General features: G+C 39.5%; 2 protein-coding genes across 2 annotated transcripts; one reads left to right on the top strand and one right to left on the bottom strand.

Moving 5' to 3' along the window:
• Positions 1–40735: 40735 nt before the first annotated feature.
• LOC126162715 (coatomer subunit alpha) lies at positions 40736–45399 on the bottom strand. The gene has a single exon (XM_049919374.1). The coding sequence runs from the start codon at positions 45315–45317 to the stop codon at positions 41649–41651; it is 3669 nt and encodes a 1222-aa protein (XP_049775331.1). The 5' UTR covers positions 45318–45399; the 3' UTR covers positions 40736–41648.
• Positions 45400–45642: 243 nt separating this feature from the next.
• On the top strand, positions 45643–108797 carry LOC126162714 (cyclin-dependent kinase 8). Its single transcript, XM_049919373.1, has 10 exons — positions 45643–45902; positions 46121–46196; positions 46332–46442; positions 46533–46673; positions 58711–58900; positions 78213–78426; positions 78512–78584; positions 84057–84154; positions 98797–98902; positions 106078–108797. Exons 1-10 carry the CDS (start codon positions 45775–45777, stop codon positions 106405–106407), a joined length of 1467 nt encoding a protein of 488 aa, XP_049775330.1. The 5' UTR covers positions 45643–45774; the 3' UTR covers positions 106408–108797.
• The last annotated feature ends 15960 nt before the right edge of the window (positions 108798–124757 follow it).

Genomic DNA, 124757 nt, shown 5'->3' with positions numbered 1-124757 from the left:
AGACAGAAAAACTACCAAAACAGTCAGTATGTGAAGAAAAAGGACATGATAAGCTTCCAACTCTCAAATTATTTTATTTTATTTGCTTGTTTGCTCTAGACAGAGTAGTGCTTAAAGGCTCTCTGTTATACGAGACTTGACACATTACAGTTTACAGTGTAGTCAATGTTATGTTTAAGTAGGAAAGACAGTAAATTGTAATACCTATTTTACTGATAAGAATATTAAAACAGTGAAAATTTATAAACAGAGGAAGGAAAAAGCGAATAGAAACTAGGGGGAAGAGAAGAGAAGACAACTAATTAAAATATGTCTTTGCGTAACAATATTGAGACTGCACATTAAGGTTTTGTGTAACAAGGCACTATAATGGGTGAATATAATGACATATGACCACTTTACGTAAAATAATGTATTTGTTGCAATGAACTGATACAAAGTCATATTTCACTAATGATCACAATGGTAAGAGAAAACAGACTGAGTCAAAGAAGATATCACTGAGCTTCACAGCATTGTAGGCACACAGGGAAGGAAATGAAGGACTGGCACTGCCATCGATGGGGTGGAGTGGTGATGGCAACATGGTGTGTGAGATTAAGTGACCAGTCATGTTGTGGCAGACTAATGAGGGAAGCATGACTGTACCATTTCTTGAGGCCAGAGGTTGTATGAAGTCACAGTTCCTGGAGACTGTGTAGCCCCATAGCCATTGAGGAGGATGCTGAGGTCGGCCTGCTTCAGAGAGAGGGATCATGGATTCCACACTGTAGAGGTAGGGCGTGTGATGAGCAGGATAGTGATAGAGAGGCATCATTGTTGTCAATGGAAGCTGCAATGTTGTGTTCATCAGCATCGTGCAGAAGATGAAAGGAGTGGAGAATATGGGCAGTTGCTGAGTCATTGAGCGTATATGGAGGAACATGGAGAAAATGAGGGTGCCATCTCGGAGTTAAAGAGAGGGATCCTGAGTGCAGATATGTCAACCATGAAGATGGCAACACAGAGAAAAGGGTGAGGCAATGACAGTATAAAGTTCACACTGGGAAAGGGTACATCATCCAGCAGGGAGTCATCACACAGAGAACTGACGTTGGCGGATACGTAGGAAGAGATGAACTCAGAAGACAATTGGTTAGTGCACGCAGAGGAAGGTGTGTCAATGGATGACATCTCAGAATCAGATATCAACTGAGGGTTCTTGTCAAGGGTCTAAGCAGGTTTAACTCAATTAAGTGACATGGCCTGCTGTTTCCCATTGACACAAATATCTAAAGTCTTATTTTTGCACTGAAGCACTCTGTGTAGGCTGGAGTAAGGAGGTTGTAATGCTGCCTGGACCGAGTCATCTTAAAGCATAATGAGCTTTCTGTGTTCTATGTCCTTGTGTACAAACACTTGTGGCACAATGTGAGAGTGCGGAGGCACAATGCAGATGTTGGCAATATGCGAGAGGACACACTCAGTAAAGGCCGGGAGTTTGGCAGGAGAGGGAGCTTGGAGTCTTCAACAAACTTGGCAAGGAGTATCAAAGGCTAGCCATATAAGATTTTGGCTAAGGAAGAGTTTAGGTTATCTTTAAATGCTGTGTGGATGCCAAGTAACATCCACGGAAGGGCCTCTGACCAGAAGCCTGAGAGACACATGGTGGCTGCTTCTAGTACCAACACTCTGGGGGTGGTACGCAATTGTGTGGAGTTTGTTGACACTGTACAGGGCACATAACCCGGTAAAGAGAAGTGATTCAATTTGTCTCCATTGGTCAGTCATGACAGAAGCGGGACAACCAAAGTGGGAGAGCCATGTAATAAGAAACGCTCGTGCAACCGAATCAGCAGATTTCTCTGAGAGGGGAAGAGCCTTCATTTGTCTGCTGGAGTGATTGATGACTAATAGTATGTACCTAAAACATTTCAAAGGGGGAAGAGGACCCATGAGGTCAAGGTGTACGTGATTGAACAGTCCTTTCACTATTTTGAATTGTCCTGGAGGGGGTTGACTAACCTTGCTATTCTGGCAAGGTAAGCATGTGTGTGTCTAAGAGCAAGTCGTTTTTTACTCTAGATCAGGTGAAATATTCTGTCATAAGACACTTGGTAGCCTTAATTCCCAGGCATGCCATACGTGAATGGCCAAAAAAATTTATGTCATAGAAAGGTCAGGACCAGTGGGGGAGAGTACCCGTACAGTTATCACACAGCACTGGACATGATGAGCCAGGAAGACAGTGGGATTCCACTGTCAACGCAGAGGCAGTGTCTTGTTGCAGAGTTTGAATGTCGGGGTCACCCATTTGCATGCAAACTAGTTTGTCCAAGAGAGAAGAAATGGCGTGTACATATGATGTATAATCAGTGACAGTGTTATCAGCCCCCCTGATCTAGCGGACATGTGGTGGTGTATTGGCTAATGAGGTCCATATGATGGAAACGTTGTGGGGGATGGACACTGACACAGTTGCAGAGTGCACCTGCGAGAAATTCATGATCAGTGACGATCGTGACTTCACATCTTTCAGTGTCCTCATGGAAATATCACCCAGTCTCACAGATTGTGAGGAGTTGCCAGTAGAATGCTGACCACACTTTGCATGTCCCTGAAGTTTTGTCACCCGCCACAGGTCTGTCAATGGGTTCTGAAGAAAAGCACTACGAGGTATATGGTACCAGAAAAAATTTGCTATTCTCAGGAATTGTTGCAGATTGTGATAGGTCTCTGGTAATGGCAGGTCACTGATAAATGTGATGCTGTCTGACATTGGGCAGTGACAGTGTGATCCAGGAAGGTAACACTAGAGCTGCACAATTGTGGTTTGTTGTGGTTATCTCCACACTATGGTCGGCAGGTAAGTGTTGCTCATGCTCCTTGGCAAAAGTGAAGCAGATGAGAATGCCATCGAGATAGGCATAGCAAAAAGGTAGGGAAAAAAGTACAGAGTCAATAAATCATTGTCACGTCTGAGCAGCATTCTTGATACCATATGGCATAAACAAGTATTCAAACATGCCAAATGACATAATGATGGCTCTTTTCAGTATGTCATCTTAGTACACAGGGATCTGATGATAGGCTTTGCAATGATAAGTTACTCTAAAAGTCCGTGCGCTGTTGAGTTGCTGGGCGAAGTCTTGTATGTGAGGAATAAGGTAGTTACCCACAAGGCACAAGCTTTGAACTGGAATAAACCATCCTTCTTAGGGACTAGACGAATGGGTGATGACTAGAGACCGGATTATATTCATTTGCATGTTTGGCTCCTTTTCACTGGTTACTGCATATTTTAATTAAAAACTTACGACGATGCATATTTTCACTCTATGTTTACAATATTTTAAAAATTTAGACGGGTGGTCTCTAGTTTGAATGTCTCACAGATTGACCGCAACCTAGAACTGCGTGCAATCGCTAACCGAGAGGCTACTGCCTAGCGAAATCATTACAGCAGAGGAACAGGGCCAGGCAGAGTCAATGCTCCTGCGCTCGCGCCTTCGGTTAATGCCCTCCGCTGTCATACCGTACACGTCAGCAACAGTTAAATTAAACTACGCAAGCTTTTAGTTGCACGTCCATTGTTTCAGTTTTGCTTTCTATCTACTTGTACACGGTTGAACGTGTTTTGATGTGTAGTGTGTAACATGTCGTGCACCATGCCACTCGAAAAAAGAAACGTCGTTTCTTGGACAGCTGACCATCCTGGAACATTTACATATGACGGAATTGTTTTATATTGTCGAGTGTGCGAGAAAAACATTTCGTACAAAAACAAAAAGTTTCAAATAGACCAGCGCGTTAAGACAAGTCTTCCTATCGCAGGAATGCAGAAGAAAGGACCACGACAACAAGTTCTAACAACAGCTAGTTACAGTAGCCGGGATTTGTCCAAAGGTAACTAAAAATGTCGGTTTAACATGGATCAATATGAAGCACTCATTGCAAGCAATATTCCTCTTCACAAACTTACAAACCCTACCCTCAAAGACATCCCGCACAAGTATTGCTTAAATCAAAATATACCAGATAAATCAACATTGCGTAAAAATTACATACCGACAATTTACGTTAAATGTTCTGGAAATAATACACTATGAACTCAAGGAGAGCATTATCTGGGTTTCAGTTGACGAAACTACAGACACTTGTGGCGGTTACATTGCAAATTTAATTGTTAGTGCTTTGAAAGAAGAGCGACCTTCTTCCTATTTAGCGGCCTGCAAGAACTTGGGAAAAAGTAAATCATTCTACGATCACCAGATTTGTGAGTGAGGGTATTAGAAAAATATTTCCAGAATTTTCTACAGATGAAAGGGTGTTTGTGATTATTTCAGATGCTGCTCCTCTTCTTGTTGTTCTGTGTTGCTCCCTATATGATCAAAGCAGGAAAAGCCCTCCGAGTATTTTATCCCAGTTTGATTCATGTGACGTGCTTTGCTTATAGAGTACATCGCCTTACTGAAGAAGTACGTTCCATGTTTGTGAATGTAAATAAATTGATGTCATCCACAAAAAAAGTGTTTCTAAAGGATCTTGCTCGCATCAAGACGTAAAAAAAAATAAAAAATAAAAAAAAAAAGTTTGACAGTGCAAGGAAGCTTTTTAATGATTCCCGCATTAAAAAAGACATTGCTGTGATTAGCACTCATTTCTCCCATATGCCTGCAAGTATTAAAAAGCTTGAAACTCAAGGTTTGGCGTTGAATGAATCTATTCAGTTAATGAATAAAATTATTCTAGTGAACTCCTCTCTGCCGGAGGTTTTCCCAAGAAAACTTGAAGAAAAGTTTGAAAACATTTTAAACAATAACCCAGGCGTTGAGCCCTTGTGCCAAATTTATAGTTTTATTAATGGTATTGGTTAACTTTTTTAACTGCCAACATAGTACCCAAATCCGAATACTGCCCATTTACCTCAGTTGATGTAGAGCGGTCCTGTTCTGCTAATAAAAATGTTTTAAGTAATCGAAGACACAATCACACTGTCAAACATTTGGAGTAGTACTTGGTCATTTATGTTTACAATGGTAGAAAAATGCAAAATAAATTGTAAATGATGATTTTGTTCGATAGTGTTAATTAAAAGTTAATGCTGTTCAAAAAAAATCATGATTGTATGTTGTTTTATAAATAAAATCTTGTGGACTTTTTGAGCGTGCCCCTCTGCGCGCGATATATTTCGAAGTTAGTCCTGTACACATCTATTGTTTCGCTGCGACTCACTCGCATCGTATCCACTTGTTACCGACAACAATAGCGAGGAAGGAACAATTATTGTCGAAACACGGTATGCGTCTCTATATTGCAAATTTTTAGAAAATGATCCCAGGAAGGCCCCCTTCCTAACTTCTACTAGAAAGTATGATATCAGCGTTCTAAATGTACTGATTTTTCGCGTGGCTGGAGCTCTTCCACACAATTGATATGCACAGATTCGACTTCGAGATATAATGCATGCAGTAACTACAATGTTTTCGTATTATTTGATCTTAAATCTTCTGACATTTTTCATTCCTTTTCAAGCAATTTTCATGCATACTTGTATGCATATTTTAAGGTTTTTGTGATGTGTATAATCCAGTGTGTTGTGATACCAATTGCTGTCCGATGGATGCACAATCCTGGCACTTAAGAGTTTGTGAATGGCTGCTTTCACATAATGCAGTTTCTTAGATGTTAGGTGTCGGGTCTTGAAACAGACCAGACGGCCTTCTGTAGTGGATAACCTATGGCAGGTACTGTTTGTGATTGCGCCAACTAGAGCATTTTGAATCTGGGGGAGGGTGCACAAATGTGTATCAATATGAGATAGAAATACCTGATCACACGAAACATTGATAGTCTGAGTGTCACTGACCTGAGTTGTATGAAGCACTGTTAGGGGTGAGGGAGCAGTGGCCACGAAGGCAGAACCATGACGTGAAGTGGCCTTGAAGTGGGGAGGTTGTTGACCATGCGAAGAGCATGCACCATTTTCACTGACACAGGTAGTCAGCTGATGAAGGACACTGGAGCAGAGGACATTGTTCTAGTGATGTCTAAGATGTCCATCAAGGCAAACCTTTTATATATGTTTGATCAGATACAGTTTGGCTCCTGAAGGTGAATACTGGCCAGAAATTCTGCCTCACTATAATTTATTTGTTTACTATATTGAATTTTCCTTTGATACAGAGAACATTTTATGTCATAAAGTAGTTCAAACCTACAACAAAATAATGTATTCAAAAATTGTGAATCTGCAGTCTATAAGGCATACTACACTGTCAAAGGGATTATTATAAGTACCTTTCACATCTACTGTCATCCATGTATAACCTATGAAGTACATTATGTTTCCTGAACTTGCATGATGGATAAAACATAACTGTAAACTGTACAGGAAAGTTTTCATGCATTAGTATTGTGCTCTTTAGTCTGAAAACTGTTTGGACGCAACTCACCACACTACTCTATTGTTAGCAAGCCTCTTCATCTCCACATGACTGTCACCTATACCAGTCTGAATATGTATACTGTGCTCAAACCCTGATCTCCCTCTACAATTTTTACCCTCCACACCTAATACCATTAGCAAATTACCATTCCTTCGTGTATCAGAAAATCTCCTATCACATGATACCTCTTTTTAGCTGTGACAGTTTTTTATCTCCAATTTGATTTGTGTCGTCGGTAGGTCACATCGACCACGTAAAGCATGATCTTTGAACTCTAACTGATCTGACAAGCTGCCATGTTAGTGTGACAGTCAGCCTTTGTATCTTATACAGTGTACATGTGTATCTTCCTTTGTGGTAAATATATGCGTGAATAGATATTTATGGGAACAATTTGCAGTGTACACTGTTATCCATATTCCCATTTCCCATATTGGTGACCCCGAAGTTTCTATGTCTTCCGCGACTTCCACAACAGCCTTGTGGAATCAACAGGTTTTATGTTCGACACCATGGCTGCCTCACCCAACGTTTTATACGAGAATTTGGAGGCTTAGTTACTACCACTAGGCCACTCCAAACCCCTGCCAATGGTTGTTTCGCCGCTAATGGACAGTAATCCGTGATCTCCAACAAAGTTAACCTCAAACTTTGCAGCTTTGCAACGGCTGAGTGTTACGCCATTACCTCAAACAATGGACTCAGGTTTCGTGTTGCCGGACTGTGCACGCCAACATGTGAAAGGTGAAGTGGACAATTTCCAGAATCGTGTAACGATCGATTGCTCGTGTATTGTTCAAAGGGACAGAAATTTGCACACATGCTTTGATCCACCATGCGCCACAACATCAGTTACAGTTGTGTTGTGTGCAATGCCGCCATTCGTACAAAATACACTCCTCACCATTTAATAACGGACATTTTTATACATCAAGTTCTCCAGGCTCAACCACCAGATCTGTCGCCCAGTTTCTCGACCACGTGGGTTCGAGCACACCCGATGGCGCTTCACCATCCAGGAACCTTGTACCATGACAATGTGATCGCCAGCAGGTTTCACCAATGATTTATGGTCCTACTACACAGGGTGCGTTTCCGATGTGCGCAGAAAACTCTTGCTGTTGTCACACGAAGTGCCAAACCACCCCCCCCCCCTACACCCCTCCTCCCACTCACAGGGGACCCTGATTCCGACCATACAGACACTCACTCCTTCCGCAGTACAATCTGCGCCTGCCATGCTGGCCTTCCGCGTAATTTCCGAGATGGACAATTTAAGTACTGTGCCTTTAACCTCCGGTCCAGTTTACGGGCCTACCTCACACACCGCTCATCTGTTTGTTCCCACAGTACAGACCGTGCCTGCTGTGTCGTGCTTCCATGACTCATCAGGGACATTGCAGCCGGCTTTTGTTCAGGATGTGTTTGCTAGTAACACACCCTCGCCAGTAGTGCCGGGTTACAGGACAGCCTATCCTACCATGGGACAGCAGGCCTTCCAAGACACGCTGAAGCCACTCTCTTCCCCCCACCCCCTCTAGCCATCTGTTGAAGCTACCTCCTTTATACGAGGACAACCCCATTTCGTGGTTCGCGCTTGTGGTGCACCTTTTCGAGTTACATCAGGTGACCCATGACAGCTCTAAATTTCTATGTCTCGTCATGCACCTCCATGACCACTCAGATTTAATTTGTAACCTCCTTCCGCCACCTTCACTGCCAACGAGTTTGCCAAGAAGACAATATTGGACCGATTCGGCTGCTCACCACGGGAATTAATAATTGAGATCCTGTACGAGGAACACCTGGGGGGACCACACTCCATCACAACTCTGGCGCCGCATTCAGCTACTTGTGAGTGAACACACAATGCCGGACATTACACTGTGGGTGGTATGGTCTGCCAAGTTACCTACCAACCTGCAGATACACCTGCTACCACAATCCTTCGAGTCTATCGGCTTTTGCCTTCACATCGCAGATCAGCTGTATGCACCACTGCCCAAAAACAACCAGCATACCTCTCACAGCTGGTTGGCACTATGGCGCCTGTTTACCAGATGTCTGCAGGCAGAGGCAGGGTCGTTATGCCTTCACGCCATCTACACCACCGGGCAGTACTCGTTCGCTCTCTCCTGTTTCCAAGCACTCAAGAATCGCACACACACCATACATCCCAGTTTACATTCCGGAACAGATCAGCGAGGACAAACCTTCTCTGCTGTCACAATCACCATCACCACATCTGGCTCATCCGTACTGTTGGTACCACAAGATTTTCGGGGATGAGGCCAAGAGGTGCAAATTACCTTGCTAGCACCCAAACGCCGACCTCAGGATCGAAACGACGCCGAGTTCTGTGGGGAACTTCACAGGCATCCTCAAACATTGCACTCCGTCCACTCGTCCTCTCGGCCGAGAGGTCGTTTATACATGACCGACATTTTGTCGTGGCTTGTTTTCATAGTCGACATAGGCGCTGACATGTCTATCATACCTACATCATTGGCTCCTCCCGTTTTTTCACCGACGAAGTCGCTTCTACGCGCATCAGCATTACAAACTGTTGGCTCTGCTAAAGTTATGGTGCATCTATCTCCTTCTCTAAATTTCCCATGGATTTTTACATCGCCGACGTTGACGAACCAATTCTCGGTATGGATTTCCTGTCCCGTTACAAACTCTCCCCGAACATAGTCCAAAGTTCAGTGCTACACCACCATTCTGATGCTCAGATACTGTGCTCAGGCACTTATGCTTGTTGTTCCATTTCTGTCGTGACATGTGATATGGTTCGCGAATGCCCCCCCTCGCTGACACAATTATGACCTGCATCATTAATCTACTGTCAGAGTACAACACAGCATCACAACTCAATTCAATTCAATTCAATTCAATTTATTAGCGTCCTTGTAGTACATCATTGAAATGACATAGGACTTGTCAATAAACATTACAATTTAAAATACATATACATGAAAATTTGTAATTGAATTTACTTGTCACTTAGACATTACAATTTTAATAGAACTTTTAGAACATTAACATAAAAATATACAAATAGGATAACAACGTACAAAAAAAAAAAGAAAAGAAAAGTTGGTGATTCTCACATCAAAGATTATTTACATTCTTACATTAACACTGTTTCACAGTTTCATAGAAACATCAAGTATTTAAATGTGAGCAATTACACATATTTATTATGTCAGGGAAATATTAACTGCGCTTTTATTGTCAACGATTCATAAACTCTTCAATACTGTAAAAACTATTGCTCAATAACATGTTTTTTAATTCTCTTTTAAATATGTACAGTTTTGGTATTATTTTTAGTTCTTTGGGGAGAGCACTGTAGAGGATTTTGGGTTGGTGTAGTACACTTTTGTGATACATAGCTGTTTTATGAATTTCTCTGTGGAAATCATTCCTATTCCTTGTTTCGTAGTTGTGAAATTCTCTGTTTAATGTAGAAAATTCCTCGTGTTCTTTTAAGAAACATATGCTTTCATATATGTATAAAGATGGTAGTGTCATGATTTTTAATTCTTTGAAAGCTCGCCTACAAGAGTCTCTATATCCTATACCTTTTATTATTCTGACTGCCTTCTTTTGTAGTCTAAGTGAGTGTTTTGTTAGACTGATGTTCCCCCAAAACTGTATGCCGTATCTTAATAAACTGTGCATGAATGAGAAATAAACACATAACACTGTTTTAATATTACATGAGCTTTTAAGCATTCTAAGTATATAACATGTTTGACTTAATTTTTTGTTCAATGATATTACATGCTTTTCCCATCTTAAGTGTTCATCAAACCATACTCCCAAGAATTTAGTGTATGATGCTTGTTCAATCTTACGCTTACCCAGTTCTACTGTAAGGTTAGTTTTTATTTTATTTGTAATATGTCTGAAGTTGATCCACGTTGTTTTTTTTGGCATTCACAATGAGTCTGTTTTCATTAAACCATCTGTCTGCTTCGTCTGTTGCTAATGTGACTTTTTCCTGTAAGTCAGCTTCACTATTTGCTTTAACAAACAAACTTGTATCATCAGCAAACAGTACTGCCTCTGCTTCAGATAGTTGACTTGGTAGGTCATTGATAAATATTAAAAAGAGTAGTGGCCCTAATACAGATCCCTGGGGTACTCCATACAAAACTCTCTCGAATCTTGATGAATATGTCCTATCTGCCTGGCTTATTTCCACCTTCTGATACCTGTCTGACAGATATGATTCAAACCATTTGTGGGCAACTCCACGTATCCCATAGGCATATAACTTCCTAAGCAGTAACTTATGGTCGATGACATCAAAGGCCTTTGATAAGTCTAAAAACAATCCACAATTTAATTCCTTTCTGTTTATGGAATTTAGAACAAGTTGCAAAAAATTGAAGATAGCTGTTTCAGTTGATTTATTTTTACGGAAACCATTTTGCGCATTAACCAATATTCTATTCTTAATAAGAAATTTGTATAGTCTCTGATACATTATTCTTTCTATTATTTTTGAGAAACCTGACAACATTGATAAAGGCCTAAAGTTACTAGCATCATATTTATCACCATTCTTGTAAAGTGGCTTTATAGTAGACATTTTAAGTTTTGATGGAAACACCCCTGTCTTAAAAGATTCATTTATAATTTCAGTGAGATGCGAGGCTATGTTTCTTGCACTTTGCTTAATGACTTTGTCAGGAATCCCATCACACCCACATGACATTTTATTTTTTAACTTATTTATAGCATTTAGTACCTCTGGATCAGTTACTGGATAAAGGAACATTGTTATGTCATTCATGGGGATTTTTACCTTGCTATTGGAATTGCATTTAGTTTTAATTAAATTTATGGCTATATTTGTGAAATGTTCATTAAATATGTTGGCAATCTGAAGTGGGTCCTTAACAGTTTTACCCCCACTTTTAATGACAAAGCTGTTATCTTTTCTTTTGTGTCTACTTATATTTTTATTTATTACCTCCCAAGTTGACTTCATTTTGTTGTTACCTTTCTCAATATAGGTATCATTATCAAGCTTCTTAGCTGCAATTATTACTTTCTTGTACAGGCTTCTATAACATTTCACATGTGCTTTCAGTACTACATTCTTCCTGGCTGATTTATTTAACTTTCTGAGAGTGTCTGATGACTTTCTAATCCCCTGTGTAACCCATGTTTTGGTTTTATGTTTAGTTTTGACGCTTTTTATAGGAAAGGCAACATCAAAGCAGTGTTTGTAGCTTTCAAGGAATGAGTCAAAGTTTCTGTTGACATCACCACTTGATTCACTACCCCAGTTGTTATTTTCCAGAATGTAATTTAAAATTCTTATGCTGTCATCATTTATAAATCTCCTTTCTCTGTAATTGTTATTGATAACAGGGTCCTTGTAAGATGTGACATTTAAACTCAATTTGATACCCTTGTGATCCGAGAAACCAGTGTCAATTACTTCAGTGTTATATTCACACTTGTCCTTGTTTATAAATACTTGATCTATTATAGTTTCAGACATATTTCCGCATCTGGTAACTTCATTTACAGTTGCCATCATATTATGACACAAAAACAGATTGCACAGTTGCTGTTGTTTACTACAATCATTCTTAAAGTTAACATTAAAATCACCAAGAACAATTACATTATGTTTAAGTTCATTCAGCAGTCTCTCAAGGTTTTTCAAAAAATGGCAAAGTTGCCCAGTGGTGATTGGTACAAACACACAATAGTAATTTTTAATTTGGTTAGTTCACATATACTGTATTCAAAATCTTTTTCTATGCATTTTAGTTTACATTTAATTTCTCTTGATTCTACCCCTGTCCTAACATAAATACATGTCCCACCCCCTTTATGGTTGATTCTACAAAATTTGCTAATCATTTCAACATTTGGAATAATTATGCTAGACGCTTGCATTTCTTTTACCCAGTGCTCACTTATGCATAGTATGTTAATGTCTTTTAGATTGTCAGTTAATAGAACTTCTATTTCAGCTAATTTACTTTCTAGTCCTTGCACATTTTGGTATACAACTGCTAAAGTTTCATTTAGTGGATTTGCTGCACTATTTACCTTTGTACTTTCTTGTTGCTGACACTGTAAAGATTCTGCCTTTTCTTCTTCTTCAAATTGCGAAGATCCCATAAAAATAGTCACTACGCACAGCAGCTCTTCTTATCCTGAGGCTCTTCCTTTGAGATGTCTGCAGAGCAGCTGATGAGTTTCTGGATCTAATTGAATGGTTCTTGGCTGTTGGTGTGGTTGCAGTCCTAGTTACAAGTGAGCATGCAGCATTAAGTATGTCGAATGTGCTGACAGCTTCATCCTTGGAGGTTTCAGGTGCACATGAGTTTACACCAGGTTTGTAGGCTTTCTCATCTGAAGAAATTGTTTCCTCTTCAACTCTGCTAGATGTTCCTGACATTTCTGCTGGTACCCCATATTCTACCAGTTTCATCCTTGGAGGTTTCAGGTGCACATGAGTTTACACCAGGTTTGTAGGCTTTCTCATCTGAAGAAATTGTTTCCTCTTCAACTCTGCTAGATGTTCCTGACATTTCTGCTGGTACCCCATATTCTACCAGCTTCATCCTTGGAGGTTTCAGGTGCACATGAGTTTACACCAGGTTTGTAGGCTTTCTCATCTGAAGAAATTGTTTCCTCTTCAACTCTGCTAGATGTTCCTGACATTTCTGCTGGTACCCCATATTCTACCACTCCTTCAGATACTGGTACCGGTATGTTAGGTATCTCTCTCATCTTAGACGTTTCCTTGCAAATTTCCATTTGCTCAGTTACTGCTATGGTGAGGATACCAGGCAGTTTGTGTTGATCATTGAAATTATTTATTGTTTTCATAATTTGAGCACAGACATACAGTTGTCCTGCTCTATTTAAGAGATCTCCACTGTTTATGAAATGTTGTTTTCTGAAATCTAGCTGGACAAATGTTGAATTTGGGTAGCACTTTGTTATTTTGTGAAGCAGTCCGTTAGTTTTTTTATTTCTTCGTTAACACGAGATCTCTTAAAAAAATCGTATGGAATGCTGGTTACCATCACATGTACATTTTTGAGCTTTTCGAGCGTCTCTCTTAGCGCTCGTCTTGCTGATAATACATCATTGCAGCGGACGTCTACTCCGCCCCCTATGATTAGAACACAATCATTTTTCTTTATCTTGATACTCAAATTTTCGCAGTTGTTGACGATCTCTTTCAGTGGAGCATCAGGTTTTATTGCGCTATACACTGCATCCTGAGTTATATAGGGTTTCTGCCAGTCTTTTTCCGAGACTGTCGGCGAGTATATGTACAGTAAAAGCATTATTTGTTGTGCTCAAGTCTTCCGAAGTTCTGCAGTCTATTATACGATCTTCTTTCTTTTCACAGTCTCTATGTATTATATTATTAACAGATTTTAACGTTTTGAGCACATCATGGGCTGAGTTGTTAAGTTTTCGCTCGAGGTTTCTGTTAACAGTTGCTTGTATGTTAGGTGTAACGAACTTTTCGGAGGCTTGTTTACTTTCAGTTCTCACGACACTTACTGCTACCACTCTCTCTCCGCAAGATTTTATTTCGTCACGTATTTCCAGAGCATTGTATCTGTTTTGTACAGCGATCTTTTTAGTTGCTTTTAGTGCGTATTTTTTAAAATTTACACACAACACACTGTGTAACACATTAATTTCACGTCCGGTAGCGTAAGCGACTAACATGGCGTTAAATCCGTTACAACTTCCCTGATCACATTCACATGAAAACACAGTTTTTGCATTAATGAATCTCACACACGCAGAATGTATCCATACTTGTGATTCTAAGCAAAGACTGAAACCATTTTGCACATTTGAATCACAGATTACACACATGATTACAGAAACTATCACACAATGCTGTTACTGACGCCATCTTGTAATACTCCGTCGGCAAAACGACGAGTTGAAACAACGGATTGCACACACTTTCGACGAGCTCACCGCGGCTCATACCTCGCTGCTGCAACTGCACTCCACAGTTCCTTCACCTGATCGACCTTCATCAGTAGACACCAGCACGGACACTCATCAGGTTAGTTCAAAAACATTCATTGCATGTGACGATTTGCATTCAGTGATCTCTGCACACGCCCGCTACGTGCAGTGCCATGTGTTTCAAACAGTGGTTCTAATGACAGTCACGCTTGTGACGCGAACACGCCCACCGTGCAGGCAGCTGCCCCACATTTTGGTAAACAAACCCCCTCTCTCGCGTGCCAAGTACGTGATTCAGCGGCCGTCACTGTTCCCCGCACAATGGCAATGCCTCTCTCACCCGCACCAGTTACTCAAGGCAAAGCTAACAACAGACAGTCACTGTGCACCCCGATCTGCTCTGTGCTGTGCGCAGCCGACCTCTCCAAACAAGTGCACGCCGTGCTCACGTAATAGGCATGTGACTTTCGTGCTGCCTTTTCCCACTCGCGCTAACAGCTATGCCTCATCGCTCCCCACTCGTCCCAAAACTTCACGTCAGGACGTTACTCAACCTCGTGCGCAGTTCTCAGTCTCTTCCGTCACTGACGGAATGACACACAAGGTAATTACCACTGCGAACCCTCCTATTAGGTACAAGGTTAGATGCCTCAACCCTATTAAGTTGCTCGCGGCCCGCCAGCAAATTAACGAACTTCTGGAGGCAAGCATTCTACAGCCATCCGACAGCAAGTGGTCTTCACCGATTCACCTCGTCACCAAACACGACAGTTCTTTTCGAATGTGTGCTGATTACAGGTGCTTAAATGCTCGTACCATCATGGGCAATTACACAATGCTGAACATAAACGATTTCTCCCATATGTTATCGAGCGCCACTTTTTAATGTGATTGACTGTAAACGTGCCTATCACCAGATTCCCGTAGCGCCGGAAGACATTCCAAAGACTGCTATCATCACGCCGCTCAGTTTGTTCCAATACAACTTCATGCCATTCAGCTTAAAGAACGCGGCACAAACGTGGCAATGATTGACTCAATCTTACGACAGTTCGAGTTCTGCTTTGCATACCTGGATGACATTCTCATTTTCAGCCAATTGACTGAGGACCACAAAGATCATTTATCCCAGATCCTCCAAACCTTGAACTCCAACAGTGTCGAGGTCAACACAGATAAATTCTAATTGCGCCAGTGTTCTGTGACATTTTTGGTTTACACTGTCTCCGCAGACAGAGTACAGCCTTCCAAATCCCACGTGCAGGCTATCATGTCATTGCCAGCCCTGGCTGTGTACAAAGAACTCTGACATTTCCTGGGTAATATAAATTACTACCGCCGACATCTACCTTCTGCTGCCACCGTACAGGCCCCACTGACGGACTCGGTGTCCGGCAAACAGACATCGGGCCTTAAGCCAGTTCGTTGAACTGAATCTATGCTAGAGGCCTTCAGGGCTATAAAGACAGCGTTAGCTCATGCTGTCATACTCACCCACCCCAATCCATCTGCCGAGTTGTTCATCACCACGGATGCCAGCAACATTGCGGTCGGGGCAGTATTACAGCAACGCAAATGCGACTCAGTTTCACCCCTTCATTTCTTCTCTAAAAAACTGTCTGCAGTACAGAAGAAATATTCTGCTTTTGATAGAGAACTTCTGGCAGTCTATGAAGCCATCACACACTTTCACCCTGACATCGAGGGCCGTTCTTTCTTCATCCTTACTGACCACAAACCACTGGCGGACGCCTTCTGCAACCCTCCTGAGGACTCATCCCCTCGGCATTTCCGCCATTTCAACCTGGTCTCTGAATTTACTACAGTCGTACGCTACATCAAAGGCAGGAAAACATCCCCGCTGATTTCTTTTTGCGGATCAATACTGTCTCATGCATCGTTGATTCATCCAACCTCACCGCTCACCAGGACTCTGACGAGGAATCTCAAGCTCTCCTCACGGATCCTCAGACATCGCCTGTGTTTACCAAAGCCAAGTTCCCCAGCGTTTCGGACGAAGTGTAGTGCGACTCTTCTACCAGCACTCTGCAGCCGTTGCTCCCTCCCATGTTGCGCCGACACACCTTTGACGCCTTGGCAAGTTTGACATTCCGCGAGGACGTTTTCGTCATGTACATATTGACCTTATTGGCCCTCTGCCACTGTCAGAGGGCTACAGACATATCCTCTCCACAATCGACCATATGTCTCGTTGGGTGGAAGCTGTTCCTTTACCCAACATCACAGCAGAAAACGTGGCCAAGGGATTCATCTCATCATGGATCGGTTGCCTGTCCACCATCAGCACCAACCAGGGTCGACAGTTCGAGTCTGCACTTTCCACGATTCTGTTTAACCTTTGCGGTATCAAAAAACCCACACAACAGCCTGCCACCTGCAAAGTGACGGTTTAGTGGAATGATGGCACCGCACCCTTAAAACAGCACTCTCTTGCTATGACTGCCTCTGGTCTGAGGTGCTTCCTTTGGTGTTACTCGGTCTCCGTTCGACCTTTAAACCTGACTTACAGGGAACCATCTCTGAATTCGTTTTTGGCGAGAAACTGGTTCTACCTGGGGAACTTATCCTGCCTCAAGCGCCTGAGGATTTCCCCACCTCCCCAGACTTTATTAGTAGAATGCGCACCCACTTTAGACACGCGCAGTTACACCAGCCTGTCAGTCATTCCCCACTGGACACTTACGTGCCAGCCGCACTCAACACATGCCCGTCTACCTCGCCGCCGTCATGGAGTACCTCGCGGCCGAGGTGCTCGAGCTGGCCGGAAACGCGGCCCGTGACAACAAGAAGACACGCATCATCCCACGCCACCTGCAGCTTGCCATCCACAATGACGAGGAGGTCAACAAGCTCCTGTCGGGCGTCACTATCGCACAGGGTGGTGTCCTGCCCAACATCCAGGCCATCCTGCTGCCAAAGAAGACCGAGAAGAAGGCCTAAAGAGAGGCCAGGCAATCGGCACGCGGACCCGCCGCCCAGCAGCGCTGCGTGCTCCCCTGCACGCAACGCACTTTGCCGGCTCGGCTCAGGGGCGATTCCGTTAGACAACCCCTGCAACCCCCATACCTCGGCCCCTTCGAATTACTCCGGTGGGAGAGACGACGTTCGACATTATGATTAAAGATTGCCCGCAGACTGTTTCGCTACACAAGCTCAAGCCTGCTTTCAAGGACTCTGATGCCCCTCTGCCATCCCAGGCAGATCATCCGGACGAATTTTCCATTGCTGAGTCCAATAATGAGTTAGCTTATCCCATGGCAGGGTCTTCTCCTTTTGATGATTCGTCACCACAGTTTGCAGGTTTCCCAAGTATGTCGTCATCAACCCCATGCGCAGGTTTTGATGACGTTTCATCTACTGGAGAGACTTGCTCCCCGACTTTCAACTTGCACTGCACTGTACCACCTAACCATGTCGATTGCCGCTTTCAATGACCGTGTACTCATGCTCCTTACAGACACTGCAGACTCGACACTCAGCGAGGAACTAGGTGTCAAGATAGTGCATATCCTGTCCCTCCCCCAAGAGTGTGATCCATCAAGAGTTCATGCATTCATCTCCTTAGATGGTTCAATCTGCATTAGGGGCAGGCACGCTCGCATGCTGCTCCCTTGCACACATCTCTACTCCCAGGCTCTCCGACGCATCGCCCGCCCCCGCTGGCTGTCTGATTATGATGTGGTCCTGCAGCCTGTCACCGTCTTCGCACGCCGCTCTGACTGAGATGGAGCTTCCAGTTGTGTGCCTGCTACCTCACACTGCTCAATCTGATGCCGACGCCCACATGATCACCCCTCAGGCCATACTCCGTACTGCGGGAGGGGGAGGTGGGGACTGTTTGGCATCGACAGGTCACATCGACCATGTAAAGCATGATCTTTGAACTCTAAAGCATTGTCTTTGATCTTTAAAGCATGATCTTTGAACTCTAACTGCTCTGACGAGCTGCCATGTTAATGTGACAGTCAGCCTTTGTACCTTGTACAGCGTACACATGTATCTTTCTTTGTGCTATAAAATGTGTATGTATAGACATTTATGGGAACAGGTTGTTGTATATACATTTACCCGTATTCCCGTTTCCCATAGATTCAATACCTCTTCCTCTAGACAGATACCATGTAGGAGAAAAACTGGCAAGCACAACAGAGAGACTGGAAATCATCAGTTATTTTGCTGCCCAAATAGCAAGCTTTCTCTACTACTCGTAGTGTCTCATTTTCTAATCTAATTCCATCAGCAACAACTGATTTCATTTGACTACATTTCATTAGCTTTCTTTTACTTTTGTTTGTGTTTATGTTATAAACTTTTTCGAGGCACTATTCATCCCATTCAGCTGTTCTTCAAAATCCTTTGCTGTCCCTGATCAAATTACAATATTGTTGACAAATGTCAAAGTCTTTATTTCTTCTCCCTGAACTTCCATTCCTTTTTCAAATTTTTCCTTTGGTGCTTCCTCAATCTACAGATTGAATAATATAGGGGATCAGTTGCAACCTTGTCTCTCTCCCGTTTCAACTACTGTTGCCCTTTCACAACCTTCCACTCTTATAACTGAAGTAAATATGTAGATAACCTTTGGCTCCCTACATTTTATCCCTACTATCTTCAGAATTTCAAAAAGATTATTCCAGTCAACATTCTCAAAATCTTTCTCTGAATGCTGTCAACAGAAGTTTTGGGGTCTTCAGTCTGTCATTGCAAAATGATTTAGAAAAGATATCCAAATGGTGCAAAAATTGGCAGTTGACCCAAAATAACGAAAAGTGTGAGGTCATCCACATGAGTGCTAAAAGGAATTCGTTAAATTCGGTTACAAGATAAATCAGTCTAATCTAAAAGCTGTAAATTCAACTAAATACTTAGGTATTGCAATTACAAACAACTTCAATTGGAAGGAACACACAGAAAATGTTGTGGGGAAGGCTAACCAAAGACTGTGTTTCATTGGCAGGACACTTGGAAAATGTAACAGATCTACTAAGGAGACTGCCTACACTACACTTGTCCGTCCTCTTTTAGAATACTGCTGCGCGATGTGGGATCCGTACCAGATAGGACTGATGGAGTACATTGAAAAACTTCAAAGAAGGACAGCATGTTTTGTATTATCTTGAAATATGGTAGAGAGTGTGACAGAAATGATACAGGATTTGGGCTGGATATCATTAAAAGAAAGGCGTTTTTTGTTGCAATGGAATTTTCTCACTAGCTTTCTGCTTGGATTGCAAAATTATTTTGTTGACACCGACCTACATAGGGAGAAATGATCACCTAAAGCTTTGCAATTCTTCTCTAACCATTTCTTCATAGCCATTTTACACTTGTCAGTCTCATTGTTAGAGGTCTGTACTCCTTTATGCCTTCTTCATTGTTGTATTTATTCCTTTTTTTCAATTAAATTTCATGTCTCCTGGGTTATGTGATTATTTGATCCTCTGCTATATTCACTATTTCATTCATCTTCTGTTGTACTCTTTTTTCCTGTTTCAGTTAACCATTGCCTACTGACTCCTTTGAACTGTCAACAAGCTCTAATCATTTCACTTTATCCAGGTGGGTCTCATCTCCTTAATTTTCTATGTTTCTGCCATTTCTTTAGTTTTAAATTGTGGTTTGCAGCCATTTATACTGTTCTCGGACTCCAATCCTGCCCCTGTGAAAAGTTTACAATTTAAAATCTGGTTTCAAAATCTCTTCCTTGGTAGTATATAATCCATCTGAAACCTTCTGGTGCATCCTTATCTCTTCCACATATATATAACAGCTGTTTATGATTCTTTGCTCAAGTGTTAGCTCTGCAAAATTCTATCAGGTGCCATCCCCTTTTTATTCCTTTCCCCGATTTCACATTCTCCTGCTACTTCTCCTTCACTTCTGTTTCCTACAATCACATTCCAGTCCCCCGTCACAATTAAATTTTCATCTCCCTTAATGATGTGAATAATTTCTTTTATATCATCATGCATTATTTCAGTCTCTTCATATCTTTGCAGCTAACAGGCATACATCGTTGAGATGGTGATGGAGTCTTTTACTTGTTCGGCTGCCATAATTTCATAATCATAATACAGGGGTATTGCACAGATTCAGGACAGACAATAGGCGATGACATTATCTGCGCTATGAATGTGATGCATGTCAGTAGTGCAATGCACAATGAGATCTAAGTGTCTGTACTACTGAGGTCTGGCATCTTGGGACCAGCGACCAGCTGCTTGTGGTTAGTGTATATAGTCACCTGACATCCTTTGATGTCTTCTTGAAAATGTTTGACAGCTGTATACCCTTCAAAAAGCTTGCAGTCAAAGGGTGACCATTTAGACTGTGACCGTGAGAGTTTCTTTGAGAAGAACTGTAATTGCTGAGGAACTCCATCAACAACATGCTGAAAGTACCACACCCACTGTTAGTCATTAGCATCAGTGGTGAGTGTGAGGTCAACTTTGTGATTGCGAAGAGAGAAAGTGATGGCTTGCGCAAAATTTTTTGTTTGTGTTACAGAATGCCTCAGACATCTCTGCTGCACAGTCAATTTTTCTCTTGAGCTGCTTGTACTTGCCTGATAAGGCATCTGTAAGGGGATACAGAAGCCCAGCAGCATCTGGAAGATGTCTGCAATAAAAACTGAGAATCCCAAGGAAATAACATAAGTTGTGGTAAGTTTCAGGAAGAGGCAAATTTTTAACTACGTCCATTCATTCAGTGGTTGGCTTAATGCTGGATGAAGTAGGAAGTGTTACTTATAACTGATGTAGCTGTGACTTGGCATCATTGATGATAACACAACTCTGTTGCAGAGTAGCTAGAACTTGTTGTAGGTGAAGTATGTGTGCTCCTCTGAGAAATGCGAGAAAACCAAACTATCATCAAGACATGCATAACAAAATGGGAACCAGCAGAGGAGTCCATCAACAAACTGCTGCCACATTTACATAACAATCCTTAAGCCATAATGCATAAAGAGGTATTAGTAAAATCTGAATGGTGTTATGATGGCAGTCTTTTGTATAGCATCAGGGTACATCAGAATCTGTAGATACATGCGGCTGTAATCAATGACGCTGGACACTGTTGCAGCTGCAAACGCATGTATAAAATCTTGGAGATTCACGAAAGGGTAGCTGTCATGGACTGTTCCGGAGTTAAGAACTCAGTAGTTGCCACACAGTCTTGTTGACCATCTTTCTGGGAATAAGTTTAATTTGTGATGCCCAGGGACTGTTTAATGGTTGTACAATGGCAGTTTTAGCTGTAGGACACAGACAATGAAGCTTGTGTGTGACGGGAGGCCACCTGTCATCACAGTTCTATGCATTTTACCATTGCGTACTGCACATGAATTAGCCCAAGTCCAGGCGGATGTGGGGTCGGTGCACCATTTACTAGTACTGCAGGTAGCTGCATACTGACCTTGAAGTGTGCTTTCTTGTGAGGCGTACGTGACAGTGGCTGAGGTGAGCACTGTGCTGTGACTGGTGTGAAGACAGGCAGTGACAGGAGGGGGGCACCTCAACTGCAGCTGCTGGTTTTAAATGATTGTTGACGTCTGGTGTTTGTGTGTAGCACGGCAGAATGCCTATGAAAGTGTTTGTCACAGCTGGTCATTGCAAAGAGGGCTTTGTGTGTGTGTGTGTGTGTGTGTGTGTGTGTGTGTGTGTGTGTGTGTGTGTGTGTGTGTGTGTGTGTGTTCGCGCGCGCGCGTGCTGTTGCTAGTTTGACTTCTGATGCATTGATGTGGTGGCAGAGGTCAGAATTTTCATTGTGAAGTTATCATGCTTCCATGAAGCAGTCAAGGTATTGCTGCTGAATGGAGAGAACACTTTGAATCATAGAAACGCACTGATGGATTTGTTCTGTCATAGACTTGTGAGTAGAAGCACATCAGGCAAAACAAGGTGCAGTGAATGTAATCTTAGAGAATCATCCTTGAACCTGAGCCCTGGTAATGTGGCGCATTAATGCTGAATGCACTACGTCGGGCAAAAGGTTGTTGTGGTGTAGGCAGTCCATGCTGTAACTGGCACACACAAGTTGATGATATAAAATATCCAGGTGCATTGTAAATCTAGTGGAATCTGAACAGCACACAAGGTAGTGCCATGGATGGAGATCATCCACAGGTGTCATAAAACTGACTTGAGCCTTTGCAACATGGGAGGGTGTTAGGAAACTATGTGGTACTGAGTGGGCTGAAGCATCTATTTCAGCACACTGAAGGCATTTGGGAACTTGTACAGTTTTTTATTTTTTTCAAGCTGTCTGCCCAAAGGTAGTATGAAACAAGCAGAATGATTGCCATGAAGAGGTCACATTCCCACGCCTGTCCTTGTCCTGTGTCAGGAGTGAGGTGTTCTCACTGCAGTGTGTGTGAAGTCACCCTCAGATTGTGTTATGCTGGCTCGGCTGGTAGTGGTTGATGCTGAAGATGATAATGCCTTTGTGCTACCTAGTGTGTCATTGTCCTGGTTATTTATTAACTGATGGTGACATTAGATGAAGAACATACAGTTTGTTAGCATGAGTCATTTGTCAAGAGGTTCAGACTCATGCGTAATCATCACTAGTTGTAGTTCTGTCAGTAGTTTAAGCAATCATAACATCCATAGTACCATGTCTCGCATGAGAATATAGTTGACAATTCCATGGAGATGTCATCAGAGGTGTGACATAGTGTTGTCGTGTAGCTGTTGGTTATACATTGCCTCCTGTACTTGTTATTCAGGGGTATGTGAGAGATGTCATAGGAGCGTGAAATTCGCTGTCTCATACTTATTTGTTTGATATGGTGACAGTTGATGTCACTGATGACTTCTGCTTCACCTGCTAGGTGGTAGAGTAAATTGGTGTATCTATAATTATCACCAAGGACTCCAGTCGCTGTAAAAAAATTGTCAACAGTCACAACATCAAAAGTGGGCTATTTGAGGCGAGTACTAAGCTTTGGACATGAAGTGAAGACCAAATCTGCAGGATGGTCTCTTGTAGCAGGAAAGATGGCTGCAGATTGTGCATGAAGCCTGGTTTGTTGCGATGAAACAGTAAACAACTGGACGTTGCATTTCACGACACAGAAGGTGCAGGAGACACACAATTTGTGTCACATGTATATTACACCTGGTTTCAAATGGAGCATTACCTGAAAATGCACTATCCTCCAAACCTAAAAGCAAGGCTTTAGTTCAAGGCAATATTCCCAGTGATTCTTCATGACACATGAATGGTGATTGTGGGGCATATGTGAATGTTCATAATGCACATGCGAAGCAGAAGGCATGGATGACACAAAAATGTTCCTATACACACTCTGGGATCATTGTACACAGGTAACACTATTAATAGCAGAGTTGTACTCATGATGTGAGAATGGGTTCATAGGTGGTAGACATTGCTGATGGGCCAAAGGTTCAGTGATGTTGGTAGGGGTGTCTTGAGTCATTGGTGCACTCAGTTTCCGACATTGTTTTTGCACACAGAGAACACTTCACAATGTGCACTGCAATCCTTTGTTCAGTGCACTACAGAAGTGCTGCACTGGTCAAAATGTTGTGTGATGGCTACACTGTCACAATGAAAAATGATGAATAGCGCATTTCACGACTGGCGTGGGTTCGCCAAGGAGGATAGATCATCGTAGAGGCTTTTATTTACAACTAACCTAAATAATGAATGGAGTGGATACATCTAAATAAACTTTATTAGTCAGCATAAATACATACTGCTGCCTCAGAGAGGACTCAGATCACACTACTACTACTCTCTCTCTCTCTCTCTCTCTCTCTCTCTCTCTCTCTCTCTCTCACTGCACAATCCAAGACTATTCTCTTCTAATGTGGAGGGTCCTGGAGACTGTGTCAGAACTGATATTCCCACAAATTAATTTTCTAATAGAAACTTTTCACACATGTTGTTATGAATGTATCATTAAATAATATAACCTGTAAACATTTTCCCTCATAATGGACTTCTCAGAAAGAAAAGTTTGGAAGTGGTTAGAAGTATAGAAGTACACAACCAATATCTTGAGACAATTTTCTGCCCTCCCTTAAAGATTTCTTGGATCTAACAAGACTGGATAAGCACCTGTGGTGTGAATTCAGACACGTCCACAGTATGGAATCTTTGCCAAGAACACTCCAGCAGGAGTGTACAGCAGGCAGCAGATCTCCAGACCTGTGCAAAAATCTATAATCACATTATTCATATGTTCACAGTCTTCCTGACTACTGTCCACACAGTACAGTTTAAAATTTTTGGATATCTGAACACTGTATCTCAGGGCTTTACTCATTGGACACTATACAGGTATGATTTCCAGAACAGTGTGAATGTTCAAATAACTTCTGTGTACTTAAATCAAAAGACACCACTTATAAATCTACAATAATAAATCCTGATGTTTTCAGTCCACCAGGCAAGTTGATATTACATTTTTATTACTAGACTGATGCAAGTTTGATCTTCCGTATTACTTGCAGTATTTCTGTTGTACGCAATGTTACTTCTGTATCCTTGAGAAATGACATATGGGTGCTGCCATTTAAGATGTTTCACAACACAGCTGTGGTTATTACTTTTACTAAGAAATATATTTAGAATTTTATTTTGCATGTGAAATGAAAGCAGTATAACTGGGAAAAAAAATGTCCCTAAGTTTATCAATAAGGGGGACATTACTGAATCACAGTATTTGTTCTGTGTATAATTATGTCCTTTAGAGTTTAATAATGTATTGATACATGATGATGCTTCAGCACTAAATTGATGTGGATAACAGTCAAAGAGTTTTCTTCATAGAAACATAATGCCTCCCTGTAAAATAAAAAGGAATTACAGAAAACTTGCACAGGATGACAGAGCAAGTATTTTAAATAGTCTAGTGAGCCATATTTTTTGACAGGTATCTGTTATGACAGAATGAAAGGAGTGTAGTTTGCAGATAACATGCCAAGGATCCCTATATTTCAGGAAAATGCAACATTTTGATGTAAGGTCATCTCACCAAATTGAATTAAAGGATGCACAAAAAATATTAACCATGTCATTTTGACAGCTAACAGTTTTATGTGAGAATTTAGAAGAGCTCTATCTCATTTGCAGAGATAATGCCAACACATTTCCTAATTTTGGTTTACACTAGACAAACATATATTGAAATTCTCCCGAATACTTATCAGTCAAAGTATAGACACCTTCTTTGCTACAAGGGAGAGCATTATCTCATATTTATTTATCCGTCTGTAAACAATGTAAATTGTATGGATGTTGCCAACATAAAATCCATAAAGTGCAGTCACAGACATTCATAAATGTACCCAATTACACATGTAAATACATATATACATTTCTTGCCTCACTGAGTTACCCATCTGGACATTGTATTTCACTATTCTAGTGGATATATTGTAAAATACCTCTTAATTGTAGTAATTAATCATTAGCACAATTGTCAAAAAAATTTACTCATCATTTCAGATAATCCTTTGTGGTATAAGAACACTTTTCAAACAAATTATTTTTTATGGTATTCCTGAAGGCATGTATTTCACTTTTGTCTTTGATCTCCTGTGGTATTTATTGTATATTTTAATTCCATAATACAGCAAATTATTTTGTTTTTGCTTTTTTTTCTATTGAGATATAAGTGGTGGCTGGATATGGTTCCATGTTCATGTAGAGAGCTGTTCACTGGGTACTGTTCAATGTCTTTTTTAATGTGGATCACTATTTTCAAAATGCACTCACATGAAACAGTCAAGATTCCCATAGATTTAAACAGTTCAGTGCAGTAAGTTCTCTTGCTACTTTTTGTTGTAATTCATACAGCCCTTTTTTGTTGTTTAAAGGTTGTTTGTCTCACTTATTCCCCACAACATTATCCCATAATTTATCGCAGAATGAAGATATGCAAAATATGTTGTTCTGGTGCCTGAGCTGCTACATGTAGAATTTATTATACTCAGTGCAAAGCATGCTGAAGCTATTCATTCCCTGAGGGCAGTAACATGCTCTGTGCATTTTAGTTGTGCATCAACATACATCCCTAAGAATTTTGTTTGTGATACATAATCTTTGAGCTGATCTTCCACTTTTAAGGAGTTATTCTTGGGTTTTATGTTTATGTGGAAACTACTATTGTTGTTTTTTTCATTTAAAGTTAATTCGTTGTTATCAACCCATCTGCATACATGCATGAGTGTTTCTTCAGCTTTGTCCTTTAGTACACATGGTGATTTTTCACTGATTAGAATGTTACTGTCATCAGCAAACAATACTGTTTCACCATATTTGACACTCCAGGGAAAATCATTGTATATCAAGAAGAGTATTTGGCGAAGCACATTTCCATGGGAGACTCCAATATTAATGTACTCTGGGTCAGAAAGGTATTTTATGATATGATTGGAGTTTGCTTGCGTAATTTCTGCTCACTGCACTAGGTTTTTTTTGCTATCCCTCTTATACTTAGAGCTTCCAGTTCATTTAACAGAATTGTGCGGTCTACTGTACTGAAAGCTTTGCTGAAGTCAAGGAAGATGCCTGTTATATGATCTCCTTTATCTAGTAAAAATGAGCTATATCTGAGTGTGTGCTTTTACCAGGCCTGAATCCAAACTGTTCTTTACGCAGAAGACTGTACTTTGTTAGGTACCTCATGAGTCTAATTTTCATTATAGTTTCCAATAGTTTTGAAAATGATGACAGTAAAGAGATGGGCCTATAATTTTCTGTATTTTTGGGGTGTCCTTTTTTATGTAGGGGCAGGACCTCTGCCTGTTTTAGTGCCTCTGGGAAGCAACCTGTTGTGAATGATTCATTTGTGATGTGCACTAAAGGGTTTTTAAAACTGCCTATAGAGTCCTTCAGCAAGCTCACAGGCACTTCATCTACCCCTGCTGACGTTTTATTTTTTAGGTTCCAAACAACATTGCTTATTTTTTTCTGAATTAGTGGGGCACAGCATCATTGCATTTGGAACATAATTCAATGTTTTGGCAGGCTGTATTTTGTTAAATTTGTGATGTAGCTTGGTAGCTATGTTGCTGAAATATTGATTTAAAAAGTTTACTCTTTTTTTGGGGGGTGGGGGGAGGGAGGGGCCAGGTATTGGGGTACCATTGTGCTGTAATTGTATGTTTACCTGTTTTGTCTTTTTTCTATCTGTCTCCTGTTTGGTGGCACTCCAGGCTACTTTTATTTTGTTTTCTGCCTATTCTATAATTTAATCATTTTGAGACCTTTTTGCTGTTCATATGGTTTTCTGTATATGTTTTTTTAAAAATGTTTGGTAGTATTTTCGAAATACAGGGTATATTGGTTGTTATTTGTGCAGCTGAGGTGTTTGCTGTTACACCTCTGAAAACTTCTCGTCTTTCTTGTCGCCGTCTAAAAAATCATTTGGATGATGAGGAGCTACAGTTTTCTTCTCATTCTCTTCACTATCCAATGTTGTATCCTGTTGGTCACCCAGTTATTTTTGTTTTGTGTTTTAGTGACTCATAGTACTTTTGGGAACACTTTTTCAAACCTGAATTTAAATTTTAGTAGAAACTTTGAAAACTTCCCATCTGTACCAGTCTCCATGTACACTGCTCCCCATGTTTCATTCTTCATTTGCATGGTAAATCCAATGTTTTCTTGCTTAGAGAAGACCCTTCTTCTATATGTGAGTGTTTTAGTTTTGTTTTCTACAGCTATGCTTAATTTTAAGAGATGACTGGAATGATTTGAGAGGCCCAGGTTACCTACTACCACATCAAAATTTTCTTCCTCCAAGTCAGTATATGGTCAATGATTGATGCTGAACGTTTAGTTACCCTTGTGGCTGTGTTAATCAATTGTGATATTCTATAGCTGCACATAATGTTCAAAAATGTGTAGCACAACCCATCTGGGTTCAATGTGTTGATGTTTGAATCTCCACAAATGAGAATTTTGCCCTTAGGATTAGTAAGCATGTCCAATAATTGGATTAGTATTGCAATGAATGTATCTATGTCACCACTGGGAGAACAGTAAATACATAGTACAGTTACTCTGCAGGACATATGTGGCTTTCTTATCTCCATAGCTGATATTGCTACACACTTTTCTTCGCTCAATGAAATAATATAATTTCTAACTTTATACAAGATCCCTTCCATTACATATATACGTGATCCACCGTCTTTCAAATAGTGTTTCTACTGTAACGGTGTGCTATATTATATGAGCTTACAACTACATGTGTAATTTCAGATCCCCTACACCAGTGCTCTGTTATGCAAACAAGTGAGCTGTCAGTAGTCTGCAGTTCTACTTCTAGTTGTTGCCCTTTATTTGTTATAGACTGGATATTTTTGTGGAGAATTGAGAAACACTGAGCACTTCTTACCTTTAGACTTCTCGAGTTTGTTATATCTGTCTAAAAACTCATTTGGATGATGAGGCGCTATAGTTTTCTTGTCATTATCACTTCTTATCCACTGTTGTTTCTGCTGACTCCTTGCATTTTTTTTTTTACATGTTTTGCTGCTACTGCTGACGGTTCTACCACTTCTAAATATTTTTTAGGTGTTCCTGTTATTCCTGTTGGGTATGATGATGCAGTTGTGACTGGATTTGGTTTTGAAATTATGTTAGTGTCTCTCTTTTTTTTTTATTACCTTCATTATCAGGTTTGCCAGATATTTTTGCCCAAACCATTCAGGTGTAGTCTGTGTTGTGTGTGGGCTCTATGTCCTATATTATTCATGTAAATACTTTTCAAATTTTTAAAATGTCTGCGGATTTTAGCAAACTGATTATTGGCACATTGAATTAACACATTATTGCCTCATAAGATCATGGCAATGCTAAATATTCACAATTATGACATTTGCATGAGTGAGACTTTTTAAGACACTGTTTAAGTTCACAAAAGTGTGACAGAGTGTTAATTGTGTAGATTTTTTTACCTCTGTCAATGCAGTCTTTTTTTTTTAATTTCACAAAGAAAGGCTCCAGGTTTCACTCCAACACACAAATTATGTTAGCTTTTTCTCTTAGTTTCTATTCAAGACTACGGCTGCGGCTGTCACAGAATATTCCACAATATAGGGCAGGATGCAAACATAAATGGCTTAAACCAGCCCCTCATAGTGCTCATAGTTAACAAATATGAGTAACATGATTAGTGGACCCAATCTATGGCATGTGGAAAATAACTACCAGCATAAACAGTGTGCTGTTACTTTCAGTACCTATAGACATCCTTTATTTATTTGTTTAACAGCTTTGGATATACCTATATGTGTCTGATCCAATTGCATACACTGTTTAATTATCATGGATATATCATTTTCAAATATAGTAACACCATACATAACAAGATGTTTTGTATTTACTGTACAATCTTCATATACACATTTTAATTCCATTACATGTGTTTTGGACTTAGCATGTATTCACTGAATGAACAGAAGGTACTTTCTACATGATCAAGTCACACTAATGTGACAGCTTCTTATGCTTGATGCCAAACTGCAATAACCACACACAGATAGTGGGAAGCAGCACTAGGATATATAAAGCATGTCCGGGAGGGTTAAATCACTGACACAATGTGGAAACTGACTGATTTATCTGATGTCCAAAAGGGCAGGATCATTGGTTTTCAGGTCAGCATTGGAGGCATTTCTGAAATGGCTAAGTTTATAAGCTGTTTGCGTACCACTGTGGATAAAGTATACTGTGCATTGCAAAATGGCATTGTTCAGAACCGGTGCAGGCACAACAGTGGTGCAGTACGAGCCATAGATGATGGGTGAATGACGGCTGCAGAGATGTGCACTGGTGAATAGATGTGCAACTGTTGAACAACTGACTACCCAGAGAAACCAAGGAGCTACCAACAGTGTCTCAATGACTGATCAGCAAACGCTGCTGCATATAGACCCTGCAGCATCTGCCTGGTTCATGCACTCATGCTGACTGCTGTTCAATAGTAATGAAGGCTGGAATTTGCATGCTAATACCACAACTGGGCATCCACTGAGTGGTAACAAGTGACCTTTTCAGATGAATCACATTTTATGCTTGATCGGACAAATGGCCATTGGCATGTAAACATGCTGCAACCAGGAGGGAGCATTATAGTCTGAGAAATGCTTTCATACCATTCAGAGGTTGATATAATTCTAGAAGGCACAATGGATCAACCCAAGTATGCATCTATCCTTGGGGACCATGTCCACAACTACATGCAGTTTGTATTTCCTCAGCATGGTGGCACCTATCAGCAGGATAATGCAATGTGTCACACAGCTTGCAGTGTACGTGAGTGGTTAGAAGAGCAACAGAATGAGTTTACCATAGTTCTTTTGCCACCAAACTCTGCGGATTTAAACCCAGTTGAAAATCTGGGAGACCAACTCGATCAGGCTGTTTGCACCATGAATCCTCAACTGAGAAACCTAGTGTAACTGGCTTCTTAACATTATACAGTTTCCGATAGCATGGCTATGTATGTCTTCACTTGAACTGAACTCGTTTTTATGTTGCAATTCAAGCAGTAGTATTTTATATACATACATTTTGTAGAAAGATGTAATTCAAAGTTTTCTGAATAGTGGCCGACATCTGTCTGTTCTTCTTGCATTAGCCATTATTGCAAATTATTGCATTTTGCAGTTTGATGATATTAATTGCTTGACTTGACTGACTCCATTTTCCTACTGCATTAAAACATGAGCAGTGCATCACTCACATAGTATTATCTGTCAATAATGATTTAATGTTTCAGAGAACAAAATGGTTGAACTTATTTTACTATTTACTGTAGGAATGTTATCTTTCCACAGTAAACAGTTATCTTTGGTGAGTCCTAAGAATTTTGTGTTTTCACTACACTTATATCCAGCAGTCCTATATTCTGCTCCAGCTGTTGTTCCTGAACAGTTTGATTTTAGTTTTCTCTGCCCAGCCTTTTGGTTTGGTAACAAGTATCATTTTGCTTTTTGTTATGGTATCTCTTTAATTTGAGTCAATGGTAATACTGTTGGTATCACATGCGAAAAGAATCATTTTGCTTTCAGTGTTAAAATGGTAAATCATTTTAATATATTGGGAAAAACAGAGGTCCTAATATGCTACATTTATATACATTACTAGCAACAGAGATCCAAATATGCTACTCTGCGATATACTGTTACTTATTTGTTGAAATTCTGATAAGTTTTTTGTTTGAATTGTATTTGTACTGCTTGATTTTTTTTATTGTAGTATCATTTATGATTTAAAGATACTAGGAGCTGCTCCTCATATTAAACAGTGATCAAGTTTCCTTAATAAAATGTCACAGGCAACTATGTTGTAAGCTTTTGGTAAGTCAAAATATGCCAAGAGGATTCTGGTCTTGATCTAATCCCTGCATGATTGTATTAATGCATCAAATGGAGTTGAAACTTACTTTTTTATTTATTTTTTTTTTTACTGGAATCCAGACTGTACCAGTTCTTTCAAAATATACATTATTTTTTCAAGAACTTTTGAGAAAATGAGTGGTAGGCCACATGGTCCATAGTTTTTGCAGCACACTGGATCTCTTTTGGACAGTGGTAAAACTGGCCCTTTTTTTTCATTCTGTCTGGAAAATTACATGGCAGAGAGGTTTCCCATTTCATTTGTTAAGTTTTAATTTATATTTGAAATCCCACTTATGTCAGTGGAGGTTTTATTATCAGTTGTAGGATACAAATAACATGACTTGATGGAGGAGTCTTGCTTATCTTTAACCAGCTATTGAGCTTGCAGAGGATCACTTTTGTTAGTGTGTTAGTCTCCGTCATATTGATAACAAATTTGCTGAAAGTAATACTAACTACTACAGGATTTTATATTACTCTATTGTTTATTTTGAGCTTTAGGCTTTTTGCTACTATTATCTGATGATTTTCCTGTTTCTTTGTTAACTACCTTCTATATGCTGAAGACTGTTTGATAACTGAGCAATAATGTTCCCACTTTCTTTGCTGCTTTATAATATTCATCAAAATGGTCAGGCTGTATCAGTCTCTGCTACTACTGTAAAGATATTTTAGTTTTTTTACAGTATACAAGTGAACTAATCGTCAACATGCCGACTGTCATGAGGCTGCTAGTAGCCACAGCAGAGGTTCACAGCTGACACTGTATGTCCGCTTGTGGCCATGCACTACACTCTGTTTAGTACAGTGTATATTTCGATGGTGTGTAAAGTTGCAAAAAACAAAGTGCAATACCTTGAACAAAGTACCATACCCGATTTCCTATACACCGAAGTGAGCTCAATGAAAACATACAAATCAACACATAGTACTGCAGTATATACCATACTAAACATAGTTTTGATTATGGAAGCCAACATCAGGCATGAACCACAGTTCTGTCTGACAGTGACCTTATGGCAGTCAATGCATTAAAATTTTTCTCTCAACTCCACAAATTTTATATTTTTTCTGGCATGTGCAAGGTATTCATTTAAATGCAGGAACTATCAGTTTTCTTTCCATGAACAAATTTTCTGTAGTTAATCACACCTCCTGACAACATAACATAATTTTACCACATTGTTCCTGTGCTCCTGTCCTTAATTCCATTGAGAGACAAAAGTTGTTAATCCTGTGACACTGGTCAATATAAACTGGTAAACACCTGGAATTACTGTTTATTTCTCATGGTTTGAATTAATAATACGTCATAATTGAGCAGGTTTATTCTTCACTATTCCCACAGAATGCATACCAACATGAATTTAATTGTTGTGCTGGAAAAAACCTTTCGTCATTTCAAGGATTAATAACTAGGACCTGTAACTTCACTGAGCATGTGACACCTTACTTCAACAATCAGCTCAAAACTAAATGGATTACACCAGAATATGTTACTGCATTTTCATACACACTAGTAGGATAATTAATAGTTGACTTTGCTGCAAGACAGCATCTGCCAGTTCCTGCATAAAATTCTGGTGCCATTTTGCCACTGATGTTTCTTTGAAAGCTTCTTGTCCTCTGTGACAGATCATGACAGTTTAATAGAGACAAGCATAAGAACTTGCGTGCAGTAATACCTTCAAATGCACATTTCCTTTACACACGTTGGCCAGCAGCTGGGTTCTCAAAAACAAACAAAATCAATGTATCAACATATTTTGCCTACTTACACTCTCTAATGTACAGAATATTCTGGCATAGCTCATCTTAAAGAACATTATCACTGTACAAAAGTTTGACATGGCATCAATGTACAGTGCCTTATACGTGACCACTCTGTAGAAAGGTACTCACACAAATGAAGCTGTATGGACAGATAATGAATTGTGCCTGGATAACTTAATAACCAAGAGCACTGCAGGTGAAAGGGAAGGTTCCGGGTTCTAATCCATGTCCAATGAACAGTTTTAATCTGCCAGTAACTTTCAAAACAATTTAAACATGTTTGAAGATTGGACAGCAGCTTCATAGTACAGATCCTCTATAATGAATGATGAGTAATAATGTATATTATTTTAACACTTCATAAAAATGACTTGTATTAGTCTTTCTTAGAACTGCTCGAGCCCAAAATGGGATGAATTATGCTGCACCATTTTTTTCATGCTAAACAATCTAAAATGTGTTACAGAGTGACTGGGGAAAACACAACCAATTGAAATAAGTGTACAAAATAAGAACCAATGAAAGACTTGCAGGTGAAGAAGTTTACCTTCACATATACAGCAGACTGTAACAGCAAGCCTTGGGAAGGGATAATGAAGAATTACTGTGAGGGAATGTGTGCATATGTTACACTGCCTGGTTACAAAGTTAAGTGCTTAACTACAGCTTCGAAGCATTATTTCATTATAACTGACTCCAGCAGCATGTGAATACTGCTGCTAATAAAACCTTTGAATACTTATCAGTTGATTCAAATTGCGTGAAATACAAAAAATGGCTCTGAGCACTATGGGACTTAACTTCTGAGGTCATCAGTCCCCTAAAACTTACAACTACTTAAACCTAACCAACCTAAGGACATCACGCACATCCATGCCAGAGGCAGGATTCGAACCTGCAACCGTAGCGGTCACGCGGTTCCAGACTGTAGCGCCTAGAACCACTCGGCCACCACAAGAACTAAATTTGAAAGTAAAAAATCTTATATTTAATGGCACGAATTAAGATTAGATTTAACACCTTGTCAACAATAACTCCATTGGAGACAGAGCGCAGTCTCAAGATGCACAAAGATGAGAAGGAAATTTAGGGAGCCCAAACCTAGATGAGAATCCCACTACTGACAAAGTCCACTGCCTTAACCACTGAGCAGTTAAGCAACACTTAAACATGAATTATTTTTAACACCATAAAACTAATTTTTTCCAATCACTATGATATATTGAATGGTCATTAGAATGGGTATCTAATTAAACATAAATTATGAGACAGAATTGGTGGACAGTAATACCTTCAGGAGGCAAAATGTTTAGCACTGCTGATAGCAACATATAAAAGTAAAAGTAACATAATCACAACTTTCAGAACTATTAGTTCCTTCCTTGGGGAGGAAATATGGATAGTGACACAGACCACAGGATGAGAGACCCACCTTCAGTGAGGATGAGAGTCTACTGAAAATGTAGTAATACCATCAATCTTTTGTCACTGATCATCAATTGCTTAATAAACAGTGTGTAGTCATCATAAATAAGCTTACAGTTCATTTCTATCTGCATGTATTAAACATGCACGAACTGCTCAAACTATTAGTAAACATACAGCTTTCACTCAATAATAATACTGATTGACTCTTACAAGCAATTCGAAAAGCAAGTTATCTAAGCATCTAATGAGCATTCTAATTGTTAAAGAAAGGAAAAGGAGTGTTTTCTGAGTTAGAGCAAAATACCAAAAGTATACTGTCTAATAAAGTAAAAAAAAGACAGTTTCTGAAAAAAGACAAAAGTTTCTCATAATAGTTGATAAGATAGGTTGTGACACTTTTACACGTAGTTTATCGTATTTCAGAATGAGACAAAGAAAGAAGAAAATTAGATACGCTGCTGACAACTCCCGTCAGTTACAGAATATATAAATTTAAACCACCAACAGAAGTAAGACAATGGCTTTAACACTAGTGAAATACTCTAATTCGCACCTCATGGAAAAAATGGTAAAACTTTATGGAAATACACAAGCCAATATTGCACCGTATGAATTATTCTCTCAGTTTTCTATAAGTTTATTTCTTTCCACATATTTTGCTGAACAACAGAACACAAAATGTATTCCCGATACGTAAACCATATAAGTGTCAACCAAATTAAGGGCATTCAAATTTCATTCATTCATATATCACATTCTGTAAATCTCATCCATAAGAGAGGCTTCAGGGATGTGGAACAAGTAAAATTATATATGAACTGGCAAATGCAATAACTGTAGCCTACTTCTGTAAAGTGTACAATGATAATTTTGTGAGTAAACTTTACATAAATTTTTAATTAACATAAAAGCAGCTTATTGAAAAAAAGCCATTGCTTTTGTCCTTGGCACATATTGGTTGCTGCTTTCATTGAATTTTTCACTCTCGACATTTATGTAACTTTACATGGAACACCATCAGTTGTCAGTAGATAAAGTTGAAACCTGTTTACTATTTCTGAGTTCTCAAGGGGGGTGGGGGTGGGGGGAAGATACATACACGTTCAGTCAATTAATTGAACACTAAAGTGATTATATCAGTTCAATTTAAGTAAAATATCTTACCTCCCCCCCCCTCCCCCCATGAACCATGGACCTTGCTGTTTGAGAGGAGGCTTGGATGCCTCAGCGATACAGACAGCTGTACTGTAGGTGTAACGACAACGGAGGAGCATCTGTTGAGAGGCCAGACAAATGTGGGCTTCCTGAAGAGAGGCAACAGCCTTTTCAGTAGTTGAACAGTCGGGATGATTGACTGATCTGGCCGTGTAACATTAACCAATATGGCCTTGGTGTGCTGTACTGTGAACAGCTGAAAGGAAGGGGAAACTAAAGCCGTAATTTTTCCCGAGGGCATGCAGCTTTACTGTATGGTTAAATGATGATGCCGTCCTCTTGGGTGCTTTATACCGGAGGTAAAATATTCCCCATTCGGATCTCCTGGCGGGGACTATTCAGGAGGATGTCATTAACAGGAGAAAGAAAACTGGCGTTCTCCGCATCGGACCGTGGAATATAATATCCCTTAATTGGGCAGGTAGGTTAGAAAATTGGAAAAGGGAAATGGATAGGTTAAAGTTAGATATAGTGGGAGTTAGTGAAGTTCGGTGGCAGGAGGAACAAGGTGAATACATGGCTATAAATACAAAATCAAACAGGGGTTATGCAGGAGTAGGTTCCATAATGAATGAAATTAAAACTAGGAGTGTGGATAAGCTACTACGAACACCATAATGAATGCATTATTGTAGCCGAGATAGCCCACGCCTACCACAGTATTACAAGTTTATATGCCAACTAGCTCTGCAGATGATGAGATTGAAGAAATGTATGATGCGATAAAAGAAATTATTCAGATAGCAAAGGGAAATGAAAATTTAATAGACGTGGGGGACTGGAATTCGATAGTAGGAAAGGAAGAGAAGGAAAAGTAGTAGGTGAATATGGAATTGGGGGGGGGGGGGGGGGGGGCAAGGAATGAAAGAGGAATCCGCCTGGTAGAATTTTGCACAGAACATAACTTAAAAATAGTTAACAATTGGTTTAAGAACCACAAAAGAAGTTTGTATATGTGGAAGAGGCCTGGCGACACTGGAAGATTTCAGATAGATTACACAATGGTAAGACAACGATTTAGGAACCAGGTTTTAAATTTTAGGACATTTCTAGGGGCAGATGTGGACTCTGACCACAATTTATCGGTTATCAACAGTAGATTAAAACTGAAGAAACTGCAAAAGGTGGGAATTTAAGGAGATGGTACCTGCATAAACTGAAAGAACAACCAGTGGTTGTAGAGTGTTTCAGAGATAGCATTAGGGGATGATCGATAGGAAAGGGGAAAGAAATACAGTAGAAGAAGAATGGGTAGCTCTGAGAGATGAAATAGTGAAGGCAGCAGAGGATCAAGTAGGTAAAAAGACGAGAGCTAGTAGAAATCCTTGGGTAACAGAAGAGATACTGAATTTAACTGATGAAAGGAGAAGATATAAAAACGCAGTACATGAAGCAGGAAAAAAGAAATACAGACATCTCAAAAATGAGATCGAAGTTAGTGCAAACTGGCTAAGCAGGGACAGCTAGGGGACAAATGTAAGGATGTAGAGGCATATATCACTAGAGGTAAGATAGATACTGCCTACAGAAAAATTAGAGACCTTTAGAGAAAAGAGAACCACTTGTGTGAATATCAAGAGCTCAGATGTAAAACCAGTTCTAAGCAAAGAAAGGAAAGCAGAAAGGTGGAAAGAGTACATAGAGGGTCTATACAAGGGCGATGCACTTGAGGGCATTTATCAAAATGGAAGAGGATGTAGATGAAGATGAAATAGGAGATATGATACTGCGTGAAGAGTTTGACACATCAGGTTTTTTTTTTTTTTTTTTTTTTTTTAGGGCGCACAACTTCAATGGTCATTAGCGCCCTGACAACGTTAAGAATGCACCGCGAGGCACAAGTTTAAAACAACAACTAAAAGGGAAAACACGATAAAAGACTGACTGACAGGCATAGGATTAAAAAACAGCATCATCAAATGTCCTTAGAGAGGTTGGTCAAATTGATAAAACGAAGAACACGAGCAACTGCTCGTGGGTCATCCGCTAAAATGGCATCGAAAGTACTTGGCAGGTTAAGATCTAGACGCAGTGTGTTAAAATCTGGACAGGACATTAAAATGTGTTGAACCGTCAGCAAGTGCCCACATGGGCAGAACGGTGCCGGCGCAGCCGTCAGCAGATGGCGATGGCTGAACCGGCAGTGACACATCAGTGAAAGACCTAAGCCGAAACAAGGCCTTGGGAGTAGACAACATTCCATTGGAACTAATGGTAGCCTTGGGAGAGCCAGCCATGACAAAACTCTCCCCTCTGGTAAGCAAGATGTATGAGACAGATGAAATATCCTCGGACTTCAAGAAGAATATAATAATTCCAATCCCACAATGGATTATATTAAAAAGGTGTGAAAATTGCCGATCTATCAGTTTCATAAGTCACGGTTGCAAAATACTAACATGAATTCTTTACAGAAGAAGAATGGAAAAACTGATAAAAGCCAACCTTGAGGAAGATGAGTTTGGATTCCATGGAAATGTTGGAACACATCAGGCAATACTGACCCTAAGAATTATCTTACAAGATAGATTACGGGAAGGCAAACCTACATTTCTAAGATTTGTAGACTTAGAGAAAGTTATGACAATCTTGACTGGAATACTCTCAAATTCTGAAGGTGGCAGGGATCAAATACAGGGGACGAAAGGCTATTTACAATTGGTACAGAAACCAGATGGCAGTTATAAGAATCGAGGGGCATGAAAGGGAAGCAGTGGTTGGGAAGGGAGTGAGACATGGTTGTAGACTATCCCCAATGTTACCAATGTTATACAATCTGTATATTAAGCAAGTAGTGAAGGAAACAAAAGAAAAATTTAGAGTAGGAATTAAAATCCATGGAGAATAAATAAAAATTTGAGGTTTGCCAATGACATTCTAATTCTGACACAGACAGCAAAGGACCTGGAAGAGCAGCAGTTGAACAGAGTGAACAGTATATTGAAAGGAGGATACAAGATGAAAATCAACAAAACCAAAACAAGGGTAATGGAATGTAGTCAAATTAAATCAGGCTATGTTGAGGGAATTAGATTAGGAAATGAGACACTTAAAGTAGTAGATGAGTTTTGCTACTTGCGAAGCAAAATAACTAATAATGGTTGAAGTAGAGAGGATATAAAATGCAGACTGCCAATGGCAAGGAAAGTGTTTCTGTAGAAAAGAAATCTGTTAACATCGAGCATAGATTCAAGCATCATGAAGTCTTTTCTGAAAGTATTTGTATGTAGTCTAGCCACATATAAAAGTGAAACATGGACAATTCATAGTTTAGACAAGAAGAGAACAGACACTTTCGTAATGTGGTGCCACAGAATGCTGCAGATTAGATGGGTAAATCACATAACTAATGAGGAGGTACTGAATAGAACTGGAGAGAAAAAGAATCTGTGGCACAACTTGACTAGAAGATGGGATCGGTAGGTAGGTCACGTTCTGTGGCATCAAAGGATCACCAAATTAGTATTGGAGGGAAGTGTGGAGGGTAAAAATCGTATAGGAAGACCAAGGGATGAGTACATTAGACAGATTCTTCAGAAGAATGTAGGTTGCAGCAGTTACTTGGAGATGAAGCAGCTTGCACAGGATAAAGTAGGACGGAGAGTTGGATCAAACCAGTCCCTGGACTGAGGACGACAACGACACCAACAATAGCTGTAAACAAACAACAGCTCTTGGTAATACAGAATATTTTTGTGAGCATTAGAAATGAATGTTAGTGTATGAAACATTTGTATTCATAAAATTTATCTAACAAAGCTGCTGATGAGTGAAGACATTCTGTAGTTTGCAGAATGTTGGATGAACAGACAACTTGTCTTACAACTGAAGGGTACACATGAAAGAGCAGAAGAAACTTAAAGCATTGCAAAACAATAAATTTGGCCCAATACAGATTAATATGGACAGAAAATTTTTCACAGCGATAGATATTAAAATAAAATATTACAGCCCAATAACACATTACTACTGAAAACAATGAAGAGGATTCTCAACAGAAAGTAGGCCTACTATGATACAAATGTTAACAGAAAACCATGTATTGATACCTGTAAAGCTGAAATATTATTTCCATCCTACTCTGTAGCAAAGCACACTACACTTGGACTCAATGATTACAACATGGAATCTCAATACAGGTCCATAATCTTTCCGTTCAGCCCTTACATAATTATACTGACATTCTGTTCGTACAACCATTCATATGACATTACCTTATACTTTTCAATGTGTTTGCCATTGGAATAGCAACTTAAGAAAATAAAAACTTAAGAATTCCACAATGTATACAATATTAACAACATGTGAACCAAACAAGACAGACAGCAAAACTGCATGCAAAGTCTTAAAAATTACAGGGTTTGTGAAATTAAATCAATCAAGTACGAATAGTGCCTTTCATTAAACAAACAATACCATTTAGTGTAACAAAGTAACACTCTTGGATATTATTAAACTGCAAGATGTCTGAGCAAGAATGTAAAGGAAAAACAGACATGTAAAATAATTGTTTATTGGCAGAGTATGTTATAAAAATGTTCATTCTTCTCCATTTATGAAACTAAAGTAGCATACAGAATAAATACTGATATGAAGTATTCATGGAAACTGAAAATGTTTTGTACACCTGACTCATGTTCACTCATCAGACATTCACATTAGTCACTTCCTGAAGTCACAGTTTTTCCACTGGAAATATAATGGGAACATAATTTGCAAAAAGTTTCACTTGTGACAAAAAGATGATATTTTGAAGTGTTCACAAAGTTGTTCACATTATATTACATTTATTTTATAACATTTTATTCTCTTAACGAATCACTAGATTTCAGAAGTTTACTGTGACACGCAGTATTGAAAAATTTACAAAATATCTTTTAGTGCACAAACAGTTACATATTTTGATTTGACTACACAGACTGATGTTCTTGCTGAAATAATTTTATGATGTCTTCATGACAAGAAGGTAGCATTTGAATACAGACGTGGAAAATAAACTGACTGGTAGTGACAAGAATGATATTATGAGCATAATAACGATGAACAATATACTATATCATTACTAACATAATTTCTATAAATGAAATATACATACATAGATATGATAATAAGTAACAACTTCAAAATGTAGCAAAGATAGGACACAATAAATTTTAGTCCCCCTTACAAGAGAACAACAACATCAGATAAAAAGAAAACAAAGTCAGTGACAGCTGGTGAGGCTAGTATGGCAGCATAAGAACATAGTGCCTCTAATTAACTGTGGTGACACACACTGGCAGCTAGGGTTCAGATGAGATACAAACATTTACTTCTTCATGGCTTTCATCAAAATGACACACACGCACCAACAGAGGTGTACCAATACAAAATAATATCAACCAACCCATAACAGTTGACAAAATTACAGTCAACGCCGACTGAGGCATATTCTTAGACCACTGGCACTGTGACCAACCTTTGAAATAGTACACACAGTGCATATAGTGCCCTTGAATTGTGGCATAAACGTTGCTTGGCAGAGTGGGCATCGAACTTCAGGTTTCCCACGATATACTGGCTGGAATGTGCGTGCACAGAGCGAAAACGGGTTGTGTTCATCATACACCAGTTGGTGTTCATCGACAGGATTTTTATCACATGCTTGTAATATTTTTCTTGCTTGTTGAGCCACTTCAGGCCTTGGACCCAACTCAAGGAGACGTCGAGCAAAAGATGCAGCTGTCTTGTAGTTTTTGAGACGGAAAAACAAATTCAATGCTGTACGGAGGGTCAAAATCTGGTGAACAGGTTGAAGGTTGCAGTGAGTGAAGTATGCAGCCATTTCACAAACCCTCTTCTGCTGTTCAAATGTTTCCTTTGGGTGTTCTTTACGTTCTAGTTCCATGAGCATTCCAGTAATATATTCTTTACATATCTCTAAAAGCTGATCAGCTTCAGCCACTTCTTGCTTAGTGTCAACAACCAGCAGTGGGACCCTCCATATGATGGATCGCATCTTCTGTATAGCATCTGTAAATTTTCCCAGGGTGACAAGTTGGTAGCTCATTTGCAGTGCAGATACGAGAGTACTAAGCTTGAGGCCTATTGCTGGAAGCCCATTTCTGGGTCCCGCATCCTTCCAGTTACGTTGTGGGTAAGCACTGAGAGACTGCAGAGATGGCAATGCAGCGTATGATGTACGTCGACAAGCGTAGGACTTCATCACCCAGTACTTGATGGGTTCAAAGACTACAATTGCAGCCTGATCGAATAAGAGTCTACAAAGAGACTCAAAGTTTCCTGCGAGCAAATGGTCCATTGGCAAACTAGAATTGTTCAACCAATGCTGAGGTGGAGCAAGTCCCCTGTGAGGTGTAGCAAAATAGCCTTCTCCACCAGATGGACCAGTTTCTTCAAGTTCAGGCGGTAGTTCCAAATCGTCATCACCAACATCCCATCCACCACCCTCTGTGGCTGTTGGTCCCTTTACATCAGTTTCACCACCTGCACCTTCCTCCTCTTCTTCCCAACCCAATTCAGCATCAGCACCCCAACCACCTGCATGCACAGGTTCTTCTGCTGCATCTTGCATTACCACAGCAGAAACAGTCTTTCCACGTGAAAGTGCTGTCCCATCAAAGAACCCTCTTGAAATTGTGAGAAGTGGCCAATTAGTTTCAGCTTGTAGAATTGGTACTGGTGGTTTGAGAAAAGTTGCATTTGGTAAGACATCTGGTATTTGTTCTTTCTCTGGATCAAATTCAGTCGCCAAAGCTTCAGCTGCAGCAGTAAATCCATGTGTTGCTGCTGTAAGATAAGCTAGAGTTTTTTGCCCACATGTCTTTAATATTTGTATTCTCTCTGCAATATTTCCCAGTACCAAAGCTCCTTGATATTGGCCAGAATAATCTTTCCGTATTTCAGCAATCTTTGTCATTTTGCGAAGTTTTTCAAGATTTCCAGTAATTAAATACAAAAATGAAAGTTTATCAAAGTTTTTAGTTCTCTGGTAGCACATTTCAACCACTTGGTGATTACCTTGCATTAGTGCAGCCTGTCCCAATTTATCCCAGCAAGCTTTATCATCTAAAGCTCGTGCTGCTTCCAGTGCAACTTCAATATTGCCACATTCCAAAGCTAGGCCAAATCTAGTTTTCTCCTCTTTTACAAAATGTAAAGCAACCTCCGGGTATCCCTTCTGTTGAAGGTAGGCAATGATTGACTGACCAACAAGACGGGCATTTCTAACCATGTGAAGCACTTCCTCATATCTGCGATTAATCAGTGCAAGCTTGAATTTAAACTCTGTTGGGTCAATGCTCAAAACACGTGGTTTGCACTCTCGATCAAGGCAGAATACTTGATTACCTTTCACTCTAGTAATATAGATAGGGAGATCCAATGTACGTATTATTCCATAATCCCCATTTGATATGGCATACTTAATGTGATTGCTTGTAGTATAAATAAAAACACCACTGTCGTCCCATGCCCCAGACTTCACACGTGCTGTCTCATGAATAGAGCACAATGATTTCAATTTGCGGTTGCATATATTGACAGTATGTTTTGCAAGCAAGGCAACATGAGTCATATCCACTGACCATACAACATAACGACATTTGCTTATTTTTACCTGTGCTAGTGTTCTTTTCTGCTGCACATCAAATAATGTCACCCCATCTGCATCACTAAGCAACAGCATGCCTGTTCCAGCATAGAATATTTCATCACAGTTTGGGGTCTGAATCTTCTTCGTTACTTCATTTTTCAGATTTTTGATAAGAAGTGAATGTGTTCTGTCCAACACAGCAAATCTGTTCCTTGCAACCCATATTGCAGTGACACCTGAAGATCTTTTACCATCTGGTGAATCAGGGTTTTGATTGTCAGTTTCTTTGGGTATTGTATACAATTCATATGTGCAATTATCAACACTTGCACTGCGAGTACACAACAGTATAGCATTCTCTGCAGGATTGTAAGACATGCTGTGGACTGGTGCACGGGTTCCACCTCTCATGTGCATTACTGCTACATCTTTGGTGCTAGTGAATTCAAGTTTCCGCAGATAACGATCTTTAACATAGAAGAGTACATTTCCATGGACAGCGTATGCTGGACGTTCACGTTCTAATTTAAAAATTATCATGCCAGAGTCATGTCCTGCAGCAAAAAGATTCAGTGATGGATGTGCAGCCAGCACCCAGAACCGCTCATGTTCTCGACGGAAAGTGTGCAAGCATGTTCGTTTTGTGACATCCCAAACGCGGATGCTCTTGTCCTCGGAATTTGAAAGTATCAGTTCCTGACGGGGATGAAACAGGACGCATGACACATTATTGTAATGACCGCGGCATGTATCTACTTCCCATGCTTTTGCATCGTTGGTGCGCCAAAGCTTGATCTGGCGGTCGTCAGCCCCGGAGATAATTAGTGGCAGTGTGGGGTGGAATGCAGCCCAGTTGACACCACGATCATGACCTTCTAAAACATGCTTAACCACAGCATCAGCCTGCCCAAATAGGTCAGTTGCAGCCGGATTCTTCAAATGCTCGTCCAGTCCTCCTGGTCCAGGAGCAACGTTTTTCTTCCTTAATCCTGATATGTCCCACACTCTGACTGTTTGATCCAGGGAAGCAGACACCACCGTATCTTCAGAAGGGTGAAACTGGGCACACATCACATAATGATTGTGACCAGTTAGAACACAGATACATGTACGGCTTTGCCAATTCCATATACGTATTGTCTGGTCGTCGGAAGCACTTAATATCCATGGATATTCGTGGTGGAAAAAAGTTGTACGGATGTAATCCAAATGCCCTAGTAATGTAAATATGCAACGTCGCTGTTTGTAATTCCATACTTTAATCTTGTAGTCATCACCTCCGGATACGAAGAGCGGTTGTTGGTTATGGAAGCATATACCTCTTACCGGTCCGTCGTGTTCATCGAACTTGTCCAGCAGCGTGCACATACGATAATCCCACAACTGAATAACGCCACTGTGTAAGCTTGCGAGGACCCATGGTCTCTTCGGGTGAAATGACAGGCCTTTCACACGAGCTGATTTAGTTTCGAACTTCGTCAACATTGTTACTTCACTGGCTACAAACACAGTTGACACATCACACAAAACGTACGTGTGCAGGTTGGATCATCTTTGACAATCAAAGTCTATAAAACAGAGAACCCCAGTTTCCATAGAGCCACGGCTTTCTTGCGATATGACACAGTTGTATTTTAAAGTGAGTTATTGGTGTTGCCACATGGACTACAGAGAGATATTGTATCCTAACTTGTACCTTTAATTATTTATTTATGCAGATTACATTGAGGAAAAAATAAATACAGCAGACGAATAGGTAGGTTTGAGCATGTCAAAGATTTTATTTTACTTTCAAAGGTTTTAATGTGAACATGTAAAGTTTACCAAACAATATGTAAACAAGATTTGCGTCCGGTGTGAAGCAATGAATGAAATATATTTTACGTCTTTATGCATTTTTTCTATCATCGTTAGCGAAGTGTGCGTCGAAAAATAGAGAACGATGGATTATGATTTTAAAGTTAAAACGGCAGCGGAGCGCATCAAAGTAGAAGATTTATTCGAATTTGAAGGCTGTAAGGTCGGGCGAGGGACATACGGTCATGTTTACAAAGCACGGAGAAAAGACGGGTATTAACATTCAGCTATTAGTGTTGTAATTGTAACAGATAAATATTTTGCATTAGCCATACACATTAAAGATGACAAAACATGAGACTGTGCTGTCTCCAATTCAGATATTGTGTAGTTCGTCTGCCAAGAACAAATTTTTTGTTTACAGTTATTTGTTGTATTGTATTTCTTAGTTCTCAACGCTTTCTCATTGTTCTTTCTTTAAATTTACATAGGACAGATACCAAAGACTACGCCTTAAAACAAATCGAAGGAACAGGTCTATCTATGTCGGCTTGTAGAGAAATAGCGGTAAGTACAGCCCGTCTGTTCGGGAGATACATTTTATGCCGCTTATTGTATACTAGTTTTTTCTAGGTCTATGAATAGCCAAAGTTATATTTCAATTTTGTTGCAATGTTTATGCTTTGTTGCATCTCCTTTCAGCTTCTACGTGAACTGAAGCATTCAAATGTCATTAATCTTATTCGAGTATTCCTTTCTCATAACGATCGTAAGGTATGGCTGTTGTTTGATTATGCGGAACATGATTTATGGGTGAGTAAGCGCAGTAATATTTTAGAGGTTTGATCCAATGCCAATGATTCCATTATATCGAATAAACAACTAATAATTGTTGTTTTTCAGCATATAATAAAGTATCATCGTGCAGCGAAAGCAAATAAGAAGCCTGTAATGGTACCAAAGGGCATGGTTAAATCATTGTTGTATCAAATTTTGGATGGTATTCACTACTTACATTCGAACTGGGTTCTGCATAGAGATCTGGTGAGTAGCATATTGACATGAATATATAAAAAAGTACATGGAATTCTGTTTTCTTACAACTTACATTGTACTGAGGTGAAACGAAGCAGCTCAGCCTTGACATTTCCATAAATCATTTACTCGTTCTTTGGACGTAATTCAGACCAAATAAGCCTTGCTGTTATTTGTCAAATTCTCTATTCTCCTACTGTAATTTTGATTATTCCTCAACCGGAAAAATCCACTTAAAGGACACAGTTTAAACCAAGACAAATATTATTTGCAATACAAGAGTTTTGCTGTGTGCCGTTCCAATAGATGCATTGGATTGGATTGATTTGGGGGGAGGCGACCAAACGGTGAGACCATTGTCTCATTGGATTAGGGAAGGAAGTCGGCCTTGCCCTTTCAAAGGAACCATCCTGGCATCTGCCTGAAGCGATTTAGGGAAATTATAGAAAACCTAAATCAGGATGGCTGGATATGGGATTGAACTGTCGTCCTCCCCAATGCGAGTCCAGTGTGCTAACCACTGTACCACCTCGACTAGTCCCAATAGGTGCATTCTAGTATGTGTCCCAATGACAGAACTCCAAAGAAGATTGCGACTTTTAAGTGATTTAGTGTTTCAGAAGTTCAAATCAGTAACTGCATCTTTGCAAATAAATGTTTTAATATTTCAATAGAATTTGAACAGATCTCCATGTATTTCTTCTTTTTAAACATTGTCTGTAAACACATATATACATTTTGTATAAAGCCATAACACAACTACTTCAACCTCCAGTCAGTCTTGCTTCTACAACTTCAAGCCATCCAGTTCTGTCTCCATGCTTTTCATTTCTTATGGCAGCAGTACCTTATTACCTTGTAATTAACCTGCTGAACCAGCCATTAAGCAATATTTGTGTGATGTTAAGGCAAATGTTATCTTGATATGACGAAACTATATTTTTATTACTCAATGTGACTTTATCTTTTTTCTGTGCATTTCTAGGATTATGTCTTTTTTGTTTCATTACAATGAATTTCCAACTTATGAGTCCTGTAGATGTCGTTGTTGTTGTCTTCAGTCCAGAGACTGGTTTGATGCAGCTCTCCATCTCTTGAGTAACTACTGCAACCTACATCCTTCTGAATCTGCTTACTGTTTTCATTTCATCTCTTTGTCTCCCTCCTCTACGGTCGCCCTCCCCCCCCCCACCCCCCACCCCTCTGCCACACACACAGACACACACACACACACACACACACACACACGCTTCCTCCAGTACTAAATTGGTAATCCCTTGATACCTCAGAATGTGTCTTACCAACGATCTCATATTTTAGTTATGTTGTACCACAAATTTCTCTTCTCCCCAATTCAGTTCAGAACCCCCCTCATTAGTCACATGATCTACCCATCTAATCTTCAGCATACTTCTTTAGCACCACATTTCAGAAGCTTCTATTCTCTTCATGTCTAAACTATTTACTGTCCGTGTTTCACTTCCATACATGGTCAACACTCCATACAAATACTTTCAGAAAGGACTTCCTGACACTTAAATCTATACTCGATGTTAACAAATCTCTCTTCTTCAGAAACATTTTTCTTGCCATTGCCAGTCTACATTTAATATCCTCCCTGTTTGGACCATCATCAGTTATTTTGCTTCCCAAATAGCGAAACTCCTTTACTTCTTTAAGTGTCTCATTTCCAAATCTAGTTCTCTCAGCATCACTTGATTTAATTTGACTGTGTTCCATTATCTGCATTTTGGTTTTGTTGATGTTCATCTTATATCTTCCTTTTAAGATACTGTCCATTCTGATCAACTGCTCTTCTGAGTCCTTCGCTGTCTCTGACAGAATTAAAATGTCATCAACAAACCTCAGAAGTTTTTATTTCATCTCCCGGGTCTTTAATTCATGCTCCAAATTTTTCTTTTGTTTTCTTTACTGCTTGCTCAGTATACAGATTAAATAACATTAGGGAATAGGCTACAACCCTGTATCACTCCCTTCTCAACCACTACTTTCCTTTCAGGCTCCTCGTCTCTTATAACTGCCATCTAGTTTCTGTACAGATTGTAAATAGCCTGTTGCTCCCTCTATTTTACTCCTTCCACCTTTAAAATTCCAAAGAGAGTATTACAGTCAACATTGTCAAAAGCTTTCTCTAAATCTACAAATGCTATAAACGTAGGTTTGCCTTTCCTTAACCTAACTGCAGTGAGAAGTCGTGGGGTCAGTATTGCCTCATTTGTCCCTATATTTCTCCGGAATCGAAACTGATCTTCCTCGAGGTCAACTTCTACCAGTTTTTCCATTCTTCTGTAAAGGATTCATGTCAGTATTTTGCATCTGTGACTTGTAATATACAGCCACTGTAAAGAAACTTCTAAAGAAATGGAGATTACTGCATAATAGTTGTTGGTGGTGGTGGGGGGGGGGGTTGGTTTGGGGGAGGAGACGAGACAGTGAGGTCATCGGTCTCATCGGATTAGGGAAGGAAGTCGGCCATGCCATTTCAAAGGAACCATCCTGGCATTTGCCTCGAGTGATTTAGGGAAATCACAGAAAACCCAAATCAGAATGGCTGCACGCGGGATTGAACCATCATCCTCTTGAATTGAGTCCAGTGTGCTAGCCACTGCACCACCTCTCTCGGTCATAATAGGTGTAAAATAAAGTGTAGGGCTATAGATAGAGAGATGCTGAATAAAACCCATTGTGCTGTTGAGAGAGCAATGCGTTATGCTTTCAGTGAATACCATAGCAGAGTATTATAAAAAGACATTTCACAGAATCCAAAGAAATTCTGGTCATATGTAAAGGCGGTTAGTAGCACCAAAGTTATTGTCCAGTCCTTAGTGAATGAGACGGGAACTGAAATTGAGGGTAGCAAAGCAAAAGGTGAAATGCTTCACTCTGTTTTCAAATGTTTCTTTACAAAGAATTGCCCCAATTTAATCCTCGTACCACTGAAAAGATGAAAGAAACAAATATTAGCGTCAGTGATGTTGAGAAACAGCTGAAATGTTAAAACTGAACAAGGCTTCATGCCCCGATTGAATCCCTCTTAGAATCTATACTGAATTTGTGGCTGAGTTAGCCCCTTTTCTCAAAATAATCTGTCACAGATCCTTTTAACAAAGAACTGTTCCCAGATGTAGGGAAAAGGCACAGGTCACACCCGCCTACAAAAAGTGTAGTAGAAGTGATTCAGAAAACTACCGTCCAATACCCTTGACATTAATATGTTGTAGAATCTTGGAACTGTCAAAACATCGATCATGTGAAACCCAACTTTCACTTTCCTCACAGGGCATACTGAAAGCTTTGATCAAGGTAACCAGGTACATGCAGTCTTTCTTGATTTCCAAAAAGCATTTGACTCAGTACAGCACCTATGCTTTTTGTCAAAAGTATGATCATATGGGGTATCAAATGCAATTTATGACTGGATTGAGGACTTTTTGGTAGAGAAGACACAGCATGTTGTGTTAGATGGAGATTCATCATCAGATATTGAAGTAACCTCGGATGTGCCCGAGGGAAGTGTGTTGAAACTAATGGCTGTTCTTGTTTTATATTAATGACCTTGCACACAATATTAATAGTAAAATCAGGTTTTTCATAGAGGATGCAGTTATCTATAATGAAGAACTATCCGAGAGAAGCTGCACAAGTATTCAGTCAGATCATCTTGATTAGATTTCAACATGGAGCAGAGATTGGCAACTTGCTCTAAAAGTCAGAAATATAAAATTTTGCACTTCGCAAAATGAAAAAAATGTAGAGATGTGGAATGGAATGATCACCGTAAGTTCAGTCTTGGGTAAAGCAGGTGGTAGACTTGGATTTATTGAGAGAGTACAGGGGAAGAGCAATCAGTCTACAAAAGAGATTGCTTACAAATCAGTCGTGCGACCCATCCTAGAATATTGCACAAGTGTGTGGGACCCATGCCCAGTAGAACTAAGAAGGGATATCGAATGTATACAGAGAAGGGCAGCATGAATGTTCACAGGTTTGTTTAATCCATAGGAGAGTGTCAAGGAGATACTGAAGGAAATGAACTGGCAGACTCTTGAAGACAGATGTAAACTATCCTGAGAAAGTCTATTAACAAAGTTTTAAGAACCAGCTTTAAATGATTACTCTAGGGATAATAACCCCTATGCATTGCTCACACAGGGATCGTGAGGACAAGATTAGAATAATTTTGCTTGCACAGAGGCATTCAAACGATCATTCTTCCCACACTGTGAATAGAACAGGAAGAAACCCCAATAAATGATACAATGTTTTGCAGAGTGTAGATGTCGATGTAGAATTCATGACATTCTGCTGTGACGTACCGTTCACACAGGCCGTGCAAATTTTATGATGTAGTAGTGCAATTTGCAAAATGGTGTCATCCGTCTCACCTGACATGATTCAGGCATGTGTTAATGTAGTAGATGTACTCCTTCTGTTACCTGATCCCATGATGATCCCAAAATGAAACTTTCAGAGGTGTAAGAGTATAGCGCAAGGAAATTTTATGATTTTTTTCAAAATTTTAAAAATATGACCTTTTTAGAAATTTTTAAGCACCATCATATTGCATATCAAATAAAAGCACATCTAAAGAGCTTTAAAATTACACATTTTCCAGGTCTGTATCTCATCTGGTTCCTGAGAAAATGGCAATTTACTACTCCAGGATGCAGCAATTTAAAAAAAAAATTGAAAATTCAAGGCTTCATAAATGTTTAGTTAAATTATGAAAAAAAATTGTGGTTTTCATTCATAACTATGTAGGCACACAAGATAACTAAGTTTCATCAAAATCTAAGGGGTCAAGGTAAATTTTCATTCAAAATTGTGTTGATTTGACTCAGAATGATTCCATTCAGTTATTGATGCAATTCTGTGACACTGTAAATTATGGCTAATACTTCCTTTTACAGCTGACTGTAGTTGATTCCAGTTTTGTTCAACATTTTAGACACAAAAGCTATGGTCTGTTACATGTTGTCAACATTGTGAGATAAAAGTGCACTTGTTGCATACGGTGATACATCAACTGCAAGGACTACTGGATTTTGTGGGTCAAAATGCGTAAGACATGGGTCTCTAAGCAGTGCATGTTTCAGTTTATGAAAATATTGGTTTGTGTTTCAAGCCCATTTAAAAGGAACACTTTTACATCAGGGGCAATGCAGAGGAATAACAATTTGTGCTGTGTTTGGAATGAATTTGATGTAGTATGTCAGTGTGCGAAGAACAGCTTGGAGTTGTCTTACATTTCTAGGACAAGGTGATCTCCATATGGTCTCCAATTGCTTAGTCAAGGGACAAGCATCATGGGTGCCAATGACATGTCCCAAATATTCAATTTCAGTATTGAAAAATGAACATTACACTCGAGTCCTGCATCAGTCAAAACATGAAAGGCAGACTCCCAACTTTTGAGAGTTTGTTCTGGTGTTTGTGTGGATAAAACTATGTCCTCTAAATAGTTTGAACAGGGAGGAACTTTTGATGTCATTTGTTGAAGGAAGCATTGAAACGATGAAGGAGCAGAGGCATTTCTGAAGGGGAGGTGCTGGTATTGATACAATCTGATCAGTGTATTTACCACCACAAATGGTTTAGTTTGTTCATCAAGGGGAAGTTGAGGATAAACATTGACTAAATCAATTGTTGAAAAAATTGTTCTGCTAGGTTATCCATAAACTCATCATTTCATGGAAGCGTGAAGGAATAAGCCACTGTTTGAGCATTAACTGTAGCTTTAAAATCAGCACAAATTCTGATCTTCTCATTCTTTTTTTTTGTGATCACAAGGGAGAGATGCCCACTGACTTGCAGAAATAGATTTCATTAATTTCCAAGAACACTTCCAAATGATATATCTCAAATCATGACTACCATGTCACCAGATATCAATATTACGAAACAAAATTGCTATCTGGGGCTGTGATGATCACATATTCAATATATATCACCTGCAAGTGTTTTTGGAAATTACAGAGGTTCCAAAACTCTGATTTGTTCTACGCTGCTGAGTTCAGAATCAACTTCGTCACAAATGGCATAGGATACCGGACAAGTGTGATAAAACTTAGGTTTTTCAATGACTGTGAGAGTAATATATGTGTAAAAATTGTTTGCATGGCCAGATGTGCCAAGAAACAAATGTCCATATTTTCCACACACTTGATGAGTACTGACATGGGGGAGTTGCATACACATTGTCCTGAATATCTAAACCAAATACATGCCAAAAATATTGGGACTAAAATGTGACTGGATTACTGTGAATGGCACTGGGATAGCCATGTGCAGGTGTGATTTTTGTAGTTGAGTGTGTCCCAAATGCTCATAAGTATCTTGATTAATCAGTGTTACTCAAACAGCGATATTGCAAATCTGCAGACAGATGAACAGATTGTAGTCTGTCCTCTGAATGGGACTACCTGTCTTTATTTGCAGAACTCTATGTTTGTCCAAATTGTGATTGATGAAGCTTTTAGTTGTATGTCTGTTGGAGGAGGATTGGTTAGAATGTCGCATGTTTTACACTGAGCGTTTTGCTGTACAGTTCTGTTGCCTTCATCCACTGTTCCTGTGTGCATTGGCAGGAGGAGGGGGTACAGATTCAGAATATCATATTTATTTCCTTTTTCTCAAGTGGATATTTATGTGAAACTGAATTACATGTGTCTTGAACTTCTTGAGCTTCAATTATTCTAAGCACCTCATTGCGACGAGGATTGCAATGTTCTAAAATCTCTGCCTGTATTCATCTGAATAATGGCATCGCGAAGGATTTCATCTTGAAATTAGATTCAACAGGAGCAGTTAAATTTACAGTTCCTAGTCATGCCCTTGAGTTCAGCAATCCATTCCTTGTAAGATTGATTGTTATGGTGATGTATAAAAACATTTCAAACTGGCAGCTGCTACATGAATCTGAATTTTGAAGAAGTTGTGTAATACTCAAATAATGTCTTCATAGGGTAGGGTTTGGGGCTCTAACTGAGGGAACAACTTGTGACACAGTTGGAAAATATGCACTGTTACCCATGAAAAGAGAAAGAGTGCTGTGATTCACCTGATATGTTGTATCCAGTAGTGTGTTGCTCTAGCCACATGTGGTACTCTGTGTTCTTGTTGTGCATCAAAAGAGGGGAAGGATAGAAGAAGCGGCATCTGGCCACAGGTATTCTGTGCTACGTCGGTGATGTTTACTGTGGTGATTGTGCTTCCATCAGTATGCCAATAGCTGCTAGTAATGATCTCATTTGTTAAACCTGAAAGTAAATAAGTCCAGGGATTGCTCTCCAGAAGTTGCCATTGTACACACTGTTGAAAGACACCTGAAATAAATTTCAGTTCTACACACAAAAAATTATGAAAAAATGTTATGATTTTCTGAACACTGCCAACTCAAGCACCAGACAAATCACCAACAGGTGGAAAGAATCAGACTTGTTGCCAATTGATGTCTGTTGTGGAGGCGACCAATAGACAGTTAGACAGCTGTGGAAAGGTAACACACGTATCTTCACCTACACCTACATCTACATGCATATTCCACAGTCCACCATATGGTGTGTGGTGGAGGGTACCTTGGACCACTGCTAGTTATTTCCTTTTCTGTTTCATTTGCATATATAGCAAGGGAAAAATAACTGTCTGTATTCTGTGACGCAAGCCCTAATCTCTCTTATCTTATCTTCATGATCCTTACACAAAGTATACATTGGTGGCAGTTGAATTATTCTGCAGTCGACCTCAAATGCCAGTTCTCTACATTTTCTCAATATTGCTCCTCGTAAAGAATGTTGTGTACCCTCCAGTGACTCCCATTTGAGTTCCCAAAGTATCTCCGTAATACTTGCTTGTTATTTGAACATACTGTTAACAAATCTAAAGGCCGCCTCTGAATTGCTTCGATGGTCTCCTTTAATCCAACCAGATGTGTATCCCAAACACTCAAACAGTACTCAACAGTGGGTCACACTAGTGTCCTATATGCAGGCTACTTTGCAGATGAACCACACTTTCCTAAAATTCTCCCAATAAACTGAAGTCAACCATTTGCCTTCCCTACTAATGACCGTACATGCTTGTTCCATTTCATGTTGCTCCACAATGTTACATCTAGATATTTAATTGACGTGTCAAGCAGCACACTGATAATGCTGTAAGTTAACATTACGGGTTTGTTTTTCCTATTCATCTGTATTAACTGGCATTTTTCAACATTTAGAGCTAACTGTCATTCATCACACCAACTAGAAATTTTGCCTAAGTCATCTTATATCCTCCTACAGTCAGTCAACGACTCCTTCCCACACACCCCACCATCATCAGCAACAGCTGCAGACTGTTGCCTGTCTGTCAACCAAATCATTTATATATATATAAAATTTGGGAATTTAAGGAGATGGGACCTGGAAAAACTGACAGAACCAGAGGTTGTAGTGAGTTTCAGAGAGAGCATTAGGGAATGATTGACAGGAATTGGGGAAAGAAATACAGTAGAAGAAGAATGGGTAGCTTTGAGGGATGAAATAGTAAAGGCAGCAGAGGATCAAGTAGGTAAAACAACAAGGGCTAGTAGAAATCCTTGGGTAACAGAAGATGTATTGAATTTAATTGATGAATGGAGAAAATATGAAAATGCATTAAATGAACCATGCAAAAAGGAAAACAAACATCTCAAAAATGAGGTAGACAGGAAGTGCAAAATGGCTAAGCAGGGATGGCTAGAGGACAAATGTAAGGATGTAGAGGCATATCTCACTAGAGGTAAGATAGGTACTGCCTGCAGGAAAATTAAAGAGACCTTTGGAGAAAAGAGAACCACTTGTATGAATATCAGGAGCTGAGATGGAAACCCAGTTCTAAGCAAAGAAGGGAAAGCAGAAAGGCGGAAGGAGTATATAGAGGGTCTATACAAGGACGATGTACTTGAGGACAATATTATGGAAATGGAAGAGGATATAAATGAAGATGAAATGGGAGATGTGATACTGCGTGAAGAGTTTGACAGAGCACTGAAAGACCTAAGTCAAAACTAGGCCCCGGCAGTAGACAACATTCCTTTAGAACTACTGACAGCCTTGGGAGAGCCAGCCCTGACAAAACTCTTCCATCTGGTGAGCAAGATGTATGAGACAGGTGTCATACCGTCAGACTTCAAGAAGAATATAATAATTCCAATACCAAAGAAAGCAGGTGTTGACAGATGTGAAAATTACTGAACTGTCAGTTTAATAAGTCACAGCTGCAAAATACTAATGCGAATTCTTTACAGATAAATGGAAAAACTGCCGACCTCGGGGAAGATCAGTTTGGATTCCGGAGAAATATAGGAACAAACGAGGCAATACTGACTCCACGACTTCTCACAGAAGATAGGTTAAGGAAAGGCAAACTTACATTTCTAGCATTTGTAGAGTTAGAGAAAGCTTTTGTCAATGTTGACTGGAATACTCTATTTCAAATTCTGGAAGTGGCATGGGTAAAATATAAGGAGCGAAAGGCTATTTACAGTTTGTGCAAGACCCGGATGGCAGTTATAAGACTCGAAGGGCATGAAAGGAAAACAGTGATTGGGAAGGGAGTGAGATGGGGTTGTAGGCTGTCCCCGATGTTATTCAATCTGTATATTGAGCAAGCAGTAAAGGAAACAAAAGAAAAATTCATAATAGGAATTAAAATCCATGGAGAAGAAATAAAAACTTCTGAGGTTTGCCGATGACATTGTAATTCTATCAGAGTCAGCGAAGGACCTGGAAGAGCAGTTGAACGGAATGGACAGTGTCTTGAAAGGAGGGTATAAGATGAAAATCAACAAAAGCAAATTGAGGATAATGGAATGTAGTCGAATTAAGTCGGGTGACACTGAGGGAATTAGATTAGGAAATGATACACTTAAAGTAGTAGATGAGTTTTGCTATTTGGGTAGCAAAATAATTGATGATGGCGAAGTAGAGAGGATATAAAATGTAGACTGGTTATGGCAAGGAAAACGTTTCTGAAGAACAGAAATTTGTTAACATTGAGTATTGATTTATGTGTCAGGAAGGCGTTTCTGAAAGTATTTGTATGGAGTGTAGCCATGTATGGAAGTGAAACATGGACGATTAATGGTTTAGACATGTTTGGACTAGAAGAGAATAGAAGCTTTCGAAATGTGGTGCTATGGAATAATGCTGAAGATTAGATGGGTAGATAACATAACTAATGAGGAGGTATTGAATAGAATTGGGGAGAAGATAAATTTGTGACACAACTTGACTAGAAGAAGGAATCGGTTGGTAGGACATATTCTGAGGCATCAAGGGTTCACCAATGTAGTATTGGAGGGAAGCGTGGAGGGTAAAAATCATAGAGGGAGACCAAGAGATGAATACACTAAGCAGATTCAGAAGGATGTAGGTTGCAGTAGGTACTGGGAGATGAAGAAGCTTGCACGGGATAGAGTAGCATGGATAGCTGCATCAAACCAGTCTCTGGACTGAAGACCACAACAAACGACATATAGAAAATAAGAATGAGCCTATCACACTTCTGTGGAGCACTCGTGATGAAACCCTTGTCTCTGATGAATACCCACTGTCGACGACAACATACTGAGTTCTGTTATTTAAGAAGTCTTCAAGCCACTCACATACCAGGGAACCCATTCTGTATGCTTGTACCTTCATTAACAGTCAGCAGTGGGGCACTGTGTCAAATGCGTTGCTGGAATCTAGGAATATGGGATCTCCCTGTTGCCCTACATCCATGGTTCATAGGATCTCATGCGAGAAAAGGGCAAGATGAGTTTTACACTAGTGATGGTGTCTAAAATCCTGCTGAATGTCGACAGAGGCTTTATCCTCTCAAGGAAATACCTATATAAGTTTCCGTACAATATGTACACTTAATAATTGAGATACACATAACTTTGAAGTGCTGTAGGTTCTTCTGTGATGCTGAGTTATATTCCAAGGGTATAAAAGTTTTTGATTGTAACAAATAGTCTCGAATGCTGATACAATTATGTAAGGCTTAGTAGCCTTATACTGTGTTGATGTAATCTCCTCACAGCAGTTTTCCGTACTCATGTTGATAAGGTAGTTAGTGTGTTACTTAGTCAGTCAGTCAGTCAGTCAGTCAGTCAGTTGCATGTTCCATTCATCATTTTGCATGATAAATTGTAATGATGTAGGACTAAAGAGTCTATAGGTCACCGAATCTGAGGACAAGCTCTGAAGTGTAGCTGCTTAAAAGAATTTGTCAGCCAGTCAGAGTTGTGTGCAGTGAAGTCATGTCAGTTTAGTGTCCCCTGGTGGTGTGTGTGCATGTTGCCACCTGATGGAGAACAGTGAGTGATGGAAACATGCATCCGCCCGGTGGAGGGCCGACAGGAAGTTTAAAAATCTGTCTCCCACATGGCTGTGAGCAGCACCCCACATGCCATCGACACTACAGTTCCTTAACGTAAGTAAAGCTGATTGACCTTAGTAGAACTCTGAACATAAACATGGCAGGAGAAGGAGGTGAGTTCCAAAACACTTGGAACATGTAATGTAAATCCCATGATGTTATTGCTACTTACTTTGTGATGTAGTGTGGGTGCAACGCCTCTCCATAGGTCACACTTCCTTACTTCTTTTTGCCTGTTGTTGACGTAATTTTCATTTTTTTTCTCTTTGTTTTGGAACATCCCTCTTTGTTATTTTCTGAATATCTCTCTTTTAGCAACAACATTTCATTGCAGCTTCCTTTCTTTTCCAGAATACATGTGTCTTAACTCCTGGAAAATGGGAAAACTTTGAGAATTTTCTGTAACTTTTATTTGATGTTGGTTACACCATAGGTGTTTTCAATTTATTTGACTGTCAGGTGTGGTCTTAAATCAGTTGTTTGATGTTTAACAGTAAGATATGTATGAAACATACATATAGCTTCTAGCTGCATATTGGTTTGTGGCTATAATCCATTGTATTTGCTTATACATTAGGCAGAAAAGTCAAGTGTATGTAACTGATCTTTCTTTAATTTTTTTTTTTTTTTTCAGAAACCAGCAAATATCCTTGTAATGGGAGAAGGACCTGAGCGAGGCCGTGTGAAGATTGCTGATATGGGGTTTGCACGTCTCTTTAATGCTCCACTCAAGCCTCTAGCTGACCTTGACCCTGTGGTAGTCACATTTTGGTACAGAGCTCCTGAGCTGCTACTGGGTGCACGCCACTACACAAAAGCCATTGGTAAGCTTCTCTTGGTACACTACTTGTTAGACTTATTTGTTTGTTGTGCTTTCTTACCTGCTTAATGAGGAAATAACTTTAAGTATTGCTCTACTTACAACACAGGCTGTATTTATAACTACTGAAAGTAGAATTGACATAATCAGTGTTGAATCAAGTCACTAGATGTACACATTTTTACTTAGGCCAAGTTATAAATGAAGTATTGTGAAATATAATAAGCAATTGACATAACACGAAATCAGTTTTGTTGAAAATTTGACTGAGCAGTCTAGAACTGTCTGCTTTCTGTAGATTCCTGGTACAAGAGACAACACACGACACTAACTGAACTTCACTGCACAGAAGGAGGGGGACTGAATTAGGTGTTTCTCATGACATACACGTTAAGAAACTAAATTTTGAAACTACAGATGGGCCATGTTGGTGAGGGAGGTGTGCACACTTACATGAACTTCACCACATGACTTACATCTTAGGAAAGTAAATTTGGGATGCTGGTGAGTCTTATGAGGGAGGGAAGGTTTGTACCTTATGTTAACTTTGTAATAAATTGCGACTTTTAAAATTACCAGAAAATGTACAAACTAAGTTAAATAATTCAAAAGTGTGCTTTCTTGTAGCAGTTTGTATAAACAGCTAAGCATTTGTTTTGAATGACTAGAAATGGTTTTGCTTCAACACAAGTTGTGGTAAGTGTGAAATGTCATGAATGTTGACACCATATCGAAGGGTCTCTATGCTGATTTCTAAAATATATACATTTTTTTCCTATTTTGTTTCAGCTTTCCATTTGTAATCATTGTCTGCTGTGGTGGCCATTTGTATTGACTAGGGAACAAAACAAACACAACATTTTGTCTAGAATTAGGGATCAGTGACATTCATCGTAAAGTGATTGAAGGTTGTGTCCTGTGCCAACCAGAATGAACATATTGTTGTAGCCTAATAATATGGCACATTGGTAAGACACTGATCTCATATTAGGGAGGATAGCAGGTCAGATCCCTGTTTGGCCATCCAGATTTAGGTTTTTGTGATTTACCTAAATTATTTAAGACAGATGTTTGTTTGAAAGGTGCAGCCAGTTTCCTTCCCAGTCCTTTCCCTATCCAGGATTGAGCTATATCTGTAATGACTTCATTGTTGGTGGGACCTTAAACCCTAATCTTCCCATCTTCATTATACTGTTATGGATGAAATGACTTGTGGCTGAACCCAGACCGAGAAAACTCTTCATAATATTCTACGAAACACATAAATATTTAAATCTCTACATAGTACCATATAAAGTTATATCACCTTTATGTATGTATGTATGTAAGTTTTGTATCCATATACAAGATATTGCTTATGGTTAGTAACAGCAGGAATGCAAATCTGTTGCCTCTCTTGACCAGGACATATCCACACCATCGTCATCTATTTGAATGTGTTGCTGTATGGATTCAGTCATCTACACTGCATCACATTTTGTTCATTCATCTCTTCTGTAATTTAGCTGGTATTGCATCGATCATCCCACTACATTTTTGGGTATTCCACCTATAAAATAATGTAGACAAAAATGTGTTCATTTTAGCCGCTTGAGCCATAAACTATTTCCAACAGTGAGACCAGATATTACAATGTAAATGTCTTCATTCTTGTGAGTACAGAAATCAAATTGATACATCCTGTATGAATTGTGTTTATGAGCAAATGGTGGTAGAAGAAATGGACCAACACCTTTATCATGATTCATGAAGAGAATTTATTTATCACTTGAAGCCACAAGTTATATTGACATGTGAAGCACATTTGATAGCTACTGAAACTAGGTGAGCCATTTTATTTGGTTTTATTTTGTGCTTTCGGATTATGGCTTTGTGGCACTATGACTGAAACGAGAGCTAACATTTTTCCTCCACACTTGTATGAATTATTCTAACTATAAAATGACAATGTTTGTAGATCATGTTTCTGGTACAAATCTTTGCACTTGTAAGCTAAACTTTATGTTTAAAAACTATGTAGTTATTTGAACTAAAGGTACTCTAGTTTGAGTTCTAGTTATCAATTGCTTTCTGCTTTAGGATGATTATTGGCCAAGTTAATGTACCAGTATGAGCCAAAGGAGCTCTGCCGGATGTAAGTACACTAAAACTCAACAGCCATTAATGTTATTTATGTTAGTGCCTGTGGTACTTTTACTTTCAGGGAAAATGATGTTAGACACAAATTCTTATGTTTATGACTATATATCTGTGCCTTGATTTGGCATTTATGTTCATCTGTTTCTGTTATGTCACTGAACATTTGCCAATATGTTAAAACAGTTATTAGAAACTCTTATTTTTAATATTTTCCTGTTTTATTAATATGTTGTTGTTGTGGTCTTCAGTCCTGAGACTGGTTTGATGCAGCTCTCCATGCTACTCTATCCTGTGCAAGCTTCTTCATCTCCCAGTATCTACTGCAACCTACATCCTTCTGAATCTGCTTAGTGTATTCATCTCTTGGTCTCCCTCTACGATTTTTACCCTCCACACTGCCCTCCAATGCTAAATTTGTGATCCCTTGATGCCTCAAAACATGTCCTACCAACCGATCCCTTCTTCTAGTCAAGTTGTGCCACAAACTTCTCTTCTCCCCAACCCTGTTCAATACCTCCTCATTAGTTACGTGATCTACCCATCTAATCTTCAGCATTCTTCTGTAGCACCACATTTCGAAAGCTTCTATTCTCTTCTTGTCGAAACTAGTTATCGTCCATGTTTCACTTCCATACATGGCTACACTCCATACAAATACTTTCAGAAACGACTTCCTGACACTTAAATCTATACTCGATGTTAACAAATTCCTTTTCTTGAGAAACGCTTTCCTTGCCATTGCCAGTCTACATTTTATATCCTCTCTACTTCGACCATCATCGGTTATTTTACTCCCTAAATAGCAAAACTCCTTTACTACTTTAAGTGTCTCATTTCCTAATCTAATTCCCTCAGCATCACCCGACTTAATTCGACTACATTCCATTATCCTCGTTTTGCTTTTGTTGATGTTCATCTTATATCCTCCTTTCAACACACTGTCCATTCCGTTCAACTGCTCTTCCAAGTCCTTTGCTGTCTCTGACAGAATTACAATGTCATCGGCGAACCTCAAAGTTTTTACTTCTTCTCCATGAATTTTAATACCTACTCCAAATTTTTCTTTTGTTTCCTTTACTGCTTGCTCAATATACAGATTGAATAACATCGGGGAGAGGCTACAACCCTGTCTTACTCCTTTCCCAACCACTGCTTCCCTTTCATGCCCCTCGACTCTTATAACTGCCATCTGGTTTCTATACAAACTGTAAATAGCCTTTCGCTCCCTGTATTTTACCCCTGCCACCTTTAGAATTTGAAAGAGAGTATTCCAGTTAACATTGTCAAAAGCTTTCTCTAAGTCTACAAATGCTAGAAACGTAGGTTTGCCTTTTCTTAATCTTTCTTCCAAGATAAGTCGTAAGGTCAGTATTGCCTCACGTGTTCCAACATTTCTACGGAATCCAAACTGATCTTCCCCGAGGTCGGCTTCTACCAGTTTTTCCATTCGTCTGTAAAGAATTCGCGTTAGTATTTTGCAGCTGTGACTTATTAAACTGATAGTTCGGTAATTTTCACATCTGTCAACACCTGCTTTCTTTGGGATTGGAATTATTATATTCTTCTTGAAGTCTGAGGGTATTTCGCCTGTCTCATACATCGTGCTCACCAGATGGTAGAGTTTTGTCATGACTGGCTCTCCCGAGGCCATCAGTAGTTCAAATGGAATGTTGTCTACTCCCGGGGCCTTGTTTCGACTCAGCTCTTTCAGTGCTCTGTCAAACTCTTCACGCAGTATCTTATCTCCCATTTCGTCTTCATCTACATCCTCTTCCATTTCCATAATATTGTCCTCAAGTACATCGCCCTTGTATAAACCCTCTATATACTCCTTCCACCTTTCTGCCTTCCCTTCTTTGCTTAGAACTGGGTTTCCATCTGAGCTCTTGATATTCATACAAGTGGTTCTCTTCTCTCCAAAGGTCTCTGTAATTTTCCTGTAGGCAGTATCTATCTTACCCCTAGTGAGACAAGCCTCTACATCCTTACATTTGTCCTCTAGCCATCCCTGCTTAGCCATTTTGCACTTCCTGTCGATATCATTTTTGAGACGTCTGTATTCCTTTTTGCCTGCTTCATTTACTGCATTTTTGTATTTTCTCCTTTCATCAATTAAATTCAATATTTCTTCTGTTACCCAAGGATTTCTATTAGCCCTCGTCTTTTTACCTACTTGATCCTCTGCTGCCTTCACTACTTCATCCCTCAGAGCTACCCATTCTTCTTCTACTGTACTTCTTTCCCCCATTCCTGTCAATTGTTCCCTTATGCTCTCCCTGAAACTCTCTACAACCTCTGGTTCTTTCAGTTTATCCAGGTCCCATCTCCTTAAATTCCCACCTTTTTGCAGTTTCTTCAGTTTCAATCTGCAGTTCATAACCAATAGATTGTGGTCAGAATCCACATCTGCCCCAGGAAATGTCTTACAATTTAAAACCTGGTTCCTAAATCTCTGTCTTACCATTATATAATCTATCTGATACCTACTAGTATCTCCAGGATTCTTCCAGGTATACAACCTTCTTTTATGATTCTTGAACCAAGTGTTGGCTATGATTAAGTTATGTTCTGTGCAAAATTCTACAAGGCGGCTTCCTCTTTCATTCCTTCCCCCCAATCCATATTCACCTACTATGTTTCCTTCTCTCCCTTTTCCTACTGACGAATTCCAGTCACCCATGACTATTAAATTTTCGTCTCCTTTCACTACCTGAATAATTTCTTTTATCTCGTCATACATTTCATCTATTTCTTCATCATCTGCAGAGGTAGTTGGCATATAAACTTGTACTACTGTAGTAGGCATGGGCTTTGTGTCTATCTTGGCCACAATAATGCGTTCACTATGCTGTTTGTAGTAGCTAACCCGCACTCCTATTTTTTTATTCATTATTAAACCTACTCCTGCATTACCCCTATTTGATTTTGTATTTATAACCCTGTAATCACCTGACCAAAAGTCTTGTTCCTCCTGCCACCGAACTTCACTAATTCCCACTATATCTAACTTTAACCTATCCATCTCCCTTTTTAAATTTTCTAACCTACCTGCCCGATTAAGGGATCTGACATTCCACGCTCCGATCCGTAGAACGCCAGTTTTCTTTCTCCTGATAACGACGTCCTCCTGAGTAGTCCCCGCCCGGAGATCCGAATGGGGGACTATTTTACCTCCGGAATATTTTACCCAAGAGGACGCCATCATCATTTAATCATACAGTAGAGCTGCATGTCCTCGGGAAAAATTACGGCTGTAGTTTCCCCTTGCTTTCAGCCGTTCGCAGTACCAGCACAGCAAGGCCGTTTTGGTTAATGTTACAAGGCCAGATCAGTCAATCATCCAGACTGTTGCCCCTGCAACTACTGAAAAGGCTGCTGCCCCTCTTCAGGAGGGGAATATAAAACACACTAAATACACACAAAAAATTCAAACGTGTAAGTGAAACTTATTCATTATGCTTGGTGAAATGGGTTCACCGTTCTGATTTAGCACTGTTTTTAGGAAATGTAAAACAATAAATCTGTAGCTTAAATTTCTGAAATATTATTAAACAGAGTATGTTAGGTTTACATATGCTCCTTTCATTATTTCTTTTCCACCAAAGACTTTCCATTACTGTATCATAAAAATCATCATGGCTTTGAACGCTCTTGTCCTGTATATGGTTGCAGTGTCTTAAGCAGTGTGCCACCTGATTGGATCAGAAATGCCAACAAACTCTTTCATACCAAATTTTAAATAGTACTTTCAGATGGCATTTAAAAGCTAATTCACGTGTGCGAATAGTACTGCCATACCATTGTTAATTGTGGCTAAGTGTGTAAGTATCAGGCCACAAATCCAAGGATCTGTGGTTCAGTTCTTACTGAATCCTAAGATTTTTGTGTTCTTTTATGATTTATTTCAACTTTAGAGATTATTCATCTATGTGAAAAATCCGCAATTGCACCATGGTTTCAAGTCCATGTTTAACTTATTTTTCCATGTAACTAGCTGGTTAAGTCATGTCGCAGGTTGAATTAAGGTAAGGGCATACAAACTCCAATAAAACCATGGTTAGTTAAGCATTGCTGTAGTCAAAGGAGCCATTGATTTCAAGTAAGTATTAGCTGTTTCATTGTTAGTCACTTACCGAGAAAGCCGGCCGGTGTGGCTGTGCAGTTCTAGGCGCTTCAGTCTGGAACCGCGTGACCGCTACGGTTGCAGGTTCGAATCCTGCCTTGGGCTTGGATGTGTGTGATGTCCTTAGGCTGGTTAGGTTTAAGTAGTTCTAAGTTCTAGGGGACTGATGACCACAGATGTTAAGTCCCATAGTGCTCAGAGCCATTTGAACTATTTTTCAACTTACCGAGAAAGGTGGCGCAGTGGTTAGCACACTGGACTTGCATTCCGGAGGACGACGGTTCTAACCCACATCCAGCCATCCAGATTTAGGTTTTCTGTGATTTCCCTATGTTGCTCCAAGCAAATGCTGGGATGGTTCTTTTGAAAGAGCACGGCTGATTATCTTCCCCGTCCTTGGCACAATCCGAGCTTATGCTGTCTCTAATGGCCTCAGTGTCGACTGTACATTAAACCCAATCTTCCTGCCTTACTTCCTTCCATTGTTGGTCACTCTTCACACTCACAAGTGAGATATTAAAATAAGCATTTGTGCTGTTGAAAAACTGTTAATACTAATCATAGTGGGCAAAATAGCTTACTTAGGCAAAATTTCTAGTAGGTTTTAAATTGAGTATGCTGTTAATAGTACAGTGTGACAGGAAGAGGAACATCGGTCACTCCAGTTTATACAGAAGCTAAAAGAATGGATATGCAAAATGACAGACAAGTAGATGGTGTGTATGTGAAAGTAGAAGTGCCACATCAACCTATTGTGGCCTAACACTGTTCACAAGTATGTCTACAGCACCACCATCATTGAAACTTGGAGTTTGAGGATAGTGCCAGGTATTGGTTGGGACCGGCACCCGTACCCATAGACAGGCACTACAGCCAGAAACTGTATTGCGCAAGAAAAGTGCTGCTGTTCCTCTAGGTATAGGAGGTGAAATATTGTCCTTGACTAGCACTTGTGCGGGTTCTGAGTACTTGTGTTCTTCATATTCATTGGTATTGTGTACTTGTGAACTGCATAACTAGGATATTGTAATTTGCCTCTTGTAGTGCTCTTGCCATTTTTAGCTTGAAGATACCACAAAGTCTTTCATCTAAATTGTTCAGTGAAGGATTTAATGAAGATGAGAAGAGATGGCAAAAGTCATTTAATCAGCAAATGGTAGTGAATGTGTGGCATGAAATTGAGTCCCATTGTTGGAGATTATCATTTGTTGTAACCCACTTTTGCCTAAAATATATTCCAAGGCTCTTGTCAGTGTTTGTACTGACATTGATTACATCTGCACAAAGTGGGAGATGTATGATAAGGCATCCACAGAATGAGCTAGGCAAAATAATGTGAACAGTGGTAGTAATGGGATGGTCGTGTTTGATGGTCAGCAACACGGGTAAGGCATGTGTCACACTGGACTGTACATGTTCAGTACGGGCTAGGCATCAGTGCAGGTTGTTAATGAGTAGTGCACACTTTGTATTTGCATTCAGAGGTTGAGGTCAATGTGCAATGAAAGACATAAGAGAGGGCAGATTGTGGGGGCCTGATTAGCTGGAGCATCAGTAACCAAGACAGCCAACTTATTGAATGTTTCAAAAGCAACTGTTTCAACAGTCATGACAGCCTACACAAAACATGGAAAAACATCATCATGTAAACATAATAGTGGGCACAAATTGAAACCAAATAACAGAGATCATCATATGCTAACATGAATTGTGTCCTTCCTGCTGGCAGAAGCCGAAAAAAGAAAATTGTTATCATGAATCCAACGGCCCCCAAATTAAGATCACAGGTGAAGATACATAAAGATCTGCATCCGGTTCGTCCGATTGTTAACGGTCGAAATAGTCCAGCATATAAAATAAAAATAAAAATAACTATTCGGTGCGTGGTAGTATGACCATGATAGGTGAAATTAAAGATACGCCAGTCACTGACACTTCCCGTTTGTTTTCGTTGGATGTTAAGAACTTATACTCTCGTGTTCCAGTTAACGAAACTATAGAAATCATTAAGAGAAATTTCCTTAAATACGGTAAAATTTCAACGCAAGAGACAATTGAATTTATTGAACTCCTACAGCTCATTACAAGTTTTAATTATTTTACGTTTAATAACAAATTTTATATTCAGGACGATGGGTTAGCCATGGGGTCCAGTATTTCAGGAACTATTGCGGACATTTTTATTAATGACCTTGAAGATAAAGTTCTAAATTCTGATGATAACATTATGGATAAAATTGTTTATTACAAATGTTATGTAGACGACCCTCTGTTACTTGTTGATGGTTCCCGTGAGGACATTGAGGAAATAGTAAAAAAGTTCAATGACGCACATAATAAAATAGAATTTATCGTGGAGTATGAAACTGACAATTGTTTACAGTTCCTGGACCTGAATATAAAAAAGCAGGGCAACAAACATGCGTTCTCCATTTATAGAAAACAAACTACGACTGATGCCGTGATCCTGAATGATTCATGCCATCCGCAGGCTTATAAAGAAGCTGCTTTCCGTAGTCTTGTACATAGGGCAGTCAATATACCTATGAGTGAAAAAGATAGGGAGACTGAAATTAATACCATTAAGAGAATAGCAATGAATAATGGTTACAGAATAGATATGGTTAAAAAACTGTTACGGAAAAGTAATAAGTGCAAAAAGAATAAACCTGATGGAGAGAAAGTGAAAATTATCATGATGCCATACTACGGAAAAGTCTCACAAAAGATAGCAAATATTTTTAAGCCATACGATGTCAAAATAGCTTTTCAGACTAATAACCTAATGATGTGTAGTCTTAAGCATGATATTGGCGAGAAGAGAAATAAGTTTGAAAGATCGGGAGTTTATAAGATTCAGTGCAGAACTTGTGATGCAAAATATATAGGGCAGACAGGAAGATCATTCGCGATCCGGTATAAAGAACATAAAGATGCATTCAGGTTAGGAAATTATGACAAATCAGCTGTTGCGAACCATATATATGAAACAGGCCATCCCCTTAATAGTATAGAAGACAACGTAGAAATATTGCACGTAGAAAAGAAAGGGAGGAAACTTGATTTACTAGAGGAATTCAAGATAGCTATCCATGAAAAGAAACAAAGCAATATTCTAAATGCACAAGATAATTTTAAAGAAATGAAATTTTTTAGCGGGTTTTTAGAATTATTTTAGGGCAGGTAAGCGACTTTAAACTTGTAGCATGTCACTGACGGAGTTGCGAGAGGCTAACGATGGCAGACCAATGCAATAAGGAAATCAGGCGCCCAATAGCATAGCGTTACCGTCAAGCACATGGCTGTAACCACGCCACAACACCTAGGCACGTCAGTCCACAACAGCTCCCAAGCTGGCGCAGTGCGACAGCATATCTGGTAGCTATGGGACAGCCATTGACTTGTGTCAACAACTTCAATGTAAGACGAGGACCCACAGTCCAATATACTTTTAATTCTGTTTTACTCTATGGACTTCCCAACTATTTGTGATGGTGTTTTGTCTTTTTGGTCCGTTTAATTTCATGACATAGACTTTACAACCTGATGATGAGAGCATTGTCTCTTGAAACGCGTTGTTAAAAAATATGTATAAGAATCGCGGTTGAATGCTAACAGTGATAACCAGTATAATGACAACTGCTACCTCGATTCCATAATGGATTATATTAAATGTGTCTTCTAGGTTTCAGCCTGCAGCATGTAACTTTCCTGCCAACTCTATTTGCTGTCTAGAGTGTATGCAAATTGATTTATTGATATACTCCAGGGCATTTCCTTTATTAAATGTCAACACAGTAGAAATCCTATTAGTGAGTGGCCTATATTATTAATTATGAGCTCAATGTATTCTTAATACTTTTCCTGTATGTTGTGTCTCTCACGGCAATAAATCCTGCAAAATCTTCGTAACTCTGGCTTTACTCTTTCATTGGATTGGAGTTGGGGGAGGGGTGGGGGAGTATGTGGAAGTATATATTTCCTAATGTATTTCTCTGGTAGCATAATTTCCCAATGTTTTTACACAAATTGACTTGCTTGTCAGAACACACTTTGGTGTACTGTAATTTATAAAATAAGTCTTAGCTTTTTTCACATGCCTTGCAGTCAGTTTGTCCCTGGAGATATAACTTCACTAATGTGTCTACAAAGACATTATCTATAGTTTTAGGATGTAGCAATAACATCGTGTAACACTTTTAAGCTGCTGTTCAATTTATTCATTATTGTGTGAATGGTTTCTCTCGGAGACCTTTTAACAGCTAGAGTTATGTCGTTGTTGTGGTCTTCAGTCCGAAGAGTGGTTGGAACAGCTCTCCGTGCTAGTCTGTCGTGTGCATGACTAACGCAACCTACATCCATTTTGAACCTCATTGTTTTCAAGCTCCATCCACAATTCCCCTTGCCCCTCCCTCCCCCTCACACTTCATTCCACTACCAAACTGACAATTCCTTTATGACTCAGGATGCATTCTATCAACTTATTCATTCTTTTAGTCAAGTTGCACCATAAATTTCTTTTCTCCCCTAAATTGTTCAGTATCTCCTCATTTGATCTACCTATCCAATCTTTTGTGTTCTTCTTTACTGCCATATTTCGAAAGCTTCTGTTCTCTTCTTGTCTGAACTGCTTATTATCCAGGTTTCATTACCATAATAGGCTATGCTCCAGACGAATACCTTCAGAAAAGACTTAAATTGCTATTAGATGGTAGCTAATTCCTCTTTTTCAGAAATGCTTTTCTCTCTATTACCAGTCTGCAGTTTATATCATCCCAAATTCATCCATCATCAGTTATTTTGCAGTCCAAATAACAAAACTCATCTACGTCTTTGAGTATCTTATTTCCTAATCTAATTTACTTTCACTACATTCTATTACCATTGTTTTACTTTTGTTTATGTTCATCTTGTAATCTTGTTTCAAGACATTTTCTTTCCTGTTCAACTCCTCTTCCCAGTCCTTAGCTGTCTCTGGCAGAATTGCTATGTTATCGGCAAAACAGAGCTTTTATTTCCCCTCCCTGAACTTTAACTCCCTTTCAAAATTTCTTCTTGGTTGCCTACACAGCTTGCTCAAGTTACAGATTGATAGGGGCTGGGTACAGTCCTTCACTCCCTTCTCAACTATGACTTTCTTTTCATGTCCTTTGACTCTTGTAATAGCACTCAGGTTTATATACAAGTCAGAAATAATTTTTCCAGTCACTATATTTTATACCTGCTACCTTCAAAATTTCAAAAACTTTAGTGCAGTCCACATTGAAATCTACAAATGGCAAAATGTAGATTTGCCTTTCTTCAATCAATTTTCTAAGATAATTCTCAGGATTAGTCTTGCCTTATGTGTTGCTACGTTTCTCTGGAACACAAACTTATTTCCACCAAGGTCAACCTGTACAGTTTTTTGCATGAGTCTGTAAACATTTTGTATCAATGTTTTGTGACTATGACTTATTACTCAGCATTTAGCCATGTTTACAAATTAATCTGCAATTTGTATGTAAAATGACTTATTTCACATCATTATGATTTATGATCCGTGGAACATGCAACTAACTATTAAACTATGGATCTGTAGTATACACACCAGTTAGCACCTTGCGTCTTTGGAATTAGAATTATTAAATTCTTCCTGAAATCTGAGCATTTCACATGTCTCATATATTGTGCACACAAGCTGGAATTATTTTATAATGGTTGGCTTTCACAAGAATCTCAATAATTCTGTAGGAACGTCATCTACTCCAGGGGCCTTGTTTTGACTTAGGTCTTTTAGTGCTCCTTACAGAATCATATGTCCTATCTCATGTTCACCTATTTCTTCTCTTTTGATGACATTGTCCTCAAGCTTGTTCCCGTATAGAGGCTATCCCAGAAGGAATGGTCAATATTCAGGGACATGACAGGAATGACCATTGAAAGCAAAAGAGTCTATGGGTCTAAAACACATGCTTTGAGACCTTCTTCATCTTTGATACCATTAAAAAATCTCTTCTACTGCAAGCTCTTTGCTTTCTATATTTTGGGAGGAGGTAGTATGAACTAAAATAAGAAAAAATGTTGAGTAAACATGGGCTCTAAAATGCATATGTTAAGAGCTATGAACATTTGTTCAGTAGAAGAGATGCATTTCACAGTAGTGAAGATGAATAAGTGCTCATGCTCTTCAGTGCCCATGTTTACTGGGCATTTTTTCTTGTTTTGATCTTAGGAGATGCACTTTAGAGCCCAAGTTTACTAGACTTTTTTGCTTTGAATTATCGTTCCTGTTATATCCCTGAATATTGACCATTTCTCTTGTAACACCCTATATAGACCTTGTACTCCTTTCAGTTTCCCCTTCTTTGCTTAGTACTGGCGTGCCATCTGCACTCTTTATGTTTGTACAGTTGTTTCTCTTTTCTCCAAAGGTCTCCTTAATTGACCTATAAGCAGCATCTGTCACTCCCCTTGTTATGCATGCTTCAGTCGCCTTGTGTTACCATTCCTACTTAGCTGCTTTGCACTTTCTGTTAATCTCATTTTTTAGACTTCCGTATTCTCTTTTGCCAGTTGCATTTGCTACATTTTTATATTTTCTCCTTTTGTCAATTAAATTCGATATCTCATGAGTTGTCTGAGGATTTGTCCAGTGTTACCTAATGCTCCCTCTGAAACTCTCAGCAGTCTGTGTTTCTTTCAGTTTATCTAAGTCCTTTCTCCTGAATTTCTTAACTATTTGTGGTTTATTCAGTTTCAGTCTTCAGTTCATAAACAGTAAATTATGTCAGGATCCACATCTGCCTCCAAAAATGTCTTACAGTTTAAAATCTGGTTTGAAATATGTGCTTCACTGTTTTATAACCACTGTGAAACTTTCTAGTGCCTCCTGGTCTCTTCCACATATACAACTTTCTTTCAAAATTCTAAAAAAAGTGTTATAAACTATGCTCCGTGCAACAGGTGGCTTCCTGTTTTTGTTCCGTTCCCCCAGTCCATTTTCTCCTTCTGTTTTTCCTTCTCTTCTGCTTCCTATTACCCGGTTCCACTCATCCTTCATGATTACAATTTCATCACATTTAACTATCTAAATCATTTTCTATATCTCATAAGTTCTTTCAGTTTCTTCATAATCTGCTAAGCTAGTTGCTCACTATAAAGATGACATGTCAAGTTGCAGACATGCACAATTAAAAAGGCACTCACATATAGCTTTTGGCCACAGCCTTCATCAGAAGACACACACACACACACACACACACACACACACACACACACACAGGCGTGCGCGCGCATGATTCAGACGCAAACAAGCAAGCACATCTCACCCACACAAATTGGAACTCTGCTTCCATTTCACCAGATCAGAGCTCTAGGTTGTTCTGGTTGCATCTTTGAACCTTTCTTATCATTATTGACAGACATTTCATCACAGGCTGTCATTGACTGTAACTTCTAAAAACATTTTTGTTATTACTACACTGTCTTTAGTCATAAAATTTTATTTTTCTATTTTAGTCCAACACGTTTGGGAACTACATTTCCACTATCAAGGACTACATTGATGTTTTTGGGTGTTACTTTTTGGGTAAATGAAATAAATAACCTGTTTCTCACCATATAGCGGAGATGCTGAGTCGCAGATAGGCACAAGTAGAAGACTGTTCCAAATAAAGCTTTTGGCCCGTAAGGCCTGCGTCAAAAATGACGGCGCTCTCTCTCTCTCTCTCTCTCTCTCTCTCTCTCTCACACACACACACACACACACACACACACACACACACACACACACACACACGTGACTCATATATAATTATATTATTTTATATTACATATAATATCATATTATTGTTACATTCCGTCCTGGATTTTCCATTGTTTGAAATAAACTGTTTCATTATTTGAAGTGTAAATGTGGAAGTTTTTTACAATTGCATTCTATCATTGCAAAATGAAGAGCATCAATGGAAGCAAATGTAATGACTGAAGAAAAATCAGTGTAGTCCTTGAGAAGTGTGTTGGTCTGATGTCTTTCATTTTTTGCAGTCTCTGAAAGGTACCATTTCGCAGGACCTTATTTATGACTGAGACTGCCTACTTTCTTTCCTTGTTGCATCAGTTTCTGTTTTTAGTCAACATGTTCACCTGTTTTCTCCTGTAATTTTCAAGTTGCTCATACTTTTCCTCCTCCAGTCTGTTATTTACCTGTAGTACTGCTGTACATATCTGTAAGATTCCTGTATGCTTCCTGTCACACTCCCCTCCCACCCTCACCAGCTGCATGGGTAATCCCATTATACTCAACTTCCTTTCCTCCACTTCAGCTGCACAGTTACTTTCCATCCCATTTAGAGCTTTCTTCGACTCTATAGTACTGCCTATTATTATTTGCACCATGTGTTCTAAACTGTGGGATGGCATTTCAGTCATGGTTTTCTCCCTTGCATGTAATTCCCTCTTTACTGACTACAAAACTCTCTGGTTTGGTAGAGTCTACTTCTGAATCACAAACTGTCTGACAACCCAGAAAAAAGTATTTCTTCTTGATCTTGACATATTTGCAGAGACAGTCGATTACCAAAAATAATAAATGAAATTAAACAAAAGGATGCAATATATCACTCAAATACCACTTAAGAGAATCAGAAAATGAAAATCTGCCAAAATAACAATTTTTTTATTGTGTTAAGCTATACCTCATTCCTCCCTGAACCAGAATATGTATGGCTTTTTATGTTTGGTATATATTAATTGGTGAGAAAGAGCATTTCTAAACAATGACATGCCCCCTTCTGTCACCTGTCAATTGAGCTGTGTTTATCCCAGCTGCAGCAGCCTATCTTTGTCTTTACTATATATATTATTTGACCACTACTTTGCAAAATGTTTAACCTGATGCTGAGTGAATGTAGGTAACAGCTAAACATCAGATCAGTGTTCTGTTTTTGTTTTATGCATCATAGTGATTCGAAGTAATACTTAAGTTTGGAAAGTAATCTTATTGTGTTTATAGTTATATTTTATCTGCCGCATGGAGTGGCCGCGCGGTTAGAGGTGCCATGTCACAGATTTCACGGCCTCTCCCACCAGAGGTTCGAGTCCTCCCTCGGGCATGGCTGTGTGTGTTGTTCTTAGCATAAGTTAGTTTAAGCTAGTTTCAATAGTGGGTAAGTCTAGGGACTGATGACCTCAGAAGTTTGGTCCCTTAGAAATTCATATACATTTGAACATATTTAATCTGTGCAGATTGTGAATATGAACAGTTTAACAAAGTTTAACAGTAGGAGTAAATTTAAAGGTAACAGAGGGCCCTTGTCATTCTCTCTGTCCAAAGAACCCCGAGTCACGGTCTATTAGAGCACTGGTATAACTGGTGATGGATATAGAGATAACCATCCTCCAGCAATGTCAATAGTAGATGTTATAAAACTTATCTATAGAAAGTTGGCTAGCAAAAACTTGATTGCCAAATGTATCCATGGGATAACTCAAATTCCCAATAAAAGTCTTAGTAGCTATGTGTGGGAACATTTACCTAAAATAGTATTTGTGGACCTCAAAGCCCAAAAAACTGGTGTCATGGATGCAGTGTTGTGTTTCAGTGATGGGTCAGCCAATAGGCTGAAAGTTTTTACTGGTACGGGTGTAGAACCTTTGGTGAACATGAAGAATGCACTTCTATCAGTTGACCTGCTGAGGGTGCGAGATGCTGAGAAAAATGCCCTACAAATGACAAACAGAATTCAACAGAGGGCCTCCAAACATAAGCTGGAGGATACAGAAACCCACAGTGATGACAGCTATTGACCTGGCGAGTTTTAACTTTGAGTATCAATTGAAAAGACTGTATAGAAACTTTAAATGTATTTCCCTGAAAGTATGAAATTTTTAGATTTAGATACAATTTTCTCTGAAAACAATACATGTATGTCAATGTCACTTGGTGCAGTGATTAAGTAACCACTTCCATTAAAATGTACTAGAATTATGGCAGTCACATAAAAGGTTTGACAAATACTTGTGTTGTAGATAAAACTGCCTTTTATTGCTGTTAGTTACTTTATTTATCCCATACGCATTTCGCCTTCTCCTGTTCTAAGGCATCATCAGTTGGATCTATAATGATACAGTTTTGTTAGTTTTAGGTTATTAAACAGTTCACTTTGCGATATATATTGTGGTGTCACCGCCAGACACCACTCTTGCTAGGTGGTAGCCTTTAAATCGGCCGCGGTCCGTTAGTATACGTCGGACCCACGTGTCGCCACTATCAGTGATTGCAGACCGAGCACCGCCACACGGCAGGTCTAGAGAGACTTCCTAGCACTCACCCCAGTTGTACAACCGTCTTTGCTAGCAATGATTCACTGACAAAATACGCTCTCATTTGCCGAGACGATAATTAGCATAGCCTTCAGCTACGTCATTTGCTACGACCTAGCAAGGCGCCATTACCAGTTACTATTGATACTGTAAATCATGTACTGTCAAGAGTGACGTTCACTATTAATGGATTAAAGTTAAGTATTCCACCAGCTACGTCTGTTTTTTCTAAATTCTAATTTCCTTGTCCTGTTCCAGACCTCACGCCAGCCTGCGTGAGCTAAAACGCGTGCCTTTCGGCTTCCTCTAGTAACACGGTGTTGGCTCTCCTGCCAACCCACAACATATATAACAAAGGGAAACATTCCACGTGGGAAAAATATATATAAAAACAAAGATGATGTGACTTACCAAACGAAAGCGCTGGCATGTCGATAGACACACAAACAAACACAAACATACACACAAAATTCAAGCTTTTGCAACCAACGGTTGCTTCGTCAGGAAAGAGGGAAGGAGAGGGAAAGACGAAAGGATGTGGGTTTTAAGGGAGAGGGTAAGGAGTCATTCCAATCCTGGGAGCGGAAAGACTTACCTTAGGGGGACAAAAGGACAGGTATACACTCGCACACATACACCTATCCATCCGCACATACACAGACACAAGCAGACATTTGTAAAGGCAAAGAGTTTGGGCAGAGATGTATACACACGCGCCCGCGCGCGCACACACACACACACACACACACACACACACACACACACATATCCATCCGCACATACACAGACACAAGCAGTGTCTGCTTGTGTTTGTGCGGATGGATATGTGTGTGCGGTCTGGAGGTCGCACTACCACTTTTATCATTGCCATATAATCACATCTTTGTGTTCTTGACTTCTACATACTGTTCGTCATGTTTCTTACTCTTTTTTTGTGGTGGACTGTTGTTCTTTTGTCACTCAATACAACTATTTCGTCATACACTGTTTTTCACAACAAATATTTACATATAATTTTTAATGCCAATTTTTTAGGTTGCATACCTTTTTTGGAATTTCTTCTGTGGTAACAATGTTACTGTCATGTAAGTAATACACTCAGGAAAAATAGGACAATTAATACATATTTGAAATTTGGTGTGATTTGAACAAATAGTTTTTGAAAAAATTTTACCAATGTTAGTATGGTCAAACGTAGGAAATTCAATCATGGCAAGGTCACCTTAAGAAAATACAAATATCTTGTTTATTGGCCGGTAGATCTCTCTCAATAATTTTCCCTTCACAAATTTGCTTCTTCAGGACCTACCTACAACCAAAAACAGCTGTGTCACAAGCATCTTTTTGTGTGTCCCTGTGATTAATTACAGATATATCATATCTCTGGGTTTCCTTGAGATTGTTTTTTCCCTGTCTTGTTTTAAACTCTTTTTCTCTGTCGAGTCAATCATATAGCTGCTGATATTAATCAAGATGTGCACACATTGCAATTCATGGTCAAAATTCTCATCAGGTTTTGTAGTTCCACGCCGTTGCCCAAAGATTATAGCAAAGGTTTGAATGCCAAGACCAGCACTTTAAACTAAACTCACACTGACAGTCATGAAGTGAAACCTCTCTTTAACGTCGGAAAACATGCACATTAAAGTTTGTTGTTGTTAGTAGTTATGAGAAGTTATGCCTTTGAACTAAAAGAAAGATTACCATTTCCTGGAAGAGGTACAGCCGTCATGAAGATGTGACTGTTTTGTATTTGACTTTTGGTCACATTTTCATAAATGAATTATAAAAGTTGTTTTGATAATTAAATTTGTTTTAGTATAAAAACAAAAAAGTGACCAGTTGCTTTTTTGAAATACTTGTTTATTCCATGAACCAGTTTTCAAACTTTTCAGGCTCATATTCAAATGGTGCACAGAAGCTTACATGACTGTTTCCTAGATTAATGCTGGGTGTTAGCTCTGTGACAGGAAGATGGAACTATCTTTAATGTATCCCATGAGTAATTTTTATGTGGAGATTTGTATTAAAAAATGATTTCTGTACTTACTGCAGCGTGCTGTAGAAGTTTCGTTATAATTGGTGTGTGTGTGTGTGTGGTGGTGGTGGGGGGGGGGGGGGGGGCACGCGCGCGTAACCAACTGGAAATCCTAATGGAAGGTTCTAGATGGATTCTAATTACAGAACCACCCATTCTGTCACAGTAAGTACAGAATTAATTTTCGAGTTTCTGGTATGTATTCCTCTGGCTGATCATTCATATGCAATTTGCCACCATGCATTTGGGCTCAGTTGTTACAGGACAGTTGTAACAACTTACAATGTAATTGGTTATAGCTAATGTGGAGCTCAACTATGATGATTCTTCAGTATCTAATGTACTCCTGGTTCTGTTAATGTTTTTAAAGAACTGAATTTCTACTCTTGTAAAAACAATAAGTTAATGTACAGCTTGACTGTAATTTGTCTAACATCTTCTGTGAAAATCCTTACTTCTCTCTCTCTCTCTCTCTCTCTCTCTCTCTCTCTCTCTCTCTCTCTCTCTCTCACACACACACACAAACACACACACACACACACACACACACACTCACACACACACACACACACTTATTCATAAAACGTATCGGTCTTGGGTGTAATGAAAAATGTATCATACATTTTATTTTTTCATGTACACTTTAATGTAAAAATGCTGCAATATTCTTGGCATTTTTGTGAGGTATGACATGTTTTTATTTTGTTGTAGATATATGGGCAATAGGCTGCATATTTGCTGAGTTGTTAACATCAGAACCAATTTTCCATTGCCGGCAAGAGGATATCAAAACAAGTAACCCGTATCATCATGATCAGCTGGACAGAATATTTAATGTGATGGGATTTCCATTGGAGAAGGATTGGGAAGATATTAAGAAGATGCCAGAACATCCAACACTTCTTAAAGATTTTAAACGAGCCAAGTATGTGGATTTGTGGTATAATTTTCCTCTTGATTAACGTGTCTGAATAATTTTCAGTTGTTAATAATGTACTTTTTGTTTCCAGCTATTCAAACTGCTCATTGGTGAAGTATATGGATAGACACAAAATTAAACCTGATAGCAAAGCATTCCATTTGGTAAGCACTTATATGTTACAAATATTGTTAATCTTTTACTTGTATGATCTGTGACAGGAAGTTTCCGGAAATATTACTATTCATTATCTTTTTTCTGATATTTTTACAGTCTTAACTCTCTTCACCTTTTACTTGCACATATCTCCCCTTTGTGTATTTAGAAGGGAGTTGTTTGCTGTGTTATTGTTTACTCACACCTCATGTCAGTTGGTGTTGTGCGTCGGGGAGAGCTTCTCTCTGTGATTGAGCGATTGAGTCCTGAAAGCCCTACATGTCGCTTGGACTGACATGTGGCCCGATTTTGTGCCTCTTTTTACATTTCCTGAAACTGTTTTTAGCTCTTAGCATTGTCAGAGTTCCTGACATCTATTCCTTATATTCTCCTTTGTCTGTGTGGAAGATTGTTATTTATTAGATCACGGTTTTACGCACCTCTCGTGTTGGCGGGGGGGGGGGGGGGTCAGGATTGGCGGGGGAGAGAGGGGTATCTCTCACCACAGATGAGCCCTGAGCGGCCTTCCTCTGGTTCAGACTAACTTGCTGGCGTGATTTTAAGTGCCTTTATACATTTATGGAAATTAGTTTTAATTCTCAGCACTGTCAATGTTCTAGACATCCCTGTCATACTGTGGTATGGTATGCTAACACCTTCTCTCATGAATGACAATCTGATGAACTTATTGTTGGACTCTTAAGGTGTCATAGGATACAAGGGAAATGACAAATTAGGTGTCTTTGCAGTTTTTAAATACTAGTTACAGTTTAACAGCTATACAAATTTAGAGCAAATGTAACCATCATCTCTAGTTTCCAGCATGGTTAATATATCAAATTCAGAGCAGGAGAACCATTGGTCTCAGCTGTCTATGTAAGATGAAATATTCTGTCTTTCTTACAGTATGGTTTGTGGTGTAATAGCTTGGCTGGGTGGAAATATATGTTGTTGAAGCAAATGGGAACCACTGGTACTATTGAAAAGTGTTGGAAAACAAGCAGAAAAAGAAACCTGTATTGTTGTTTGAGTGATGCCATATGCTACAGGAGGTGAAAAAATTCTATTTTCTAGAGCAGTACTTTATTATCTTTAAAAATGAAAAAGAAAGAAAAAAACAGTGCATCCTATGACTAAAATGTCAAAGAGTCATACTTGGAACTGGTCAGCTCTTACAAATATCTGGTGTAACAGTTTGTAGGAATAGGAAGAATAGGAAATGGAATGATCGCATAGCATCAGTCACAGGTAAAGCAGCTGTCAGACTTTGGTATATTGGTAGTATACTAGAGAAATGCAATAAGTCTGCAAAGGAAAATGCTGACAAAACACTCATGTGACCCATAATAGAATATTGCTCGGGTGTGTAGGGCTAACAGGGGATGTTGAATGTATGCAAAACGGGACAGCAGGAATGGTCACAAGTTTATTTGACCCATGGAAGAACGCCATAGAGATACTGAAAGAAATGAACCAGCAAACACTTCAAGACAGGTGCAAACTACTTAATATCTGAAATAAGTGACAGTTCAACACGAAAAGTAGTCTACTTCACACATTTTCATACACTTATGTCGTATGGTATTATTTTTTGGGGTAATTCTTCTGATTCAAAAAGGGTATTTTTGGCTCAAAAACGGGCTGTTCGAGCTATATGTGGAGTAAGTTCGAGAACCTCTTGTTGACCCCTATTCAATAGTCTGGGGATTCTGACATTGCCCGTACAGTATATATTTTCTTTAATGTCGTTTGCTGTTAGCAATATTAGCCTGTTCCCAAGAGTTAGCAGCTTTCACTCAGTTAATACTAGGCAGAATCAAATCTGCATGTGGAATGCACTTCCTTGACTCTTGTGCAGAAAGGAGTGCAGTATTCTGCTGTATCCATTTTCAATAAGCTACCACAAGAACTTAAAAATCTTAGCAGTAGCCCAAAATCTTTTATGTCTAAACTGAAGAGTTTCCTCATGGCTCACTCCTTCTATTCTGTCGAAGAGCTCCTGGAAGAGCTAAAAAATTAAGCAAATTCCAGTGTTACATTGTTGATTTTCTTTATTTAAACTTACAACTTGTCGCCTGAATATGTTTTTATATATTTCATTTTATCTGTTTCTACTATCGTGTTATAATTTCATGTATTGACTCGTTCCATGACCATGGAGACTTCTCCTTAATTTGGTCCCACAGAACAATAACAAGGGGACTCTGCATACTCATCATCACTGAGTTCATCCAAATTTATGGTAGATGCAGGGTTTGGGCAGAAATGAAAGTGTTACAAGTGGAAGCTCCACATGCTAAATGTTTAAGGGGAAAAAAAGGCATTTTTGGTGCAGGTCAGATGAGGCATGAGCTGTTTATGTTAGTGTAGATTCCAGACAGCAGTTGGACCAGCAACAAGAGTCAAAACAGTAATCCAAGGGGTGTGAGTTTTCGAGTCCCTATGTGGAAACCTTGTTTTAATATTCAGTCTTTAAGTTACAACACAAACAATCTGAAATAATGCTCGGTTTATTGTATTTATGAATATTTTCGTAAAAGGAAACACAAAGGACAATTTGCGATTCCAAGTAAATTTCCATCAAGAATTTAACGTGTACATGAGGACTTCGTATATGACTTTAGAATACTTTTATTATTCTACAATTGACAATTCACACATGCCAAGGTAATAGTCATCATAGAAATTTGGAAATCAGTAATTTTCTTGGCATCATGCAGACATTATAAACACTTTATTTTCACAATTACATGAGTGTTTTATAGTTTCTATAGAAAAACAAACGTGGTTGATATTCATAAAAGATTCCCTATCATCACACAATTTGACAGCAAATCATGTGTAATGCATCGTTTTGCCAAATACTGGCAAGAATAGCTGTTGATGTACAGTGGAATGTATTTCGACACAGTCTTCTCTAGATGTGCTTTCGTTTTCCCTCTTGATGAGATAAGAGTAATTTTGAAGCTTTTCCATAAAATTCTTTAACTGATGATAAAATTGGACACTGCAGGGTTGCACTTAGTGGAGTGCATTTGAGGAGGAATCACTTTAATAGTGCAAGATGCCAATCCTTAATCTTGAAAAACCTCATCATGTTTTCTCTTGCCACTAGTCAATTTCAGAAGAAATTTGTTCTCATACAAATAGGGTTTAAGCACATCAAATACACTATATTGATTCTTGTCTTGGTTTATTTCCAGTGTAAGTGACAAAAAAAGGGAAAATAAAAAAAAAAGTTTTGCATAGGAGCTCAATCCCACGACCCTCAGATTACCATTTGCACTCTTTCTGCTTCACCAACTGCTGCCTGGAGTCTACACTAACATAAATGACTCATGCCTCATCCGACCTGTGCCAAAAATACTATTTTTTCTAAACACTTGGAACTCCCACCTCTGTCACTTTTATTTGTGGGCAAGCCCTGGATATACCATAAATTTGGACAAAATTGATGATGATGAGTAGGTGCGGTCCCCTTGTTAGGAACTTTCAAGAACTAACTTTAAATGATGATTCTTAGAATGTACAACCACCCGCTACATATCACTCCCTTAGGGGTCTTGACGACAAGCTTAGACTTATTACAATGCCCACAGAGTCGTTTAAGAAGTTACTCTTCTCTCACTCCATATGTGAATGCTACAGTGCTACTGCATAGTAGCTAAGAGTATGGGTGCAGATGTAGATTGAAAATGTGTGGGCTGTTTTGAGAAGACAATAAGAGGTGAACTACACTCATGCTCATAAATTAAGGATAATGCTGATACATGATGAAACAATGCTCTGGTGGGCGGTTTGTGGGTTTAAATCACCTCGGGGTATGACCATGCGATACATTTGACCTGCAGTCGTCGCACGGTGGCGCTGGCAGCAGTCCACATACGCAGAGGTGTGTTGGTGCATGTCAGAGTATGGTGCAGTGAGTAAGTGTGCAGACATTTTCAGATGTGCTAATGGTGACTGTGTGTTGAAAATGGCTCAAAGAACACATATTGATAACGTTATGAGGGGTAGAATACTAGGGCGACTGAAGGCTGGTCAAACACAGCAGGTCGTAGCACAGGCCCTCTGTGTGCCACAAAGTGTGATCTCAAGATTATGGCAACGATTCCAGCAGACAGGAAACATGTCCAGGCGCTACAGTATGGGACGTACACAGTGTACAACACCACAAGAAGACCGATATCTCACTATCAGAACCCGCAGACGGCCACGGAGTACTGCAGGTAGCCTCGCTCAGGACCTTACCACGGCCACTGGAACAATTGTCTCCAGACACACAGTCTAAAGACGACTGAACAGTTTATTCACCTGGAGATGTGAAAAGTGCATTCCACTGACCCCTGGTCACAGGAGAGCCCTTAAAGCCTGGTGTCAAGAACACAGTACATGGTCATTGGAACAGTGGGCCCAGGTTATGTTCATGGATGAGTCCAGGTATAGTCTGAACAGTGATTCTCAGCGGGTTTACATCTGGCGTGAACCAGGAACCAGATACCAACCCCTTAGTGTCCTTGAAAGGGACCTGTATGGAGGTCGTGGTTTGATGGTGTGGGGTGGGATTATGGTTGGTGCATGTACACCCCTGCATGTCTTTGACAGAGGAACTGTAACAGGTCAGGTGTATCAGGACATCATTTTGCACCAGTATGTCCGCCTTTTCAGGGGTGCAATGGGTCCCACCTTCCTCCTGATGGATGATAATGCACAGCCCCACCAAGCTGCCATCGTGAAGGAGTACCTTCAAACAGAAGATATCAGGTGAATGGAGTGGCCTGCCTGTTCCCCAGACCTAAACCCCATCGAGCACGTCTGGGATGCTCTCGGTCGATGTATCGCTGCAAGTCTTCAAACCCCTATGACACTTCAGGAGCTCCGATAGGCACTGGTGCAAGAACGGGAGGCTATACCCCAGCAGCTGATCGACTACCTGTTCCAGAGTATGCCAACCTCTTTTGTGGCCTGTGTACATGTGCATGGTGATTATATCCCATACTGATGTCGGGGTACATGCGCAGGAAACAGTGGCGTTTTGTAACACATGTGTTTTGGGATGGTTTTATCAACATATCACCAATACTGTGGACTTGCAGATCTGTGTCGCGTGTGTTCCCTATCTGCCTATGGTATTAGAGCCAGTTTTCTGTAGTGCCATGTTGTGTGGCACCACGTTCTGCAATTATCCTTAATTTATGAGCATGAGTTTAGCTTCCAACTAGCCAAAACTGGTTTAAGGGTTGAGTCATCAGGAAAATGTGAGAAACTCAAATTAATGAGATTTACTGTCAAATCACTTCCCTTATTTGGTGAGAATAGTGATGTGTGAAGTATGAATACTCAAAAAATACCGTATGTTAAGAACAAACAAAATTTGGTAAGTAAATATGAATGATGTCAAATGGCTTGTTAATGTTTCTGACTGAGTTATTTGATTAATTTTCCTTTGCCATTGACCAAAATGTTTCTCATTTTTGTAGTTACAAAAGCTACTGTTGATGGACCCAACAAAGAGGATAACATCTGAGCAGGCTATGCAGGATGCCTATTTTCAGGAGGAGCCACTTCATACAGCTGAGTGAGTGCTCTAAACTGTTTCAAATGCCATTTTCTTTTATTTAATTACCTTCAAGTGTCATGTGTGATTCTTTACTTAATTTATCAAATACTGTTCACATTATGGTTACCGTATTTACTCAAATCTAAGCCGCACTTTTTTTCCGGTTTTTGTAATCCAAAAAACCACCTGCGGCTTAGAATCGAGTGCAAAGCAAGCGGAAGTTCTGAAAAATGTTGGTAGGTGCCAAATTCCGTATTTTACATCTTTGAATGTAGCAGAATTTCAGTGTACTACGAAAATACGACTAGCAAGACTGTTTGGGATGTTTGTCAATATGGCCAACTCTACGTTCTGAATTTTTTCCTACCTGTGAGATGAGATGGTTGCTAATAGGAACCTGATGAAATGTGAATCACATGCACTATTCTCTTCACCATAAGAATAATACAAATATAAACATTTTGCCATGTATTCTTTCGTGTTTGCTGCTATCTCATTTAAATCCTGACTGCCTAATAAACTACGAAACTAGAATGAGACAACAGCAAACGCGGAAGAATATACATATCGTGTCATGTTTATATTCGTGTTATTCTTATGCCTAATAGTGATACAGTCAGAAATGAAGCACGGCAACTGACTAGATTTTTAAATCTAAGATGACTAATTTCTGTGCAGAATTTGATGTACTAAAGTAAGTGGCTGCAAAGATTTTCAAATGGAGAAAATTTTTCACCTAACTCCCGTTCAGAACATGTTCTATCATACGCAGTCTATTATTTGGTTCTTGTTGATCATTATCAAAGAAAGCAGCAGTGTAAGTAACAACAAATAGCAGTCTCTTGCCATTGTTTTTTTTTTTTTTTTTTTTTTTTTTTTAATTGTAAGAGGCAGTAGCGCGCACAAAAGCAAGTCATGCCGTGAGTGGCGACAGGCCGTAAACACGCACTATCAGAATGCGACAAACAATGCATGACACAGTACATTAATGCATTTTCAGCTTAGGGTGGCGTAAACACCTATAACAAAGAAAACGGCACTTAATCAGATCAAAGCAAAATGAGCAATCGATTCAAACCAGGCGTAGCATGTGAAAAAGGAAGGGTACCCATATAAATATTGATGGAGCGTCTGACACATAGCAGTGGGTACCTGGTAAAGCTTGACTGCTGAGCTTACGTCTCGAACCAAACTACTGTAGCTGTATCGTCATTCATTTGACCTAAATTGTGTCACATATTACAATGGACCTATTACAATGGGCCAACTTTGTTTTGATTTGGAGGTGCGGCCTAAAACTTTTCTCTCCCCTTGAATTTCAGGTCGCAAATTTCAGGTGCGGCTTAGATTTGGGAAATTTCTTTTTCTTTTATTTTGAGTCTCATTTTTCAGGTGCGGCTTAGATTCGAGTGCGGCTTAGATTCGAGTAAATACGGTAATATTTGTAGTTAGTAATGTGTATGTACAGCAGACTATTTGATTGCTCATGTTCTTGAGTGCATTTTGAAGTTAAATTCCTGTATAAAAACTGCCAAGCATGAATGTCCATGTTACATGCCTTGGCGGCCAGACTGTGATCATGTATGTGTGTGAGTTGCATATGGACGTGCATGCAAGTGTGTGTGTGTGTGTGTGTGTGTGTGTATATATATTATTCCACCCTGGATTTTCCATTGTTTGATACTCAGATATTCAAACCATCTTGTACATATCAGTGCTAATTTGTGGATGTTTTCTTGTATTTATATAGTCCGTTCTCTTTCATAGTTTATTAGATATTAAGCCAACAGTTCGCTGCTCATGGTCTAGTGGCTAGCGTTGCTACCTCTGGATCACAGGGTCCCAGGTTCAATTCCCGTCTGGGTCAGGGATTTTTCTCCACCCGAGGACTGGGTGTTTGTGTTGCCCTCATAATCTCGCCATAATTCGGCAAGTGGCGAGATTAGGACTAAAAAGAATGGGAACTTGCATGGTCACTGATGACCTCATCATGATTAAGCCAACAGCATTGTGAACCACCAGCTTTCCTTTGGAGATATTCATTTGCCCTTGGGAGAAATTTTAAACTGATTACTGAGTACTGCAAAGGTGGTACGTCTTGTTATGTTCCTTTCTTTCTCAAGAACTGGGTGACAGTTACCCAAACATGAAAAGAACTTGATGCGTGACTGTGTAGCTTTCAGGATGATTTATGCAGACATAAGCAAGAAGAAAATAGGTAAAGATAAAGAAGGATTCTATTGATGCTAGAAAGAAAATTGTTCAAATGATAGACACAATCTAGGGAGGTTGAGTCCCTCAGAATATTTGATAGAGTGAAAGTCAACACTAATTACAAGTAACTGTCAATGCATTTGCTGTCACCAGAGGAATTTACTTTTGTTTTAAGAGCTTGCAGATTTTTGTGATCTTAGACTGTAATGAGAACTCTAAAGAGCAGATTTTAGTGTTTGTTTATTCTTCTAGTTTATATTTTGCATGTGTCCCAACTTGCTCCACAGCCAGGTAATGTTCTCTTTTGCTGGAGTCTACTTGTTCTTTCTCAGTTAGTTCAGACTGCTTTGTTTGTATTTTATGAGATTTCATACAGTTTTCACACAGTTTGATATGGATAGTGGTGTGCTTGTTATGTGCGGACTCAAGGGTAATTGCCCGCTCTCTGTAACCAGCTGGAAGCTGTGTTGGCCGCAGTCAGCATGCTTCTTGCTATTGTTCAAAGCTGTGATGACATTGCGGCACTGGAAACGAGACCTTTAGTGCCACTGGAATCCGTTGGTGACCTGTTTGTCACTGCAACTTCTGAAACACATCTAACTGGTCTGTCCTCGGTCAAGAGTGAGTGGCGGACATTGGTGGGTTTGTGCATCACTGTGTGGAAGATGAAAGAGGGAAGTGGATGCCGTGGTTGCTCCTTATAACTTAGCAACAGGTATGATCAGTATCTGATTTTCCTATGCAGTCCAGACCAGTGCAGGTATGCTGATCATTGGGAGCTTCAGTGTTAGGCAGGTAATGGAGCCAGTCTGGAAAATAGTGGACAGTTTGGGAAAGAATGCCATTGTGCACTCGGTATGTTTGCTGGGAATTCCCGCCCAGTACTTGGAGGAGCCTGTATCACTGGCTGTCAAGCACACTTGCTGCAAATGGCTGCAAATCATGGCTCATGTTGGCACGGTGCTTGGGTTTTGAGACCATCCTCCGTTTTTGCAGTCGATGGCTAATTTTGTGAAGACAGCCATCATCAGACACAGAGTGCTCGCTAAGCTCAGTATTTGTAGATTGTACCCAGGGATGATTGTGGTCCTTTGTTTTGGAGCTGAGTGGAAGATCAAAACTGGAGACTCAGGCGATGCTGGTACAGTATTGGAAGCAAATTTCTTGACCTCCGCTGTTGGGTGGAAAGTTTTAGGGTCCCTCTTAATTGGCCAAGCATGCACTGGATGAAGCCAACAGCCTTGCCGCAGTGGTAGCACCGGTCCTCGTCAGATCACAAAGTGGTGTCGGGCTGGGCTAGCACTTGGATGAGTGACCGTCCGGTCTGCAGCGCTGTTGGCAAATGGGGTGCACTCAGCCCTTGTGAGACAAACTGGGGAGCTACGTGATTGAGAAGTAGCGGCTCCATTATCGTAAACTGACATACAGCCTGGAGAACGGTATGCTGACCACATGCCCCTCCATGTCCGCATCCAGTGACGCCTATGGGCTGAGTAGCTGGTTAGGCGGGTGATGGAGCCCCTTAGGGAAATAGCGAGAAGGTCGGGGAAGAAGGCCAGTGTTCACTCTGTCTGCTTGCCGGGGGGTCTCATCCGAGATGTGGAGGAGGCCCTACCGGCGGCGATAGAGAGCACTGGGTGCACCCGACTGCAAATTGTTGCTCATGTCGGCACCAATGACTCCTGCCGTTTGGGTTCAGAGGTCATCCTCAGTTCGTACAGGCGGTTGGCGGAATTGGTGAAGGCGGAAAGCCTCGCTCGCGGGGTGGAATCAGAGCTAACTATTTGTAGTATCGTTCCCAGAACCGATCGCGGTCCTCTGGTTTGGAGCCGAGTGGAAGGCTTAAACCAGAGGCTCAGACGATTCTGCGGAGATCTGGGGTGCAAATTTCTCGACCTCCGCTATCGGGTGGAGAAATGTAGGGTCCCCCTGAATAGGTCAGGCGTGCACTACACGCCGGAAGCGGCTACAAGGGTAGCGGAGTACGTGTGGAGTGCACATGGGGGTTTTTTAGGTTAGAGAATCCCCTCCCTAGGCCCGACAAGACCCCTCCTGAGACGCAGCAAGATAGTAGGCAAAATGCAACAGGGAATAACAATATTAATGTGCTAATAGTAAACTGCAGGAGCGTCTATAGAAAGGTCCCAGAACTGCTCTCATTAATAAACGATCACAACGCCCATATAGTACTAGGGACAGAAAGTTGGCTGAAACCAGACGTAAACAGTAACGAAATCCTAAACTCAGATTGGAATGTATACCGCAGAGACAGGCTGAACAGTGAAGGGGGAAGCGTGTTTATAGCGGTAAGAAGTGCAATAGTATCGAAGGAAATTGACGGAGATCCGAAATGTGAAATGATTTGGGTGAAGGTCGCGGTTAAAGCAGGCTCAGACATGGTAATTGGATGTCTCTATAGGCCCCCTGGCTCAGCAGCTGTTGTGGCTGAGCACCTGAAGGATAATTTGGAAAATATTTCGAGTAGATTTCCCCACCATGTTATAGTTCTGGGTGGAGATTTTAATTTGCCGGATATAGACTGGGAGACTCAGACGTTCATAACGGGTGGCAGGGACAAAGAATCCAGTGAAATTTTTTTAAGTGCTTTATCTGAAAACTACCTTGAGCAGTTAAACAGAGAACCGACTCGTGGCGATAACATATTAGACCTTCTGGTGACAAACAGACCCGAACTATTTGAAAAAGTTAACGCAGAACAGGGAATCAGTGATCATAAAGCGGTTACGGCATCGATGATTTCAGCCGTAAATAGGAATATTAAAAAGGGTAGGAAGATTTTTCTGTTTAGAAAAAGTGACAAAAAGCAGATTTCAGAGTACCTGTTGGCTCAACACAAAAGTTTTGTCTCAAGTACTGATAGTGTTGAGGATCAGTGGACAAAGTTCAAAACCATCGTACAATATGCGTTAGATGAGTATGTGCCAAGCAAGATCGTAAGAGATGGAAAAGAGCCACCGTGGTTCAACAACCGAGTTAGAAAACTGCTGCGGAAGCAAAGGGAACTTCACAGCAAACATAAACATAGCCAAAGCCTTGCAGACAAACAAAAATTACGCGAAGCGAAATGTAGTGTGAAGAGAGCTATGCGAGAGGCGTTCAATGAATTCGAAAGTAAAGTTCTATGTACTGACTTGGCAGAAAATCCTAAGAAATTTTGGTCTTATGTCAAAGCGGTAGGTGGATCAAAACAAAATGTCCAGACACTCTGTGACCAAAATGGTACTGAAACAGAGGATGACAGACTAAAGGCCGAAATACTAAATGTCTTTTTCCAAAGTTGTTTCACAGAGGAAGATTGCTCTGTAGTTCCTTCTCTAGATTGTCGCACAGATGACAAAATGGTAGATATCGAAATAGACGACAGAGGGATAGAGAAACAATTAAAATCGCTCAAAAGAGGAAAGGCCTCTGGACCTGATGGGATACCAGTTCAATTTTACACAGAGTACGCGAAGGAACTTGCCCCCCTTCTTGCAGCGGTGTACCGTAGGTCTCTAGAAGAGCGTAGCGTTCCAAAGGATTGGAAAAGGGCACAGGTCATCCCTGTTTTCAAGAAGGGACGTCGAACAGATGTGCAGAACTATAGACCTATATCTCTAACGTCGATCAGTTGTAGAATTTTGGAACACGTATTGTGTTCGAGTATAATGACTTTTCTGGAGACTAGAAATCTACTCTGTAGGAATCAGCATGGGTTTCGAAAAAGACGGTCATGTGAAACCCAGCTCGCGCTATTCGTCCACGAGACTCAGAGGGCCAGAGCCACGGGTTCACAGGTAGATGCCGTGTTTCTTGACTTCCGCAAGGCGTTCGATACAGTTCCCCACAGTCGTTTATTGAACAAAGTAAGAGCATATGGACTATCAGACCAATTGTGTGATTGGATTGAGGAGTTCCTAGATAACAGGACGCAGCATGTTATTCTCAATGGAGAGAAGTCTTCCGAAGTAAGAGTAATTTCAGGTGTGCCGCAGGGGAGTGTCATAGGACCGTTGCTATTCACAATATACATAAATGACCTGGTGGATGACATCGGAAGTTCACTGAGGCTTTTTGCAGATGATGCTGTGGTGTATCGAGAGATTGTAACAATGGAAAATTGTACTGAAATGCAGGAGGATCTGCAGCGAATTGACGCATGGTGCAGGGAATGGCAACTGAATCTCAATGTAGACAAGTGTAATGTGCTGCGAATACACAGAAAGATAGATCCTTTATCATTTAGCTACAAAATAGCAGGTCAGCAACTGGAAGCAGTTAATACCATAAATTATCTGGGAGTACGCATTAGGAGTGATTTAAAATGGAATGATCATATAATGTTGATTGTCGGTAAAGCAGATGCCAGACTGAGATTCATTGGAAGAATCCTAAGGAAATGCAATCCGAAAACAAAGGAAGTAGGTTACAGTACGCTTGTTCGCCCACTGCTTGAATACTGCTCAGCAGTGTGGGATCCGTACCAGATAGGGTTGATACAAGACATAGAGAAGATCCAACGGAGAGCAGCGCGCTTCGTTACAGGATCATTTAGTAATCGCGAAAGCGTTACGGAGATGATAGATAAACTCCAGTGGAAGACTCTGCAGGAGAGACGCTCAGTAGCTCGGTACGGGCTTTTGTCAAAGTTTCGAGAACATACCTTCACCGAAGAGTCAAGCAGTATATTGCTCCCTCCTACGTATATCTCGCGAAGAGACCATGAGGATAAAATCAGAGAGATTAGAGCCCACACAGAGGCATACCGACAATCCTTCTTTCCACGAACAATACGAGACTGGAATAGAAGGGAGAACCGATAGAGGTACTGAAGGTACCCTCCGCCACACACCGTCAGGTGGCTTGCGGAGTATGGATGTAGATGTAGATGTAGATGTAGTATGACATGGTGGCTGATCGGTACCTTTGGGCCTTCCAAGGTCTGTTGGGACAGAGTTTAGTTTTATGCACTACATGCAGGAAGGGACTTCTAGGGTAGTGGAGTATGTGTTGCATGAACATGGAGGCTTTTTATGTTAGAGAACCATCCCCACCACCTCCCTTTAGTTCAGAGATGAATTGTTGCCAAAATCGAAGGTACATCAGCTACAGTATTCTCAGAGAATTCTAGTCCCCACAGATCGGCAACAGGAAAGGTTCGTATGATATTAGTAAACTGCAGGAGCACCCATAGTAAGGTCCCGGAATTAGTTTCTCTTATTGAAGGTTATAATGCCCAAATAGTATGAGGGACAGAAAGTTGGTGGAAATCAGAAGTGAATAGCGATGAAATCCTTAAATTAAAATTGGAATTTTTATTGTACGGGTAGGTTAGTCACCAACAATGGTGACACATTTATTTCAGTGAAGAATTTGATAATATATACTGAGGTTATCACAGATTCCAAATGTGAATTAATATAGGCGAAGAAACTGGATGCTTTTCTAGACCACTTTTGTCAGGAGCTGTAGTGGTAGAGCACTTGTTGTAATAAGGGTGACCTCAACTTGCCAGATTGGGAGAGTCATGCTATCAAAACTAGTGCCAGAGACAGAGATTTGCAGGACATTATTCTGAATGTCTTGTCTGAAAAGTATTTTGAGCAGATGGTTAGAGAACCAACTTGTGAAAGTAACATCGTAAAGCTCCTAGGAACAAACAGACCTGAATTTCTTGAATCAGTTAATGTAGAAGAGGGTATCAGTGACCATAAGGCTGTGACAGTATCTGTGACTACAGGTATTACAAGAAATGTTTAAAAAAAGTAAGAAAATATTTTGGCTTAGCTGGAGCACAAATGGAGAAAATTCAAAACCATCCTGCAGTATGCCTTTGGAAAGTGCGTTCCAAGCAAGGTCTTCAAGGGCTAGGAAAGCCCTCACCATGTTTTAATAGTTGTGTTAAAAAACTGCTGTGTAACAAAGAGAGCTTCAGTGCAGATTCAAGAGAATCAAAAGATAGTTGACAAATATAACCTGAATGAAGCGAAAATGAGCATAAGGAGAGCAATGGGAGAAGCATTCGATGGCTTTGAAAGTAAATTTATGTCAACTGATCTGAGTGAAAACTGTAAGAGGTTTTGGTCTTACATAAAATCAATAACTGGTTCGAAATCATCTATTCAGTCATTCAGTGACCACAATGGAACCATAATGGAAAATGACAGAGAGCAGGCTGAAATACTGTATTTAGTCTTTAAAAATTGTTTCACAGCAGATGATCGTAGTACAGTCCCTCTTTTCAGTCATTGTACGAACTTCAAAATGGCAGATATAGAGATAACTGATCATGGAATAGAAAAACAGCTACAATCCTTTTGTAGTAAAAAAATATCAGGACCAGATAAGATACCTGCAAGATTCTACAGAAATTGTGTGAAAGAACTTACTCTCCTTCTGGCATCAGTTTATTATCGATTGATGGAGCAGCAAAGGGTACCTAGCGATTGGAGAAAAGCACAGATCAATCTCGTTTGCAGAAAGGGTCATATGATACATGCAAATAATTATAATCTTACACTGTTGACATCAGTCTGTTGTAGAATTATGCAACATGTTTTATGACATTTTTGGAGCTCAAAAATGTACTGTATAAAAATCAGCATGGATTCCAAGAACAGAGATCTTGCAAAACTCAGCTTGCTCTGTTTCTCTATGAGATCCACAGCTCTGTATCCATTGATACTGAGACTGATACCATGTTCCTGAACTTTAGGAAGGCATTTGACACCATCTTGCATTGCTGCTCATTGAAAAAAATAAATAAAAAATAAATAAATACAAGCATACCGAGTATCAGACCAGATTTGCAGATGAAGCTCAACACGCCACTCTTAACTGAACAAAATTGACAGATATAAAGGGTTTTGAGACTCGGGAGTGTGATGGGACTGTTACTGTTTACAATGTATGTAAATGATCTAGTAGAATTTGTCAGAATCTCTTTAAGATTGTTTGCAAATGTTGCAGTTCTCTATAGGAAGGTAGCAATGCCAGAAGGAAGTAACATTTTGCAGGAGGACCTACAGAGGATTCATGAATGGTGCAGGAACTAGCAGTTGACCCTGAACGTTAATAAATGTAGGAAATATGTAGTTCATCCACTGAGGAAGTGGCTTACAATTGATTATGAGTATTGTTCATCTTCTCTGGGATCTTTACCAAGTAGTACTGGTGGGCGTATTTTGTCACAGCATCACTGAGTGTACGTGAGAATGTTACCGAGATGCTCAATAAACTCCAGTGGCAGATGCTACAATAGAGGTGTTGTATGTCATAGAGAGGTTCACTCTCAAAATTTCTAGAGAGTACTTTCCAGGAAGAATCAGACAACATGTTAGTCCCTCCCTCTTATGTCGTGCAAAATGAGCACAGCAAGAAAATTCAAGAAATTAGAGCTAATACAGAGGTTACCTTACCGATAATCATTCTTTCCACATGCTATTTGCGAATGAAAAGGGAAGGGTTGGATCAGTCTGCAGTGCCAGGAAGCACACTCCACCACGCACTGTCAGGTGGCTTGCAGACTATTGATGCAGTTGTAAATGCAGAAGTGGAATGTTGCCAACTTTGCTTTCAAGTGGCTGTGTATGTGGCGGGGGGACTGCAATTTCTTTTTACTGCTTTCTCTAACAGCCCATCCTCATCTTCATTTTCGTATTATCAGAGGAATCTTGTATTGAAGGTTATACATATAAGGATGAGAATGACAATAACAAAACAAAATTGTGTAGGGAAAAAACTAGTTTATCACACATCCTCAGCCACACATTGCCTTTTTTTAATAGGTAGTCATTATTCAATTACTGAACAAAAGATAATACCAACATCTGTAATACATTATCAAATTATAAGAATTCAGAGAATTGCTCATGAATTCTGACATTGAACTATTTGCATTTAGCAACTAAATTCTGCAATCAATGAAAATACTCTTGGCATGTAATTTCAGATACCTCTCCATGCAGTATGTAGTTGGGTGAGCAAACTTTTACGTAAGATCCAGATTCCCCAAAATCTAACAGCAAGCAGTGGATGTTTACAGGCTGACAGTGATTTGTAGACCTTAGGAGTGAATACAGCTATTGCTGAAATGCATCTATGTGTGAGGTCATTAATATGGTGATGAATCCTACAGACTATCAAACAAAATAAAAGAGACACAAATTTTGAAAAATATAATTGAATAATTGCCTCACAGCAGTGTGGTCCAAATCGCCAAGTGGTCATCCAGATTTAGGTTGTCTGTGATTTTCCTATATAGTTTAAGGTGAATGCTAGTTGTGTGGTTCCTTTGAAAGGATACAGCCAGTTACCTACACTATCCATCCCAAACGGAGTTTGTGCTGTATCTCTAATGGCCTCATTGCTGACAGGATGTTAAACCCAAATCTTCCATTCTTCTTACTTCAAAACAGTGCAGTGTTGCAGAAATGTTGCCATCAGTGTGAGAAAACTGTTGGGCTACAATAAGAAATGATTAAATGAATGTGTGTGTGTGTGGGGGGGGGGGGGGGGGGGGGGACCTCTACATGGATAGAATTTATAAAGACAAGAGTCAAGCAAATAGTTATAAAAATAACTAAAAATGTAATTCTGAAAAACTTCATCGTATTTTTTTGGCAATGTACTGCATTAACTCATTAGTGCCCAAATAAACTTTTTTAAAAATTTATTACTTTTACCGTGTTTGTTACATTGAAAAAGAAGTATTTAATTTAATCTATCATACCAAATATGTAACGCTAAGCAGTGTTGAGAGCAAAACATAAATTTATATGAAAAAGTTACACATTTTTGTACTGAATGAGATAAATTAAAAATGAGTACAAATTACAAATTAAAAAAAAGTATAACAAATTACTTGATATGACAAGCAGTGAAATATTCAACACAGTGTCCCACATTACATTTTTTTGCTTGGGAACAAGCTGATGTCATACAGTTTATTCCAACACATCATCTTGTTTTGAGTTTTTTTCACAATCAGATGGTTCATTCCATCAGTCTGCAGCTCATCTGCTAACAGTACTGGAGTGCAGTGTTCGTCCAAGTCCTTTGGGTACCGCCGCATAACTCCCCAAGTATAACTGCACAATTTATCTTTGAAAATTTATATGACAGATTATATTTCCACTGTTGTGGTAGAGTATCCAGGCACTGTGTACAGTGGTATCCAATAACCAACTGAAAAGAGGCCAGTACTATATTTTATGGACTGTAAGACACACCTTAATTTTGAAGCAATTTTTTTTTAAGGAAAGAACATTTTTACCATTTTTGCTATTAGACTGCAGAGCCAAACTAAAAAAAAAATCTTATTTTATAAAACTGAATTGACCTTTAAAATCCCTGAAACTTGTCAACTGAATTTTCTTCTTCTTCTTCTTCTTCTTCTTCTTCGTCTTCTTCCTCCTCCTCCTTCTCCTCCTCTTCTTCCACTTTGTTATCACCGTTGTCCTCTTCATATGTAAGATGATCCTCACTGCCATCGAGAGCATTACATACGTCACAATTCTTGAAAGATTTAACAGTAATGCCTTCTCTTACTCTAGAACATGACTGTTTTATCCACTGGCACACTTATTTGATTGTAGGTCACTTTAAAGCTCGCTTTCATGTGAATTCATGTTGTGTTTTATCCATCATCCATTTGTTCCATTCTCTCTCATATACACTTTAAATGGTTGATTTATTGAGACATCAAGAGGTTCCAATTGTGAAGTAAGACCTCCTGCAATAACAGAAAGCTCTGTATTTCCCTGTCTCAGTTTCTCTTTCACAGAATTTTTCAAATGACTACCAAACTGTTCTAGCATAAGAACAGAACTCTTTTCCAATAAAGTACCCGCACTCCTTTAATCGATAATTTCATACCTCCCATGTCCATCCAACTCTTGTCATGTACGTGAACAACACCATCTGGTGGTATTTCAAAAGGTTTTGGCATTGTTTTACATTTGAAAGTTATCATTGAATTAAGTTTAGTACCATCAGCATAACATGAAAGGAAACCAGTGTAGTGCATTTTTTATTGTCCACTTCTTTTTATAGTTACATTTTTAGCACTTTTCATGGCAACAGTTCTGTTACTCAGCACATCAAATGTCGGAGAAGTTTCGTCCATATTCGCTATTTGTCTTAACTCCATAGTGGTTTTCTTTTGATGTTGAATAATAAAGCAATGGAAAGATAATATTTTCTCTTCATACTCTTTTGACATTTTCTAAGGTATTTTGGTTTTGGTTCACATGCTAAGTCCATGTCACTTCATAAGCCTGTAGTACCAACTAACTCCATCATTAAAGTCTGTTGAGTTCCACTGTTTGCACTAGCTTACTAGCATGTATTTGAATAATTTTTGTATCAATTCCAGTGCCATTTTGACGATGTCCTTGAATCCATTTCAATACACCATTATCTAGTTTTGGCCATTTTGCATTCAGTTCTTTATTTGCACATTTAGTCTTCCTCATTTTTTTCAGTTCTTCTTTACTTTTTTTTCTGTTGGTGGAGGACCAAATTACCACTCTGCTGTCCTGTTTCCGTGTTGTTCTGCATATACAGTTACTTTCAATTTATAGCCCACATCATATGAATAACTTTTTTTTCCCATTACGAAACTAGCAACTAATAAAAATATTGCACTGTTACTGATAACACAAATGACTTTGAATGCAAGTTCACTGGCACCATAGACTGCAGTGACACATCGTAGGCTAGTCAATGTTCTCAGTTTGTGATGGCACGGCAGGAGAGAGTAAGCTTGTTAATCCCTGCAACTCATGTTGTTTGCATCAGTGCACTGCTGCTGCCAGTTGAATCCAATGTTGCCAGATAGAGATAGGCTTCCATGGCTGTGGCACCTAATATGTGTCCATTTTTAAGAGTGGGAGGAATTTTAAATCAAATATAGCTAATTATTACATTAATCTCGAGTATAAGATGCACATGAATTATGAAGGCAATTTTTTGAAGAAAAAAGTGTCTCTTATAGTCTGTCAAATATGGTACCATTTCCTCTTATGGGTATTTATCCTGTTCTGGTTGTCGTTTTTAGCCATTCAATCAGTTCTACCCAGTATGCTTGCATTCAGTCAGGATAGAGTGTCAAGGAACTTCAGTGTGTTTCCTTGACTGCTGAGAATACCTTTTAAGATTAGTTGCTGGGTTTTCACACCATTTGTATTTGGTGCTGCAGAAACAATGAAATTGTCATGCCATTCACACAGCAACAGACCACTTTTTTGGAAGAGAGGAGTTTTGGGGGATACAGTTTTCTCTCAAAGTCCCAGTGCCCTTGAAACCTTATTCACTACAAAAAAGTTAACAAATCAAGACTTATAGAAAAGTTGTCAAAATTGAGGTAAGAATTATTAAAAGTGCTTTTATTAGTTGTTAGCATTACTTTTATGTGACACTGAAAATGTAATATGTGTCCCTGACATTCAAATAATGTTGCGTAAAAATAAATGATGTGTGATTGTTTGTTTATTAAGGAACAAATGATAAAATATTTTGACTATTATGCATACCCAAAATCCATGATGTGAAGAGATTCTAGTCATTGAAAAAATGTTTAAATTCATTTGTGAATTGTTTCCAGTAGTATGGTGTGCTTCTAATTACTACTAACAGAAAATAAAGAATGGATATTCAACAATCCTTAAATAATCATAGCAGGGTTATAGAAGTTCACTGTGGTCCAAAACTTCAGGAAAAGTTCAGTCATAAATGTAAAGCTGGGCTGTAATGTGTTAAGTACTAATTCAATGTCAGTTTTCTGTTGTGTGCATTTGTATCTGCAGAAGAAAACACTTTGGAATCTGATGAGGTTAAAAATGAAAGTGGCAGTTTTCACAAGCAAGAAACATTTTTTTGTTTTTCTAGTATTTTTTGGGTGTGCAGCCAAATCCTGTTGACATTCTGTGATGATATTTTGGCCCAGAGACATATAGCCATCTTCAGGTGAGTAAACAACTACCGAAGAGCCCAGGTGCATTCACGGTATGTATGCCGAATTCAAGCATGCGAAATATTCTGGCATCTTCTGGTGCATGCGTCAGGTGATGATGACGTGTGGGACAGCCATGTTGTGTGTGCTGCCTTTGGTAGTGAAAGTGAGAGATGATCTAATCATTGAATATCCAATGACCCCATCGCATGCACATATGCTGAAAGATGCAAGCACGAGATTTCGTATAAATAGCGGAAAAGTACCTAGGCTTTTCAGTACTTGTCTACTCACCTGAAGATGGCTGGATATCTCTGGGCTGAAATATAGTGGCAGACTGTCAACGAGATCTGGCCACACACCTGAAAATAATTAGAAGAAGAAATATGCCAGGAAAATTTCAGAAGTTGTAACTTTTTGTTTATTTCTTTCTTATCACATAAGTATGTGGGGTGAATACTGTGTTTAGATAATGTTGTTATCTTATGTTTAGTGTGTTTGCTGGCTGTGCAATTCCATATCCAAAGAGGGAATTCTTGACTGATGATGACAACGAAGATAAGTCAGACAACAAGGCTCGACAGAATCAGCCGCCCAATGTAAGTAAAGTCTCTTGCGTGGGCTTGCCATGTATGTTCCTTGCTTCTGGGTTTATTGTGAAACAATAACTGTGTTCGAGTTCAACAGTTTGTATAACACTCGTGTTATGCTTAATTCAGCTTCAATAAACGTGATGACATATGCGTCTTTAATTTTTATTTCATGTTTGTTGCTGAATAACACATACATGTTAGTTCATACATCAGTCATCATTGTATTTTTCATCTCCAGTTTGTAGGAAGTGACTGAGTGACATGTCACAAGAGAATGGTGGTTCAAATTCTTGTCTTGCCATCCAGGTTTATCATTTCCATGGTTTCCCTAAATTGCTCAAAGCAAATAGAAGGATGGTTCTTTTGAAAGTGATGTGCCCAATTTCCTTTTCTGTCCTCCTATAAACCACGAATAAAACAGTAAAGCCATGTTGTTTAGACCAATAAACAAATGAGTTTCATTTCTTGTCTTCCTATTGTCGTCATACTTTTTTCATATTGCTATGTGAATCCTCTTCTCCATAATCCTACACCCACTTTTTGCAGACACACTTTCCTTTGCCCTCCTTAAACACCAGTACAGTTCTTCTAAATGTCCAGGAACATCACTATGATTTTTTTTAAGTATTTGCAATCCATACTCATTATTGTTGCTAAAAAAATATAATCTTTTTTGTTTAGTTGTTTATTGACCAATGGTGATCTTCACCTGACAGTGATCATTTGTGTTCCTGTCAGTCAGTACATATTATAATTTTGCAGCACCTACAAAAATGTAAAAGTAAATGGTATCACCCCTAAATGTCAATTTTTCATCTTAGTAAATCCAGCTTTGTGTAGAACTTGAAAAGAATTCTATCATTCTCTGATACTGTGTTGAACTTATATTATTTCAGCTCCTTTTCATTAGTATTGAATACTGTGCCATCTAAATTTTGCCAAAGTAGAAAAAAATGAATGGGATAAGATATTTCGATTTTTCTCTGCGAGGAAATGTTTGAAGACAGAATTCACTTGATCTATCATTTCAGTTTTATATATTTTTATTATCTGCAAGTGTGTGGGCACTAATTTTTGTTCTACTGGCGATCTTCACATTGGACAAAATTTTTAGGCTCAGGGGAGAGTTTATGTGATTTTATATTAACAGTGTGTTTCTGGGTGTTCTGCCAAGTTGTTGCTTCCATTTTATGCACAATTTTGATGATGAACAATCCAGCCGTCTTCTTTAGGTGCTGTGAGTTTTGCTGGACTTCAAGCAGTCTGCAGACTGTTGTTGGTCTCACATCACTATTTAAAGCCCGGTTCAATTCCCAACATACACTATGCCTTTTGAGAGTCTTTTGTTTTCCAGAGCTTGCATTGATATTCCATAAAACACAGAGTCTCTTACTGTTTTCCAATCTGGTGAATATAATAACTGGTGAGATTTTAATATATTGAGTGCTGGACCCCAAGCATTATTTAAATTGAAGTTGCCATTCCTGTTTATTAGGTTTTCTGACGTGCTTATTTTGATAGACTCCTAAGTTATGCTGTCCCAGAATCCTGGCATTTGCACCACGATACTGGTCTCATTGTATCTCAAGATTATATTTGAGGTAGTGCTCAGTGACAGCTGATTTGCTTGGTTGTTTTGGTCGGGTATGTCACTGATGTTGCTTGCATCTTTCTTGACTGTTCTGAATGCGATACATGCCCACGTGTTGGAAATGTGGATCATCTGTAACATTACAAAGAATGCCTTTTTATAGTGGCTGAAGGGAGCAAAATAACACTGGAGGGCATGTTCCCATAGGAATCTGTCCAATCTTTTCAGATATTGGGCCAGCATAATGTAGATAAGTGATATTTAGCTTCTCATACTTGGACTCAGTCTCAATGTCTTTCTCAGGTACACCTAACAGTGGAACTCAGTGTCTGAAGAAGACGGCTTGGTTGATCATCGAAATACTGTGTATAAAATGGAAACAACAACTTGGAAAAACACACAGAAGCCCACTAATCAGTCACTCCAAGAAAACCTGATAGACAAAAATATATTGTTGTAATTATTGCTTAAGGCTTTGCACAGTGTCCATTTGTTAGCCAAGTATGTAATGTATACCCATTAGAAGATTTGTCATTGGTTGTACGTGTTGTGCAGAAAGGCTGCTTCTGAAGAAACTACTTGACATTGTTTGTACAGTAAGGGATGTTTCTGCCCACGATCATTTTTTCATGAGGAAATTAATTTTGAGTGCTGTACTATGGTGGTCTCACACCACATACTATAATGATCAGATCTGATCGTTTCCAACAGTGAACAATGTCTTAATGAAATCTAAGCTGAACACATTTTGTCAACAAATTAAAGAAGATTAAGATGATGAGCTCATTAGAGATGGAGCCAAGCTCAGTTTGGGGAATTACGAGTAGGGAGATCAGCCATGTACTTATTGCAGAAACCATCGATTTAGTGAAACTGCAGTAAACATAAGTCTAGACAGTCGGACACGGATTTGAACTGCCTTACTCCTAAATGTGAATCCAATGTCTTATCCACTGTGACATGTTGCTCACTTGCATCAGCAAATTAAAATCTGGTACTATTATCTAAGTATATGAGGTTGACAATACAGTTTCTGGGTCCTTAATGACTGTTTTTGACTTTTACAATGTCCTTAAGGCTTACAAGTCTCTTGCTTTAACACTTTTCTCCCATCTTCCTACAAAGAAGGCACCCCTTTCTTTGAAAGCCTGCAAAATGCCAATTTTTTCTTCCTAAGCGGTTCTGTGTGCTGCTACTTGACAAAGATTATTCTCCTTCCACATTATAAATATTTTAGTGTGGCTTCATAGGTTTACATCTTTAGCATAACAAATGTTGTGAAACCTGATACAATATTTTGTATATATGATGTATATGGATATTAATTGGAGTCACTAACATAACTAGTAAACACAAAGGATTCACTAACGCAATGAAGACAGTGCACAGCACAGTTCCACATGTCAGTGAAGCTGATGTGAAAAAGCTATCGCTTGGTATATGAAACAGCCTGGCTGTTGTGTACTTAAAGTGGAGCATTGAACAGTCTGTTACCAGGTCATCTTCAGCAGTGTTAAAGAATACACGTCAGTGTTCCAGTGATAGTACAGGTGAATAGCAATCAGTCAGAGGTCAGCGTGTTGACTTGGCGTTGTACAGGAAGTGGAGTCAATGGCGAATGTGCTGCCTCCTTGCTGTACGCTTGTTTTATAGCCCATACAAGCATGGGCGAGTTATCATGTGATGTTGCTTATCAGTAGTCTCTTTCTCTAGTGCTGCTTATACTATGAACAGGAAACACTCTTCATAGTGTCCCTTGGCCATGCAGTATCACTATCTGGTGTATTCTTGTTGTGTACACTGTAGCTGTGGAGACTTGCATATACACTCCTGGAAATGGAAAAAAGAACACATTGACACCGGTGTGTCAGACCCACCATACTTGCTCCGGACACTGCGAGAGGGCTGTACAAGCAATGATCACACGCACGGCACAGCGGACACACCAGGAACCGCGGTGTTGGCCGTCGAATGGCGCTAGCTGCGCAGCATTTGTGCACCGCCGCCGTCAGTGTTAGCCAGTTTGCCGTGGCATACGGAGCTCCATCGCAGTCTTTAACACTGGTAGCATGCCGCGACAGCGTGGACGTGAACCGTACGTGCAGTTGACAGTGCACAGCGGACACACCAGGAACCGCGGTGTTGGCCGTCGAATGGCGCTAGCTGCGCAGCATTTGTGCACCGCCGCCGTCAGTGTTAGCCAGTTTGCCGTGGCATACGGAGCTCCATCGCAGTCTTTAACACTGGTAGCATGCCGCGACAGCGTGGACGTGAACCTTACGTGCAGTTGACGGACTTTGAGCGAGGGCATATAGTGGGCATGCGGGGGGCCGGGTGGACGTACCGCCGAATTGCTCAACACGTGGGACGTGAGGTCTCCACAGTACATCGATGTTGTCGCCAGTGGTTGGCGGAAGGCGCACGTGCCCGTCGACCTGGGACCGGACCGCAGCGACGCACGGATGCACGCCAAGACCGTAGGATCCTACGCAGTGCCGTAGGGGACCGCACCGCCACTTCCCAGCAAATTAGGGACACTGTTGCTCCTGGGGTATCGGCGAGGACCATTCGCAACCGTCTCTATGAAGCTGGGCTACGGTCCCGCACACCGTTAGGCCGTCTTCCGCTCACGCCCCAACATCGTGCAGCCCGCCTCCAGTGGTGTCGCGACAGGCGTGAATGGAGGGACGAATGGAGACGTGTCGTCTTCAGCGATGAGAGTCGCTTCTGCCTTGGTGCCAATGATTGTCGTATGCGTGTTTGGCGCCGTGCAGGTGAGCGCCACAATCAGGACTGCATACGACCGAGGCACACAGGGCCAACACCCGGCATCATGGTGTGGGGAGCGATCTCCTACACTGGCCGTACACCACTGGTGATCGTCGAGGGGACACTAAATAGTGCACGGTACATCCAAACCGTCATCGAATCCATCGTTCTACCATTCCTAGACCGGCAAGGGAACTTGCTGTTCCAACAGGACAATGCACGTCCGCATGTATCCCGTGCCACCCAACGTGCTCTAGAAGGTGTAAGTCAAATACCCTGGCCAGCAAGATCTCCGGATCTGTCCCCCATTGAGCATGTTTGGGACTGGATGAAGCGTCGTCTCACGCGGTCTGCACGTCCAGCACGAACGCTGGTCCAACTGAGGCGCCAGGTGGAAATGGCATGGCAAGCCGTTCCACAGGACTACATCCAGCATCTCTACAATCGTCTCCATGGGAGAATAGCAGCCTGCATTGCTGCGAAAGGTGGATATACACTGTACTAGTGCCGACATTGTGCATGCTCTGTTGCCTGTGTCTATGTACCTGTGGTTCTGTCAGTGTGATCATGTGATGTATCTGACCCCAGGAATGTGTCAATAAAGTTTCCCCTTCCTGGGACAATGAATTCACGGTGTTCTTATTTCAATTTCCAGGAGTGTACATCATGTTCTGTTTAGAGCAAACATAGCACAGGGTTACATAGTTACCTTAAATGCATTAAACACTAGAGTCAGGTACCAAAGCAGCTGTGCAAGGAATGGACACAAGGATGTTTTAGATTCCAGTCACTGTAAACAGCGCTGCAGAGGCCTTCAAAATGCACATTCCAGACTCCAGGGAATATGTGTAGTTGGTAAAAAATAGTGAGATATTGGTAATCAAGAGTAAAAAAGTGCACAAGTTGCAAAAGGACCATACGCCATCACTGACAAGATAATGTGGGATGGAGCTCAAACTTGGGTTGGACAAGTATAGAGAAGAAAATCAGGCACAGTCTTTTCAAATGAACCATCCTGTTCTTTACCGTAAGTGATGTAAGAAAACAACAGAAAACATAAATTTGAATGGCTGTATGAGTGTTTGAACCTCACTCCTGCTGAATGCGAGTCCACCGCCATGCCACCTCACTGTGCACTAGAGTTTGAAACACCATTGGAAATATAGGGAGTTCACATAATAATCAATTATGGGAGTTGGTTAGTAGCAGAAACTGATGGTAGTGGAATCTTTCCGGTAAAAAAAGATTCAAGGGGATGGAAGGTGATGTATTCACAGCATTGCATGTATACAGTTATCAAGAAAAGAATAGAAGTTGTAATTACATTAAGCTGTCAACTTCTAGACTAACTTCTAGATGTAACTGAGAATGTTGTAGAAAGCCTTAACACACTAATACCTACATTCCCACAAGGAACCAGAAGAGTTGAAGGAGATTTTAACCATCCCCCAATATATTCATTAAATGTATAAACAAGACATTTCCTCATTCCTCAGACAGGAGCTAGAATCATTCAATTTGGACATGTAGTGCTATCATGAATCAGTTTCAAGCAAATAAGTGATAAAAAACGCCAGAAAAGCTAGGTTGTTCAGTTTCTTGTTCTTGAACTCAGAGCTGTTTTGGGGATACCATATGAAGGCTGCCTGAAATTGTGAAGATGATATTGAGCACATGTCAGAGAGCAGGGGAAATAAAAAAAAAGGTTCTTGTAAGAGTCACTGAGACCCTGGTTTGTGAAAATGGTGCAGAAGGCAACATGAGGAAGGGTATCACTATTGAGAGACCAGCAGTAGATATTTTTTAAGTATCATTTATGTATAAAAAAGATTATACTTACAATTTGAACCCTCATTTCTTTTTAAGATGGAAAAGAATTTATATATTGTTCCCTGAAGCACTGAATACAGAAGTGAGATTTTCATATTATAAAACATTAATATAGTGTCAAGACACAAATTTTTAAGGAATTATAAGCAGAAATGAAGAAAGTTTGAAAAAAAAGATTTGGATAAGGTTATTTTGCCGAAAGGTGGTGTGTAGTGAGCTGAGGGCTTTTTGGAGACAGCATGAAATATTGCCACTGTGTGAACCTTGAAGCAGCAACACAAGTGTAATGAAATAAGTGAATCACCTCTGGTGTAAGGCATAAGTTTTCAGCAACTTGAAGATACGTGACACTAGTGTAATAACATGCTGAACTGACACCAGTTAAATTGGAAATGTAATAATCCTTTATTTCCTCTTGATTTCCCAGTCATTACATCTGTTGTCATTTTGCCTTTGATTGGCAGTTTCCTTGTATTTTTTCCCTCATAAATGATAAGCCATTATTTTGTTCTAAGTAATTTCTGAAGGAGATAAGATGCTTTTTCCAGTGCATGAGAGTTTGTCTTGGTGTTACATGTTCTCTATATTCCTGATAAATGGAATTGTAAGTAATAAGATTTGCAGAAAAATAATCAGTGAAGCATGTACCAGAAGAGGGCTTGGTACATTTGCTTATGACAGCTTTGAAGGGAAGAATTGAGGAGATACCAGAACATGGAAAAAGTTGATTGAGCAAAAAACAGACAGGATTCCACATTAAAATGATGCCAATCCTCACCACTATCTGAGAGAATGAAATGAAAATAGAAACAAAAACTGCCTGTGTGAAACTGAAGCTTGCTAACAAGTGTAAATTATACCCTTCTTAAAAAAATATAAAACTTTATATTTGTGTGTCTTTATTGTGTTCTGTAATTATGATGCTTGGAAAAATGTATTTTTAAGAGAGGTGGTGCCTTTAATGTGCTCATATATGAAGGATTCTCTTCAGGGCAACCAAGGTGGTGGAGGAGACCAAGGCAATCACAACCACCACAATGGCCATGGGCCAAGTGCAAAACGTGTACGTCTTCAGCAGCCAGGTGCAGGAGGGCTCTCAGCTCAGCAGCAACAGCAGCAACAACAGCAACAGCAGCAAGCCCAACAGCAGCAACAACAACAAGCACAGCAGCAGCAGGCACAGCAACAGCAGGCAGATTTCCATCAGCAGCAACAGCAACAGCAACAACAGCAAGCAGCAGCAGCTGCAGTCGCTGCTGCTGCCATGATATATACATCCACTGCAAACACACAACCGCAAGCATCGTTCCAGCGTTTCTGAATGGCAACAATATTGCCTTGTGAATGACTGTTGAGTGCCAAAAATTCGTGCTGTTTTTTAATGCCATGATTCATTGAATAGACTGATGATAGTGCACAAACCATTGTGTTGATGTCTGTCGTTCAGGACTGCGGGTGACTTTCAGCACCAACATTTTTACTGAATGCATAAATGCTACAAATGCGCTTTTGAGAGACACAAACTTATAGGTTGCTGACAGGACATACAAGGCATCCACCGCTCACATAAAGTGCTCTTATGAAGGGAAATGACTTTTAACTGAATGATCATTTAAAAATACTGTACATGTGACGGGTATGTCTTACACAAGTGCAATAAAAGTTTACATCTAAATTCAGTTCCATGTTATTGATTTCTCATGTACATTTCTCAGCATGCATACCATGTCATCTTTTAATTATTAATGTACATTGCAAATATACGTAAAAATGATACACTGAACAACAAAATTCTAAGTGCACGAGGATAGAGAAAGAAGACCATAAATATCTAACCTGCAACTGCTGCTGAATTTCAATATCTTTAGATAGGAATCTCCTCTTTCTTCTTCTTTTTTATATTTTTTTAAAATTTTATTTTATTATTTTTTTTAAAAGAGAGAGAGAACTGATAAAAGAGCAAGAGAGGAGTGATAACACAAATTGGAGTAGACATACGACTTTTATTACTTGTGTGCCGGAATGCAGTGTAAAAGGTTCCCCACCCCCATCCCCTACCTCTCCCCGCTCCCTGTACATCAGCTTAGGAGGAAAAACCTTTGTTTCTGAAAGCTCACTCTTAATGCCTGCTTTTAAAGACACATTAAGTATTTGTGCACATGGTCTCCTTTGTCTATGTTTACGTTAACATATCTTCATAAAAGATTAAAATGAAAGTAAAGACTTCATAAAAGCAGTTTTCAAATTATGGTTGTTCATTGTGCAGTCATTGTGTAGTATAAATAAATTTCATCTTTTTTCTTCTTATTACCAATAGAAAACAATTTCCTGTACCTTGAGGTGTTTAGCTGTTTTTTAGTTCTCATTTGACAGTTATTGAATGTGGAAAAGCAGTATATTAATGTTGCTGAGAAATACAACAAAGAAATCATTCATTCTTTCATGCATTGTGTTCCATAAATCCCATCATAAAAAGTGTTTCTTGAGGGATGTGGAGTGAGTCAAGTTATACATAACAGGTAAATCAAATGCAGAATCATTATTTAAGTCATACTCAGAAGTAAAGAGATATTCAGAAGGAAGAATACATGTCATTAAAGACTTAGAAATTTTGACTGTTACCCAGAAGCTCTAATCCCGGTGATGGTTGCAACTACTTGCATGTAACAACATTTTGTATTTTCATAGAGCTGTGTATTAGAAGTTCTTTGTATGAGAAGTATCAGGTGCCTGGAGGTCTTCCACTATCTACAAAAGTTGTATCAGGGTATGTTTACAGCATTGTGTGCCTGCTATTTATTGTTCCTACAGTGAATCAGTGTGTTTGCAGACATTTAAGATAATATTTGAATTCATGCTCCATTGAAATCAATATAATTGCTGTGTGAAGTACTTTCAAATGATAAGAAGGTCTCTCTCTGCCTTCCCACATTACAAAATATTAGGATACAAAATATTAGCACATTTTATCCATATATTTTTAATGAAACAGCTGACAAAATACCAACGATGGTAAATTTTTTGTTCAGTAGTAAACATAACTACATCATCTCTTAACATTTATTTTTATGATATCCAGCCACATTATAAATATTTGATAAACCTCTTTGAAGAGTGATGTTCTTTCTCTGTCCAACAAGAATAGTGTTAGGTTCCAAACTCTTCCAGAATTATACCCAGTGATAACACTGTGGTGCTCAAACCAACCTTTAGTTACAGACAGTTTTAAAGTTTCTTCTTCCCTTGAATTTTAGTAGACTGTCATTACGTTTCTTTCGAAAAACTATCTCACAACTATATTTAGCATTACTGCTGTCTCTCTCTGTACTTTCATGGTAACTGGAACAATATGCTTCTTGTGTAATTGTACTGCATGTATGCACACTACTTTTCAAGAAAAATATACAAAAATAATATATGTGAGGAAATCTCAACATATGGAAACCTAATTTTTGGCAGAATCATATGGTCTTACACAAGACACAAGTACACGGACCTAGAAAACCGTTGTCTCTTTGAAGGCAACAAAAAAATATCACAGTGATTATTTGTACTTACAAAAGCTTACTTTTTCCTTCATTAGTTATATGAATTTCACAACTATGGAAAATATGAAAACACGTTTATAATTTCATTTTTAAATTCATAAATAGAAATGGGAGGGAACTAGTTAGCGTCCCATTGATAACTAAGTCTTGGAGGGAGGGGGGGGGGGGGGGGGGGGGAGAAAGGACTGCATATGTAGCTGTGTGATCATGATTATATTTGTAAGAATGTAATGTGGTGAACTATACGCTTATTTGGAAATAATTTTTCATGTAGTGTCTCATTTTAGAATTGTTAATCAGTTGACACAGTTTATATAGTCAAATTTGCAGACTAAGCACTGGGATACTTTCCTACGTGTAACTGATTTGTGTAAGAGCAGTTTGTTCTTGACAAGCACAAGAAGCATTTTGATAGTGGGTTTATATAAATCGATGTCCCAAACATTCAAACCTACACTGTGTTGTACTGGAAGGAGTATGTATTTATTAGGTGTGCACCGAAAATTTGTGCTGAGACGTATGAATCTAATGAACATCATTGTGAATTTTTGTGAACTGCGACTTTCAAGATGATTGTACATAGATTTTAATAAAAGTTTATTCACATTGCTGGTCTTATTTATATATGTCTTGTGAAACTTTACATGTAATGACTACAAATGAACAGTATTAAACAGACTTTTAGTCACATGGTGTCTGCTGTTATTGTAAACTTTTGATCTCTCCAGATATGATACTGTTTGATAAATTTACACTCCATAAATAGTGTATTTGTACATGTGAATAGTTGGTGGAATGAAACAGGGTTGGCTTTCATGGAATTTATGCTATTTCATGTATTTGGAGCAAAATTCCAAAGTAATACTCAGGACACTGGGCTACCATAGTATGCATTTTTGTGTTTTTCTCTTTCTGTCTAAGGCTTCACTATGCGACACTAACCTAAGAATTCCTTTGAACCAAGTTCAGTATATTTTACTAACAGTGTAGCACTTTAAACTGAGTTTCACAGTTGAGAGAAAACATTATTCTTCTTTTATAGAATAATAATCATAATTGTACACAAATAGAAAAGACTGAGAGAGTAACTGATTTCTTAGGTTCTGAGATTTATTAAGCCTTCCCTAAAAGATACAGAGCACTGTGCATAAGTGAGTATTCAGAAGGCCATGGTAGGGAGAGCATGATCAATATGTTTAAAGGAAAAACTATATTACACCCAATGTTAGTAAATTTAACCGCTTGGTAGAAAGTGAGTTTATTATAACTTATCAGTGGTTAGCCAGTATTTTTGTCTGAAAATGGGGTTGGTTGATAGTCACAAAATTGCCAGTTTCTTAAAATTTCTACCTGCATGTTTATGGACACTGCTATTGTTATGAGAATTCCATAATCCCAGTGGTGCAGAAAGATATGGGCTGCTGTCATAACATGTGGAAAACATTAATCTATAGTGGTTAACTTGTTTCTAGTTTCTACCTGACAGGTGCATTTTAAGGGACGTAAGCAAATATCATTAGAACAAAAATCTGCACAGTAGGAAACAATGAACAAGGGCTCCAAATGGGAGGCTGTGCCAAGTATGGACTGATTTTTGTCATGGAGAGTGATCATATTCCCAGATATATTTTAGATGTTTTCTTCTCAATGAAATTTTGTGTAGTATATATGCAGAATAAGAACTGACATTATTTGTAGTTTTCTCAATATGCAATATTATATTAGGCTTGTGGCTATCTTACACCAAAAACATCTATGTAAAAACTGGTATTTATTGTGGTTATCTTGCTAAAAAAAAATCTACGTGTTATATGTAAGCATCAATCAAAAAGAACTGTTCAAAGACCATACAGTTCAGAATTGGTATGCCAATTGGACATAATCACTGTGAACATTGAGGTAATCATACCACCGATGCACCATTTCTAAGATATCTGTTGATAAAACATTGTGTCCTGTTGCATGAAGAAGTCCATAAATGCCTGCTGTACATGCTCATCTGACTGAAATTGTTGACCTTTCAGGCCCTTTTTTAAGAGATTGAAAGTGTGACAATCACATGGTGAAAGATCGGGACTATAGAGCAGGTGTTGAGTGTTTCCCACTTGAATTGGCATAACTTCTGTGTTAGAACATGTGCAATATATGGCTGTACATTATTATGAAGCAGCTTTCGGCAGTCTTGATTGGAATGTGCTCTTTGAAATTCTGAAAATAGCAGTTGATAAAACACAGGGACCAAAAGGTGATTACAATTTATACAGAAACCAGGCTGCAGACTTAAGTTGGAGGATGTAAAATGGAAGTTGTAGTCGAGAGAGGAGGGAACAGGATTGTAGGTTGCCCCCCGATGTTATTCAGTCTGTACATTGGACAGAAATGTGGAGAGGGAATGTACGCTCAGGGAGAAGCGAGCTTTGAGGTTAGCTGATGACATTGTAATTCTGTCAGAGTCACCAAAGGACTTGGAAGAGCAGTTGAATGTAATGGATAGTTTCCTGAATAAAAGATTATAAGATGAAAATCAACAAAAGTAAAAAGCTCAGTGGAATGTAGTAAAATTAAATCAGGTGGCACTGAAGGAATTAGGTTAGAAAATGAGACACTAAAAGTAGTAGATAAGTTTTACTATTTTAGCAACAAAATAACATGATGGCTGAAGTAGAGAAGATGTACAATGCAGGCTGCCTATAGCACGAAAAGCATTTCTGAAAAAAGGGGAAATTTTTTGACATCTAATATTAATTTAAATCTTAAGAAGTATTTTCTGGGGGTATTTGTTTGCAGTGTAGCCTGGTACAGAAGCGAAACATGGATGATAAGCAGTTCAGACAATAAAAAGAATACCGGGTGGTTATAATTAAACTTGCCCTGTTTAACACATTGTCACACAGAAACTAGTTATCGTATGAGGACCAAACTTGGTATCCTTAATGTTAAGGGCATGAGGAAGGGAAATAATGCGAAATAAATTCAATTGAAACACTTTTAATGTGCTGCTACGGTTGTTGTTGTTGTTGTCGTCTTCAGTCCTGAGACCGTTTGATGCAGCTCTCCATGCTACTCTATCCTGTGCAAGCTTCTTCATCTCCCAGTACTTACTGGAACCTATATCCTTCTGAATCTGCTTAGTGTATTCATCTCTTGGTCTCCCTCTACAATTTTTACCCTCCACGCTGCCCTCCAATGCTAAATTTGTGATGCCTTGATGCCTCAGAACGTGTCCTACCAACGTGTCCCTTCTTCTTGTCAAGTTGTGCCACAAACTCCTCTTCTCCCCAATTCTATTCAATACCTCCTCAGTAGTTATGTGATCTACCCGTCTAGTCTTCAGCATTCTTCTGTAGCACCACATTTCAAAAGCTTCTACTCTCTTCTTGTCCAAACTATTTATTGTCCATGTTTCACTTCCATACATGGCTACATTCCATACAAATACTTTCAGAAATGACTTCTTGACACTTAAATCTATACTCGAAGTTAACAAATTTCTCTTCTTCAGAAACGCTTTCCTTGCCATTGCCAGTCTGCATTTTATATCCACTCTACTTTGACCATCATCAGTTATTTTGCTCCCCAAATAGCAAAACTCCTTTACTACTTTAAGTGTCTCATTTTCTAATCTAATTCCCTCAGCATCACCCGACTTAATTCGACTACATTCCATTATCCCCATTTTGTTTTTGTTGATGTTCATCTTATATCTTCCTTTCAAGACACTGCCCATTCCATTCAGCTGCTCTTGCAGGTCCTTTGCTGTCTCTGACAGAATTACAATGTCATCAGCGAACCTCAACGTTTTTATTTCTTCTCCATGGACTTTAATACCTACTCTGAATTTTTCTTTTGTTTCCTTTACTGCTTGCTCAATATACAGATTGAATAACATAGGGGACAGGCTACAACCCTGTCTCACTCCCTTCCCAACTGCTGCTTCCCTTTCATGCCCCTTGACTCTTATAACTGCCATCTGGTTTCTGTACAAATTGTAAATAGCCTTTCGCTCCCTGTATTTTACCCCTGCCACCTTCAGAATTTGAAAGAGAGTATTCCAGTCAACATTGCCAAAAGCTTTCTCTAAGTCTACAAATGCTAGAAATGTAGGTTTGCCTTTCCTTAATCTATTTTCTAAGATAAGTGATAGGGTCAGTATTGCCTCATGCGTTCCAACATTTCTCCGGAATCCAAACTGATCTACGCCGAGGTTGGCATCTACTAGTTTTTCCATTCGTCTGTAAAGAATTCGCATTAGTATTTTGCAGCTGTGACTTATTAAACTGATAGTTTGGTAATTTTCACATCTGTCAACACCTGCTTTCTTTGGGAGTGGAATTATTATATCCTTCTTGAAGTCTGAGGGTATTTCGCCTGTCTCATACATCTTGCTCACCAGGTGGTCGAGTTTTCTCAGGACAGGCTCTCCCAAGGCTGTCAGTAGTTCCAATGGAATGTTGTCTACTCCCGGGGCCTTGTTTCAACTCAGGTCTTTCAGTGCTCTGTCAAACTCTTCACGCAGTATCGTATCTCCCATTTCATCTACGTCTACATCCTCTTCCATTTCCATAATATTGTCCTCAAGTACATCGCCCTTGTATAGACCCTCTATATACTCCTTCCACCTTTCTGCTTTCCCTTCTTTGCTTAGAACTGGGTTTCCATCTGAGCTTTTGATATTCATAGAAGTGGCTCTCTTTTCTCCAAAGGTCTCTTTAATTGTCCTGTAGGCAGTATCTATCTTACCCCTTGTGAGATAAGCCTCTACATCTTTACATTTGTCCTCTAGCCATCCCTGATTAGCCATTTTTCACTTCCTGTCAATCTCATTTTTGAGATGTTTGTATTCCTTTTTGCCTGCTTCATTTACTGCATTTTTGTATTTTCTCCTTTCATCAATTAAATTCAATATTTCTTCTGTTACCCAAGGATTTCTACTAGCCTTCGTCCTTATGGTACATCATACCAATACATATTGCTACCATTACTGCTACAAAAGGGGCTCAATATGGCACCCATCATTATCCAGAAGAGACTGAAAGTGCAGGATTGCATTCTACACAGCAAATGAAGCATCTCCTTATGTATGCGGCTGCCTCTGTTGATATGCCGCACTTCAGATCAGCACATGTGTGAATGTTCCCCTGGTAAACCCTGTTCTTCAGGTAGCCCCACAACCAGAAATCAATCACAGGGAGTTAGATCAGATGATCGTACCAGCCAAGCATTTGGAAACGATCGGTTGATAATTTGATCGTTTCCAAATGTGTTTCGGAGAAGCAGGTGAACTTCACTCACACTGCACGTCTTTGGTCCTTGAGAGCCAACCTGTTCAAAAAATAATGGGCCAATGACGAACATAGCCGTGAAGCCACACCATACGGTGACACGTTCACCATACAGAGGAACTTCATGCATGCACATGACTGGAGGTGAAGATCCCCATACTCAGCAATTCTCTGTGTGCTCACCTCACCCATCAGAGAAAAATGGTTCAGGGCCAGGCCTCATCAACTTCAATCCTTGCAAGAAAGTGGAGAGTGAAGTTCGATATGTCTGTGCATCCTGTGGTGCAGCACCTTCCATACAGTGGACCACAGGATATTCAACTGTCATGACACAGCATGTGCATTGTCTGATGGTCAGGAATTGCATGCAGTGTTGTCTGCCATAGCAACAGTGACTTTATCGGCCTCCTGTGGTGCAACTGGTCATCTGTCTCTTCATGGAGGGACACCCAGTTCTCCAACTGATTCGAACATCATCTTGCTCCGCACAGGTGGCACTGTGGAGCATGGAAATCATCTTTGGAGAAAGTGATATGTAGGTTTTGAGAAACATATAAACCTCTATACCTAAAAGTCTCAAGGTGAGTGTGTTACTTTATGTAATTCAGTTCTGATATATTGATCAGCCATACAAAACTTTGTGTGAGCAAAGACCACTTGTTCCTTCAGTTTGAACAATATATAATAATAATTGTGTGTTGCCACTGGTCACTGACTGCATTGTTCAAGCACCAGGTGTCATAAGACTGCTAGAATTAGGTGTTACGTACAAGTATGTGTTCGGTATTTTGTTGTTATTCTTCTGTGAATCAAACTCTGACATGAAGTTTCATTGCTAATCACTGTGCTAAACGTGTATCCCATGTAGTTCTTGTATCAAATCTCACTGGAGAGTTATTTTTCAATAATGCTTCATTTTTGTTAAAACCCCTTATAAAATTTGATGCATCTGCATAGAAAAGAATTCAGAAAATAGTTTGTTAGTGTGGAGAAGAGGAGGAGGAGGAGGAGGGGGAGGAGGAGGAGGAAGAGGGGGAGGAGGAGGAGGAGGGGGGGGGGAGGCAGCGTCAGCAGATCTGCGACGGGCACAGAATCTCCCTGATACTATTCTACATTGGGCAATATAAGAAGTTACTAATGCTCCCTGCATCTGTAGCATGCTGTAAACTAAAAATGCTCATGGTAATACTAAATGGTTTCAGCCTGCAACATCTGGCTTAGGATTTGGTGACAAAGCAAATTGTGCCTGTTTTCATATGCTCCAACGTCTTTTTCACGTCAGCAGGTGTACCACATGATATTGAGATTCTAATGAGGGACAACTTTTTTTTTAAAAAAAAAAAAAAAAAAAAAAAAAAACTTAAATGTCTGACTCATATTTGCCTCCACTGTCTCAAGTAATGTTCTCCTGTGTACCTCTAAGAAAGAGAAGTACAAGAACGTAAAATTACAAAGCAAATTTCATACAATGAAGCAAAAATTGCCTCTGTGGCAGTGCAACCTCCACCATTTGCTACATACATCTTTTGCTTTGGCACTTAACAAATTTGCTATCTTCGTTCATGCCTCAACATTGACCCCCAAGAAAATAATATTATCTATTATCTCTGCTTGAAAGCTTAATTCCACAAGTATAATGGCTTAAAATTTGTATCACCAACAAGTTAGAATACAGGCTATAAGCACCACAAAATTTGCAAATGCAGCCCTCAAGAGAGGCAATTGTAAATTAATCACTGTGTTCTCAGTTATAAATACTTGATGACTCAACACAAAGGATCAACATGGATTTAAGCACCAGAAATAAAAAATACTCTAAAAATAGCATTAATGTTAATTCTGTTAATGTTAATTCTGCCCAACTAATAGACTATCTTAGAATTCCTACAGCAACTACCATACCTACCTATAAAAACATCATGGATAGAGAAACCAATAAATCACTGAAATCAGTGGAACATAAACAGGTTAAGGAAATGTGGAAAAAATTGAAACTTGTAGCACAGGATAGATCTGATGACAGCTGATACATGCCCAACAGCATAAAAGTAGGTTCCGTTTGTCTACCACCTCAAGATGCCCTTGACCCAAGCACAATACACAGTTCTCTTGTCCACTCCTCCCTTTTAGGAACTGTATTGTCTCCTCTAGCACCTGTCTCAGTAACTAGACTAATGTGCTTTGGGACCATATTCTGCTGTCAATCTTTCATTGCTAATGTTCTCAGAGAGATGGATCAATGGTAATTTTGGAAGAGTTCAATGAGATGCGCACTAACAGCCAATCCAATGTAAATATAACTTTGCTACTAATTTCTAATGGCTTGGAGGTGTTCTTCATCAGCTCAGATGCCTGCTGCTCATGATTTCTTCTCTAATAAAATGGCACTTCTTTATTTTAATCGTCTTGACCTCCTCTGCCTCCATTCTCCAACTTATTACGTAACTTTCGCACTACTACATAATGTTCTTCAAACGTATGAGAAGCCACTAAAATAGCACCTACACAACACTAAATGTGTCTCATCTCAGGACCCAGCAATTTATCTAGAGCTCAAATGACGGAGAATACTGAAAGATTAAGGCCAAAAAAAAAAAAGGATGTAAATATGTAAGCTCTCCACCCGAATGTAAAAGTGGTTTAGATTCTTATTTACACTCACCTGCCAATAGCATTGTGTCAAATCTGTGGAGAAAGAACTTGGTTCCTCTGAATTTCTTAGTGATATCCCCATCATTGGCCACCTTGCACAGAGATGTAGTGATTCAGCTCTGTTGCACCTGACATCAGTCTCTCCTCCCTATTATCTTCATCTATTGCTACAAGAGGAATCAAATCTGTTTGATTACCTGGCTACCTGCTTCCCTCCATCTGAACAGGATACCATACTGCTTGCTCGCAAAGATGGTATTATATCTGTTCTGGAGTAACACTCCACTCTACTCAGCTTAATGTGGTGGTGTGAAAATATTCCTCTGGGTGCCAGGATGTGTTGAAATGGTCATCTCTGGCTCTCGGTTATTTTTCCTCCTGTTCCAAACATCTCCAGCAATTAGTCTTCCTCTGAAATTCTTGTTCTCAATTTTCAATTATACTCTCTTCCTGCCACAATATAATTTCATCCTTGTAGCTTGGTCCCAGTATCTGTCCATTTCTCTTCACTTCACTTCATAAGAAAATTAATTCAGCACCCCCACCTGCTGTGGTGCTGTCTTGTTCAAGTCAAGACTTACTTTGGCTCTGTTCTTCCACTTGGCACCTAGAATTACAGGGACTGGTTAATTCCTCTAGTACTAGAGGAATCATTCAATTCATACCAACACTTGAGTGTAACAATTTGTAGGGATATGAAATGGAGTAATGACATGGCATCAGACAAAGGTGAAGCAGTGGCAGACTTCGGTCTGTTGGTAGAACACTGGAAAAATGCAATGTCATGAAAGGAGATTGCTTACAAAATACCCATGCGACCCACTCCAGAATATTGCTCTAGTGCACGATCCACACCAAATAAGACCAACCGCAGATATCGAACGTATGCACAGAAGGGTGGCATGAATGGTCAGAAGTTTGTTGGAACCATGGGAAAATGCCATGGAAATACTGAACTGGCAGATGCTTAAAGATAGATGCCAACTATCTATGAAAGCTTAATTCCAGGTCTATGTTCCATATCTACTCTTCATCTGCCACTTGGCAATACATCTGCATAATTGTCAGCCTGCTTATTAGCTCCATTTTTACTACAGGAAAAGTCTCAATATGTTTCTTTCTACCCTTTTGTTAAACCAGTGTCCAGAAGTCCATCTTTTTCTGAGATCTTGGCTTCTGTTTACTAGTATTTGCCTCCCAGCCCCTTCTAATAACTTCGCAAGTGGATTACCAAGAATCCAGTGTGCTGTCTATTGCTAATTTCTTGGACCTGGCCTTCTCTTATAGGCTTTCCCATCTCCAATGATTGATGTTCATTGTGGCTGCCAATTTCTCTTTACTACACTCCTCCTCTCTACTATCAACTATCTTTTCAAGATATCTGTATTTTCATGGCAAGATATTGCCACTTCTCACTTTATTATCAAGGCTAAATTGGAGTATGCCTTGATTTCTCCAGGATTGTCTCTAACAGGTCCATCTCTCCATTTGTCCAGGTATTGGGATCTTTTCACCATCTGAAAGCACATTTGTTCTGGGTACCCAGTTGGAAACGTTAATTTTCACCCATTCCAGTAGCCCTCTATTAGTGCTCTTGCCTGCTGTCCAACAAGAACTATTCTTCAACAGATAGTCTTCAAGCACCCCCCTACAGATATTGCACTCCCACTTAAATTTTGCACCATAGAACTGAAATATTCATGGCCATGGACCCCTCTTCCTTTACAGGTCCATGGCAGTATTGTAAGAATTCAACTAGTTTCAGTTGCCCTTTCCCAACACATTAGAAAGATTACATATACCTTGTGTATGTGACCAGGTTGGATATCTCTGCAACTCCATGAGGTATGGGTTTTCACTAATGTCAGTCTCATTTCAAAACATGACTCATAGAATTCAAATTCCTAACACAGCAACTAATTAATGGGTTAGACTGTGTTGTGAAATGAAGGGTACATTTTTCTCTTTTTTGGCTTGGGCTGAATCTCAGAGCCAGTGTGATGTTTGCACACCAACTCATCTATGAGGCTAAGGTGCCCAGGGAATTACTGGAATGTTAAGTGAAAGAGTCTGCTTGATAACATATTAGTGAGGACTGACACAACTTGGACTGATAACAGATGCCAACATTGTATTGCATAGTTCGCAAGTTAAATCCATTCACAGAGGACATTAGCTTTTGAATGTTTGTTTGTAAAAATAAATTGAGACTTTATCTTTTTTTCCTAAATTTAAATGCATTTATGTTTCATGTATGTACATTCAGTTCCATTAAATAGCGAAAAGTTATAGTCTGGCAGACACTGAAGCATTTGATGTGTGTGTGGCCCATTGTTTATTGCATTTATATATATACTAAGAATGAAGGAAGGGTTGATAACTGGATTATTGAAGATTACACTCAGACGTGGATAAATGAAATGTTTAGGCCTAGCTGTGTTCTTTTCACATAATCTGTATTGTAACTTGCATTAAGCAATTTAAGAAACCACAGGCAACTTAAATCTGGGTGGTTGGACAGAAATTTTAACACTGCCTCCCCCCTCCCCTCAAATGGATGCCCGTACTTAACCAATGCACCACCGTCCTTGGCTGTTTCTAGAATATTGTGTGTTCTAATTAAAAGCAATACATCTTCAGTATGTTTTATAATGTGCAGACTTTGTAATTCAGTGGATAGGAGCCATATTGACCCCACGCATTGAAACAAAAGCAGTTTATCAACTCATGAAGAATTTGGTAACTATTTATGCACAATTATTTGGACAGCTTGAAACTCACTGGAGATCTTCAGAGACAGGCTCATCACATTTTGACATGAGCCTAAGCAACTTAAATTTGCTTAATTAATGAACTTTAATATGGGTATCAAACTGAAACATCAACTGGGCATACAATAAATCACTGTGCAAGTTTACAAAAGAATGTGAGTGAACTCAGGAGATATAATGAAAGAGAGGGGATGCTTAAGAAATGTGGCAGCTGTCAATGTGAAGCTTCTGCTATTGGGAGTGATAATCAGGAAAAAAAATCATCTAAAGGAAAGAAGACTAACACAGTAACAACCACATTAGAGCTGAATAACATTTGACTAGGAAAAGGACAAATAAAATCTTGTGCTATTTAGGCTCAACAGTATTTAATAGTGTACTCCCGAGTGTCCAGCTGAGTTGTTTCCATTTTATGCATAATATTACAATGACCGCTCCATTCATCTTCAGGTGCTGCGAGATGTGCTGTTACATATACACACTGCTTGGACTCCAACCTGAAGTATACCATTTATCAACCAAGCTGAGAAAATGAGAGAGATCTTAACAATATTTGTAACATTGTGAGGAAAAATAGAGTAAAGTTCTTTGCAAATTTTCTGTCTGTGTATTTGTTAGCCTCTTATGGCCGCTACTGTTTCAACAATCAGCAAACACATACTGTTTTTCTGTTTCGTTTAGTGTCATGTCAGTTTTATATCATAGAAGCAATTATCTATTTCAGAAAATTGAGAAATTTTGGTTCACCACGAGTCAGATGCTAATGTGATTTACCCTTGGAGCTGAACCAGTTCAGTGGCTGCCTGGGCCTGAGCAAACATCTTCCCTTGCAAGCTTACGAAGAAGTTCACTCACATGAAGTTATTGTGGCACTCTTGCTATGTTTGTAAGTATGGGCTTTAACTGTTAAATAATTCTATACTAAATTAGAATTCATAATGGAGAGAAGTGTGGCTTGGTGCCTCACTGAGTAGGTTGCAGACTTCTAATCCCAAGATTCCCGGTTCAGTCTCTGGTCAGTACAATGAGTTTTTTTACCTCTGGCAATGATGTATTTACATGAAAAAAGTTGAAATGTAGTTCTAAGCCCACATTAAACTATTGCCACCCTTTAACTGATTGGGTAAGACAGTTAACAGTTTGAAGGAACACAAGGGCATACCATCTCCAACAGGACCGTGCTTCTCAAACCAATATTTACGCGCGCGCGTGTGTGTGTGTGTGTGTGTGTGTGTGTGTGTGTGTGTGTGTGTGTGTGTAGAAAATGCAGCAGAAATCAAAAGCCATCTGAGATAAAAATCACACCCACTCTCTCCCAGTCCCTACTGAATAGAGGCACAGAATAATGTACTGGAAGAGCTGAAAAACAAAACAGTTCACACAGACTTACTATATGGGAATGATGATTGGTGAGAATAAGAGATGCAGCACAAGCTCATAAATGATTTATACAAATCATGGAAAACTTAACTCTGGATAACTTAAGGAGCATTTGTACAACCACCCTCCCAAGAGTCTAGTGTGCTAATCACTCCACCACCTCACTTGGTATTTAGGTAGACCCTATTTGTAAAGGAGAATGTCATGCAATTATATGTTGAACAAATTGTGAGAAACAGATGCTGAAGAATATGAGAACTATTTAAGAACGAATAAAGAAACATTTGATGTGTTGCTCTGTATCACAATACATTTTTTTAAATGTTCAGAGGGGCAATACTGCCAAAAATAATGCACTGCTGTACTCTGATACCTAGCAACTGACAGCAGCTTTGAAAGACCTTAACTCTTTTTATCTGCATGTGAACTTGGAGAAATCTTAATAGAGATGTGTTTGACAATATGCAAAGGTTTGAAAGGCTATATCTAGGTGCGTGTGCATTTCAAATGGCAACCAATTACAATTGTAGAACACATCATGTGAAAATAAACACATTTAAGCCATTAAAAGAGCGTATTGAATTCTTATTAGCTTTACAATGTTTCAAGAAAATTATTAGTGTTTTTTTGTGTGCGCCCTTCAGCTTCAGAAACTGTTTAACTTTGAGTAAGCATAATCTTGTCCATTTTGCATCTTTGCAACTAAATGAAATTTACTGACAGTAGGAAATGAAATATAGTTACAAAAATGGACAATGCCTTCATGAACATAGAGTAATTGTTCCAAGATTGGCTTGACAGTGGATTGAATGGAGTTGTAGAGGATGTTAATGTCCATCTGCTCAATTCTTCAGTTTTGCATCCACTAATGCTTCATTTATTACATCAAGAGCAAAAATCTTCCTTCTGTAGATATGATGTAGCCATAGAAAGATATTGTGCATACATAGGATCAAGATTTTTTTTTTTTTTTTTTTTTACCAACTGGTTGGGGCAGTTTTTAGAGCAGTGATGTGTTGTGTCACAAACGCCCTCCAACACCTCCCAAAAATTGTTTTTCAGTCTGCATTGGGATGTTGTACTGCAGAGTACGATATTATATTGAGGACAGGTCAGCACTTACTTGTTTACATAGTATTCTATTTGGTTATTCTCTGTTTAGTATTATTTTACAATAATGAAGTACAAAGTGAACATTAAAATCTAAATTTCATGCTTTGGAGAGAGATTTTCTTATATTTTATGAAGTGTAACCCGGAAACTAAACATACAACATGTTGACATCTATTAAATTTCTACCATCAGATTCCACGTGATGAAGAACAATGGAAATGGCTAACAAGGGGAAGGCCTGAGACACGGCCAACCGAATCGGCTCAGATTTGGCAGGTCGCTTGTGTACAACCTACAACGAACTAATCTAAGATATTTTGGGTCAACACCCCCGCAATGTTGTTGCAAATCAACCCCCTCTTAGTCTCATTCCTGTTCCTGGGTGGTAGAAGTATTTCCACATTACTGTAATACAAAATATGAGTCATCAGTTTATATACTGAATTATGTGAAATGCTTTCATAAAAATAATCAGGAAAAATTTAAATCTCTCTCTCCTAATTCGAAATCCCCCCCCCCCCTTTTCCTGCTTCATCACACCCTATCCCTCTTCCACTTGCCTCATACAACAGTGCCCCCCCCCCTCTCTCTCTCTCTCTCTCTCTCTCTCTCTCTCCCTCCCTCTCTCCCTCCTTCCCCCCTCCCCCCTCCCCCTGCCTCTCTCTCTCTCTCTCCCCCTCCCTCCACATCATCCTCTGGCCCCCTCTCTCTGCTCAGCTGTGCCCATCCACTCGTACAGTCTCTGGAACACATTCCAATACTACTGTTGTGCAGAGCAACCTAGATGTGTGAGGTTACCGACTGTACTACCTCCACCCCCATGGGAGCTAGGTGATTCTGATCCCCGCAGTACTTCTTCCCAGCCAATAAGTAGTATGTGTGCCATATTTGGCTAAAATCTGCCCAGTTTCCATCACGTGGCATGGATAGTGGACATTCTCAAGATGTTGATTCGTCCAGCCTATACCATCTGAGATGCTGATGGAATTGGGAGATTGCCAAACTGTGGTACAAAATAGATATTCATCTTGTCAGATACAGAGGGTGCTACAGGTGTATGAATGGCAGAACACAAATGAGAATGAGGCCCGCCAAGTCAACAGCTTATCTTCCAAATGTCGTGAATATATCTGCAAAAAAAGAGTACTCGGGAAACATCATGTTAATTTGGTCTTCTGTCCTCCATGCAAGTTGTAATTCTTGTATAAGGCAAACCGCATGTACTATTTAGAAGTGCATTGTGGAGCACCAGCAAACTAGGCACTTCTCTATTGTCAAACACTGTGTTTCTGCTGGTCATTAAATGAACTATAATGAATCAAAAATTGTTGCCATAATCGAAATTCCGGGACTCTATCATATGGAATTGGTGGAAATAAAACTACCTGAACTTTATTTGATCAGGACCGTGATTTAGTGTAACAGTACATGTAAGCCTGTCGTTGGGAATCTTCCAGTGATGCATTGCTGTCTTTTTGTGAGTTCACTGAGTAAAGATGGTTGATCGCAAAATGATGGGGCAGTAGTAGAATTTTCTGTGCTCAAATATCGTCTGCATACCGAGTTAGAGTACACCAGGGTAGTTTACTTTCGCCAATATACATCTGAAAATGGCCAGAAAACTTATGAACTCAAGTTGCTATTGTGCAGCAGTCCTTCCAAAACTGGAACTCTTATGTAATGATCAAAGTTAGTCAGTTAGAATTAGGGATGCACATTTCTCAAAAGCTATCTCTGTAGCTGACGCATAATTGTGCAGTGGCACTCAACCCATAGAAAGCAGGTTAAAAGCCTAATGGTTGAAGAAATCATCGCTATTATTCAACGGACAAGGAGAAGGGATGGTGTAGAGTTTGTTATTACAAATCTCATTGCCACTGTCTGGAGTTAAATTCCAAACAGTTCCACAGTGCATCACAAAACTGTAAACAGTGATCTATCCATTAGATAGGAATGTTAAGCTCAGTAGTCCCCTTGATCCAACACTACACTATACAATCAATCATCAGTTATCCACAGTCAGGGGGTGGGATCCCTGTCAATGAAAAATGGTGAGGCCTCACATCAGGCATTCTTGGCATACAGCCACGCTACAATTTGTGGCAGCACTTTCACCCCATCAATGCCCATGTTGCATTATAGCAAGACATACTATACACATCACTGAAAATTAAACAGTATACCTAGATGTGTAGGATATCAATAGCAAAATAAACAGTGATTTGACTGGCAGCACTGCCTGAAGAAAGTGTTCACATTGCTGTGCAAATAGCTCCGGGTCAAAGTGACTAATATTCTCAACATTCTTCAGGTAACTCAATATTCCATGTGGTATCTCTGTGAGTATTTAGGGCCCTATAGGCCTACACACCCATTTAAATGAGATGATGTCAAGCTTGCAAGTAAACTGTGCCAAAGAGCAGAGAAAACAGACCTATTTCAGGCAGAGAATTGCAGTTTGCACAGATAATTGCTCAGTTGACTACCTGCCATGACTCTGATATGAGGGGTGCTTCTTGCATTCAAGAGCTATGGAGATCTACCATAAGTCTGGAACCTAGAACACTCTCACTATAGTAATAACAGCAACCTACAACTGTCTTATACATAAGCTGATGGTAACTGATGTTTCCATGCGAGGGGCGGGGGAAGCCTATGACTTCTGCTTAACACATTGATCGCCGCACGCGTAGTGATGAAATGTTTTACCACCGGGCCAAACACACAGAGTTGGGCATGAGGCTCTGCTGTAAGTGCTGCCACCCACAAGGCATCAAGTGTGCAGTTCTGCTGTGGACACCAGGGACCACACGGCATTCAACATGCAAGTACTTTGAAAGGTAAATTATACCAAAGAATTTGGGCTGCCAGAAACAAAGTGTACATTGCTTCACTATGTTATTTCAAGGACATGATGTTTCTTGT

The sequence above is a fragment of the Schistocerca cancellata genome, chromosome 2, assembly GCF_023864275.1.
Source record: "Schistocerca cancellata isolate TAMUIC-IGC-003103 chromosome 2, iqSchCanc2.1, whole genome shotgun sequence".
In the NCBI taxonomy this organism is placed as follows: domain Eukaryota; kingdom Metazoa; phylum Arthropoda; class Insecta; order Orthoptera; family Acrididae; genus Schistocerca; species Schistocerca cancellata.
Note: the sequence above shows the minus strand (reverse complement) of the source record. Positions and strands in the feature narration are given on the sequence as shown.

Excerpts from the sequence above, each read along its gene's own strand:
- LOC126162715 (XM_049919374.1), bottom strand. The coding sequence starts at position 45,317 with ATGTTGACGAAGTTCGAAACTAAATCAGCTCGTGTGAAAGGCCTGTCA.
- LOC126162714 (XM_049919373.1), top strand. The coding sequence starts at position 45,775 with ATGGATTATGATTTTAAAGTTAAAACGGCAGCGGAGCGCATCAAAGTA. Across the intron at positions 46,443-46,532 it reads ATGCGGAACATGATTTATGG|CATATAATAAAGTATCATCG; the intron begins GTGAGTAAGCGC and ends GTTGTTTTTCAG. Across the intron at positions 84,155-98,796 it reads GAGCCACTTCATACAGCTGA|TGTGTTTGCTGGCTGTGCAA; the intron begins GTGAGTGCTCTA and ends TCTTATGTTTAG.